Source organism: Mytilus galloprovincialis, chromosome 4 (assembly GCF_965363235.1).
Source record: "Mytilus galloprovincialis chromosome 4, xbMytGall1.hap1.1, whole genome shotgun sequence".
Lineage (NCBI taxonomy): Eukaryota > Metazoa > Mollusca > Bivalvia > Mytilida > Mytilidae > Mytilus > Mytilus galloprovincialis.
Window position 1 is genome coordinate 27,996,436 of NC_134841.1, and position 121,896 is coordinate 28,118,331.

General features: G+C 30.9%; 3 protein-coding genes and 1 long non-coding RNA gene across 8 annotated transcripts; 3 read left to right on the forward strand and 1 right to left on the reverse strand.

The window, feature by feature from the left end:
• The first annotated feature begins 39,994 nt into the window (after window positions 1–39,994).
• LOC143070550 (uncharacterized) lies at window positions 39,995–42,651 on the forward strand. The gene is made up of 3 exons (XR_012976576.1): window positions 39,995–40,141; window positions 40,595–40,737; window positions 41,378–42,651. It is a non-coding gene; the product is annotated as an uncharacterized LOC143070550 (long non-coding RNA).
• A 19,948-nt stretch (window positions 42,652–62,599) lies between these two features.
• LOC143071766 (uncharacterized) lies at window positions 62,600–63,875 on the forward strand. Its single transcript, XM_076246332.1, has 2 exons — window positions 62,600–63,318; window positions 63,489–63,875. The coding sequence occupies exons 1-2, from the start codon at window positions 62,834–62,836 to the stop codon at window positions 63,514–63,516; spliced, it is 513 nt and encodes a 170-aa protein (XP_076102447.1). The 5' UTR covers window positions 62,600–62,833; the 3' UTR covers window positions 63,517–63,875.
• A 1,273-nt stretch (window positions 63,876–65,148) lies between these two features.
• On the reverse strand, window positions 65,149–97,053 carry LOC143071765 (ectonucleoside triphosphate diphosphohydrolase 8-like). Of its 2 annotated transcripts, none has more exons than XM_076246331.1 (12): window positions 96,938–97,053; window positions 80,962–81,233; window positions 80,300–80,436; window positions 79,512–79,629; window positions 78,364–78,514; window positions 77,791–77,962; window positions 76,917–77,168; window positions 75,987–76,121; window positions 72,230–72,376; window positions 71,727–71,846; window positions 70,887–71,021; window positions 65,149–67,117 (listed from the first exon to the last, which is right to left on the reverse strand). In XM_076246331.1, exons 2-12 carry the CDS (start codon window positions 81,209–81,211, stop codon window positions 66,884–66,886), a joined length of 1,851 nt encoding a protein of 616 aa, XP_076102446.1. In that variant the 5' UTR covers window positions 81,212–81,233; window positions 96,938–97,053; the 3' UTR covers window positions 65,149–66,883. The 2 variants fall into 2 exon arrangements, with proteins under 2 accessions (XP_076102446.1, XP_076102445.1); XM_076246330.1 differs by having other exon boundaries at window positions 96,900–97,044.
• A 159-nt stretch (window positions 97,054–97,212) lies between these two features.
• LOC143071764 (uncharacterized) lies at window positions 97,213–121,610 on the forward strand. 4 transcript variants are annotated; one of them, XM_076246325.1, is made up of 12 exons: window positions 97,213–97,365; window positions 97,576–97,836; window positions 107,473–107,689; window positions 109,743–109,979; window positions 110,863–110,981; window positions 111,933–112,086; window positions 113,592–113,644; window positions 113,978–114,075; window positions 114,398–114,647; window positions 115,726–115,809; window positions 116,127–117,209; window positions 118,358–121,610. In XM_076246325.1, the coding sequence occupies exons 1-12, from the start codon at window positions 97,345–97,347 to the stop codon at window positions 118,652–118,654; spliced, it is 2,874 nt and encodes a 957-aa protein (XP_076102440.1). In that variant the 5' UTR covers window positions 97,213–97,344; the 3' UTR covers window positions 118,655–121,610. The 4 variants fall into 4 exon arrangements, with proteins under 4 accessions (XP_076102440.1, XP_076102441.1, XP_076102442.1 ...); XM_076246326.1 differs by having other exon boundaries at window positions 114,398–114,638; XM_076246327.1 differs by lacking the exon at window positions 115,726–115,809.
• The last annotated feature ends 286 nt before the right edge of the window (window positions 121,611–121,896 follow it).

A 121,896-nucleotide genomic window follows, 5' to 3' on the forward strand; every position in this document is an offset into this window, starting at 1 on the left:
GTTCTGAGGAACAGGATTTGATTGTTAAATATACATTGACTTATAATGGTTTACTTTTACAAATTATAACTTGCATGAAGAGTTGTCTCATTGGCACTCATACCACATCTTCTTATATCTATATCTAATTGTTGCACGGGGAACTCCATAACCAAAAGAATATAAACACAAGAAAGAGGGCGATAAAAAGGAAACAATGCATGTACTTAACATCAAGGCAAATATATATATATATAAAAATTGCTCAAACGAAATTCAAAATAGTCTCAATTGATGAATTGCCATTTTATTTTAATGTATAGACACTGACAACGAAGCCGAAATTATATACCTTCTAAGTCTCATTTCTCAAAAATCGAACAAAAAACTAACAACCTGATGTATGTTAAAAACAATGAACGAAAAACAGATATGACATACAGCAACCAACAAAAACAACTGAAATACCGGCTCCAGACTTGGGACCGCAACCTACAAAATGTGGCGTGTTTAAATCATGTTTCCGGGCGAATTTAAGAAAATTTGGCATAACATCATAACATAACAAATATTGAAGACTCGAAGTTCTGAAAAGTAATTGTATTGCTGTTCATATACGTCTGCGTATTTGTTTGATGAACACATGCGTGTCTTGCTGTTTTAGTTTTGTTATTGCTGCTTATATACATGTCTATTTTTAGGGATCTCAACAGCTCATATTAATCCCTGTTCGTAAACGTCTGGGTTTTTGTCCTATGCTCAGGTTTTATATTTCTGTTCATATACGTTTGGGTTTTTTCGTTTACACACGTGAATATACTAGCTGTTCGTATTCATGAAGGTTTTTTCTTGTACAAACTTTATAACTGCCAACAAATATATCAATCTGTTTTTTATTGTAAAGTAAACATGTTTGTAATAGCTATTCGTATACGTCGTATTATAGGGAATATAACAGCTGATTGTCAATACATTTTTGTGTGCTTCATATCTCTATATACTTCATTAGTTACCGGGTCTGACATATTTGCTGTATTATAACACACTTGCCCTTCCGAAACACTCACCACAGACAGTTTAATGTAAACGGTAAAACCATACATTACTTCATGTTTATGCTGTATTTGCTCTTTAGTCTTGATAATATTAAATAAATACAATGTATTAATCCTTTCTAATGAATTGCTATCAATTCATGCTTATTCGTCATTAAGAATTCTCATCTTTTTCCGTCTCTGATGAATTGTCATCATCTCATGTTTGATCGTCTCTGATGAGTTGCCATCATCTCATTCTTGTTTGTCCCTGATGAGTTGCCATCGTCTCATTCTTGTTTGTCCCTGATGAGTTGCCATTGTCTCATGCTTGTTTGTCTCGGATGAGTCACTATTTCTTTTTAAGATTGTTCGTTTATGATGAATCACCATTATCATGTGAGTCCGTCTCCGGTTTAAATGTCTGTCCATATTAGAGGTCTTGCCATCTTATGTGGTTTGTTAGTCTCTGATGAGTTGCTTTCATTTCATGTTTGTTTGTTTCTGACTAGTTGCCATCATCTCATGTTTATTCGATTCTGAACAGTTGCCATAATTTAATGCTGGTTTATTCTCTGATAAGTATCTATCATTAAAAGTCTGTCTACCTCAATTGAGTTGTCATCATCTCATGTTTATTCGATTCTGATGAGTTGCCATCATTTGATGCTGGTTTTTTCTCTGATAAGTATCTATCATTAAAAGTCTGTCTACCTCAATTGAGTTGTCATCATCTCATGTTTACTCGATTCTGATGAGTTGCCATCATTTAATGCTGGTTTATTCTCTGATAAGTATCTATCATTAAAAGTCTGTCTACCTCAATTGAGTTGTCATCATCTCATGTTTGTTTGTCTGAGATGAGTTGCCATCATATCATGTTTTCCGATTCTGATGAGTTGCCATTATTTCATGTTTTTTCTCTCTGATAAGTAGCAATAATATAATTCTGTTTTATCTCAGGTGAGTTGTCATCATCTAATGTTTGTTCGTTTTTGAAGAGTTATTATCATCTCATGTTTGTTTGTTTTTAATGATTTGCCATCATCTAACGTGTAATAGTTTCTGGTGATTCACAATCATCTGATGTTTTTCCCCTAATAAGTTGTCATCATTTCATGTTTGTTTGTCTCAAATGAGTTACCATCATTTTATGTTGCTCGTCTAGGTTAAGTTGCCATAATTTTATGCTTGTTTTTCTCTGATAAGTAGCCATCATTTCATGCTCGTTTTTCTCTGATAAGTAGTCATCATTTCATGCTTGTTTTTCTCTCATAAATTGTCATCATTTAATGTCTGCCCGTTTCTGATGGTTTGCAATCATCTTATGTTTGTTAGTTTTTGGTGGGTCACACATATCTCATGTTTTCCAGTCTCTGATGATTAACCAACATCTCATTTTGAGTGGTTTAGTTTTTAAGGTGATATTTATTTTCATTTGTGTTCGGCTATTCATTAGGGATAGCATGCAATATTACCGCTGGTTAAGCAAACTGTTATACTAAAACAGACTTGGTCCTTTTCATCAGATGTATGATAAATCCCAATCTTATACATTATCTGTAAGTTTCTACAGAAGATACAACAGATACAATTATAAGTCTGTTTCAAATTTAGAAACTGACATTTGGGTAGTTTCTTTTTTAGAACTTAATTCCATGACAAAAGACTTGATTTTGTTTTTATATGCAATTTCTATTTCTGCAATGCATACACAGTTGCAACATTCAAGCGGCGCTTGCATATGGAGTATAGATCTCCAAATTGATACAATATTGCAGGATTTAATATTCCCTTTGTAGAAGGTTGTAATTATAACGATGCCATAGACAACAGTTTCCTACTGACTAAGTTGAAGCTATCTCGAGGAGCAAGAATGCTTTCACTTTCAAGTCACCTGAAATTATCTGCGGTTTTACGTGGGTCGAGTTGGCGTTACATTATGTTTTCTGTGTAGTGTTTCGTAAATTGTTGTTTGTCTCTTCCAAGTTATCCTATTGTGCAAGTCTGTATTTCTTCAAATTATAACTTTTCATTTGTCCTTTCTTTAATCAACTTTTTATGGCTAAGTCAAATGCTAAGAAAACAGTTTCTGTTCCACAATACAGGTATAAAGACTACAGAGAGAACAATCTATCATCATGCATATACAAGAAAGTAAGTTTTAAGGCATAAACAATAAGCACAATTTATATTAACATTCATTTTACGTATAAATTTTGTAAAATATATTAAAAATTTGCTAGACTACAATCTTTAAACATTTTGTTTCGTTTAACATAGAACATTGAATCAAATAAACTCATCATAGATAGATACCAGGATTAAAATTTGATATTTACGCCAGACACTCATTTCGTCTACAAAAAACTCATCAGTGACGCTCGAATCAAAAAATGTTTCAAAGGCCAAATAAAGTACGAAGTTGAAGAGCAAAGTTGTTAAAACTAGAATAAAACACGATAAACAACGAACGTGTTGAACATCGGTAATCGCCTTAATTGACAAATAAGATACAAACTAGATGGCAAACCAATAACTAAGCCAATACAGCAGAAGGAGACAGGATTTGATAGTGTAAAAAGACGTGGTAATGCATCCACAACATCCACCATATGTATGCAGTGGCAGATCTAGGAGGTAGTTCATGGGGTTAAACGCCCCTTTTTCTGATGATCGATGCAATTGAATGAGGGCATGTCGTTGGACCCTCCTTTTGACACTATCCTGGGCTGTTGGGAATCCCCTGTTTAAAAATGGCTAGATCCGCCCCTGATATGACTATCTGACTAAATGACAAGGATGTAAAACACTTCAAAATTCTTTCCTCCCTCGGAAATTTAAAGTAACCAAAAATGAACGAACAGTGAAATGAACTTGAAACTATCATAATAAGCTAGGGTTTCGTGCTTTATTTCAGTGTAAGTTGCTCTTCTGTAGGCTTACCTTTTTGTTTAAACGCATTCCGTAGATGCGTCAACATTGTTTACAATATTTATGTCACCAGTTATAACGAAACCAGTCGGAATATCAAAGAACTGGGAATTTCAACTCGATTTCAATAGATTAGACTAGTAGTACAAGAAATTAAAAATCGATCGAAAGAAAATGGAAAAAAAAATGTAAATTTTTGAAAGTCTTCATCTGTAGTCAATGATTCTAATTGTGCCACATTTATTATAATAAGGGAATTTAAAATATTGAATTGTTGAACAGGTGTTTTAAATTACTAGTAATCAAACCAAGCCTAGGCTCCGTGTTGGAGGCCATACATTGACCTATAATGGTTTACTTTTATAAATTGTGACCTGGATGGAAAGTTGTCTCATTGGCACTCATACCACATCTTCCTATATCTATACAAAGATAATTTCTGTACTGGAAAACTGCCATAAAAGAGAGAAAAACATATTGCGCATTAAAACATTAATTACAAGACAGGGGGTAATTATTCAACTGTTGTTATGTTTTTGTTGTCAAAAAATTCAATTTAAGGGTAAGCAATGAATAAAAGAAACGTTTTCGTTTTAAAACCATCTTGTTAATCTTTAATCTCTGGAGCTATATAAACTAAAAAGATGTACACAGGATAGTTCTTCCAGCAGAATATTAAGTATATAGTTTAACAATTTGACATACAGAAATTTAAGGGTTCCCTTATGAACTGTTCGTTGTCACGATTTCAGTTCGTTATTAATTTGTTCTTGACTGGATGGCAAAAACAAATACCTTGACAATTCGATATTAACATCCAAGTCAAGTTACATAACATATCTTTTTAATAAGAAAAACATGTTTCTTAAATGCAAGAGTGTCAAAAAGCCAACTAATTTAGCCTTACATATTTATATATCTATCTTGTTCGTATATTGTAAATCTTAGGACTATATATACATATAAAAATAAACTTAAATGTTTTAAGATGTGTATTCAAGAATTGAATGCTTCTTTTTGTAACTTCATCGGGGGTAATAAAGCGTTGATCGAAGTACATTTTGTATGAAGCGCTACTTAACAAAAATATGCGCACGATCAATGCTTTTACAACCATACGAAGTGACAAAAAGAAGCATTCAATACTTATAATTACATTTTTTGGGTAGGATCATGAAAACACGCTTTTTATCAAGTTTTTATTTAATTCACCTTAGCACTTTATTGCGGGACCTCGTGTCATCGTGGATGATGAATTTTATTGTGTAATGCAATTGACTAAGGAATAACGCGAGATGTGCAGTTAGCCAATCAGAATAACTTATTGTAATGAAACATACAGTTAATGTAATTATTACACTATATTGTATATTGATGAAAAACCTACAAAAGTTATATCCACAGATAAATACATTTTTTGAAATTTTTTTTTTTTAGTTTATGGACGCTCAAACAAGATGACGTATTCGGACAGAAACCATTTGTTGTATGTAACTCATCTGTTTGCGATTTTTTTTACTTTGTATTAAAAACATATAGAAAGACTAATAGTGAGACATTTTTTGTGATTTTCTTTAATAAATAATGAAAAGTTTTATGAGGGATTCTTAGTTTGCTGTGAATCCAAAGTATTCAGTAAGACTTTTCAAAAAATAGTTACCCGGTATAGCATTTGAGAGAATTATTTTTAGCTTTGAAAGGGTTAGAAACCCATGTTCTCATTTAAACATGTAGATTTTGATGTGCTTCTGAATGCAACTTTGATTTTTCAAATTAAGTGTCCAGTTTTGGTTAAACTTGCTCACGTTTATCCATTTTCATGGATTAGTCCTGAACTACACCCATCAGTAACTTGAGTTATAGCACATAAAGCGAGTAATACAGAAAAAATTCAGTTTTGAAAGTAATAAATTAAAAAATTTGCAAATAATTTTACACAAACACATATAAATGCTGTTCTTTGATGTGCATATGCCTACCTACTACGAAATTTTGCAAGCTTTTCTCTTTCTGTCATTTTCAAGCATTTACCTCAAACTTCAAAATTATTAGAATCCTGTTTGTAATTTATCAAAATATTTACTAAATACCATTTTTCTCGTTGAATCTACTAGTATATAATTATTCCTATCTTTTTATCAGATAAATATATGTGAATAATTTGTTCCGTGTATTATCTGTTGTCTTCTTTCCCTTTTTCAATATTTTTGTTTTTTGTTTTTTGCTTTTAGTTTTTTTTTTTTTTTTTTTTTTTATTGCTTAAAACGCAAATGTATGGGTAAGCCATTGAAAACAAAGAATTTAAAAAAAAACCCATCCCCTTAATCTATAATCTCTAGAGTTAAATAAATGTAGAAGATATATAAGAGATGTCTTTATCCTGCGTGATGCAAAGTGCAGACTTTGACAATTTGACAAACAGAAATTTAAAGGTTCCCAAATGAACTGTTCGTTATGACTATTTCAATTCTTCAATTTTAGTATTTCCTATTCATTACCAAGGATACATTGCATTTATAATAGTTAATTCTGATGATATGCATTTGCTATATGTATGTGAAAGAAGTGTTGAAATTTTTAAAATATCAGCTATTTAATCCTTTTAATATACAAAAATTAAAATGTAACTCATACAAATTAGAAGATGTTGTATGAGTACCAATGAGACAATCTCCATCGAAATAACAATGCGTAAAAAGTAAACAATTATAGGTCAAAGTACGGATTTCAACTCAGAGTATATCGGTATATATGAATATAATGGAATCGCATAAATTTCTAGAAGATTAAAGTCATTAAAATGTTGTGCATATCAAAATGTTTAGCTGTATTCAGAAACGTGAATATCAGTATTGATAATTTTAATCACAACTCATACACAAAATAGTGAATGATTTCCAAAACATATATCACTATTTTTTAAGTATACATTTTTTAAAATGGGAACCTATTAGTTTAAACTTTTTCGCTTAAAATATATAAATCATGTAGGAAGGGGAATTGTTAATTTTATAACTGTTGTTAATTTTATATGAATTTCTGAACGATTTGTGAATTTCGAACAGCGGTATACTACTGTTGTCTTTATTTAGTTTTAAAAAGGGTAGTCATTTCAAAAATAACAATGCTTATATATTTTTTGTGGGCCTGTGCCGTCATTGCCACTATAATTATATTAACAAATTCGGAAATAAACATGCTAAAAAAAATAGTAGATATATGTAGGACTCAAATCTATGGCGGGTTCCAAATCTATGGCAGATTCCTAATCTATGGTAAATGTGACGTTACAAACGCCAAACAACTCAAATCTATGGTAGATTTTTGCTTTCCTCAAATCTATGGCAGATCTTTGAATTGCGTCACAATTAAATAACGCCATATTACATCGTCGCCCCCGCAAACTTTGGCGGAACCCTTAGATTTGAACACCATTCCAGATATAGGCATTTCCCTCGACAACAATTTGCAGATAGTCTCAAGGAAGATGTGACCTATTACTAGTATTCGGAAGGCGGACGAAATATGCTGTACCGGCCAAAGCCCGCGATGAACAACGGCACCGATTTTTTCATCGAGTTTTTAGAGAAAGGAGTTATAGAAAACATTTTACTGTCTACGACTGGCAAAGTTTATAAAGTGAAAGATAAAAAAAAACGGATATCAATTTGATTTAAATCGTCATTCAATAATAAAAAAAGATGCATTAACGAAGAAATAAATATTACTTGAAAATTGAAACTGATCATTTCTGTTTTATAAAAAAAAGTACCTTGTTAAGGGACTTACTAGACTAGTTGGTTTAATGAATGGGTTAAACAGGTACCGTGCAAAGATTAGAAAATGTTTATTTTTACGGGGCACATCATTTCAATCTTGAAGTCTGTATTAAGGTATATGAATTTATCATTTACGTTTTATTTTAACCATCACGATTTGGTGACCATTATTGAATGTTTATTTCACAAATGTTTAAAGACATGCTTCCGTTGTCGTACATGTCCACTTATTTAAGACAAATCATTGGTCGTATAGGTACTGCATTATTTTCCATTTGCTCATTATTCATGTTATTTGCAATAGATTTGGAAACCGTGAACATAAATCCGCCATAGATTAGGAAATTACAAAACTTGCCATAGATTAGGATTATAAAAAATCTGCCATAGATTTGGGATGGCATGACGTCACATTTGCCATAGATTAGGAATCTGCCATAGATTTGGAACCCACCATAGATTTGAGTCCTACATATATAACACAAAAAATAAGAATAAACTGTATGAAAACATAGGGGAAAAAAACATCATTCACCTCTAAAAAGAAATATTTTTTTTTACAACAATATCAAAAGTGAACTTCTTATCGGGTCCTTTTATAGCTGACTATGCGGTATGGGCTTTGCTCATTGTTGAAGACCGTACGGTTACCTATAGTTGTTAATGTCTGTGTCATTTTGGTCTCTTGTGGACAGTTGTATCATTGGCAATAATACCACATCTTCTTTTTTATACAGTCAAGTATAACAGCTCATATATAACCAAAAGTTAAATTACTTGTATTTTTTTTTTATTTTTAGGAGGGTTGAATGTTGATTTGTCATCAAATTTTGTACACATTAACTTTTTATTAGAATTTCAAACGTATAATGTATGAGTAATTTTTCATATTGAGCAGACGCCTTCGTACGAATGATCGTTGGCTAACTGCATTTAATTTCTGCATAAACGTTTATTGAGGAAATTTTAAATCAAATGTTCAAAAACACGCGTTATTATCATACGATGTAAAGTTCGGAAATATATATATATATAATTTGTATTGAAAAAAGTATAACAAAAATACCGATCTTCAAGGCAAACGTAGACAGGAAACTCCATAAAAACTGACAAAATCAAATGCTATAAAAAATGGAACAAACGAAAAACAATTACCTTATGTATAGACGTTATTTGTCATCTTAATAACGTGTTAAATTATTCTTTTAATTTTGTCTTTGTAAATAATGACTTTTACTGTAAGTCTATTTTTTTTTTGTTATCTCCGTTTCACGAGACTCGGTACATCCCGTCATTATGTTATTGTGCTATGGTAATTTTGTGTATTCTTTTTTTTTCGTTTTGCTAATGTGCTTTGTCTATATGCCTTTTTGTTTTTCTTTATTGGCATTTTTGTTTGTGTTTATAATGCTTAAGATTATAAATCAATGTTGACTGCTGAACCACCTATTTTTGACATTGTCACCTATGATGTCTGTTTGTTTTGTTATCATATAGTTGTCAATATAAAGGAATTGCATGTGACTGCCATACAAGAGAGAGGATTAGCTAGCTATGAAACCAGGTTTAATCCACAATTTTCAAGAACAGGAAATAGCTGTACCAAGTCAGGACTATATATATGACAGTTGTTATCCATTCGTGTGATGTGTTAGAGCTTTTGATTTTGCCATTTCCTTAGGGAATCTCTGTTTAGAATGTTCCATGGAGTTCGATATTGTTTTATATTTTAATTTTTCCTGACTTGGAAAGTAAATTTTTCTAAAGAAAATGATAGGTTAAACCTGGTTTTATAGCTAGGTTACTCATCCTCTTGTTTGATAGCTGTTTTTCATTCCGTTATATTGACAAAATCGGATGAGTAACTCAAACAAATATAATATTTTAATATAGACATTACCACCTGAAAGTATGCATTAAAACGATTTTTTTCTGTAAATAGTCCCTGTAAATGAATTAACTTAGGCACTCAGTTTTTATAACTGTTTACCATACATTTTTTTCTTTTTCTTTTCAATATTTGTCTTTTGATAGTTTGCTTTCCATGATCGACATAATGAAATACCTTATAGTAATAGTATAAGTTTAAAAATAGTCTAAATGAACATTTTTCATCCTTCGAAGAACTAAGTCACATGCAGAAAATAATATGAAACTATCCAATGTTAAATATGTTATGCATTAACAATAAATCAATTAATTGGAAGCTGGAAAGTGCAAAAAAAACAAGAACAGTCGCTAAAATGTTTAAAAACCTGATAGGGTCTGGATGTTAATGTTATTTTTAAATCTTCAATACAACTAATCAATAACACTTTTTCATCATCATTCCCTTTGAAAGGACTGGCACGATAAATTAAACAATTCAAACATTGCATTGCACATTGACCTACATCGACATCCAGATAATTACTAACTTCAAATCTAAATACGTTGATAGTTAATATCCACCCTAAAATACATTCCTTATACATTCCTTATGTATTTTAAGTAGCATAAGTCTGTGTTATCGATAAAAGTCTCTATTTCTCTCATCGTGAATTTTCCATACTTTATAGCAACATGTAAAGTAAGTAATCGATGTTCAAACCCGGCACTTTTTATCTGGACTTCCTTACTACAGGGTTGCTTCTTTGTTATCTTACATTGCAGCTATAACAGCATGATCAAGATCACTCCTATCTTTTTCATTATTATTCCTAGGCAATCAAAAATAGTCCTTATTTATGATACATAATAATTTAATGTAGCATATGTCTGGTGTATCCATAAACGGTATCCTCCTTTTGTAAACTTTTCATATTTAAAGTCATAAGAAACCTCAAATTAAAAAAAATCATGCATATGATTTTAATAACTAAATGGATAGTTTTCATTATTCAACTTATGTACATATACTTTTTTTCTGAGCAAATTCTTTAATTTGTCCACATTTAGAAGAAGTTTATTTGTTTTTAATTGCTTGCTTCCAGTAAGCAATTCGCCGACATATTTTCCGTATGCATAGTGACCTGAGCGTAACCCTCCTCGTAAAAATCCGGCGATCGCAATACGCATGGATCTGTCATTAGAATAAGCAATTATTTGATTGTACATGTTAAACACGTGCTCAATACCCATGCTTTTTGTTATCTATTTACTATAAGGTGACAATCGGTAAACTACGGCTTTAAAACACGGCATTTAATGAGCAGCCATATTTGTTAAATCATAACAGACAGAGAGAAAAAAAATTGACGATTATACGATATATTTGCGTTACAAATGACAAAATTGTGCACAGAGTTCTAAGTTTATGATATATACATGCATTGGTTAAGAATTGGATAAACATTATATTTCACCACTCACTGGTTTCATATGACTTTAACAGCAACCTGTAAAAAGCAGTATTCGCACATGAAATACAGATATCGTTATAGTTGATATATTTTATATTAGATTAGAGGCAACAGTAATTTACTGATGTTCAAATATCTGGTACTTCCTAATAAGAGAGATGCATCTTACAAAAAGTTACTACTAAACGCATGCTTTATTAATGGCAAGGATGAAATGTATCCTGCAATAGTTGAACAGAGTTCATTATGACCAATAGACTATTCAGAATAATCTATGTCAGAGTTGATGCAGATATATATTCAATTTGTCGCAATTTCAATGTATATTTCTCAATCGTACACGACATACCTCCGAATCTAACTAATCACACGAGTTTCACTTGTTATGAGAAACACATGAGTTGACACTATGAGAGCAGGAATTATTTTCCCTTTCAGAGCACATGAAATAGTCGACAGTATTAAGTGGGTTTATTTTGTTTTTATTTTTTCGTTAAGTTATTGTGATCTATTTTATATTGTATTGTTCGATTTCTTTTTTATTTTCTAATGTTACAAAAGCCTAGCTTATTATTTGCATAGAAAAATCATTTTGTTTATTTACAAATTTACACTGTCATACATCAGAGAGCTATATCTATCTATAAAACCATGTTCTATGCAACATTTTTTATATCAGAAAATGTCTGTACCAAGTCAGGAATATGACAGTTGTTATCCATTCGTTTGGTGTTTTTTAGCTTTTGATTATGCCATTTGATTCGGGCCTTTCTTTTCTGAATTTTCCTCGGAATATGTTGTATTTTTGTTGTTTTACTTTTTGAGCTACTTTGAATTTTAGCAAAGTTAATTTAACTGCAGTTTAGTTGATGATGGGCGCCCAATTGGTGATGGGATTTCAGGATTAAAGGTTGCAAAATAAAAATAATCAGACATACAAATACTTATATAATAAAACTGACTGACTCAGAAAAACACAATTTTAACATAAATTTCTCTTTCTAATTCATTACAAATGAATTATAATATTTTTAAAAATATGTCCTTCTTTCTATACAGGAAGATCCAAAACACTCCAGATCGATCAAGAGACTACCGGCAGTTTAGAAAACTGCACAGTATCATCGACATAGATTTTTAACAACTGATTTTTATGATCTGAAAGAAAGCTATATAATATATATGTAATTTCTGAAATAATGAAATGTATATCAGAATAAAAACTATACCAGTCTTACTCCCATACTTGCCATATATATATATTTATTTAGATCAAATAATTGCATATTCTAAGATTTATTACCATAAGAGATATAAACTAACAACAAATAATTAATATTTAAATAAATGATTTATAGTGGGTTATTTAAAAAAAAATGCAACAGCAAAATCATGAAACGAATATCGAAACTACTAAGTGCATTTTCAGGTAAATAAATAAAGATCCATAACAGTAATGTGTTTCCTTATTCGTTACAGGAATCGACAATATTAAACAGCAAATAAGTTTTTTGAACAGGATATAGTTCCAATACACTCATAGTTATAATTTCAGATAGTCTTATAATAATGATATTTGGATTTACCAACATCTGGCTAGATATTATCTAGCAATATTGACAGTCATCAATCGATATTGTTTGTGTAAAGAAGTATATTTTATTCACAATGATTTTAATTTTTAGTAAGCATGTTAAAACATTTAGAAATAGTTTCTTTGTTAAATACGCATCTAGGAATTATATAAAAAACAAACTATTTTATTTATATTACTAGGAACTTTACTTTTAGGAAGAGCAGTAATAATAAAAAATCTTTTACTGCAAATTCAAATGTATGTTGAAATTTCGGATTTTTTGCTGTGGACTAAAAATTCACAATATTTTTAAAATACTACAATTTTAAGACAAATGGAAAATCTACATTTTTTGTCTTTGTGTTACTTCAAACTATAACATTACTGTTAATCCCATCGCCTTAACGACAAAAACAAAAGCAAAGTCGATCTATTTTTTGTAATCGACTTTTTAATAACTTTGTCAAATTGAAAATGACACCTTTGTTTCTAGATGGTATATTTAATTTCCCATGGAAATTCAGAACTTGTAAATTTATGACTTTCCTTCAGTACAATAAATGTCGAAAGACACTGGAGAAAATTCTTATGCAAATCTGCCAAAATCAATTAGGAAAATGTGACAATTTATTGGCCAGCCTAAGGCAATACGAGGCCTTACTAATACAAGCGACTTTTGTCTATGAAAGCCAGTGTTATTTTCCGTATATATTTAATTGACAAACTCATAAATATGATTTATTTCATCTGGTCGCAATTTTTATTTAAATTATAAACCATCTTTATTTATCGCCCTGCCTAGAAATTCAGTTTGACTGGCAGAGACAAAGATCAGCTTCCGTTCTGTTGTGTATCGATCCATGTTTCTGTATCTTTATACCGCTTTGGGATCACCATTATCCCAAGTACGTCAAAAGAAAAGTTCAAAATGTTACAGAAACTGAAAATTAAATCGGTGCAAATTGCTTTGATTTTTTCTATTCCCATATTTAAAATTTCATGTTTAATTCAATTAAAAAGGGATTGGATAGTTAACAACGGTTACTTTAGCACGTGAAGTACTCCCCAACCGGGACGTAATCATGGCCGTAGTCCCTAAATGTCTTTGCTCGGGTTCGTTTGATATGGTATAGTACCTAAGGGATGAATCAGATAACCGTACAACAAGTTTTTGAAATAATTACTATTCATTTGGGTTTTTCTTTGCGCATAATGCACTAAAACTAGATGATAAACAAAATTGAGTAAGCAACAGAAGTCATTCATTTCAAAGATTACTTCTAGTTAAAAGCTGAACATGGTAATTTACAATTTTCCTTATAGTCAGGAACGGACTGTTTGGGTGAGTTGCATTTTCTATCAGTCCTCAAAAACTTTTAAATGGAGGGAAAGTTTTATACATGTTTAGTTGATCAGTGGATTTACAAATAGGGCACCTAAATGTGGCGTGTTTAGTGACGGCATTTTTTCAAAAAATATTCGAGGTACGCATGTGCATATAATTGTGTTCTAAAGAAGAGTTTGCTCGATTTGTAAATTGAATGAGTTGAAATATAGAAAAAGGCGATTGGACTCGAACATGGATGTTTACTGAACCATAAACATTGGATTAGTGGATTTAACATAATAGAACAAAACTGTGGAAAACTTTAAACAATTCTGTAAAAGATCGGGGATGATTATCGTTAGTGACTTGAACAGAGAGATGTTTGTGTTGAAATGCTTCAAATGCAGGAAGTAAACAAAACATTTTGGATTTTATTTGCTGATAGATTTTAACATCATAAAAGTCTTTTAAAACTACTTAGAGCAATTAATCGTGGAAAATAGTTTGGATCATCACGATTTGTGTATAATTGAAACTTCCCTCCATTTTTAATTGTTTTGAGTTAATTGTTAAAATGACATTAGTACTTAGAATTAGTCAGAGCACTTCATTTTATCTTCAACGGGTATCTATTCTTTAGTGACTGTCTTCCTGGTTTTTATTTTGTGAAATTCAAATCAGTAGACTTAAGACAATGGAACAATAATGTTTTATATTTAAGCAAACACAAATGAACTTTTCTCGATATACATTACAGTGTCAACATAAATAACACTTTACCACACCTACATAAAAATACGATGCTTAACAAAATAAATGTTATTGTGAAAATCATCTTTTTGTAATTAAGTAAAATCCTCTAACAAAATATCCGAATAAGAAAATTTTATTATAGGCGAAAAAAATCTGCTTTTATTGTATTTGTTTAGCAGCTTTATTTTTAATAAAAGATTTTTTTATATATTATATTTGATTAAAAAAAATCAAATTCTAGTTGAGTCAAAATAAGATTGATAGATACGGCGAAGAAGATTTTGTATTTGAAATTGTGAAGCAAAGATTAAAAATTCGTCGTTTATAAAGAGTGTTAATGGTGTTGTTTGTTACATTTTCCTCCCTCCGTGATATCTCCTTTACGTATATTGTGACATTTTATCACATGTCTATTTTACGGGAATAAATTTGATATATTCTATTTTTCTGAAAGAATATATATAGGTAAATCGACAAGAATACGAAACATGGATTAAATTAGCTGCCTCGGTTTACATTAAGATAATAATAATAATAATGCATTTTATAAATGAGTCACATATTTATCTTTAAATATATACGCATCATATGATTATTAGAATATCATTTTTGAATATATATTATATGAAACATAGTTTAAGTTATTTTTTTTTATTTTCATCTTATTTTCTTTATTTAAATTCAGAATTGTACTATAGTGTCCATAAATTGAAAAGACACGATAAAAAAACGTGTTTTGAATGATTTTTGTTTCTCTCCATCATTTATTTTTAAATTTTCTTTATTTTAATTCTGTTAATTATAATTCTCTGCTGCATTATAATACTACCGAAAATATATAAATAAACATCTAAGATTGCTTACGGCGTATAAATTTTTCCAAACACATATGACCAAAAATAATTTGAGGCTAAATGATAATACATGTGTGTTACAATATTAAAATTTCAAAACACATAAATTGACATTTGCCCACTGCTGCTGGAATCAGACGTATTTCAAAACAAAAATGACTACATACAAAATTATTAGGAGTGTTGATTATTTATTTTTAAGTTTAAACATAAATTGTGTTCATGCAAATGCACATTCCCTTTTTGTAATTCTTAGATAAGTTCAATTCGTATTTACTTCTTGTAAAGCTTGATCCTTTGGTTGCTCTTTTTGGATTTTTTTGTAATTGTTTTCACCGAAGCATTTTCAGGTAATTTTTTTATGTTTTTCTTGATAAATACATGACAGTTATTTTGAAATTCGATTCTTAAAGGTTGGCAAAAAGATATTTCTATCATAAAATAATTATTGATTGTGAAAATCGTATGCAGCTGAAAATCCCCCCCCCCCCCCCAAAAAAAAATATGAAAAAAAAACAAAAAAAACAAAAACTGCATAAACATTCTGTTTAGGGCTAATGAACAAATTATATTAATGTTTTCAACTGTATTATAACATAAGTTTATCGGTTATTGCCTTCTATAATTCTAGACAACATGTGTACATATCTTAAACATAGTCATGACATACAACACAGAAACATTACTCTACTACTTTTTATCAAAAAAAAAAAAAACAATACATGTATGTTCATAAAACCTAGACATAGAATTTCTGTAGTGTATACTACATAATAAATTAAAACCTACTTTTGTAATTTATTTACTAATTAAAGAAGGCCATTTACAGGAGAAAAAGATAGAAAAAACATTATGATTTTGCTATTTGAAAAAAAAGATTCTCATTATGCGAAAAATTTGATGCATGTAGTGCAAATTTAGCAAAATACGATAATATATTTTGATATATTAAAGCCTTAAATTACAATATATAAATTACAAGATCTAAATACGAAATCGCAAAGGCCCATCGTAAACCTGAAATACTTTTTTTTCGTTTTTCGCGTTTGTAAATCGCTTAGTGTATGATTTTGTTTAGAATCGGATGCTGCAAGTATGATGAGGGCACTGATATATGTAGCAAAGGTCAAAGTTATTGGTGCGTCCGTCTGTCTGTTAGTCCGTCCCGTATCGGGTCAAAGTTGTTGGTAAGGTAGTCTACATTGGAGTTGTGGTAACATCAACTTACAACTAAATACACATGTTCATTATGAGTTATACTTTTATACGGTTTTATGCCAAATTTCGATTCTACCAAGAGTTCACGATGAGAGTGAGCGGGACATTGTTTCCCTTGTTTGAATACATACGTACTGATGTCGTTCGCGTTAGTGATGAGAGTTTGGAAAGAATGAATAACCCGAAGCATGAATTATAGAAAGTGTTATAAATCTATAAAATCGTGTCATTTATCAAAACTCATAGTTTTGAGTCGATAATTTGTGTCGATTTGCAAAATATCTAAAAAAAAAATTAAAATAGATGATTTATATGATGAATTCTCAATCACTTAGTTTAAGGAACATATATTTCCAACATATACCAATTACATATATGTTTTCTTTCATAACCATATCTTAATGTTGTGTTCCTTTGCAAGAATTAATCGTTCTAATAGCAATTTTCATTAATTTCATTAACGATGGTCTTTGTTAAATTCTGTATCTTACACCAATGATCATGCCTCTCCTTACGAGTTTTACGTATATATACTGGCTTTCAAATATTTTGGTTTGGACTCCCTTGGTAAAATTTAATCAAGACTAGAACCTTCGTGAGTTAGAATATCTCTATAATTTTCAATGTTTTCATTTAAAAAAAATCATTTTGAGGCAGATTATTTTGAACATTTTAACCAAAGATATTCAATATTGAACTCTGCGTGTTTTTGTTTTAATCGATTCAAATTAGTTTTTTCCGATTACTATATTTTTATACATACATTTTTATTGCAATTTTGAGATATAAAATGCAATGATACGTATTTACTTATACTAAAAGCATACACATGGCAGATAAAAAAAATTAAACAGAAAAATTTACATATGCGAATATCTAGACATACTTCCTTCTTATTTTGCATTTATTCTCAGGAGTACATGTCTTCCTCTGCAGTATAACAAAACAAAAGAGAGAACAGAACTATTTCCTTCTTTGTTTTGTATTAACCAGCCGCACAGAAACATGATATGAGTGAAACATTAGAAGTAGATACTTTTTTTAAAATGATAGTACTATTGCTCTGTATGGCTATTAACCATTTTATCCTGAATAAAGAGGGACATTTTCAAAAATTTGAATAAAATAACGGAGTTATTATTCATTGGTCGTAAAATATGTTCACAATGATCCAGAAGTATTATTTTTGTAATGGAAGTTTGTTTATTGATCTGTTTGTGAAGAGACATGATAAAATGAAGGTCCTAAAGCAAACTCTTCATCGCATAGAGTACCTAATTAAGAGGCATCAAGTATAGTCATAAAATAGAATGAATTAAATATTCAAACTGTCTGTATGGGTTAGATTACACCCGGGAGACGTAACAAGAAATATTGTCCTATTATACACTCTCTATATCTCATTTGTCTAATTATACACACAAGTCACAAACGATTTTCTCCAACTGCTAAAATCATATGAAATATATATGAAAGAATCAAATCTTACGAACTGTTTGGGATATTTACTAAATTACTATTGTGATATAACAAAAGCCCCAAGTTTTTTTTTCACAAAGTTTACGAGGGTCCTTTTTTTGGTACAAGCATTTGTTTTAAGTTTGGATTGGATAAATTGTAAAGAGAACCCTGGAACTTACAACAAGATAAAAAAAAAAATGTTAGAAGACAGTTAAACAAGAAAAAAATGGGGTAATTTACTCTTTAGCGTCATTTTGACTTTGGTTAATATATGTCTTGTTTGGCAATCATTTTTATTTTTATATAATCGATGCTTTACACACATACTCTGACATAATTTGCATATGAATTATAGGATATATTGGGTGAATGCCATTGATATACTGCACCAACAACAAAAAGGAACTAAAATAAACATTGTATCCATACGATCTTCCGAAATAGTCTATTTTTGAATGATGTGAAATGTAGTTTTCTTTTAATTAACCAGGCAATTTCTTGACATTATTTAATGTATCCGACTACAGGACAATATGACAAAGTAGTTGACACTTTTAAACCTTCCGGAGTAACTTATTTAAATACTCTACCTTCTCTTGGTTTATGTCGCACATGCTTTAGTTTTCAGTATGCTGGGTATTCGAAATAAAAATATATATGGGATTTAGTCAATGAGATAGAAACTCCAATACTTAATGAATGTAATTGTTGGGGTTGACTTAGATATTTTGATTATTTTTTTGTTGCATAGTGACATCTACATGTAATCGTGTGGCCTAGACGTGATTATATACATGTAAATATCATTTCCCTATGATTTTTTGATGATCATGATGACGATTCGAATGATTTTATTGTCCTTTTATAACTAAAACATTCTAATGTATGAGGTTACTTTAACAAAATACGCTGCACAGAAAATGTTCTCACTAAAAAAAAATTAAACGACGTATAATCATTTACACTACATCAACATCTTTAGTTAAATTAGAAGTGTTTCAGTAACTTATTTGTGTAATGTAATTCATTTATAGAGGATGGTTTTATAGAAGTGTTTCAGTAACTTATTTGTGTAATGTAATTCATTTATAGAGGATGGTTTTAATATTATTTATATCTCCGATAAATTATACGAACGGCAAATGAATGCATACTTTAAACGTTTGTTAAAGTTATTAAGAAAGAGTTAAAGTAACAAAAAAGACCCCCTGCAGGTATAACTTTGTAAACAGCGCAATACTACCAGGTATTGTAATTTATATCAATGTTCCGACACATCTATAAAAAGATGAAATCTTGATACGAAAATTAAACAGCTGTAAAATGTGATTTTCACAGAGCAGATACTGTACTCCACAGTGTGGCTTCCACTGTCATTGCAACGAACCATAACATACCTTGCACAAATATTAGTCAACTGAAAGCAAAAAAGCTTTTTAATGACGTGCTTATCTTAAAGATGGACTTTACTTAGTGTAAAACACAAGAAGAGTGATGCACACGATAAGGGGTAGGCCTCGTCCAAATCATCATATATTGATATCAGTAATGATAAATTCCCATGATGTTGTCATATTTCACAAAACATTCAAAAATAACCAAATGTTTGATGAAACGGTACGATAAGTAATATACAGAGAATGTTATAATTATTTTACAATATGTTTTACAGATTTTGTCGATCTATTTGATCCATTTATTTCAAAGATTAAACTTTTCTTAAGAAAATTTACTTGGCGATGCTTTTCTATCTACAGTTTGTTCTCCACTGAAAGCTACATCAACAAAAAATCGTTGTCCCTCAATATTCTGTATTAAAATTCTATCAACAGTATTACTAAAATCATAAGAATAATGATAAACAAGTTGGGTTTTGTGTATTTAGTAATGTATAATAATTTCATAGAGGAAATACTATTGTTGAGTTTTTGTGTTTATATTTAAACGTTTTCTATAACCAATGTCTACTTTAAAAAGTTTAGTGCCTGTTTGGATAAATACTAATTATAAAAAAAGTAATAATAATAATTATACTAGTAGATCATTATAGTAAGATCAGTTTATTTCATTTGAGAGTTATTTTATTCAAAGAAATGGGATTGTTTTTGCCTTTGTAAACCTCGATACTTGGAACTATTATTTCGTGCTTAAAGTAATTTATTTCAAGAAATGGGAAGATCATGCAAAAAGAAAAACTGTTTACATTAGCCGTTGAATTACAAAGAAATCCTTCTCTAATAAGTTTTGTTCTCGCGAGGGTTGCCTAAACACATCCATTCTGATAGACAAATTGCAATTACAAAGGCGGTTAAAACCGGAGAAGCGAAAGCGACTTTATGATGTTTGGTATTTGAATAAGTAGACCATAAGGGAGTCATTTGTTTTTGCCCCGGCGGGAATGTTCGCGTGCAGTCAGGAACTATATTGTGTGATATTACCCCTTTGACAGATGTTTTCTTACATAAATGTTATCTTTACGAAATTATGAATTACTTATCTATAGTTAGGCTAGACATTGCAGTATTGTTAATTAACTATTCTATCAAATTTAATATTAACATACGTATTTTATATATTTTTGTAGCGTTTCTATTTTTGTTTTGCATGCTATCGCTTTTGTTGTTAGTGCGTAAAGAATACATGATATATCAAATGATTTTGATTAGAATATGAATATCATTGAATATTTGCGAATTAGATATTAACTGCCTATACGCGTATACATTCATAGTATTGAATTATTTCTAATAAAAAAGTACATTAAAAACACAATTATTCTTTGTTGCAATATATAGCCTTTGACAGACAACCAGAAATTGAATGTCTTTATAGGAAACGCTCCAGTTTTTCTTTTTTACTTTTTTAAATTTTGTATAGTCAGGCGATTGAGTTTTGTAAATATAATCATTAGAAGAGGTAGTGCCATTTTTTCCTGCTTTTGTTAAACACACAGTGAAAAGTTGAAGTTACTAAAACTTTGTGAACATTTCGAATTGTCAAAATATTCTTCGAGTGCCATCCAGATTCAAAATGAACTAGAAGCTCAAATGAGCCTATTTTTCTTACCTGGAATTTTTCACAAAACAAAATGCAATGCCAGTACAAGTATTTCATATTTGGGTTCAACGGAAATTTGCGGGGCATACATCTTGTCTTCTTGACAATTTCTGATGGACAGATATTTCAATATAAAATGCTACCATGATGTTAATAGGAACAACTATTTCAATCATTTGAATTAATTGTCGTTCTTGAGTTGCTAATCATTCTTATACAGATCTAATCAAGTGATCAAGATAAAAAGTAAAAAAACCATGGTAAACAAAAAAATACCAATTAAAGGCTACAACGCTTGTAAGAAGTGACTATATATCTTATTTATTTAGAATATGAATTAATTTGCTATTAATGTTTTACGATCTTTTACTGTTTTCAGTTTGGATTTTCAAATATTTTGGGCTCGAGCATCACTGAAGAGACATTGATACCCATAATGCATGGCTATCAATGTCAATCAATGTAAACGGTTGAATTGTGTTCTTGTGTTCACTTTAAAAGGCAGACTTCTATATCACCAACAATATATGCCAAAGTCTTATGGCTACATTCCAAGGGTAAAAAACTTCTAGTTTAGTTTAGGTGATAGTTTAAACATTATTGTATTTGCTGAATGAAAGCAAAATGGATTAGACACAAGTAAATCATACTTATGAAGTCTTCTCCATAAAAATTTTAATCAACCATATAAATGAGGGACAAAAGATACCAGAGAGATAGTCAATCTCATAGATTGAAATTAAACTGACAAAGCCAAAAAGACAAACCGACAAATAATAGTACAGAAGACAAAACATAGAAAACTTAAGACTAACCAACACGAACCCCATCGAAAACTGGGGGTGATCTCAGGTGCTCCAGAAGGGTAAGCAGATCCTGCCCCACACGTGGCACCCGTCGACAAGCACTTTTCATTGAATGATTTCAGCCATTTGCTTGACAAGCACATTCAAATCAGGATAAGAATTATTTCTGTGACCAGCACGTTCGATTCATTTAGGTGACAACTGCACATTCATTACAGTGTTTTGAACAATATTGTGATGCGAGCCTTTAATTTAGCGAATATTTTTCAATCTTTCTAGAGTAAACATCAAGACAGAATAATTCTAAATACTGAGAATTACAAGGACACCTACTATGCATAACCGTCATATATTCTAAAAGGGTAAACAAAAGTTCATTAAACTATTAATTATAATATACCCTGTCTGAGACTACTGTGTTAAAGTAGTCCCAAACTGTTCAACAACAGTGTATTGTTGCGTGTAGTTCCAAACTTATGGCTGTTTGGAGAATGATGTTATTTCTTGCTTGATTTAAATTAGTCTCAAGATAATCAGTCTAAGCCAAAATATTCTACTTTAATGAAATGGAAGAATATTAATATGTCAGCATCATATTGGAGCAACGTAGATTAATCCACCCGAAACACGTGTCGAACTTAATCGTTTTATTGGGATGGCGTCTGTGAAGGCATGTTAATCAAATAAAGTTCTGATCGGTGTCACTTACACGCTTCCATGTCCAAAATGGCGACGATTTACATCTTGTCGTATGACATCATATGAGGTGCATACCCAATTAGCTGGAAACAGACATAATTTATTGTTAATGTTAGAGCTAGTTCAGCTGCGTCCATATATGATACTGTCTCTATTATCTGAATTGATAAATAATATTTCTAGAATTTTGATATTTAATTAATCATCATTGTTGAATTGATGTCTGTATCATTAACTTAATCAGTTATTCTATAACAGAATTAAAATGAAGCTTTGTATTTCCACACTAATAATGTCCATTGCACTCATACCAATAACACTCTTTGTATAATATGTTCTATGTGAAAATTCATGCATTAATGTTTTATATGGTAGTTCGTCATCATATAAAATACATATCGAAATACTATCCAAACTTGAAGAAAAAAATGTGTGTATTGTGGGACTATTTCTTTTCAACGATTAAAAGTTACCAAAAAAAAAATGAATATACAGATGATAAACCGAAAAAAACTTCTTATCTTATAAACACGTAAATGCTTGTATGAAAACATTTAGAATTGCATGTGGTCCCAAAGGAAAATGACCAGGCGCATAACTGTCGTATGAGACGAAAGATATATCACACTTTTAACATAGGGAAAGATATAATTGATAAAGAATATATGAGTAATGGAAATATTTCAAAAACTAGTCAACGAAACAGCAACCAAACACAAGACAATACTTAACATGAAAAATTCTCACATATGATTCGAATAAGTTATAAACAAAACAGTATTAGATCAGAGACAACAGTTTTTAACCAATGTCCAAATCTCATAAATCAATCAAGAAGATATGCATCAATATAATAAACATAAATGAGGGAATTGCAGGAACTCAACACGATGCTTTATCTGGTGGTTCGACAGAGTAAGCATCTCCTGTTATGCATGCATCACAAACCCAAAGGACAAAATCGGTAGATTAAAAGATCAGACGACTATTCTGGTATATATGACCGCGAAAACATTTGTCAACCAATTCGAGATGGTGACCGTAAATTTATTTAGCGTTTTACTGTTTTCAGTTATGATTTTCAAATATTTTGGGCTCGGGCATCACTGAAAAGAAATTGAAAGTCAAATTGCGTATTTGGTGCAGGAAAAAAGGACCGTTTATGTAAAGGAGGAGCGAAAAATACAAAATGTACAGACAAACAGACAAATAATAGTACACAAGGCACAACATAAAAAACCAAACACTAAGCAACACGTACCCCACCAAAAACTGGGGGTGACCTCAGGTTCTCCGGAAGGGTAAACAGATCCTGCTCCACAATTCGGTATGTGACATTCGCGAAAAAGGAAGGGGATTGTAGTTACGACATAAGGAACATATCCGATATCATCTGTGAAACGGTTATTCCATAACGGTCAACCAACTCGTGATGGCGTCCGTAAAATTTACGAGGAAATACGGGAAATACATGCCCGGGAATATCGTATCAATTGGGAGATATATACTCCGTATGTAGGCGCTGCTGGTATGTTGCTACATAAAAGTGGAAAGTTCACAACTGGGGAGCTGAAATCATCTCGTCTGTCGTTAAGTTTTGTTTCAACCGACCCTCATTGTCAATTTCCAAATTTAAGTCAACATAGGAGGCAGACATAACTGTATCTGTTGTATCCTTTATCTCTAGTTCGATATGATAGATGCGTTAAACATAGTCACCAGATTTTTAATGAATTAGTGAGAGAACATCATCTATATTGCGTAAAGTAAAGTAAAATGATATTGCTAACTTCTTATCTTTCTTCATAAGAAGTTCCTGTATGAAGTCAGCCTCACAATTATAAAGTAGCAAGTCGACAAGAAGAGGGGCACCATTAGTTTCTATAGGAATGCCGATAGTTTGTTGAAAAACACGTCCCCAATCGTAACAAATATTTATAAGGTACCAGTCTTATACTGTGATACGCCAGACGCGCGTTTCTTCTGCATAAAACTCATCAATGACGTTAAGAAGAAAAAAATAGAAAGCCAAACAAGTATGAAGTTGAAGAGCATTGAGGACCCAAAATTCAAAATTAGCTGTGATAAGAAACTTCTAAGTATTTCAAATAATACTTTTGCAAACAGTAAATTAAAAAAAAAATGATCATATAATTGATATTCATGCTAACACCGAAGTGTTGGAGTCTTTTTCACAAAAAAACTTACGATTACGATTGATCGTAAGACATTAACAATTCAGTATACTTATAGGGTAAATCTCATAGTCGTAACTTTTTTGTTGTGAAACTGACTCCTGACTACTGGGCTGGTGATACCATGGGGGACGAAACGTCCACCAGCAGTGAAATCGACACATCAGTGTAAATAATTATCAGGTACCAGGCTTATAATTTGATACGTCAGACGCGCGTTTCGTCTACATGCGACTTATCAGTGACTCTCAGAACCGAATAGTTAATATGCCAAACAAGTATGAAGTTGAAAAGTTTTGAGAACGCATTGACTACTCAGAAATTCAATAACAGTCGACCAAATTATGATGGTGTAAAAAACAATGTTTTTTTCAAATAAATTTCAAATAGCTCCCTTAACAAAAGGGATGCCAATTTGATAAAATGTTTAGAGTATCGAAGGATTCTAGTCATGAGCAGAATATTTGACCTCCATAAACCAAACGATTATTTATCTGAGCTTTTGATATTGCCATTTGGCTAGGGACTTCCCTTTTTGAATTTTCCTCGGAGTATTTTTGTGATTTTGCTTTTAATAATCAAATTTTATCAATTAAATAATCATTTTCACACAAGAGATAAAATATTTGACTTCATTACCCATAAACAATTTTTTATCAGTTTTAGCTTCAAGATAAATTGGCAAAATATGTTCCAATTTATTTCGTTAAAAAAGTGCTCAGCTTAGTTCACATGTCTTGATCACACTGTGTATAAAACCACCCTGATTGAGTTATTTTCCAGATGGTTGATTTAATTCCAATTGACAAAAGAATATTTCGTTTGAAGGAAGCGTTTTTTAACAGGTAATCCCCATTCCAACGACATTCCTATTACAATTTGTCGTAGCAACACTTCTTCATTCATTTCTTCGATTGTACCATCATCAAAAGCAATATAAAAACTATTTTTCACCAGACATGAGCAACTGCACGGTAACTGCTTTCCCTTCCGTAAGTTTGAGTGAACGCGTTTTTTTCTTGGATCCATCATGTTGCTTAATCGAATATTTTCTGTTGTGCGTTTGGTACTGATCGTTTTTTTTCTGTCTTTAGGAAATGATGTGCAAGTAATAACATGATAAGCTCAACTTATATTAACAGTTTGTTTTAATACAGGATTTGTGTACCACGGTTAGAGATGAGTCTTCTAATGGCAGAAATGGATAGGAATTTTTAGTTCTCAATACTCTTCAACTTCGTACTTTATTTGTTCTTTTTTTAACATTTTTTTTTATTCGAGCATCACCGATGAGTCTTTTGTAGACGAAACACGCGTCTGGCGCAAATATAAAATTTCAATCCTGGTATCTATGATAGGTTTATTTAAACGACATTAATTAAGTTAAATTTGTTTATGTTCTTCCGTTTTGTTACCTCTTATAGTTGATGTGTTTCCCTCAGTTCTAGTATGTGATCCGAATTTTTTACAATTGAATCTATTTATAACAATTTAACAGCGGTATACTACTATTGCCAAAATATATGTGGACGCTTTTTGTACTAATATCCAAATATTCCTGATGACAGGTTAAACAATGTGAAATATTTTTACATATAAGTAATTATGGTATAAAATAACAAGTGTGTTCTTTTTGAGTGAACAATTTGGTTTGAAAGCTCTAGACAATATCCATCGATTGTTTAAAAAAAAGTGCAACCTAAAAATACCCAATAGGTTAAACTGACAATAATTGTTATCCAGCAATCAATAATGTGAACATACAACACAACTGACTAAAAACTTCAAGACAAAAAGATAAAATTGAGAAGGAATACCCAAATACGAAAAGTTTAAAAACCCGATAGGAATACATAAATACCGAGTTGCGCCAAAATTCATACGACCAAAAAGAAACACAATTGCATGAATACAAATAACGGGAAAACTGATGTAAAATAAAAAAAAATTACACAACTTCAGTACCTAACTCCTATGCCTCAGTACCATTGGGTATCATTATTTGTAAAGTAGACACTGAATCTTCAGCTAAAAGTTTAGTAATGTTGAAACTTGTTTTCCTAACTAAGACACAAATCTGGTTACAGTAGTTTTAAAGTCTGCACTAAACATTCATAAAATTTAAATCTAAATCTCTATGAAAAATAATATAGTAAGAATGAACTCAACTTTGCCAGATGGGAAAAAATTGCCGCGTTTGTTCTTTATTAAATTGTTTTTCATTTATAAATAAAAAAGTAGACGAAACCTATCCATTTTATACTACCAAAAAAAGAGTTCTAAAGGATAATTTATGGTCTTTAACTATAGAAAAGACACTATTCAAATGTTTGAATGCTAGTGTCTGTTTATCCCGGACCATAATATTTCCTAATTCTCCAAACATTTGGATATATTAAAAGTGTTATGGATCCTCAATGCTCTTCAACATTGTATTTGTTTGGCTTTATGAATATATTGATATGAGCGTCACTGATGAGACTTATGTAGACGAAACGCGCGTCGGGCGTACTGAATTATAATCTTGATATTGATTCATTTAAAAAAAAAAAAGAAACACATTATATTTAAATGAGTATAACTTTCAGTAACGCTATTGTTATTATTTTTAAAAAATTTTAAATTAAGGTATAATATATTATGTGGATTCTGATTTATTGCTTATTAACTCGCATTTATTTTTTGGAAGTTTTTGATGTATCTTCAATCAAGTGTTGCATTTTGCGTTTTGCTTCCACTGGACCTCAACAATCAATGAAATAAATCATTTATAATATTTTGTTTGATTTTTTTGTAATTAAACATTAATTTCTGAATGTCAAAGTAAAGTTTTTTCCTATTTGTTAATGAAATACATCATCAATGAAATATTTTATGTGTTTGTTAGATAAAATTGATCCACCGTACTAAAAGTATTCCCATTGCACTCTGGAATCATTCGCCTTAACTTATATCTTATGATATACACTTTATACATAATTAAATTTCCTTTAAAGCTGGTTTAAGTTAATACAGACATTTCCAACATAACATTTCATAAACAGAGAATGGAAGATATGAAATAAAATGTTCATTGCCCATCATTTACAAACCAAAAGAATGCCATCTGTATCAATCAATAGCTAATATCACTCTAATGGAAGAGAATATACATTTACTAAATAGAAAACTACTATTGTCACTCGGTTGACATTTCATAAAAACCACCCAATTCAATATCAATTATGAAATTAATTCCTTGTTGCAATGTTATACTACAGTGCAATTACTGCGGTGTTTTATTGTGTACGGCAAACTAGTTATCGCCGTATCATCCATGCCGCAGGAAATATAAAAGCTTTCTGATTGTTTTGCTCCGTTTTTGATGTAATGTTGCGAAATAGGTGCATACGCCGGATGCATTTCCCCGGTAAAATAACCTTATTTCCTGATATTAAGTGTTGGTGTTTTATTAAATTGATGGAAATGAAAGAATTAATTTTCCTAAAATGTTTGATTGATGATGATTGAAAACAATAGAGAAGGATGTATTTCAGCACACTTTTGCCTTTTGGCTCACGTGTCGGTACGATCAGATAATATTGTCAGAATCATTAGACCGCGACGTAGCGGACTGTCATACAAATATCTGTATAAGTACACTTGACCATATCAGATACAGTTCCGATCTACAAACTTTTATTGTCTCATTGGATCCTTTGTTCAAGCATGTACCTCATCTGTCATAATAAAGATATGACAATTTATATGCATATACTTGTTAATGAAGTTTGATTTTCGTTAATTGATAAAATCTAATCTTCATTTTTTGCTTATTAAAATGCTGTCACATGGTCAGATTCGTGAGTAGAGTCGATTGAAACGTACGTTGTTTTAATATATATCCTCCAACATTTAAACAATACATTAGCTTAACATTTAAACTTTCTATGGGTTATGGTTTTGTTAATTGCTTTATTTTTATATCCATAGTTTTAACTCCTTTAGAAGTAAAATCACAAAAATACCGACCTCAGAGGAAAATTCAAAACGAAAAGTCCCTAATCAAATGACAAAATCAAAAGCTCAAAAAATAAAACGAATGGAAAACATCATTGCCAAAAAAAAAGACAAAGAGACAAACGTTAGTCCACAAAACACTACTAAAAATCATCAGTAAATAGTGTAACGCAAACATATCAAAAGCCAAGGTACTAGTTCATTTGACCTTGAAAAAATGTTATTTTATTTTAAAGTTATTTCAATAATTTCAATCTGAAATTTTTTTTTACAAATTGTGTATAAAAAAAAATATACAATAAGTTATGCTTCCAACAATTGGTCAATTTGCTGTACAAAGCTAAAGGGAATTATTTTGAAATAAATATCAAACGTCATATTTATCTACCAGCCAGTGGAGAAAGTATCTATTATTACCTATATAATATTGAAAAATAGAACGTCATCTACTTATGAATAAATAACAAGAAAATTAAGGGACGATTAAGGCTAAATGGAAAGATTTTGAAAAAATATATACAAACGTAGATCGCAAACAAAGTTTTAGTAGCAGAGGAATATTGATGCTTTCAATTAATTTCGCTAATTTGATTTGTTGATGCAGGTGTGTACCTGAAAGTAATGTCACCATCTTTAAAATACCATTAATTACTAAAGGAACATGCTAATACAAAGTTAACGGAAACAGTGAATTTAACATTTCATGCTATCTTATTTCTTTGATCAAAAAGCACGAAAAAAGTTCTAATTCCCACAAAAGGTCATTAACTATTATATTTGTGCTATTTGAGAGAAAAACTAATTAAGCAAAAAAATAATATGATTACTTTATAGAATTATGTCTGAAGTGCACTAATAACATTTCTGTATCTCTTTCAAGTACTCCACCTGGATAAAGTCTGGCATCATCTAAAACAAGCTCTGCCGGAGTAAAGTGAAAGACTTAACTGAGCCATCACAAGGTAACTCATCATGTTAATGGGTTAAACCGGACAACTCTATTTTCAAAACCATTCGTTCCACACAATTACTCTGTGGTGAAGGAACAGGTAATTCTCATACATTATTTATACTCGTTTATCATTTGATAAAGACATGAAACACGGATTGATGAACAAGTTTGATTTTTCTTCTACTCCCATATGAAATCAAAAATTTTCTCCCCGACCAGAATGCTACAATTATGAATTTAATTTTGACAAATCTCACATAAAAAGTAAAAACTAATCAGTATTATAGACCAAAGATGAAATATCGTTTTAAATAATAAATGAATGGATATCCCTTGGTAATACAAAGGAAAACAATGATATTTTAACTTTATTGCCAGCCTTATCTCATACATCTAATTAAACATCAAATCAAAATCCCTCCACAAATACTACAAATGATTAAGTGATCTTTTACAAAACGGAACAACCACTACTCAATATGCTATCATTGAGTATGCTAACAAACCGAGTACCCACAAGCCCTTCGGTACACATCATATAACGTTATGGTTGTCGCCAGGGATCCACTAAGGGCAGTAAGGTGCCATGTTACACTTTGAACATGTCGTGATCAAAGCACTTTTAGATGTACATTTCATAATTAAACTTTTTTACTTGTTGCGAAGGTGTAATTAATGTCTCGTTTAACAAGGGTATGTTTCAATAACAATTATTAAATGAGGATGACAATTTGAACATGATTATTCCATAATGTGATAGTATTAACAAACTAAACAAATGTAACAGTCTATGTAGATGTTATCATTTCTTCACTGGTATTAACAGTGCAAACCTATTATGTCAAAGAATTTCCATAAAATTACAGTAAATTTTAATGTGTTGATTCTGAATGCTATTGTGTAATTTTCAAAACGTTTTACAAAACAAATAATCATTTATTAATTTCTTTCTAGTTTTGTACAATGATTTTTTTCTTGCAACCACAAAGTCATATCTAAACATCTGCAATTTAAAAGAGATGGAGTGCGATTGCCCTTGAACAACTGTCATCTAAGAACCGACTTACAAGTATTTGAACTATTACAGGTATACATAGCTTTAAGTATGTACACATCTGAGGAGCCAAACATTTCTAGAATTAAACTTTTTCTTTAACCTGATTTTTTTTTGTATGACTAAATAAAAAAAATTAGGGAAGAAAAAATCATATCGTGGTGCACTTCTTTTTTTTGCTACGGCCCATTGAAAATACCCAATTTGGATGATTTAAGAAATAATTCATGGGGCTTGAATATATCGTGATTTTATCACGGGTTGGCCCTTTATGAAAAATATTTTACCCTGAGCGATATTGTCATAAAGGGCCAACCCGTGGTAAAATCACGATATATTCAAGCCCCATGAATAATTTCGATTCTAATAGGACAAATACGGCATTTTTTTTGGATTGAAGCGCTCTAGGTGAAGGCATTATTTGCCGTGCCAATAAATAAACGCACTATATTAAATTGACGTAAAATAACGGAGCAAACTGAATAAGTGACATGCTTAAACTATTTAAAATAGCATATTTAGATAGGATTGGGTGAATTTAAATGATAATTTTACTTAAATGTGCTATATGTTTACAAAAATGGCTTATATAACACATTTTAACATTTTCTTGTTGTGATGATTTTCGGTTTCACAAGCGTGTATTTTCCCGTAAAATGCTTATATTCTGACGTCAACGTTCTATGACGTCGGGTAGCTCATTCATAAAAAAGCATATGACGTGGGAGTACGATCGGAACAGCCCAAACAACATATTCATATTTTACCACGGTAGTGTAATCAAAACGTTTAAAGGACGTCATGTTAGAACTTTACATTTTTCTTCAATTTTTACCTATTTTGGGCTATTATCGTGAAAAAAAATCACAGTTCCACAATTAAACTTTTTTTCATGCTTTCAATAAAGATGACGTGGACTAATCTGAATGAATTTTACTTAAAAAAAAACTACAGACATGTACGTGTTAATATAAGAAAGTTTTATCATATTTTGATGCTTTTTTGTGTCAAATTTACCATGCTGTCAATTTTGAAAATTTGAGATTTTTAAGAACAAAATGCATATTATTTCAACTTGTTTGTTATAAATGATTGAAAAAGTACACATCTAAAAAATTTGAAAAGACAAAAACGATACGGGATGTACATGAATCTTGTAAAATCATTTTTTGTACCTCTGGTCAATTTTCTCAAAAATAAATGCTATAAAGACTGACTTGAATGGTCATAAAATGAAAACTTGATTACTCACAAAACTGGTCATTGTAAATAAACTTTTTTTCACAGAGTTACGTTTGATTATGATATTTTAAAATTCATATATATTTTCCACTTGTATAACATGTTTTGGAAATAATTCCAGAACGAGATTTCAACGAGACTGAAACGTCAGAAGAATACATCCTTAAGGAGGCTCGAGGGTATAAAAATTTCAGAAAAAAATCAAACATTTGTTTTTCATTACAAATTTTATTTATTTCCTTTTGTAGTTGTTACTTTATCATATGGTACATAAATCATTCAAAACAATCAATTCGTGTTGGCCCCAGATGACTTTCAAAATGTATACATCATTGAAAAAGTTCCAAATTATCTCCCTTTGGTGGAAAAATGCCATTTTTTGGCTCTAAAATTGAAATATCTTTTTCAACTCATCGGTGACCTATCTTTTTTAATATAATTTCCATATAAGCTGTACTAAAACTAAATTATTGTAAAATTTTAGCGATTTCTGTAATAAATTTCTTTTTTTTATTTCGATATTACCTTTATTTCTCCTATTACTTCAACAGAAAAAAAACACCTTTACAAAAATGTATGCTTCTTTCGAAGGCAGATTGTGAGCGCAAATGAACGGTGACCCCACTTTTTTATTTTATTTTTCTATTAACTACAAGATAAAGTTCATTTATAGAAAAATATAGAGAAATTCTATATAAATGATTTAGACCCGCGAACCCCCTTAATATGCCCAGGATGACTAGATGTAAAGGGAAACAAAAGCATGGTTTATACAAAAAGCAAGGTGTTAAAAACAATTATGCACAAACAGCAATGAACGAACACCACTACAGTTAATTATAGACTCTTGGTGTGGGACTGACACATAAAGAATGTAGTAGAGTAAAATATGTTTTGAGCACTCTACCCTCCATTCAACTTGGCTTAGATTGCTCTGGCGCATTCGTGAACAGTAAGCGTGCACACCAATATAGTTCATCTAAATAAAAGTATTTAGGGATGGGTATTTTGTAGAAATCGTGGTGCCTTTGAATCTGTATTCACAAATTTCAATACATTTTTTTCATACATATTGGGTAAGACATTAAACAGAGTGCAACTGACCGTGTATGTATATTTGATGATTTACATGTAAAGATCTATACACACTCTAAAGTAAAGTCGTCTGATCTGTAATGTAACCGATTGAGTTATATTCCAGATTGTGAGATTTGTTTATGAGTGTAAATTTGAATAGCGTTAAATGAATGCATAGTAGGGGACGTTTTAAACCAGGTTAAATCCGCAATTTTCTAAACCTTTGATAACTATTTTTTACATAAAAAAAATGCCTGTAGCAAGTCAGGAATATGACAGCTGTTATCCATTCGTTTGAAGCGTTTAAGCTTTTGATTTGGTCATTTGATTAGGGAAAAGGTAAAATCACAAAAATACTGAACTCATCGGAAAATTCAAAACGGAAAGTCCCTAACCAATTGGCAAAATCGAAGATCAAACACATAAAACGAATGGATAACAAGTGTCATATTCCTGAATTGGTACAGACATGTTCTATTGAACCAGGTTTTATAGCTAGCTAAACCTCTTACTTGTATGACAGTCGACTTTTCTTAATTTTTCTCGGAGTTCAGTTTTTTTAGAGATTTTACTATTTAGACAGTCTCGTTACTATTTGAGTTCATGTGATTCCCTTAGTTAAAGTTTGATACCTTGATTTGTTGTTTCAAAAAAAGTGAACTACGAAAATTAAAACTGTTTTTTGTTTTTTTTTTTCATACACATAAAAATTAGCTGAATTAATTGTTAACATAATTGAATATTACAGTCATAGGAGAATAAAATGTAAGCATCTTCAATAAAGTTCATGGTATAGAATTAAACACATTCCATGTTACCTTTTTTCAAGCAGTTCCTGCCTTGCTTGGTCAAACACAAACGTAATATATTTGTAACAAAACGCAATACAAAGTGTAAATAAAAGAGTCTTATCTTATACAAAATTAAGTTAATCTATAAGAGTGATGCAGGGAAAACAAAACAACGCAGATTTCTTATATCTTCATTTTATTTAGTTATTTCGGTATTAGATTTGACACATAAGATCGGTTTTGGAAAATTTCTTTGGTTTGATGCGCTATTATTTTTTTGTAAGGCATTCTATATAATTTTTATCTGAATCGATCTTACAAAAAAAAAATGTTTGATTGTGGTTATAATATTCCAAAACTGTAATAACACTAGTCAAGTTACTGTTTTCTCAAATCTGCCTGGCCTTTATCAGCGTCTCACCAAAACTGGTGTTTTTATGTTGCATTTAATTGTAAGATTCAATGATGAAGCATTCCTGTACATAGTTTTAGTTATCGTTATGCATTATACTTCCACATATATGTAATATTTGTAATAAAACTGAAATCGTGAAATAAACCAAAATTATTCGAAGTAGTCGTTGAATCCACATGACGAATATTATTTATTGTATTTTAATATACTTGGACTAATCAAATTGAATTGATTTGTTATGTTTACAGTATATATTTCCCAAGATTGACTTTGATCTTTTTTCGACCGGCTGTGTCCGTTTGGTAGTACGGGCTGTAAACATTCGAAGCAACATCCGATCTCTCTAACGTTAATAACCTTTTTTTTTTTTTTTGCAATAGTTCATTGTTTCTGTTATTCCGTTGTTTTTCTCTCAAAGATGATGTGTTTCCCTAGGTTTTGGTAAGTGACCTGGAAATGTTTTCGTTTATTCGGTTTATGACCATTAAACAGCGGTATACCACTGTTATCTGTATTCTATGTATCGATTATAAATAAAACATTCACCAAGGGATAATTATTATAAAAAATGAAAAACCGGAAAATAAATAGAAATGTAAAGCTGGATGTTACTACCAAGTTTTACTTTGTCAAAGTCACCTGTTGTCACTATGATATCAAACTTGGTCCAACAAAACTGTGAATACTGATTAAATGATTGCCGTCCAAGTCCATCCAAATTTAAATAAAATTAGGATGAGATTCTAATCTAATTAATAATTGAGAGGTTTAGCTACCTGTAAAACAAGTTATAATCCACAGTTTTCTGCGTAAGCTCTTAGGAAATGCCTGTTCCAAGTCAGGAATATGAAAGTTGTTTTCTTTTTGATTAGATGTGTTTGAGCTTTTGATTCTGCCATTTAATAAAGAACTTTTTCCGTTGTTTGGATTAACCATGGAGTTCGGTATTTTTATTATTTTACTTTTTTCCATCCAAGTACATGAATGATTTAATCAGAGTTTTTTTTCGACAGTTTTCACTATCAAACTATTTAACAAAAACTTTGACAAGAAAACAAGAAACTAGTGACAACGAGCCTAAATACTGTAAATGCATAACAATTTGATACAAAAATTTAAGAAACCATTCCAAAATGCATGTCGACACTGAGTAATCGAATCACCACCATGTTAGAAGTTAAGGTTGCTACAATAACAGTTCTGTATGCAACATTAGGCTGATAAGCTATCTGATCACGAAAAATGGTCATCCTTACTTTATCTAAATTTTTAATTGACGAGATATTCGTGCTCTTTCTTTCTTATCAGAAATTAAATCTGACTTTTGATCAGTTGGGACCCATGGCGTATTAATGCCAAACAATTAATGGAAATATAGCAATAGAATAACTGGATGGAATTGTTTTATACAATTGTTACAGAATGACATGTATCGTGTAAGGTTTCTTAAATTAAATTTGACAGTACTGCACATTGAAAAATAATATTACCAAATTTTACTTGGTCTTCAATTCACCTTTTTAGAACAATGAAAAAGTGCTTGTAAATTCATTAAACAAAAATTGTTTTTAATATTTTTTTTTATTTTTTTCTTATTCTTTCTCTTCCTTCATAAGTACTTTACTTATCTTTTTCGACTAATGTTCGCGACAATTAAAATGTAAATAACATTTAGAGTGAGAAAAATCTTTCACTATTATTTTTAAATATTTTACATTTTAAATGTTTATTGCATAATAGAAAATTATATTTCAATTTTTTTTTTAATATTTTGTTCATTTATTTTAGTTAAATGTTGTTTTAAATTTCATATTCAGTCTTAAACAAACAACAAAAAATCATTAACTGAATTAGTTTCTTCTTAAGAGTCTAAGATCGTCTAAGAATCGCAATGCATTAAGATGATTTTTATATCACTAATCTTGACACGGATATTTATTTTAAACATGTTCATCATTAACAGACAATTTTTCATTCAATCCAGAATGACACGCGTATTAATGTTTCTATAAATTTGGAGACATATCTCCGAATAACAAATCCTGGGATTACAGCGAATAAAGTCCACATAAATCACTGTAATAAACTGTCTTCTTTGTCAAGACTAAAAGTTGTATTTACAAGAAGCTGATGTCCACAAGGTTAATCTAAGTCTAAGATACGTAGACAATAGACTAAGTGTCATAGTCAATGATGGGAATGAATATCTAGGATTCAAAATGTTTCGCCACCACTGGACTGGTTTGACGATATTTCATTGTAATTTATGAAACAGTAAAATGACAATTCCTATCTAATATTTCGTTTCTCTGTGTGTTGTATTGTCGTCTGTATGTTGCATTGTCGTTTGTTTTTGTTGCACTTCAGTGTTTCTGTCGTTTTGATGTTTTCCTGATATAGATGATGTGTTCCCTCGGTTTAAGTTTGTAACGCGGATTTGGTTTCTCTCAATCGATTTATGACTTTCAAACAGCGGAATCTATTGTTGCCTTTATTCCTACATTTGTGAAATATGAACATGGCTTTACAATTTTCCTAAAACGTTAAGAATTAAGAATATATATTTAAATCTTTATACATAGTAGAAAAGGTATTTTCTTTTCTTTAAAAAAAAATTCTAATGTATATCACACCTCTTTCTCGTCTTTGGGATTGATGAAGTATTTGACGGAGCATTTGTGTTGAATATTATAATGTATAAAGCAAGAATAAACAGAATGAATAGAACACAGTTGAGTAAAGAATTATGATTCCCTATTTAAACCTGACATGCCATTACTAAAGATTAATAACCAGGCTTTAAGGAAAAGAAGGTGTATATACTGGCTTCTTATTTGGGGGTGGATATGGGGGTATGATCAAAACTCTTTTCATGGAAATAATTTGTGATCAATTGTTATTTTACGTGCTTTTTTAATTTCCAGTACGCTTAACCTTTCACTCATTTAATTTCTTCCTCTTCCAATTTATCTTTGAATAATTGCGTTAACACCTCGATATTACTTTATTGTATATGCTGTGGACTTTTAGAGAGCCTGGCAAATTTACATACCATGCATATATATTTTTTATCCAGCATACTCAGTCTGATGTGACTACCTATGCGTTTCATATTAACGGTTCTTTTATTATTTGAAGGTATGGCATAGTTGAACACATGAATAATTAACGTTCCTAATGTAGCAGTATAAGTGAAGGATGTAGAAAATCGAGAAAAAGGATTACCTTTTTTATAAGTCCAAGTTCTGAATATTCTATGAAAAAATAACAAAGATACCGCATGCGCCTATCAGTGGTAATAGATGGATTTAAACAATTGTTTGGCATTTAATTCAACATCGTTAATAAAGTCGGTCGTCTTTTAAAAATATCAAATATTCCGAAATTATCAGCATACGAAACAGAAATGCTTGTAGTTTAAACATATTTATTTATAGTGGATTGGGAAACAAGTTTTTGCAACTTATATAATGTGGTAAATATCTGTTTCTCAATTCTACTATCTCTGCATTTTTACAAATAAATAATACATGATATTCATCACCAATATCCTCTTTACATAAATTACATTTTATTTCTAATTTTGGTATATTGTACCATCTACCAGTTTCTATAGGCAAAGTATATAAGTAGCAGCCAGGATCAGATAGCTGCAAGCTCTTAAATGTGTCCCATATACATGCATGGTCATTTTCCTGTCCACGCAGCCATATTCGACCCGTTTAAAGTTCATGGTAATATCTCAGTTTATCTAAATATTGGTTATGGATATTCAAATAGATTTAGTAAATTTGAACATCAGTATAATATTGTTGCCTTTAATGATCTTTTATTCTATTATTTCCATTTTACTCTTTTTACGTTCAAAGTTAATACATAATGTTCGTTATTGTTGTGTCGTCACTCTCCTTAATAGAACCATTCGGTTTCAAAATTTGTTATTTACGGGAATAAATAATTCGCATTACTTTCATGTCTATTGCATGTGTGCATCAGAAAAGTATTTCATTTCAAATAAATAACGCAATTGGTACGATATGGGAAAGTAACTTCAAGAAAGTTGTTTTGTAATGTGATAATTGTAGTCTGCACATTATTCAGTTTCTGTTACTGTTATGAATAGTTTCCAGTAAATTTTGATTCAGTTGGAACATACAATAACCATGACAATCCATCATATCACAGAACAATAGACACAGCAACGACTAATAATATAAAATGACCAAATATGCCAATAATTGTTAACGTGATTGAATCCAAACCACCATACTTTACTCGGATCATGTCAAAAAGTACTTTGTCGATTTAACAAATGGAGTTCCGAATAACCTGCATTCTTTATCTAGGATCAGAACTTCGGCTGAAAAAGAAAAACCAGAAGTAGGAATTATGGCTCGGGTTACAAATTAAGCATGCAAATAATGACAACTTTGATCCAAGTTTCTCGGTGATAAGTCGAAAATTGTCGGAAATGATAATGGTTATGGTTAACTGATAACTGTAATGTAATTTTCTGGGTTAATATTGATATTGTACATTAGTTTTATATTCTTAAAGATGAAACAATAATGTAACCCTGCCACTTCGAATTGGAGAAGACGAATAATTGGTACAAGGCTGAACGTCTTAAGCAGCAAAATTACAATATTTTTTATTTATAGAAAAAAAAGGATAAAGAATTACAAAATATTCATGAAAAATTATTTGAAATATAAGTTTTCACATGATAAAAAATTTGAATATTCATGTTTTGAGTTTTATCAGTTTCAATGGAAGTACTATCAGATTGAAAGGAAATTGAACATTTACTAAATTCGCTGTCGAATTTTGTGGAATTAGTATCGCGTATTTAAGAAAAAACCCCAACCACATGCAAACAATTTTAGATGTAATAATAGATACTAGTAGTTGGGATAAAAAAATGTTCATTATGTTCTGCAACCAGAAGATGCCAATGTTTATATTGAATTCCTAGAAACAAAACTAGCCCTTCGTTAACCTGTCCCTTTTACGTTTTCTATGTGTTTATGTTGTCATGTCATGCTGATTTAGTCCTGTATGAATGAGATCTCCGTTTATGTTCAATATTCTACTGCTGAAATTATATTATGATTTGTTAAAAAGAATACAAAATTGGATGACACCAAGAGTCGTTGATAAGTTGATTTGTTTTATTATTAGCATATGACATCTTTCAGTCAAGTTTTCGTTTAAAAAATGTAACCACTCCAAAATATGAATGGTTATTTTAGAATAATGCAAACATCGCTTCGGGTGTAAAGAATATCATCCACGGAAAATTAAAAAAAAAGTATATTACACTTATTAAAGAAACAGAAATCAGAAAGCCTATTACTTTTACAAATATCACTAATTGAAAATCAAGACATTTTTATTGTTCGTTCTGTTTTAGACAATATAACAAAGTCAAATTATTTTCTTTCTAGTATAAATCAAATGTGAAGTCTTCTGAGGATATGTACATGCACTAGAACAAGCTGTAAAGATAACAGATGATTATAGTCCTGTCCCCGTAGACCCTGTGTAACGCGGCAATGATGACTCCGTTTTGTCGTCATGTCGAAAACAATGTCCCCCGTGAGTATGGCCATGGCAATTTTTCTAAGTGATTATGTTTTTATGTCACCAACAAATTGCAGTCTATCTTGCATGCAGTCAATTTCTCCATACATTTTCTTTTCTGAAATTAATTGTTTTGTTGATGCTTGCTGAAAGATTAAAGAAAGGATTAAATCGAATTGGAAAGCACTAAAACTAGCTTAATCCGTCGAACTGTTGGATTCTGGGGAAAAAATATATTGATAACGTTCTCTTTCTCAACAGTTAAATATTTTATCTCCTATGTTCATTACCGATTATGAAAAGAAATGTTGTTGTAAATTTTAGCTTTACTTAATATTTCACTTAATAATGGTTTTGTTTATCTATAGACCAGTGTTATTTTTCCCAAGAGTCAAATTCAGTTTTCAACGTATATCACTTGTCTTAAAAGATGATTTATCATTGTCAATATTTTTAAATACATTTCAGACATGGACTTTGTAAGGAATAAGCTGGCGACTCCTTCATGAACATATTCTTAAATATTGCTGACACATGTAAAACAACAGAAGAAAGAAAAAAATCAGTAAAACTATTTAGAAGTAATATTTCATATAACAAAGAAGAAAATAGTGAGTGAGAGTGAGAAATCTTTTATTGTAAGGTATGAAAAGTGACAAAAGGATACAAATTATATAAGGAAAAGTTGAAAACATGAGTAGTTAATTTCAAAAGGAGAAAGATTGTCCTATCAATAATAGAAGTTAAGAGTAACAAAGAGTAACAAAATAAGCTCTTGCAAACTTGTTTCCGAGTGTTTTCTGTCAGTCGTATTTATTAAGTTTCTTTTTTTTATCAACAAGTAGGTAAAATTGTATAAATGGGATGTAATTTAAAACACTGATGTAAGATAAAGCGATATACGAGAGTTCATATGTCGTAGCTATTTTCTGGCAATGTAAGAAGTGGTGAATCTTATGAAATTCGTTCACAAATATTTTCTTTTAATATAATGCTGTGGAAGATTCGATGAATGCTGATATCAGGCATGTAACGTAACTTCAAGCAGACATAATCAATCTGACAAACAGACATAGCAGACATAGCAGACATACATATACAAAAGATATAAAAAAAAAAACAAGATAAAAAACAGACAGACAGAAATCAAGCAGATTCAGACGGACGTATATCAGGCAGATTCAGCAAGACTTTTTTTATTGTTCGTTCTGTTTTAGACAAAATAACAAAGTCAAATTATTTTCTTTCCAGTAAATAGACCGATAATAGATAGTCAGACAGAAATATATTAGGCGGATTCAGACAGACAGATATCAGGCAGATTCAGACACACAGACAAATATCAGATAGACAGATTTCAGGCAGTTTTAGACAGACATATATCAGATAGACAGATAAAAGACAGAGTCAAACAGAAATATATCCTGCAGATTCAGACAGCCTGATATCAGATAGTTTAGAAAGACAGATATCAGGCAGATTCAACCAGACATATATCTGACAGAGTCATACAAAAAAATATCAGACAGACAGACAACAGACAGATATCAGCTAAACAGATAACATACAGATATCGGGCAGGCAGATTACAGACAGATTCAGATATAAATATATCAGGCAGATTCCTACAGACAGATATCAGGCAGACGGATGACAGACAGATATCAGCTAAACAGATAACAGACAGATATCGGACAGGCAGATTACAGACAGATTCAGATATAAATATATCAGGCAGATTCCTACAGACAAGATGTCAGGCAGACAGATGACAGACAGATTCGAGACGGATATCCGGCAATTCAGACAGACAGATATCAGCGACAGTTTAAAGTCTTTTACTACATCTATTATTGAAAATGTCAACTGTATAAGGAAGCAAAATCAGCGGACAAAAAGCAAAAGACAAAAAGCAAAAGTGTCCGACAAAAAGGAAAATTATCGGACAAAAAGGAAAATTTTCGGACAAAAAGCAAAATTATCGGACAAAAAGCAAAACGGACAAAAAGCAACGGACAAAAAACAAAAGTGTCGGACAAAAAGCAAAATAATCGGACAAAAAACAAAACGGACAAAAGGCAACGGACAAAAAGCAAAAGTGTCGGACAAAAAGCAAAATTATCGGACAAAGAGCAAATGCGGACAAAAAGCAAATTGCGGACAAAAAGCACCGTATCAGACGCTATTCTACGAGTATCGGAAGGTTATAACTTTCAGGCAAATTATGATAACAAAAATAGGTTTGAGATCCACAGTAACTGGAAGTATTACACTATGTTAGATAATACTTATGTACAGTACACATTATTATTCTCACAATCACTTATACCTTGAACATCTCGCCTTCTTATTACTTTTTCGTGGCTTTTATTACACTTGCTTTGAATGATAAAATTCTCTAATAACAAACGTTTTCATAAGAGTTATTCTTATCTACATAACATTCATTAAGCATGGTTATCAAATGGTAGAAATTGTTATTTATAATAGCAATGGCAGTTTGCTTGTTCTCCAAAGTATGAAAGATAAAATATGAAATTTCTCCAGAGAGTCAAGAAAATACAAAACATAAAAAACCCTAACACATATAACTTAAGAACAAAATTAACAGTTTTAAAAGATAAAAAAATATTCCAGTTTGGCCTTCTTTACTTGAACAAACTAAAAAAAAAGAGAAATTATAACGTGTGTTATAAAAGCAAAGATGTTTGAAGAAACTATGAATTTATATAGTATATAAAAATACAATTATAAAGTAGTTGTTTATACCGAATCCTTATTATAGGAAGAAAATGTGTTCACATTTTTTCTATGCAACTTTGTATATATTATAAATATAAAAAATATGGTATTTTAATCATATAAAAAAGTTTAAATGTTTTTGTTATCACAAATAGTTGAAACTATTGGACTATTTTTCGCATAGTGATACGCGCTTTCATAAAATATAACACCTTAAGATATTACTTTAAAGTCAGATAAGATGATTTTAAATTAGTTTATGAATTTAAAACTTTATTAAAAAATTTCGTGCGTCCGAATCAAGGGTGTGAAGATACGTAGATACAGTAAGCTATATAAAACTAAACAGCCAAATTCACCTATATATTAGTTGTGGATATTTCTGGACGGGACTAAGATCATGTCACTAAAAGAAATTTTAAAGCACACAGTGAATTATATTGTGTGTTCCAAATGTATATTTTGAACAGACATAGTCATATTATTTATTTCGGTTAGATACCGGGTGTCTTTTTTTATATGTATATATTTATTTACTTTCACCACAATTGATATAATATTTTGCCATTATCCAGTAATTAGTTTTCATACATTTCAATCTTTATCTTAGAATATATTTTTCTTAAATATCTGTGACTGAAAGGAGATTTTGGTAAACGTCAAACGACTAACAGAAAAAATAACCTGTATTATTATAATATTATATTATTGTCCTGAGACTCTTTTTAAAGCAGAATTGAGGTTAAAAAAACCGTTTCTTTTTTTTACCACATCTAGACATTCATAGAACTTATTTATTATTTTTTCTTGTGACATTCTCGTTTACTGTAAAAGTCCATCTAACCATAGTTAACGTTGTCAGGTCATCGCAATACAAATTACAACAGGAAAAGTGGTAATGTTTCCACTAAAGATGAGCTCTGAGAAAATAACATAGAACTAATTACGGCAGGGATTTGTAAAATTTGATTAATGGATAATGTTTACTTTTCCCCATTGAATACATTTTTCAATCTATACCTGTTAGTTTGGACATAATCTAATGAAGAAATCGTTCGGATCTGGAAGGTCGGTCGTTCTCTGATTATATATCCCAAAGGAAACTCGTACAAAGCATATTGTTAGAACATTTCTACAGTAATGTAAGAAACGCTGCTTTAATTATAACTTAAGACTAGAAAATTTAATAAACAACTACAAATGTTTGGTTTGTGGTGTGAAGAAAACGCGCCTTTCACACGATACTTTTGAACTTCCCTCTCATGGTGCCTATAATAAAAGGAGAAATTAATATTTGAAGAGATGTCTGTAGAATCTAACACGTATATCATTTTTATCTTTTTTCAGTAAACTTATTGTCAGATGTTTCATGTGTATGTGAATACGTATGTATATTTATATTTGATAAGAAGTAAAATATTCCCCGTTCTGTCTAGAATATTAAATCAGTAATACCAAAATAAAAGTATACATATTTTTAATATAATGTGTATTGAAAAATCCGTTCAATAAATACATCCTGAAAAAATTATAAATTGAACAAAAATTAATTTCTTTCTGACAAATTTCTTATTAAAAATTCATAATACACTTATAAAAGTGAGAATATATTTTGATTGTTTGGTATATGTTGTGAAATCTTATTCCTTTTATAAATAAAAGAAATAGAATTTTACAGCATATAATAACAGAAATAAGATTTCACAGCATATGTAAACTTATGAACTATAAATTTATATAAAAAGTATTCGTTAAGATAACTAATTATCATTAAAAATCAAACTAGAATTTGTTTCCATAGTTATGATACTGAACCATTAAAGAACATTGAACCATTAAAGATTAAAGAACATTTGTCTTTCTATAGTTTGAATGCAATAAATAAAATATTATGATTATTTAAAAAGTTAGATATTCATCGCTAACAAATCTTTACATTCAAAGAATTGTAATTATATAGTATCATGCAATTTGTTTGATTGCATGATCTTTCCGCACGGAAATTCTTAATGGGATACGGAGTGAAAGACACTTTTCCGAACGCAAAAATAAATTGAAAGGTTATACGTTTTTACATCATATAATTTGTTATTATTGTAATTCAGTGGTAATCTTAATGGTTCTGATGGATGTTGAAATTTGAGAAAAATGTGATGACACACTTGAACGGAATAAAATAGGATGCCATCTGTTTAGAACAGTTTATAAAATATAAGCAGAATTTGTGTTTTGTATTCTAAAGTGATGTTAATCTTTTTAATTTGTATCAGTGATATTTCATCGTCTAATGGTAATTCTTATAATAAAAAAATACAAGTAACAATTCGAATAGAAATGAATAACATAATTGGAAAAAATGCTATTGCATTTCTTTTAACATTTGATTTATATATTGAGTAACATCTGTAGGCTACGGTATATATAAAAATGATGTGTATATTAAATCTGAAAAAAATATGTTCCGTCGTTCCCATCATCACCACACTATGGTCACTAGTATTTATCAATAGAAAAAATGTTTAAAAAAAAAATGAACTTTTATTCTATTTGTTTTAGATCACTAGAATTGAGAATGGAAATGGGGAATGTGTCAAAGAGACAACAACCCAGCCATAAAACAGACAACCGCAGAAGGTCACCAACAGTCTTCAATGCAGCGAGAAACTCCTGCACCCGGAGGCGTCCTTCAGCTGGCCCCTAAACAAATATATATATATATACTAGTTCAGTGATAATGAACGCCATACTAAACTCCAAATGGTACACAAGAAACTAAAATTAAAAATAATACAAGACTAACAAAGGCCAGAGGCTCCTGACTTGGGACAGGCGCAAAAATGCGGCGTGGTTATATCTTTATTACCAAAGTCTATATGAACTATAGGTATACAATTATATCAACATCAATAATACATATAATACATACATAAACACAGACTATGTGACAGCAGAAGGTATTGTAATAATAAACAAACAATAATGTAACATTTCGAATCTAAGTTTAAAAGATCTAAATATAAATTTACCTAACTTACACAATTCTTTTACATTATTAGTACTCATCAGTTTAATAAATTTGTACATCGACGGTTTTTTCCAATAAAATGGCTTAATATAAATTGTTCTAAAACCTTGAAAACGTGGACATTTGAAATGAAACTCATCCTCTATATCATTTTTACAAAAAGTACATATTCTATTAATAGTTCTTGTTTTATGCACACGACACCTTGCGTGTCGTCCCTCCTCTGTTGTTATACCATAAAATCTTCCATTTTCTATAGCTAAGTTCTGGTTACTTAATCTTATTTTTTTTATACATTTTTTGTAAACATTTGGAATTGGTTTGCATAAATAAAATTGCAGACAAAAATTATCTAACATATATTTATAATAAGAACATTTTTGGAGACATATGCAACTGAGCATCAAGTTCTTGTTTTAGACAATCGTACAAACGTTGCTTTATGACATGGTTAAACATGTTATTAGTATTATAGCTATAGTTTTATTATTAGAGAAAATATTAAAAAAAAAATATGAATTTTAATTTACTTTGCTTTTTTTTTTTTATATCATGGATGATATTCATAGGAATGTTTTCAAAGTTCCACGCATAACATGTCCTAAGGATAAAAATATTCTCACGGGTAAATTCACACAGCCACGTGCCCCAAGAAGAATAACGAAATTATGGCGTACGTTAGGAAAATTAGGAGCACATAATTACAAAAGGAGTTCTTTTGATTGCCCAAAGGAACTGTATCAAAATATTATTAGACAAAATACGGTCAGAATCACTTAACTCTTTTACTTAATCATTTATTGGTCAGAAATAATGTTTATTTTCCAAATAAGGTTGATATAATTGAAAGTTAATCGGTCGACAAATTAGTTTAAATGGTTACAGTTGTACAAATGATAGCAGATGTTCGAAAGGAATTGGAAACCGTTTGAGAAATTTAGTATGGTCTCCGAGAATCTGTTTAGGTGTTATTTTTCTAAATTCACTAATGCGCTCCATATGATTCCATTGCAGAATAAATAAAAAAAAATGTTCTTATTTATTACTCTTTTTAATTTTGTGTTTCGCAAATTTATAGTCACTTTCCACCGGACCTACTATGATAACATTATTTTAATCACAGCTTCCCCCTTGTAAATTCGTGGGTAGAATGGAAAAGTTAAAAAAAAAAAAAAAAACCTACAGGGATTTGAATATAAAAAAACACACTCTTTTTTTTTTTTTATACTTTTGCACAATTTTAAACATATTTACAAATGTTCATAAAATAAGAATTTTATTGAGCATAACGAATTACTGTTGATAACAGCTTTGCAAACTTAAATTATGGCAAACATTTTGCATCAAACGAAATATATCAAAAGGAATTAATTTATTTAACAATATATATAGCTATTTCCATAGATTTTTTGTCTTTTTATTGGGAATATTATTCCTATCTTATAAAATTGTGATACCCATCCGATGAATATCTTTCTGAAAGAAAATATGCCGATACAGAATGTTGTTCAATATTTGGGGATACAATATTAGTGATGAAGTCGAAACAGAAGCTACTGTTCCTCAAATGTAAGACTAGTATAATCGTTTATAAATATACATACATTTCTATATTATATAAACTTTTGTCTTTGTTTGTGACTTAAAACCTTTTTTAAATTTCGATAAAATTTCGATAAAATAACACCAGATATTGTATTGAATGTCTGCGATGGTTTGTTGTTTCATAGCTTGTAGTTTAACCCCTCAATATTCTGTATGTGTCTCTGTCTTAAGCTAAGAGCCTGCATGTAATTCAGTTGTTGTCGTGTTTTGCTATATACATTATCATATTTGTTTTTAGTTTATTGTTATATACATATATATATATTGTATCAGGCCGTTAGTTTTCTCGTTTGAATTGTTAACATTTGTAAATTTTGAGCCTTTTATACCTTACGATGCAGTATTGGTTTTGTTCATTAATGACCTATAATAGTTCAAAACTTCTACTAGTATATGTCATTTGGTGACGGTTGGTCGAGAGTTGTACTGATCTATGATTGCGCCCTAGTTTGCACAACAATAATATACAATTACTGTCTTTTGATGAGGTAAATGTGTAGTTTTATTGACTTTTGAAAAACTGATATTCACTGAGGCCAACGGCCGAAGTGAATATCAGTTTTTCAAAAGTCAATTAAACCACATATTTACCGAAACAAAAGACAGTAATTGTTTTATTCCATATTCCGAGAGAAATGTATGTAATGGCAATTATTAACCAAAACCAATTGTACATCAATCGTTTTTTTACTAAAATAGTGCAGGTAAAAGCACGCGACGTTATGCGCGGTGAATATCCTTTTTCCGCAGGTGAATATGCTTATTTATTCAAAATCCCATTCATATAGAAAAACCTACCAAAGTTTTATCAATATGGAATAAACTGTTATGTTCAATGTTAATTTTACTGTTGAAATATGGAATGACACAATTTGGTTTTTACATTAAATTCACATAAAGCAAACTTAGACATTCTAATACTAGTACACATTTTTATTTAGGGGTCAGCGTGCGGGATTTTCTCTCTGCGTTGTCCCATTGTTGGCCTTCGGCTGCTAACTGCTCTTTGGTCGGGTTGTTGTCTCTGACATATTCCCCATTTCCATTCTCAATTTTTAATGCAAGTTTTCCTTTGTCACAGAAAGAGGCAAATCTTGTCAATATTTAAGGATTAGAATGTTAAGGTCAATTATCAAGCTATAATCATTAACCGAGCTTCTTACTCGTTAGAAGAATAATAACCTTTGTTGAAAAGCAAATATTATTCCTCATAAAAAGCATATTAAAAGATAAACTTTCTTTTCATGAAAATCCCTAGATAAAACATGTCATTATAAGTTCATTATCTGACCATTTATCATCAAAGATGTTCTAAGTGCTAGGTTTCAACATGAGACTTGTGTAATTAAACGATTATCTATCCTTGTTTTTTTTATTTGGGGCATAGAAAATAATTCTGTTTTGTCATTGAAAACAACGTAGATTGTGACAGTATTACATTATGTTATAAAGCCTTGAGAAAAAACATGGTATCATTTCTGCGCCTGTCCCAAGTCAGGAGCCTCTGACCAATGTTAGTCTTGTATGGTTTTTTTTTATTAAATTTTAGTTCATATATGTGTTTTGGATTTTAGTGTAACGTCCATTTTCACAGAACTAGTACACAATTTTATTTAGGAGACAGCCGAGGACCCCTCGGGGTACGGGATTTTCTCGCTGCATTGAAGATATAAAAAAAAAAGAAGATGTGGTATGATTGCCAATGAGACAACTGTCCACAAGAGACCAAAATTACACAGAAATTAACAACTATAAGACCCATTGGTGGACTTCGGCTGTTGTCTGCTCTTTGGTCGGGTTGTTGTCTCCTTGACACATTCCCGCTTTCCATTCTCAATTATATATATAAAAAAATAGATTAACAAAAAATACCTGTCTGATCAGACGTGGCCGGTTGCGTATTTTTGCATCCCGCACACCAACTATAGAAAGACCCCTTCGGCATGAGTTTGATTACCTGATGGTAGAAGTAAAGGAGAATGGACATAAATACTTTCTTATTGGACCATCTAAGCTAGAATGTCCTAACTGTCCTTCGTGTTGACGTATTAAAAACATCAAAACAAAAATTGTCTAAGATATTTTTTTTTATCAAAATCAATTAATAGGTATAATATCATGATCATAAAAAAACAAACAAAACAAAAAAATATAAATACGTTTTATCAAAGAATTCAAAAGATTTTACAAAAGCATATATACTCATTACAAATAAGTATTTATTTTTGAGCGAGTTGGATTTTTTTCACAGTACAGACTTTAGTGCATGTTTGATACATACATACGAAGTGCAACTATTTTATTCTGTAACAGCAGCATAAAGTTAAGAGCTACTTATAAAACACAATCATACTTGACATCTAATGTAAACAATATTTTATTTTGAAAATATAAACGCAAACATTACAATACAACAGTTTTATTAGGATAGGAAAACAAGTGAATTTTCACTTTTACAAATTCCTCTCCCGAACATCAGAATAGTTATCATAATGGGGAAAAAACGTTGTTTCGTTCTAAATGATTTTAACTAACACAAATTATGCATTTGTTTATGCTATCTTAAAAGATTTTGGTTTCTCGGAATCAAATTATAATAAAAATCTTTTTAGATCAGTTCATCTGTTTGAAACAAAATATAATTAAAGGCATACTTAAACGTGAAAATAACGCTCTTATTAGCAATAATTAAATATGATAGAATGTAGTGACCTACTGAGATGATGACTGACAGACATACAATTATTCTGACTCTAGTACAAAGATGGTCGATCGTTAAAATGTGACGCTCACATATAATTTGACACGAAAATGTCCTATAACGGTCTCAGAGTAAATCGCCATCTGTGTCCACTAAATTTGGATAAATATCTGCAAGAAAGTGTTGTAATGATACCGTTATGGTTTTCATTCCATCTATCATTTTCACAGCAGGATGCAGCGCAAACATTTGTCTTGGAAATTTGACTGTTCGTGCAGTTGAAATAAAATACTACTTTATCGTCGAATCATCGATCAGTCTTTTGAAGTTCATACTTTTACGTTATATATGTTGGCATTTTATATTTTATTGTTGTAACAACGAATGAGATGCACACATAAATAAACCGACGATTTGGTATCTTTTGGTGCATGCGTAATTGAATTCATACATTTATTCTATAGTAGATAGGGTCAATTTTCCTTATATTTGTTTCAGACAAACTTGAAAGGGTCAAATTTATAATTTAATGTGTCAAACCTCACCGGAATTTGAATATTAGGGTCTCTATTAACTTACTGACATTATATAATTTTATAACACTTTCATGTATTTCCATAAATGCTATTCAGCCCTACTGACATAAGTTACGGTTAAAGGGGTATTGATACAAAATAACATTTTTGAAAAACTCAGAAATGAAGATGATTTAATTTTTTTCTGAACAATATATCAAACATATATACAGTTGGAATTTTGGTTAAGGATGTCTTTTTGGGTATAAACATACAAAATTTGTCAAACTTGGTGGGTTTTTTTCATATCTTTTACAAATTGTTGATCTATTATTTCTAAATTAATCCAAATATGATTAAAGATGTACACAAGTTGAGATGCTTCATGTGATATTATGAATTTATATAAAGATTGAAAGCTTTTTTGAAATGGTGCTGGTGTAAAATAAATAAAGGATAACCCGGCCCTTCTGGCCTCTGGATACGTTTCTTTCTTTCTTTCTTTTTTTCTTTCTTTCTTTCTTTCTTTCTTTCTTTCTTTCTTTCTTTCTTTCTTTCTTTCTTTCTTTCTTTCTTTCAGTATTAACCTTAATCAAATGATAATAATAATAATAATAATAAACCTCACTCATTTGCATGTTTATCATCAGATAAACCAGTGGATTGAAATCCTCATGACATCAAACCTGGGTATGCAAAGAGTAAGCGTAAATATACAAAAATTGATTATGAGGTATTGGCATCAATTAGAAATATAATAAAGCTTCAAAAAAGGTAACCATTCTATAAACTTTTATTGTTGAGAGTGTGCATGGACGGCCTTTTTCACTCCTCACAAAACAATTTAATAAATTAGAATAGTGTTTTACAAAAATCAAGCCTTTCAGTGAAAAAGCCAAGTCCCAAAAATTGACATTTTAAAAGACATGGTTCAATGTTTCACGTATAGTACTTTGAATGAATCATTATGAGTATGTATTGTCCATTCAAGGTGTCCGAGTGGTCTAGAACAATGGACACAGTAGAGGGGGTTTTGGCACGATATCCCAATAGCATGCGTTCAAATCTCGGCGACTGGGAAGAAGAAAAATTTTCTTCCACAAATATGAAGATTTAACATTATTGTTGTGCTGTTAGATATTTTGAGAAATTATGAATTAGAATGTGTTTTCAGTTGTGTATCACCTTCACTGGTAATCCAAAGGATGGTTTAATGAATGGATCTGTTGTAGAATAGAAAAGTACTTAAAAAAATAAATTCTGTGACTGTATCTAACGATATTAACGCAGAAAATGTGTCAACAATACCAAATTAAAAAAAAATCTGTGATTGTCGTCTACTACTTTGCATTCACTACCTGAATGGTCACCCCTAAGGCAAATTTTGCCAAATTCTTTCAAAATTGCTCTTTGAAGCAGCTTTAGCGTTCATGATTTGGTCGCATGTCCGAAATAAGCTCAAAATTTTGATGAAACTTTAAATCTACATTACATTAATTTTCAGTAAAGATTGGAGGACTTTTAGGTTGTTTAAAAAAAATAGATGGACAAGCTTTTCTATTCATATACGCGCATAACTTATGAACCAACAAAAACAATAACAAAAAGAACAAGAATGTGTCCATAGAACACCCGCACTGACATTTTCTAAGTTCAGTTGACCGTGAAATTGAGGGTCAGAACTCTAATCAGGGCCGTAACTAGGGTTTGAATTCAGGGGAGGCAGGGGGTTTTGAGGCCGCCGATTGAGTCCCTCAAGATTAGGGGGTTGGGTGCGCAGCCCACCCCTCCCGCCGATTTTTTTCTCTCAGTAAAATGGCTAAAAATGACCCTTTTATCCTTACTTTAGGAAACATCAGTATTGCTTGAAACTTGAAGAAATTTTTATGCAAAAACAAGCTGAGGTTGCTGTTCGGGGTGAACGAAGATTCCGTCCTGAAGCCCGTACTTTGGCCTATAATTATTAACATTAAATACATCGTGACCGCGGATTTTTTTAGTTTTCTCTCAATAAAATCAGTGGCTTAAAATGACCCGTTTTCCTTCGATTTCCATCAGTATTGCTGTATCCTGGAAGCAATTTTTATGCAAACAATTATTATCTGTATTTAAAGATAATTTTTCAGAAATCAAACTAGTAAGTTAAAAAAAAAACAACATATAAAGCAAGATCATAGAACGCAAGCTATTTTTTATCGAGGACAATTTCAATATTGTTGAAAGCTGAACAGACATGTATATAACTACAACCAGATAATATTTCTATACTAGTATATACTTGAAGTATAGAAAGTCCCTGCTACAACGAATGGGAGTGTTAAACTACTAAGGCATTTTTGTTCTCGTACGATCGGGAGACGTTAAAAAAAATATTCCAACAGCTGATTCAGCCGGTAACGAATTTCCGATATCATAAAAGATTCACAATAGAAAGGGAACTTACTTCCTCTGCTTAATTGAGCTCCTAAATAAATGTGAACAGTGAAGTTTTATTCAAAATTGTCGAAAACAAAGTTTCATATGTGTTCTCATACGAATAACATGACGGACGGCCACACGAAACGAAATAATAATACTGAGACGTTTCACTATCGATCAAAAGTCCGGAAAATGACACATATCACATAGCATGATAACACTGTTAAAACTATGGTAAAACTGTAAACTTGTGTTGTTTATAATATAAATTCAAGTTCTTCGTGTACATATTGTCAATTTAACAGCTTATTACTTCAAAAAAATTTTTTTTGGTGTAGAAAATTCAGGGGAGGCAGTTGCCTCCTCTGCCTCATAGTAGTTACGGCCCTGCTAATTTGGCATTAAAATTAGAAAAATCATCTTACAGAGAACATAATCATGTACAAAGTTCCAAGTTGATTAGACTCCCTTCACCAAAATCTACATTGACCAAAAACTTTAACATGAAGCGGGACAGACAGACGAACAAACGGACGCACAGACCGAAAAAACACAATGCCCTTATTGGGGGGGGGGGCATAATAATGGGGGCATAAAAAAAGCCATCCCTCCGTTTCGATTGTTTAAACTAAAGCCATGATCATTCGAAGAAAGACAACTCTGCAACCATATTATTTTTGAAATATGCAATTAACCGGAATTTTCATTCATGAATACCCTTGGGTCTAGAAAGTGAACAAGGTCTCTTGACTGAGAGTTATAACCCTCCGCAAGTGGATTCCTTGATTGTGAGTGACGTATTAAAAATATGCAACCTATCTTGAGAGTGCGCAATGATGAGGCTTGATTGGAGTTAAATAGTATGCTAATCGTTTCAATCATAGTGGTAGTTTTTGTAATCTTTGCTAATTACTTTTATCGTATTTACAGTTTCAGTAATAATGTTATAGTTTTTTCAAGATGAGATGGTATCCAACATGCTCGAATTGGTCACTTAAACAATAACTCATATAAGGAGTAAACAACTTGACAGCACGTCATACTGGTATTTGTTTGATCAAGTTTCCTCCAATCCATTTCTCTTTCAAGTAAAAAGGTAAAAATGCTGTATGGGTCAGCGTCTTTCAATTTTGAACTTTCCTTAAGAGTTCGGTATTTTTGTTTTCCCCCACCTTTTTAAAGTTGTCTTTAAATTTTTGTTTTTCAGTCGTATTGGCGATCGGGTATAGATGTGTGTTGCTGATCATTTTTAGTTATAATTTCTCTCTATTTAAATCAGTTTAAATATAATGTGCAAACATGTTTGAAGTGGTCAAAAATCCTCATTTCAGACTCCTATTATAAGGTTGGAAATGAAGTGATAAGATCTTGACAAACTGACCATTGTCACTATACCAATTACGATTTCCAAGATAACAGACAATAGCCTGTATTTTACGCGCACGTTCGATTTATAATAATGGTGACCATGATTCAATCATTATATCATAGAAGCATCAAGAACAAATAAAACTAAACACCTTAAAGTATGATTATGAATAAAAATTGTTAAGGTGGTTTATACAGAGGAGATTTTTTTACAAGTCTATAGATGGATAATTATGAATGAAACATGAGTTGGCTAGTAAGGAGAATAGTTCACACTTGGTAATGTGAGAATACATGGTTGTTTTGACTTGCATGTTTAGCTGCAAATGTCAGCTTATTGTTGGATTTGTTAATATCTACCATCTTGGTAACAGAACTATTTGCAATACTTTTATAGTTTTATAATGATTGCTCAACTATTTTTGTCTTGCATGATATTTTACTGGTATTTTCACTGAACTTGGAATGGATATAAAGTTTGGCATCATGAATAGACACTTGTCTTTTTTTTAAGACAATTTAATAGTATAAAACACATGTTGATACTGACTGTGTACTATGGGTAACACATAGCAAAAACAATAAGTCTTCCAAACGTTTGTATAAATAATCACTATGAAAGAAAGACAACTCTGATGTTTACAATAATAGTTGCTTGCTAATAATTTCTAATTTGTTAAGGTTCATGTTGACCCTTTGGCTAAAATGGTTGTATTTTCACCTCAAAATTTACTCTGAGTACAGACAAACCTGTGCATCTGTAAAAAATTTTAAGGCATAGCATGCCCTAGATAAATATATTTCAAATATGTTTTGTGTTTTAGAAAAATAAAAACTTACCAGGATTTTGCAGTTCACTTTTTTTCATTCCTCAAGAAGGTGCCAAAATAAACTAAGTTGTGAAACAGGTTTGAGAACTTCCCCACAGTTAATAATTGAAGTGAGCTGTATTGATTGACATGGACAATAGATGGACAATAGATACCTGACAATAATTGGTGATTTAAACTGTGTACCTGAGTGGACCATATCAAGGAAAACTCAACTGTTTGTTAATTTTATCATCTTCTGCAGGTATGAAAAAAAGTGCATTGCAAAATCCAGTTAAGTTATGAATTTTCTAAATAATACAATGCATTTGAATACTATTTATCTAGGGCATGTTATGCCCTAAAACTTTTCCAGATGCACAGATTTGTCTGTACTTAGAGTAAATTTTGAGGTGAAAATATGGCCATTTTAGCCAAAGGGTCCACATGAACCTTAATGTGAATTTTAAAGCATATATTTATTTTAAAGCATTTATTTATTTTAAAGCATTTATTTATTTCAATGCATTTATTTTTTCAACTTAACTGAGAGCATTGGTAAATGCATTTTTTGACTCATTGTTGTAAGTAAGCAATGGTTACACATTTGAAATAATTCACACACACATTGTAGTTATGTTCTTAACCAAAAGATTTGAATGTAATACACTTAATAATATACTAAATAGATAAGTAATTTAGTCTTTCAAATAATCTTACAAGATTTTCTGGATTCTATCCTACCCAATCATAGGTATTATTACCAAACAAGCCAGTTTTACTAGTTTTGTTGCACAGCAGGTTTATTACATGGGATTTTCAAGTAGTTTGTGTTTCATTTTCATATTTTCAATCCTTATTTGATGCATGTGAACATATTTGACATAGCCTGTTTGAGGCATGCTTATAAAAATAAGAAGATGTGGTATGATGAAGGACAACTCTTCACCACAAATCAACTGACAGAGCAGTTAGCATCTATAGGTCGCTTCAACATTGATATAAATGGTCTTCAACAATGATCCAACCTTATACTACACAGCAAGCTATAAAAAGTCCTGAAATGACAAATGTAAAACAATACAAACAAGAAAACTGAAGACCTGATTTATATACAAAACAATAAACAAAAACCAACAAGCATTATAGGATCAAACTCTTGATCTCACACCTGAAGATGCTTCTGCACAACAAATCACATGGCTGTTAGCCATCACCGTTCCAAAATATGGCCATGGACACAAATCAAGAAAAATGGCCATTAATGCTGAGGGTACTTACAACTGCATTCATCTGTAGTTATATCGGCCAAAAATAAGAAATTTCAAAAGTAAATTTAAGATGTATAAGGTTCCTTATCAGTTCTTAGTCAGTAATAAAAAATAAACTGATAATATATATCATAGCACATGTACCATTCAATAACATAACCTTTTTGTTACCAGTAAAAATGTTATAGAAATATATCATGCATAAACCATATCAGATATTACATAACAATTTCTTACAAATGAGTGTATGCAATGTTTGAAAATATAAACATTTAATACATATAAAACATATCATATGTTGAAATATACAATGAATTTATAACAAGACTTCAATTACTTATTTAAAGCATACATGTAGTAGTCTGAAGCACATAGTTTTTTTTTTTATATCTTTTATAAAACGTTACAAAACTATATCAATTTAGCACTTTTTAAAGGAGCATGGCACAACGAGTGATTATGACAATGGTATTGATATAATAGCTCCTGTTGATCAACGAGTGATTATGACAATGGTATTGATATAATAGCCCCTGTTGATCAACGAGTGATTATGACAATGGTATTGATATAATAGCCCCTGTTGATCAACGAGTGATTATGACAATGGTATTGATATAATAGCCCCTGTTGATCAACGAGTGATTATGACAATGGTATTGATATAATAGTCCCTGTTGATCAACGAGTGATTATGACAATGGTATTGATATAATAGCCCCTGTTGATCAACGAGTGATTATGACAATGGTATTGATATAATAGCCCCTGTTGATCAACGAGTGATTATGACAATGGTATTGATATAATAGCCCCTGTTGATCAGCGAGTGATTATGACAATGGTATTGATGTAATAGCCCCTGTTGATCAGCCCACTGACTCAGCAAAGGTAAACAGACACATATCATTGGATGCTCTACCTCTTTTTTTGTGGATTTATTTCATTGTTTGGTTACAAATATACCCAGAATCTTGGTTAATAAGAGATATGGCATGACTGCCTATAAGACAACCATCCAGCAGAGACTAAAGGACAAGAATGTAAACTCTGCCTATAAGACAACCGTCCAGCAGAGACTAAAGGACAAGAATGTAAACTCTGCCTATAAGACAACCATCCAGCAGAGACTAAAGGACAAGAATGTAAACTCTGCCTATAAGACAACCGTCCAGCAGAGACTAAAGGACAAGAATGTAAACTCTGCCTATAAGACAACCATCCAGCAGAGACTAAAGGACAAGAATGTAAACTCTGCCTATAAGACAACCGTCCAGCAGAGACTAAAGGACAAGAATGTAAACTCTGCCTATAAGACAACCGTCCAGCAGAGATTAAAGGACAAGAATGTAAACTATCATAAAGGATTTAAAGCTTTCCAGACAGGGGCGGATGCAGGAATTTTCGAAAGGGGGGGTGCTTACCCAGGGCACCCAGGGCAAAGGGGGGGTGCAAAAAATATGTCCCGATACAAATGCATTGATCGGCAAAAATAAAGGGGGGGTGCGCACCCCCGGAACCCCCCCCCCCTGGATCCGCCACTGCCAGAATATTTGTTTGTTCATACTCTAATCGGAGAAGATTCTGACAATTACATGAATTACCGTGACTGAAGTACAAAAGTCTCTGCAGACTAATGTTCAAATACTGTGGATTGGTTTTATTTCATGGGTACAATTTTTTGTGGATTGAACAAATATTTTTGTGGATTTGATTTTGAAGTTAATATACAAGTAAGTCTTCATACAAGCCTATTGAGAATTTGTATGTTGTGTATCATTTATCTTCATGGTAACCTTAACCTATTAAAAGTTGCTATTCAACGAATAATAATGATTCCTATTTATCAGTTAGGCCAGGATTTTTTAATTTGTTGGTTTACGGATCCGCCGACCCGATTTTGCCGATTTCCAGAATAAAAATAAAATTGACTTTTCATGCTTTTTTATTCCCGCCGACCCTAAGAAATGCATTATCCCTGAAAAATAATTAAAATAATTGTTTTTTATGAAATGAAATGCATTAATCACTAACAAAATTGATAACACTTGCTGTTGTGAAAAAATAAAACTTCCAGTTTACGTTTTTAAATATAGACAAATCAATTATCATAATAACTGACCTTGAAATGTCGTTTGCACAAATAATTTTGCGGAACGAAACTTGTGTTTAAAACCAATTATACAATAAGTTCGTTTCCCTTATTTGTCATCAGTCCGTAAGATGCATCATCTCATAAAAACGGGAATGCGAGACAACAGATTGACCCGATAATCTCGTTTTTCCAATGGACGAGTCTATTAGGTTTTTGACACGTGTGTTGAAACTTATTTTCGTACGACGTTTTTACATTTTTTTTCTTTATCAGTTTTCGTGCTTGAAGATCATTATTCGCCAAGTTTTCTGGAATTGATTAAGAGCTACGCGAATCTATTTTTCTTGTTTCTGAAATGACGATTTAATTTCATCTTTGTCCGTGCACCCCCCTTTTTTTTTACTGTAACTTATTAGACAATGTCATGCGATGTTTATAACAGCTGAGCAATAATATTTCATTGAACTAAAATTTAAGAAATGATGATAAAATGGCATAACAAACATATTGTTAGAAAGGTGAAATATATATTGATTTTGCATATCTTCAAAGATGATTTTTTTTCTTTTTTTTTCCCGACCGACCGACCTGACTTTTTCATGGGGAAAATCCGTAAACAGGTAAACCAACAAATTAAAAAAACCGTGGCCTTATACAGTATGTGACTTCACTATCTAAATAATGTCCATTTTCACATTTGCACCAATAGAAAAACATATTAGTGAATAACATTAAATTCTCACATTTAAATATTATGCTTTAACATCAAATTAAAAAAAAAAGATAGTAGAGTATTCATTCTAATGCCATTGCCTGTATTTTGATGTACACAGGACCAGACAACCTAATTTTACATTGGTGAGGCCCGTCATAGGGTTGTCCAAGTAATCACATAATCACATTTTATTTGCCAACATAATCACATAATCATTATTTATTTTTTAAATCAAGATTATAAAATAATCAAAAACGCAGTCATGAATTATCCAATAATCAACAAATCATGAAATATGCGGTCTTGTGATCAAATAATCACCATAAAAATGGCAAAGTAATCACATAATTAAAAAAAAAAAGCCTCATTGGTTATAATAGAAAATCTTAATGCCTTTACTTTAATATGGATGGGTGAAATGCCATTCATAATTTATTTACAAAAATCATTAAACACACAATAAGCAATGTCAATCATCAATTGTAATGCTAAAAATAAAAATATTGGTTAATGCTACATAAGCTTTGATTAAAAAAAATACTTTAAACATATATATGTCACTCTTTTATGGACACATCCAAACCAGCTAGCACATTCACCCAAGTTATGAAATGGACACATCCAAACCAGCTAGTACATTCACCCAAGTTATGAAATGGACTTATGATGTGGACTTATATTATAGAACTCTTTGGGCTACTATCCTAAAATAGGTAGGAATTTTCATAAATGTTATATGTATCTATAAGGCTTGTTACTCCTTCTGTTACTTGATTTTACATGTTCACTGCCCTGGTTCATCAGACTCATTGTAATTCATAAAGACTGGAACTCTAAATGTTTTAATTTAGTCTCTTTGCTTTTTAGCTGCTGTCTAAGAGAGTTCGACCCTGTTTACACTGGCAAAGAAATTGAATCGATCTTTATTTGAATCGATCTTAAAAAGAACAGTTCGCGTTTACATTGCACAAGCAAGATCGTTCCGGTCTAATCCAGTGCGTTTACACTACAGCATAAAAAGAACCGATCTGACCTTTATTTTCATATCTTAATATAACATTCACCTGAAAAAGATTGATTGCGATCCATTAAGCGTTTACACCAAAAAAAGCCTTAAGGATCGATTCAATAAGATCGATCTTTTTAAAACTACCTCTAGAGGTAGACTTTTTAAGTCTGATTGAAGATCGATCTTACCTGTTTACACTGGACCAAAGATCGATCTTAAAAAGATTGATCTTAGTAAAGATTAATCTTTTTTGTCAGTGTTACGGGGTCTTATTCTCCACTAAGATTTTAGATTCCAGACAGCAGATTCCCTAATTGACATGGACAATAGATGGACAATAGATACCTGACAATAATTGGTGATTTAAACTGTGTACCTGAGTGGACCATATCAAGGAAAACTCAACTGTTTGTTAATTTTATCATCTTCTGCAGGTATGAAAAAAAGTGCATTGCAAAATCCAGTTAAGTTATGAATTTTCTAAATAATACAATGCATTTGAATACTATTTATCTAGGGCATGTTATGCCCTAAAACTTTTCCAGATGCACAGATTTGTCTGTACTTAGAGTAAATTTTGAGGTGAAAATATGGCCATTTTAGCCAAAGGGTCCACATGAACCTTAATGTGAATTTTAAAGCATATATTTATTTTAAAGCATTTATTTATTTTAAAGCATTTATTTATTTCAATGCATTTATTTTTTCAACTTAACTGAGAGCATTGGTAAATGCATTTTTTGACTCATTGTTGTAAGTAAGCAATGGTTACACATTTGAAATAATTCACACACACATTGTAGTTATGTTCTTAACCAAAAGATTTGAATGTAATACACTTAATAATATACTAAATAGATAAGTAATTTAGTCTTTCAAATAATCTTACAAGATTTTCTGGATTCTATCCTACCCAATCATAGGTATTATTACCAAACAAGCCAGTTTTACTAGTTTTGTTGCACAGCAGGTTTATTACATGGGATTTTCAAGTAGTTTGTGTTTCATTTTCATATTTTCAATCCTTATTTGATGCATGTGAACATATTTGACATAGCCTGTTTGAGGCATGCTTATAAAAATAAGAAGATGTGGTATGATGAAGGACAACTCTTCACCACAAATCAACTGACAGAGCAGTTAGCATCTATAGGTCGCTTCAACATTGATATAAATGGTCTTCAACAATGATCCAACCTTATACTACACAGCAAGCTATAAAAAGTCCTGAAATGACAAATGTAAAACAATACAAACAAGAAAACTGAAGACCTGATTTATATACAAAACAATAAACAAAAACCAACAAGCATTATAGGATCAAACTCTTGATCTCACACCTGAAGATGCTTCTGCACAACAAATCACATGGCTGTTAGCCATCACCGTTCCAAAATATGGCCATGGACACAAATCAAGAAAAATGGCCATTAATGCTGAGGGTACTTACAACTGCATTCATCTGTAGTTATATCGGCCAAAAATAAGAAATTTCAAAAGTAAATTTAAGATGTATAAGGTTCCTTATCAGTTCTTAGTCAGTAATAAAAAATAAACTGATAATATATATCATAGCACATGTACCATTCAATAACATAACCTTTTTGTTACCAGTAAAAATGTTATAGAAATATATCATGCATAAACCATATCATATATTACATAACAATTTCTTACAAATGAGTGTATGCAATGTTTGAAAATATAAACATTTAATACATATAAAACATATCATATGTTGAAATATACAATGAATTTATAACAAGACTTCAATTACTTATTTAAAGCATACATGTAGTAGTCTGAAGCACATAGTTTTTTTTTTATATCTTTTATAAAACGTTACAAAACTATATCAATTTAGCACTTTTTAAAGGAGCATGGCACAACGAGTGATTATGACAATGGTATTGATATAATAGCTCCTGTTGATCAACGAGTGATTATGACAATGGTATTGATATAATAGCCCCTGTTGATCAACGAGTGATTATGACAATGGTATTGATATAATAGCCCCTGTTGATCAACGAGTGATTATGACAATGGTATTGATATAATAGCCCCTGTTGATCAACGAGTGATTATGACAATGGTATTGATATAATAGTCCCTGTTGATCAACGAGTGATTATGACAATGGTATTGATATAATAGCCCCTGTTGATCAACGAGTGATTATGACAATGGTATTGATATAATAGCCCCTGTTGATCAACGAGTGATTATGACAATGGTATTGATATAATAGCCCCTGTTGATCAGCGAGTGATTATGACAATGGTATTGATATAATAGCCCCTGTTGATCAGCCCACTGACTCAGCAAAGGTAAACAGACACATATCATTGGATGCTCTACCTCTTTTTTTGTGGATTTATTTCATTGTTTGGTTACAAATATACCCAGAATCTTGGTTAATAAGAGATATGGCATGACTGCCTATAAGACAACCATCCAGCAGAGACTAAAGGACAAGAATGTAAACTCTGCCTATAAGACAACCGTCCAGCAGAGACTAAAGGACAAGAATGTAAACTCTGCCTATAAGACAACCATCCAGCAGAGACTAAAGGACAAGAATGTAAACTCTGCCTATAAGACAACCGTCCAGCAGAGATTAAAGGACAAGAATGTAAACTCTGCCTATAAGACAACCATCCAGCAGAGACTAAAGGACAAGAATGTAAACTCTGCCTATAAGACAACCGTCCAGCAGAGACTAAAGGACAAGAATGTAAACTCTGCCTATAAGACAACCGTCCAGCAGAGACTAAAGGACAAGAATGTAAACTCTGCCTATAAGACAACCGTCCAGCAGAGACTAAAGGACAAGAATGTAAACTCTGCCTATAAGACAACCGTCCAGCAGAGATTAAAGGACAAGAATGTAAACTATCATAAAGGATTTAAAGCTTTCCAGACAGGGGCGGATGCAGGAATTTTCGAAAGGGGGGGTGCTTACCCAGGGCACCCAGGGCAAAGGGGGGGTGCAAAAAATATGTCCCGATACAAATGCATTGATCGGCAAAAATAAAGGGGGGGTGCGCACCCCCGGAACCCCCCCCCCCCCCCTGGATCCGCCACTGCCAGAATATTTGTTTGTTCATACTCTAATCGGAGAAGATTCTGACAATTACATGAATTACCGTGACTGAAGTACAAAAGTCTCTGCAGACTAATGTTCAAATACTGTGGATTGGTTTTATTTCATGGGTACAATTTTTTGTGGATTGAACAAATATTTTTGTGGATTTGATTTTGAAGTTAATATACAAGTAAGTCTTCATACAAGCCTATTGAGAATTTGTATGTTGTGTATCATTTATCTTCATGGTAACCTTAACCTATTAAAAGTTGCTATTCAACGAATAATAATGATTCCTATTTATCAGTTAGGCCAGGATTTTTTAATTTGTTGGTTTACGGATCCGCCGACCCGATTTTGCCGATTTCCAGAATAAAAATAAAATTGACTTTTCATGCTTTTTTATTCCCGTCGACCCTAAGAAATGCATTATCCCTGAAAAATAATTAAAATAATTGTTTTTTATGAAATGAAATGCATTAATCACTAACAAAATTGATAACACTTGCTGTTGTGAAAAAATAAAACTTCCAGTTTACGTTTTTAAATATAGACAAATCAATTATCATAATAACTGACCTTGAAATGTCGTTTGCACAAATAATTTTGCGGAACGAAACTTGTGTTTAAAACCAATTATACAATAAGTTCGTTTCCCTTATTTGTCATCAGTCCGTAAGATGCATCATCTCATAAAAACGGGAATGCGAGACAACAGATTGACCCGATAATCTCGTTTTTCCAATGGACGAGTCTATTAGGTTTTTGACACGTGTGTTGAAACTTATTTTCGTACGACGTTTTTACATTTTTTTTCTTTATCAGTTTTCGTGCTTGAAGATCATTATTCGCCAAGTTTTCTGGAATTGATTAAGAGCTACGCGAATCTATTTTTCTTGTTTCTGAAATGACGATTTAATTTCATCTTTGTCCGTGCACCCCCCTTTTTTTTTACTGTAACTTATTAGACAATGTCATGCGATGTTTATAACAGCTGAGCAATAATATTTCATTGAACTAAAATTTAAGAAATGATGATAAAATGGCATAACAAACATATTGTTAGAAAGGTGAAATATATATTGATTTTGCATATCTTCAAAGATGATTTTTTTTCTTTTTTTTTCCCGACCGACCGACCTGACTTTTTCATGGGGAAAATCCGTAAACAGGTAAACCAACAAATTAAAAAAACCGTGGCCTTATACAGTATGTGACTTCACTATCTAAATAATGTCCATTTTCACATTTGCACCAATAGAAAAACATATTAGTGAATAACATTAAATTCTCACATTTAAATATTATGCTTTAACATCAAATTAAAAAAAAAAGATAGTAGAGTATTCATTCTAATGCCATTGCCTGTATTTTGATGTACACAGGACCAGACAACCTAATTTTACATTGGTGAGGCCCGTCATAGGGTTGTCCAAGTAATCACATAATCACATTTTATTTGCCAACATAATCACATAATCATTATTTATTTTTTAAATCAAGATTATAAAATAATCAAAAACGCAGTCATGAATTATCCAATAATCAACAAATCATGAAATATGCGGTCTTGTGATCAAATAATCACTATAAAAATGGCAAAGTAATCACATAATTAAAAAAAAAAAGCCTCATTGGTTATAATAGAAAATCTTAATGCCTTTACTTTAATATGGATGGGTGAAATGCCATTCATAATTTATTTACAAAAATCATTAAACACACAATAAGCAATGTCAATCATCAATTGTAATGCTAAAAATAAAAATATTGGTTAATGCTACATAAGCTTTGATTAAAAAAAATACTTTAAACATATATATGTCACTCTTTTATGGACACATCCAAACCAGCTAGCACATTCACCCAAGTTATGAAATGGACACATCCAAACCAGCTAGTACATTCACCCAAGTTATGAAATGGACTTATGATGTGGACTTATATTATAGAACTCTTTGGGCTACTATCCTAAAATAGGTAGGAATTTTCATAAATGTTATATGTATCTATAAGGCTTGTTACTCCTTCTGTTACTTGATTTTACATGTTCACTGCCCTGGTTCATCAGACTCATTGTAATTCATAAAGACTGGAACTCTAAATGTTTTAATTTAGTCTCTTTGCTTTTTAGCTGCTGTCTAAGAGAGTTCGACCCTGTTTACACTGGCAAAGAAATTGAATCGATCTTTATTTGAATCGATCTTAAAAAGAACAGTTCGCGTTTACATTGCACAAGCAAGATCGTTCCGGTCTAATCCAGTGCGTTTACACTACAGCATAAAAAGAACCGATCTGACCTTTATTTTCATATCTTAATATAACATTCACCTGAAAAAGATTGATTGCGATCCATTAAGCGTTTACACCAAAAAAAGCCTTAAGGATCGATTCAATAAGATCGATCTTTTTAAAACTACCTCTAGAGGTAGACTTTTTAAGTCTGATTGAAGATCGATCTTACCTGTTTACACTGGACCAAAGATCGATCTTAAAAAGATTGATCTTAGTAAAGATTAATCTTTTTTGTCAGTGTTACGGGGTCTTATTCTCCACTAAGATTTTAGATTCCAGACAGCAGATTCCCTAATAATTGTAGACAATTTACTGAAAAATAATAAACACTTATTTATGTCAAAGCAATGATGATTTCTTTAATTTTATACCAAGGAAAGACATCTGTTTTATAGAAGACACATACACATCAATAAAATTTATAAATGAAAGCATTATGTTGTGATCTATATAACTACTATAAAAATGAGTTTATCGCAATTTTATTTCTCTCAAGAAATGCTCTATTTTTGTAAAAGTAAATGAGAACAAAAAATGCATTTTAACCCTATGTTCTATTTTAAGCCATGGTGGCCATCATGGTTGGCAGACAGGGTCATCAAACAGAGGTTTCAGAGGAGAAGATTTTTGTAAAACTTAACAACAGACGGCAGTTGCCAAGTGATGAGAAAGTTCATTTTGCCCTGTAGGCCAGGTGGGCTTAGAAGAAGCTGCCAAAGAGCTAGGTATTGGATGTAAATACCATCAGAAATTTTCTGCTTTAGGAGGAGCATTTAGTGCAAAAAGTTGAAAACTTTTACTTGAATCCAAAAGTAGCCATAGTCCTGCCTATCATGAAATATGTTAGAAAGGGAGAAAATCATGACAATGGCTAACAAAAAAAACCAAATCACAATCTCATATGGAATCATTGCTTTTTTTACTTTATAAACTCAACATGGAACCACCTGAAGAAATAGTTTCTGTATCTCAATTATCCTCATCATTTTTGAAAATACTGACACATAACTAACAACAGTCCCTCAATATTTAACAATGACATAACACATATAAATACTGGCATGAGTATATCACAGACATTTTAAACATCAACAATAACTATTATACAGCTCCGTAACTTTTTAATCGTTCATACATGCCTCTTTGTTTCATTTTATTATATCTACCACCCAGCATTATGAACCCTATACCTAATATCATGAAAATAATAAACAAAACACATAACATAATAAAAGCTAAATTAGATATCATAATTTCAGGAATGGTAGCTGGAATGGAAGTACTGGAACTTATCATAAATCCTAAACTCCACCCTATCTCTGTCTTCTTGTTTACCTGTAAATGGAAAAACAAAAATTCATTTACCACAATACTTGAATAATAGGTTGCACTTTATAAAAAAAAAACATGCCTATTTTAGAGAGATATATAATAATCATTAATATATTGTTTTGTTTACTTACTGGTTCCCATAGAGTTACAACTTTAGAATTTTATCAGTATAAATACAAGTGAATAGCGACCAAATTGAATTCTGAAGAAGACCCAAAGTGAAGGCAGCCCTAGTCTATATTAGACCAACTTTTTTTTCATAAGGATTCTCTATTTCAGTTTTTTTAAATAGGTGGATGGCTTACAACTACTTCAGGTACCATCTCTTGACCCAAATAAATGGCTGCCTCAAAAGATGAACCCAACAGGTACAAATTGACCAAATCTGGGTTTCAACTTGACCAAGAAAAGATATCTCCTCATACCAGTAATCATTTTTTTTTTTAAAACTTTGGCTTTCTCTTTTCAGATGAAGAAGATTGGTAAACACATTTTTGTCTAAAAGAAAAGCCAATTGGGGTTATTCTTAGAATGTAGGACAGAAAGTCACAGGACAAAAGTCAAAGGACAAAAAGTCACAATTCATTCTTTCAGATTATTTTCATGGAATAAGAGAACAATTATTTCAAACAAAACGTTTTTGTATTTTTCTTGAAATATTGTACCGGTATGTAAACAACTTTGTAAACAAAATTTATCAAAAAAGTATCACAGATGATCAAATAATGGTTAAGAAAACAAAATGTCAAAGTGATACAGCACTTAAATGGGTTTCATGGTGCCAAGAAGTACATCCTTTGTGAGATTAAAATTAAATAAATCTTCATTTATCAAGTCTAATGAACAATTTCCTAAACTTTAAAATGAATATATGTAACAAATAGTAAATATTTCAAGATCTTTATCTTATATATTCAACTAATGGTATTGTCAACGAATTATTTGTGACTTTATGTCCTGCGACTTTATGTCCTGTGACTTTTTGTCCTGTGACTTTCTGTCAGTTTACCTATTCTTATTATTCCATCAGTCACAATTAACAATTAAACAATGTCTTGTATTTTATTCCAATTTGTAGTTTGATTGATTGATTAATTATTAGTGTTTAATGCCTCAGTACTATTGGCTATTTCAAGGCGGTCAGTATTTGATGGCGGAGGCAGCTATTTCAAGGCGGTCAGTATTTGATGGTGGAGGCAGCTATTTCAAGGCGGTCAGTATTTGATGGTGGAGGCAGCTCCAAGAACCATGAGAGACACATTGAGAAGTAGACCAGCACTGGCTATGTGCATATTTGACCTCACAGTCTCACAACCTCAGTGTTGACAGGCTTAAGTTACAGGAGTAAAACTAACATGGCCACTAGCCACTTTGAAATATATACCTGTTATTACATTAATTAAGATAAAACAATTTGTACAAATGATTTTAATCTTATTAAAATTCATAGATTATTAATTGATTGATTATTGGTTTTCAAAGCAACTTTCAGCACTAATGGCTATTTCATAGAGAAAAAATAATGGACCCAGGAGATAATCAGGACAGAATAAATTATTGATTCGGAGATATGTTTTGCTTTTTGTAATTTTGATAGTAAAAAGGAAATGTTGAAATTAAAATGGCAATATCTAAACACCTACTATGAATCTATGATTGATATTTAATTCTGAGATAGATGATTTTTTTTAAAAGTTGTTATTGGCTTTGAGTGAGCTATCAGTAACTGTGATTAAATAATCCCAGATCTGTTTTTTTTTTGTTGTGGGAATGAATAAATACTTTGCCAGGTCTGGTGTGTGTTTTTATAGATATTTTCCTGTTTTGTATCGATCTGAAGAGTTAAGCCCTTTACATCATTGTTCCAGGTTATGGGAGGGTTTGGAGCCAACAAACTAGGCCCCAACCCCACATTATGTATGTGCTTGCCCCAAGTCAGGAGCCTGTAATTAAGTGGTAGTCATTTGTTGCTGTATATTATTTTTTACATTGTTTTGTACATAAATCAGGCCTTACATTATTCCCTCTGAATTGAAAGCTGACTATAGCTATGTGGTAAAGGTTTTGCTTGTTGTTGAAGGCTGTGCAGGGACCTACAGTTTAAAACTTCTATATCATTTTGTCTCTGGTGAAGAGTTGTCTCACTGGCAATCATGCCACATCTTTTAACTTTTAAAAAACATTCAAAGTCAGTAAACCATGACTGAGGTGCAGGTGCTTGGAAAATATGCAAAGTTTTACAATCAATGGACCAAGATAATAGGGTGGAACCATATCATATCCATGGAAATGAAACTTGTGAATGCATACCAACTATCATTTATTCAATATAAGTAGTTTATCTTAAACTGATCTATTTACAAACTTTAAATTGTAAACTCTGCAAAATGTTCAAAATCCCCATGACACATACCTAAAGGGGGAAGAGCAAAATGATCTCCATGGAAATGAGATGACAATGCTTATAAAACTGTATACCAAATATCATTGACCTACCACTAATGATTCCCCTTAAACTTACCTAATCACAAACTTATACATGTAATATGGCAATGTGTGAGCAAAATGTAGATATTAAAAGATAATGAGACAACTCTCCATCCAAGTCACAATTTGTAAAAAGCTATACCCTGTAAACAAGGCTTATTCCCTGAGTTTAAAATCCAGTGTAAATCTTTTTAAAGAGAGGACTAACAACCTTTTTCTAGTGATACATATAGATTCTCTGCTGGATTGAGTGTATTACAAAAATAATCCACTCAAGACAGTTAAATTTTCAATTTAAAACGTGAGGCTCGCAGAATGTTTTAAATATCTAAAATTTAACTGTTGAGAGTGGATAAATATCATTTTAAACCAGATTTGGAGGTGGAATCTGTTTCTCTTATGACTTTTAAGGGGGTTCGCGGGTCTAAATCATTTATATAGGATTTCTCTATATTTTTCTATAAATGAACTTTATCTTAAAGTTAAAAGAAAAATAAAATAAAAAAGTGGGGTCACCATTCATTTGCGCTCACAATCTGCCTTCGAAAGAAGCATATATTTTTGTATAGGTGGTTTTTTTCTGTTGAAGTAATAGGAGAAATAAAGGTAAATATCGAAATAAAAAAAGAAATTTATTACAGAAATCGCTAAAATTTTACAATAATTTATAAGTACAGCATATATGGAAATTATATTAAAAAATATAGGTCACCGATGAGTTAAAATAGATATTTCAATTTTAAAGCCAAAAAATGGCATTTTTCCGGCAAAGGGAGATAATTTGGAACTTTTTCAATGATGTATATATTTTAAAAGTCATCTGGGACCAACAGGAATTGATTGTTTTGAATGATTTTTGTACCATATGATAAAGTAACAACTACAAAAGGTAATAAATAAAATTTGTAATGAAAAACAAATGTTTATTTTTTTCTGAAATTTTTATACCCTCGAGCCTCCTTAAACAATATGCAGGCAAACTTATTCCTTCTTTTCAAATGATTTGAAAAAAAGATTTGTTCTCTCTATGTGACATCATCACTCAGGCACGATCATCTTTTTTCGTGCAACACAATAGGAAATTTCAGAGGAAAGCAAGAAAATTTGACGCCATAATGGAATTTTGACCAATGAACAACTGAGATCAAACAAACCACACATTGATTATATTAAAATAATCAACAGGTCAGGAAAAGGTTAAATAGTGTAGGAATTAGAGAAATTTGTGTTCATAATATAATTTGATTAGTAGAAGGATGTAATATAACAAGACTGACCAACTTACCTTGTTTAAAAATTTAATATTTCTCCATGTTGTATCATTAAACTTATATCCTGATGTTAACAAACTGAGTATATAATGTCCACGGAAACAGTACCATGGTAAAAACTCAGCATTAGCAGCTTTCATATCTTTTACCTATATTCAGTAGAAATAATGAAGATAACAAATAAGTTTTAGGAAAAATTTTGCTAAAAAATAGTTCATGTTTCAACTGAGCAACTCACTTTCAGTTTTTTTCTTCAGAATTTAAATTGGTTAAGTGAATTCAAGAATGGTCCATTGTGATACACCTTTAATATTTCTTTTTACATTTTAACTGTATTTATAATAATTCCAGAATAAACTGTTTAAAGTATTTGTAGCAGGGCAACTTAATCTGAATAATTCAACCAACAGTAATTTCCGAAACAAACTAAAGAATAACAAGTTGACCTGTGGGCCACACTAATGATACTCCATTGACGGTATAAGGTATAAGGGAGATTATCCAGTTGATATAATATTTTGATATAATGATAAAACAAATCTTGTCAGGCAATTTCCTCAACCAAAGTAAAAGTTAATTTATCTTCACATTAAAAGTGTTATATAAATACCATAGTAAAACCCTGCTTAAGCTTTGTTATCATAAAATATAAACTTCTTGACTAAATACAGTTTATAATAGATATAGGAAGATGTGGTATGAGTGCCAATGAGACAACTCTTCATCCAAATAACAATTTATAAAAGTAAACCATCATAGGTCAAGGTACGGCCTTCAACGCGTAAGTAACATTATAAGTATGTTTATGTATAACAGACTATATTGCTCATATAGGTCACTATATTTTGTTTTACCTTGGACCAAGGAGAGCTACATAAGCTGGTAAGCTCTGAAGTGTAATCTGATAGACTGACTTCTGAAGAATTCTTTGTCAAATTTAAGAAATCCATCTCATAGAAGAAATTGGAAAATGCCTGAAAAAAAGTTTTAGAATTAAATAATTTTTACATTTTTATCATCTTAATGTACTTATGCATTGCAAAATCATGTTTAAATTATACAATTACAAATCAAGATTTCTTACACATAAAAACAACAAGAAAATCACATAAAACTTTGAAAAAAGTATAGAAAAAGATTTAACATCATTATCTTTGTTGTTGTATTTTAATTAAGCATTTACACACATTTTTTTAACAAGACAATTACATGAAAACAATCATTATGTTTAGTTGAAGGAAAATGTCATGTGCTATTAACATTAATATTATTTTTTGTTTAAATTTTTTAAAAACAAGCAGGACAAAAATCCCCCAATTGTAACCAGTCTTTGTTTTGACCAAAGCAACATACTTACATAAAACTCTCCATGAACAGGTGCTTGATATGATCCATTAAAGGAACACTCAGAAAAACCACAGCCAGCTCCAAAGTTAAACAGACCAGCAACCATAGCAGAACACTGTGTATTGTTACTGGAACCAATTAACTCATATGTTCTGTTCTAATGGGAAAAAAAAATATATAAGAATTCGCCAAGTTTAAGGTTTTTGACCCCTTCTTTGGTCTGTGATTTATGAACTTTTCAAACTGCTATAGTATCAGAACAGCAAAGATAATGAATAATAGAGATGGACCAGTGTGTACATATACCAAGGGGAAACTTCATGCAACACATAATTATTTACAGTTTCATTGCATTTAATAGAAAAAGGGAATTTGGTGAAAATAAAATCAAGAGTTTTGAAGAAAATCAAGAGTTTTGAAGAAAATCAACAGACTTAAATACAGAGCTTTTTGTTATAAAATTTGAAACATAGTTTACTCACTTGATTTTCTATGATAAGCTAGCGTTCATTGTTTGAGTCCTAAATAACCTTTAAATTTCAAAACACCTCGTGCTGAGATACTAGATAGTCGAGTGCACCCTAGAAGGTGTACTTGAATTGGTCCATATTTATATTTATTTTAACCAATATCTAAATTTATAAACTTGTTAGTTGAAAAACATCAAGTACTGGTACCTTATCCTGGCCTTGTTAACGTTAGTAAATAACATATTTATACAGCAGTTAGTTTTTGTTAGTATTATACATACAATTTTCCATACTTGAAAAAAAATTATATACCATATCAGTGATATCAAAAAATGAAGTTTACCAATAAGATTATTTAACATAATTATCTAATATAACAAAAGCACAGGTTATGAAAAATATATAATGTGAGTAGTTAAAGTAGTACAGATTTCAATAAAATATGATAAATTAAAAAAAAAATTAAAAAAAATTTATAAACTTGTTTTAAGGAAATCATTACTAGCACTGCATGCAATAATCCTCTATCTATCAATTTCTGAATTGCCAAATATGAGAGCACAAGGGGAAAGGCTGTGGATTTTCTATAAAATTTCCATATGTTTAGCATTGAAGCAACACAAGGGTACATCATCCTTAAACTTTATTTATTTCTAACAGTAATATGAAATGATACATTTTGTACTTGTAATAAATCTTGCCTTTTCTTTTCTAATCATACATTCTAAAAACTTAAAACCAGATGCTCCGCAGGGTGCAGCTTTATACGACCGCAGAGGTTGAACCCTGAACGGTTGGGGCAAGTATGGACACAACATTCAAGCTGGATTCAGCTCTAAATTTGGATTGTGATTAAATAGTTGACACAGCATAGGTTTCTGACACAGAATGAATGTGTTCTAATGAACTTAAAATTTTTGTTTTCTTTTAGAGCAATTCACTATGCTGTTGAATATTAATCCTCTCAAAAAAATGTTTGAAGAAATTTTCTTTTTTATTTATGAAATTTCAAATGAGAAAAATTGAACCCAATTTTTTTAATCACATCCCCCTTTCCCTTATTCCAAAACTAATCTCAATTAAAATTTCTAATGGAGTTTGCAACAATAACTACTCATTTAAATACATCATAAAATATTAAGATGTAAAAAAACTGCTTGTTATCACTGAATGGTAAAGATTATTTTAATTTATCAGTTGGTAGTAAAAAGTGAATATACATTGTATATTGTATATAACAAAGATTTAAGTTGATTCTGGACAAAGAAAGATAACTCCAATTAAAAAAAAATCTTGCTATTGCACAATATTTTGCAATTAGATATTTCTTGCTTACTATTCTGGACAAAGAAAGATAACTCTAATTAAAAAAAAATTTGCTATTTCACAATATTGTGCAATTAGATATTTCTTGCCATTGAGCAATACTGTGCAATTGAAAAGACTTGCTATTGCACAATACTTAATATAATAATTTTAGATCCTGATTTGGACCAACTTGAAAACTGGGCCCATAATAAAAAATCTAAGTACATTTTTGGATTCAGCATATCAAAGAACCCCAAGATTTCAATTTTTGTTAAAATCAGACTAAGTTTAATTTTGGACCCTTTGGACTTTAGTGTAGACCAATTTGAAAACAGGACCAAAAATGAAGAATCTACATACACAGTTAGATTTGGTATATCAAAGAACCCCATTTATTCAATTTTTGATGAAATCAAACAAAGTTTAATTTTGGACCCCGATTTGGACCAACTTGAAAACTGGGCCAATAATCAAGAATCTAAGTACATTTTTAGATTCAGCATATCAAAGAACCTAACTCATTCATTTTTTGTCAAAATCAAACTAAGTTTAATTTTGGACCCTTTGGACCTTAATGTAGACCAATTTGAAAACGGGACCAAAAGTTAAGAATCTACATACACAGTCATGACAGTTAGATTCGGCATATCAAAGAACCCCAATTATTCAATTTTGATGAAATCAAACAAAGTTTAATTTTGGACCCTTTGGGCCCCTTATTCTGTTGGGACCAAAACTCCCAAAATCAATACCAACCTTCCTTTTATGGTCATTAACCTTGTGTTTAAATTTCATAGATTTCTATTTACTTATACTAACGTTATGGTGCGAAAACCAAGAAAAATGCTTATTTGGGTCCCTTTTTGGCCCCTAATTCCTAAACTGTTGGGACCTAAACTCCCAAAATCAATACCAACCTTCCTTTTGTAGTCATTAACATTGTGTTTAAATTTCATTGATTTCTATTTACTTAAACTAAAGTTATTGTGCGAAAACCAAGAATAATGCTTATTTGGGCCCTTTTTTGGCCCCTAATTCCTAAACTGTTGAAACCAAAACTCCCAAAATCAATCCCAACTGTGCTTTTGTGGTCATAAACCTTGTGTCAAAATTTCATAGATTTCTATTAACTTAAACTAAAGTTATAGTGCGAAAACCAAGAAAATGCTTATTTGGGCCCTTTTTGGCCCCTTATTCCTAAAATGTTGGGACCAAAACTCCCAAAATCAATACCAACCTTCCTTTTGTGGTCATAAACCTTGTGTTAAAATTTCATAGATTTCCATTCACTTTTACTTAAGTTAGAGTGCGAAAACTAAAAGTATTTGGACAACGATGACGACGCAGACGACGACGCCAACGTGATAGCAATATACGACGAAAAATTTTTCAAATTTTGCGGTCGTATAAAAAAACAATTTGATTCGTCCATTGTTATGAGTTTTGAAACTTGATATAAATGGCTGTCATTATAAGGTTGAATATGTTTTATTTTATAGTATTATCAATTAATTGGAGTAATTGCCCTTTGCACACTGTGAATCATTAATAAACTTGTAAACTCTTCTTATTTATTTTTTCCATGTACATGTATTGACATTACAACACAAAAAAGAACCATTTTGTGAACTCTATAACATGCTATCAATCATTCATTACATATAAGCTATGTGATAAAAAAATTACAAGTTAATTTCTCAAGTTCTCTGTAGAGGATTTCAAGCACAAAGTGGACACAATGCATCTCTTTAAAAAGTCATACCATTATATGGATATGATCTGAGTGTATCCCACGAATAAAAGTATTTTAACAGTAGTTTCTTAACTCCACATCTTATTTTTTTGTATCAATCAATCCATCATAGATTTTTTTTTCGCTGTATTGAAGACCATTTGGTGGCCTTGAGCTGTTTCCTACTCTTTTGTCAGGGTTGTTGTCTCTTTGACACATTTCCCCATTTCCATTTTAACTTTATTTTGTTAGGTTACCTTTTCCCCATCATCTGCCATAAATATTTTGTCTGCCTTGGTACAAGGAGCTTCAAACACATCAGTGTATGTTTCTATTGTTGTATGACCTGATGGACCACAGGGATCAGGAATGGTACTAGAATAATTGTTACTCTGAAATGTCAATGAGGAATGGATTATGGAAAGGTGTTATTTACAGCCAAGTTATCTAATATATATCTCAATGTACCACATGCTTGTTTAAATGGTTCTAAATTCTCCCTCATAAATTTGTCCGAATTTAAAACATTTCTAAATTCTCCCTCATAAATTCGTCCAAATTTAAAACATTTCTAATCTATCTACATGGCGAAATAAGAGGCAAGACAAAATGTAGGTTGCTCGCAGTAACTTTGATATACCACCCATATTCCCGCCTATGAAATGCTCGTGCAGTACTCACTAAAGACTTATATATAGATACTATCCAACCAGTTCTTCAAACTTGTTTTACAAACATGTTCTACAAACCACAGTTACTAAAGATAGAAATAGATAAGGGAAAAACCCAAATATATCGGAATAGAAATAAATGTACAATGTATTGTTTTTGCATACTGATTGTCAGTCTAAATAATGACACTAAATGTTTGATTTTTTTGCCTGATTTACTTTATTGATATAACTTCATGTTTTGTTCTTCCATACACAGTTGTGGTGTTATCAACAGTTTGCATAAAAATCCACTAAAAACAGTTGCTAGGGGATGTCTTAAACTTGCAAACAAAACCAAATGACCATACTTCTTCTAGTGGTCAGCTGCAATTGGTACTAATTTGAGTAATATCTCACTAGAAATGACCCAGTCAGAATTTTTTTTTCAAATATGGTTTCATTTGAAATATATATAGCGACAATTATTTATGTATTTATTTGAAAAATGGCTGAGATACTCAAATATATTTTTACCTTGACAAGCAATGCTTTGTATTTTCTTTCAATTTCGTTGATTCCAAAACACAAATAGCTGTGAGTATAGACTGTATAGTTGATACCGTATAATATAACATCACCACTGTAATCCATGGGAACTGTGACCTTAGACCCAGGGTAAAAGGTCATTTGTGTTGAGGCTCCTCCCATATCCATTGCTCCTAAAGTATTATCTTCTGGACCCTCCAAATTCCATTTATTTTCTAATTTCAGTTTAAGAGGATGGACCTGAAAGAAAAGACTATGTGATTTCTGCTGTTTGTAATAAATATCTGCTGGTGTATGATTTGTAATACATTTTTTTTTGGATCAAGGATTTTAATACATTTTTTTTGGATCAAGGATTCTGTAATTGATTATTATACATTTGGACCTGTGCTGCCAGCTGTTTTGATTATGTATTCTTTTTTTCAATGTGTTCTGTTATGGGTTGTAATAAATGTCTATGTACTCTGCTCTGTCTCACTTCTATCTTCTCTGTCAGATGTTTTGATTGTAATAAATGTTTATAGCTTCATGGATAAGAATACTACCCTTATAACCAAATTTTTTTTTCACATTTTAACACAGTAATTGGAAATTGTAATCGTGTAAGCCATTTCTAAAATGTCTATTATTTGATCTAGTATGCAAAAGAACTTAGGAAATGCTGAATGTCAAAATACAATAAATTGTCACCCTTAGAACAACAAGTTGCTTGATTAATGAAAGAAACAAATTCATGCTAGATCAACATATGAAAAATTTTCACATCACAAGATAGAAATAACTACAAGGGTTACTTGTACTTGTATATGCAAAAAATATTGAGTCTTTGGAACTTTTTAGCTGGAGGACTACCTAGACCTACCATTCCAAATTTTCCAGTGAGATAATTAACAGTAACCCAGGAATAAAGTCCTTCTTCTGCCCCTGTTATTATCCTGGCCTGTTTGTTAGAGTCTGTGAATTTAAATGGAAACTCAGCAATTGTGTCTCGTACCACCTTAAAGATTGCATCTGTAATTGTACTGTTAACCTCACTGAAAAAATAGTTCATCTATCATTCATAATACAATACAAAATAAACATCTGAATATTGTGTTAGTACATGGACTTCAAATTTGAAAAAAAATGTTTTGTAATTTGTGGAGGAAAAAACTCTTAGTTGTTACTTAAGGTCCAGATTCAATTAATCAAAGGAAACATCCATCTAGAATTCATTCACAAGGAAACCTCATCACAAAAATTAGTTGAGTTGACAGATAAAAGGAGAAATAAGGTGAGTTGACAGATAAAAGGAGAAATAAGGTGAGTTGACAGATAAAAGGAGAAATAAGGTGAGTTGACAGATAAAAGGAGAAATAAGGTCAGCGAAGGTATATCATAGAATGAAACAAAAAATCAGATCAGTTGACAGACATTAGAGTGTTATTTTTCTTACTGAATTAATCTCATGCCTGCCGTTGCCCCTAGGTAAACAGGTGAAGAAGACTGTTTGTCTTTAGGTATAGTAGCCTTAGCTTCACTCAAACAGTATCTTAATCCTGGTGCTAGTCCTTCAGGATTGGCCTCATAACTTGAAATTCCATGACCTATTATAGAAACAAATAATATATCATTACATGTCATGACTTCAATATATAAGCTACGTCGTATAGAAATCAACGCTATGCAAGTGCACGTATACATGTTAATGTATAAGACTTTGTCTAGCTTTGGAACAATCAAATAGGATATAAAAAAGTACGGTTTTTATATCAACACAATTTTAAACAGTTACAGACTTTGCATAAAGATTTTTTTCAACCCAAAATAAGTTTACAGATGCATTGATAATGGTGAATATTAATTTGTGTAAGGTATATTTTTATTCAAGGCAGCTTATACAACAAAATAGGTAGAAGAAACCAACGAAGCATTAAAAACTGATGGCACCATGGAAATATAAAGATAAAGATGAAAAGTAAAAAAGTCAACAAAACACTTCAAAGACTGAGCAACAAAAAGCCCACCAAAAACAAAAAGTGAACTGAGTTACTCCGTAAGGGTTAGCAGTTCTTGCTTCTCAAGTGGTGCCAGTCGTGTTCATGCAAGTACAAATCAGGTAATAAGTTTCATTCTGTCAGTCAAATAAATGAAAGGAACACTTATTTTTGTACATGTATAATAAAATGTTGACACAGATATATCTCCCTGTCTATCAGTAGAAAATAATTCAGCAAAAAGAAAATCTGATGAACAGCAACATTACTTATTAATTGAAAGTCACTGAATCATAACCTACAGGGGCTGATCCTTGAAATAGTCATCAAACTTGCTTTTTAATTGAAAGTAGCTGTCCTGTGACCTAGGAGCTGTCCCTCTTTTACCAGTTATAAGCATCATGCAATGAATGTTTTTGTATAATTCTTACCATGAGTAGCTGGGATAGTATAATAAAGTGCCTGTCTTTATGATTTAAATGAATTAATAATAATATAATCTAATAGAATTAATGTGAGCACTGCATCTTTGTATTTTTCTAATGTTGTGACTGAAAAATCCACATTATCATACCATAACAATATTAAATTTTAGAACATCTTTTACCTGGAACAGAACAGGTGTGTATTTGTTCTGCTAGAGCTGTGTTTTTCTCTTTCACTCCATCCCATTTGTATATAAACAGCTTTGTGTGGGAGGATCCAGCATCCATTACTATACCATACTGAAATAATAGTTTTACAAATCAATACAAAATTCACGCATGAATTTTGATTAAAATAAAAGAGTAAAAGGTTTGTTACCTTCTTCATTTGTCATATCATATAGTAGGAGCTTAAGCAAGTTCAGTATCAATCAGGCTAAATGAGTTTTGATAAAGAATTTTGTACAGAATATAATCGGTTTTTGACACCTTTTTCTATTACTAATATAAACCACCAAACCTGATTTAATGGTTTCAAATATTTCTTATTTGAGTTTGTTATTTCATTCCAGGAAATACAATTTGCAGTAATACCATCAATCTGTTCTACAAGCAGATATGCAAAAATCCTATAAATAAACATAATATAGACTTTATTCATTTTATGGCCTTTTATAGCTGACTATGCAGTATGGGATTTGCTCATTGTTGAAGGCCATACAGTGACCTAATTTCTGTGTCATTTTGTAAATTAATGACAGTTGTCTCATTAGCAATCATGCCACATCTTCTTTTTTATATTTATACTCTTTATCAAAATAAGAAGATGTGGTATGATTTCTCCACAAGAGACCATTTGTCACAACCATAGATCACTATAGGCCCTTCAACAATGAGTAAAACCATACCACATAGTCAAATACAAAAGTTTCTGTTTAAATATTACTGTCATTACCGTAATATAACCTACCTCATATTCTGGCTGCTCCTGCATGTGTTTAACAACCACTATGGCTGTAACTCCTATTATACCAATCATAAAACATATAAAGGCAAATGGCCACCATAGATTACAATGTACTGTTCTTATTTCATTCATGTCTTCATCTATAAAGGAAAAATAATATACTTCTTCAAAACTCAAAACATACCAAACAAGTAAAAAAGTAAGTATGTGATTATAAATGTTAAATTAACGTTAGAGGAAATGTAGGAAGTACATATTAGGAAATACAAACACATCATTTCAGTAAATAGGTTAATGTTTATATATTCATTTTAGTAAAAGCTTGTATGAAAAAACTGTGATGCACAAATATTCTGTTGTGAACAATTATTTGGAATCTCAATACAACTCTTATCCTTTTAACAGTGATTGTGTCGGTGTATCATCAGATTCTTTTCTAAACCATATAAGTAACACTGGCTATATGTCAAACAATTTTTTTTTCTCTTACGACTTCTGGTGTTCTTTTGATCGTTTTACCAATTGCAAAGAACATATTAAACTTTTTTTCTAATTTAAACATAAAATTTGGAATTGATTAATTTTCTGACATCGATTTGGCACATAATTTATTCAAAATATAAGAAATTCCATCTTTGTATTTATAATTCATATGTACGACTTACCATCTTCATTTTCACCTAACACCACGGTCATTCCAGAGTTAACATGACAACTATTGAGTCTGGAAGACCATCTTAAGGGTTCACTGGACTCATATAATGTCAAAACATAACTGCTTTTCATAGGAATATCATTTTCTTTACACACTTTTCTGATGAAACTGCCAACTGTTGTCTGTTCTGGTACTACTAGAGTTACATCCCTTGGGTCATCTTTAGAAAGATTCATTCTGACATTGATTTCTATATCCATTGTAAATTAATAGATTGACCACCTGGTGTGATAAAAAAAATATTTTTATGTTGTATTTAAATTTTAGCAATCAAAATTTATTTAAAATAGGATTTTGCTCTGCCATTGGTGAAATGACAGTTTATTTTCAATTGATTGGGCTCACAAATGACAGTATAATATCAGACATTATAGATTAAAAATGCACAAAACTAGCATGTCATTCTGATGCCTGATGAAAAGGGGTCAATATAGCTTGTAAGGTGACAGATATCACATATAAACTTAACATTATCAAGATCCATGAAAATAAGGTCAAGGTACATGTAATACGAACCAACCACTAACCACCAGATGGACGTTTCACTTCTAACAATCTTTTCATGAATTTTAAAAATATATTGAAGACTTATTACCTTTAGTATGTGAAAAACAGGCAGTAACCACAAAAACTTAATTTTGACACAATGATCCATGAAAAGAAGTCAAGGTCAGATGAACCAAGAAATGAGGTCAAGGTTAGATGAACCAAGAAATGAGGTCTAGGTCAGATGAACCCTGCCTGATTTATTGACTGTCAGATATACAGAATTATGAAAATAAGGTAAAGAGAACCCTTCAAGACAGAAAAGTTAATCTTCAATCTTCCAAATAAAGTTGACTTTCTGCTTTAAGTATCTATGAAAATGTCATTAAAACATTGGCCTTTGAGCTATGAAAATGTGATTGGAGGTCAGATGACCCCTACCAGATAATCATTCCATTCCTCAGATATTAAAGACCTTAATAAGTTATAGTGTATACAAAATAAAATGTATAGTCATTCTATCACTCAAAATATTCAAAAAATTTACATCACAAGAAAATGCTATTGCTTTTTTACAGCAGTTGCTGAACTATGAAAATGAGTCTAAATGCAATGGACATAAAACAGAGGAAAACTAAGTAACATAAGGCATATTCATACAAGGTATCAAGTTCCTAGTTTGCCTTCAAGTAATATTCCTATATCTTGCATTTTGAAATTTGATGCAGCAAGACATCGAAAACACTATTCATTCTCACACTTGAACTATTTTTAGAAATGCATGCACCATAAGTAATTTTATTTTGTTTGACAAGAGAAAAATGTGTATAATTGTGTAAGCATTTATGGACTAGAACCATAGTTATCCTGAAAAAAAAACTTTGTGTTAGAAGACAGACAACCATTTCACCTATACTTTTTACAAGGACCATGAATTCCTGCAACAAAGTAAAAATGTGACTTCTGACCATGATTCCTTCAAAACTAATCACTGTCATAAGCTACCTGTATACTGGTCTACTGAGCTATTCATTTTTCTCATCCATAATCATGACCATTTATTACAAAACCGTTTAAAAGCATCTTGTTCAACTGAGAATTGGCAATCTTTCATTAAAGAAAGTGCATACTTTCTAAAGACAATTCTAGATATTGGTGAATAAAACTGTAGCAATTATATGTATTTATTTATATGTTTTAGAAATGAAATGAATAATTTACACAATACAACATTAGTATTTCTCATTTCCTCTATCATAATTTCATAACATATTGCTGTGTGATACTTATAACACAATCAACTTCCTCCTTTATGTATTTTTATTTATTCACTAACTATTTACCTGTTATTCATAAAGATATTTATCAAAGATAGATCAGATATGGATTTGTTGGCTCACCAGAATGTGGACAAATAGCTTTATAGGTGATATAGTCAGAGTGGATATCATTATTCCTTACTACATTGTAATACCAAAGTTGAAAATGCAGCAATTTTTTTTTGGTACATGCAGATTGATTTTTAACTTTACCTTGCAAATTTCATCAGTTTCAATCTCTTAACTGTAAACAGTGTGAATGCTGAAAAATTTCAATCTACATAGTCTGTGGGACTATTGTTTCATTTATTGTCTACTCTCTAGTACACATGGGGCCCTTTATAGCTTGCTGGTTGGTGTGAGCCAAGACTCCATGTTGAAGATTGTACCTTGACAGCTTGACCTATAATGGTTTACTTTTATAAATTGTGACTTGGATGGAGAGTTGTCTCATTGGTACTCATATCACATCTTCCTATATCTATATATATGAAACTAATGTCTTCATCTAATGTCACATATATTCTCTTGTATTCTCTAAAAGATCATGGAAATATTGCATCATATATACTCTATAATATCTATTGGCTTATGATATCTCTAGTACCCATGGTACTTTGTCTCGTGTAGTCTGTCAAGTACCCATGGTACTTTGTCTCGTGTAATCTGTCAAGTACCCATGAGACTTTTGTCTAAAATATTCTCTAAAACTTCAATATTTGAATCAGATTATTTTGATACTATTGACCATTACATCTTTTTACTCTTACTACTTGTAACCCTAGTGTTGTAGTGATTATGACATTTTTCTATCTTTTTTATTTTTTAAATATATGGCACATAGTTATCATCTGTGTGAATTATGCAGACTATAAAAATAATCAGTTAGATGGAGGCTCAATATGGGTCTTTAAATAAATGAATTAAAGAAAATTAATTGATATAATATCCTTAATTAAATAAAAATACCCATTTTAATAATTTTGAAATTTTATAATTGAATCTACACATCCAATTCTTAAATATATTTTCCCACATAATAAGATAGAGTATTGTTTATCCCGACCAATGTCAACAATGACTGTATCTTTACCCTTAAGTTGTATTTTATACAACATGTTATTACTTTCAATACATTTTGTCAATACCCAGTATCTGATTATTGAATAAGTTATTTATCAAGAGCTGAAATGTAATTATACAGTGGTAATCAATTTCTCATCCAGAGCTGAAATCAAGACGCATATAGTTAAAACGAACATTAATGACCCTGAATTGCATTCGGACTTTAAACCTTTTCTTTTGTTCAAACCCAATCCCAAAATATGATATGTAAACATGTTAATTCTTCCGTCTTGACTTAGACCACTTTATCTTTTCTCAAATTTAATGAATTCATTTCCCGTCATTTGTGATACAAATGACATCCATTTTCCTTCTTAAAAAAATAAGAAATAAAATTTGAAATAAAATCACAAGTTATTTATTGATCAAGGTTAATTAATAAATAAATATTTTATTTGTTTATTTTAGTTTCTGTCAATAGAGCTGATCATGCTAGTGATACTTCATTGCTATAGTCTATTTCTGGAACTAGACTATTTACTGGAATCAAACATTAACTGGTTCCCATTTTATAGACAATAACCATTATAATAGGAACCTCACACCAATTATTTTACTCATTTAAAATTTAACTGTCAAATATCCAGTTAACCCGAATAATTCAGTCGTTATATTCCGCTGATCTACGAAGGCTACATTAACGCCTGAACGTCTTCCTCGATCAAGACCGTCAACCGGAAAATTCACACCGCTTTGCAATATGGGAATTTTGATTTAAATTGACAGCTAAAAAAGGAGGAGTTCCGGATGTTAATTGATGATAAATGATGTAAACTGATGTTAATTGATGTTAATTAATTATCATCGGATTTGTGTTAATTGAACACACGTGTTTGGTAAGACAATTTCAAGAGAGTTGCGCAGACTCATATCCTGATCGCCGCTGATTGGCTCTCTCTCACAGAGAGCAGGCGACGCAGTCAATGATCACAAGGAGTTCAAGCCCTCGTGTGGGAGAAAATCGGACATGGAAAGGGCTTGAATTATTCGAGTTAATATCAAGTAGTAAAAAAAAAAAAAAAAAGCAACATATTTCATAGTTTCTTCACAATAATACATTATATATAGTATAATTGAGCATTTTCCATAATTATTCATAACACTAGACTTGGAAGTCTCTATAGGCAATTGAAAACTGAATACTTAATGTTTGTCAATGTGACAGCAAATAAACAAGGAAATAAAATCAAGATATCAACATGCCTTACAGCTTATTGATTAAGCAGAAAAAAACTAGGGATGAATGGGTTGTCCTGCTATGCAAACCCCTCCTAATTCATAGAATAGGTAAACAGGAGGTCAGTATCTCACAGTTTAAATGCAAATAACATACAACTTCAAAAGTTTTAAGTTCATCCAACAACTTGAAAAATTCAAATTATTGTCACCATGAAAAAGGTATATGAAAGACCCCCTCCTTTTTTCCTTTAAACTCACAAAGTCATGTTGATGCAGAGAACTGGTGTTATAGTCATAAATGTGATTTAATACCAAATGTGTCGAAAATTTGTCAGGTCAAGGTCAAATTCACATATCAAATTTAAACAGTAATTAGAATGCTGACATTTACAGAATTCTGATAGCTTTAAACATTGCACTTTGCATTGCCAAATCTAATCTGCACACACTATGTTATTGGATTTGGTCATTGTATTCAACAAAATAACAAATAAATGTTGAAAAGAAAATATAAAAAAAGTAAATAACTTTTATAAGAGACAACAGATGATATCGGCCATGCAGATTTATTATTGATCTCATCTTACTGATTATTTCTCTATCTAATCCTATATGCTTTGAAATTTCAGGCTGAAAAAGAGTGCTCATGCTGAAATGTCTCCCCTTCTTTACCAATCATTGATATTATGATGATATTCCTAAATATAAAGCTTTACTACAACTATCACATAAACTTAACATGATCCAAGAAAATGAGCTCATGATCATATAAACCAAACAAGAAATACATGTACACCTTACAATTATTCAATAAACAGAATATAGTTGATCTATTGTTTACAGTTTTAAGAAACAGACTTTACTAAGACAAAAGTGCACAAGCTGAAATGTCTCGCCTTCTTTACTAATATCATTGATATTATGTTGATAGTCCTGAATATAAAGCTTTATTACAACTGTCACATTAACTTAACATTAACCAAGAAATCTAAACATTGACCAATGAACCATGAAAATGAGGTCAAGGTCAGATGAACCATGCCAGGCAGACATGTACAGCTAACAATTTTCCTTACAACAAATATAATTTACCTGTTTGCTAATACTTATCATTTAAGAAAAACAGACCAAAACACAAAAACTTAACACTGAGCAATGAACTGTGAAAATGACGTCAAGGTCAAATAAAACCTGCGCGACATATAGACATACAGATAAAAACACAAAAACTTAGCTATAACCACTGAACCATGAAAATGAAGTCAAGGTCAGATGACACCTGCCAGTTAGACATGTACACCTTACAGGCCTTCCATACACCAAATATACTAGACCTATTGCTTATAGCATCTGAGATATGGTCTTGACCACCAAAACTTAACCTTGTTCACTGATATATGAAATGAAGTCGAGGTCAAGTGAAAACTGTATGATGGGCATAAGGACCTTGCAAGGTACGCACATACCAAATATAGTTATCCTATTACTAATAATAAGAGAGAAATAAACATTACAAAAATTATAATTTTTTTTCCCCAGTAGACAATGAACCATGAAAATGAGGTCAAAAAAAGTTCAATGAACATGTGACAGACACAAACTTCATAACATGATGCATCTGTATACAAAGTATGAAGCCTCCAGGTCTTCCATCTTCTAAAATATAAAGCTTTTAAGAAGATAGCTAACATTGCCGCCAGATCACTATCACTATGTTGAGCTTTCTGCCACTAAAGTCGCAGGCTTGACAAATTAAAAAAAACAACATCAAGTTCTTTATGGTATACTAGAACCACTAATTCAGTACCCGTCAGAAAGACCATTCAAGAAAGTAGTACATATTTAACAAAGTAGTTTCTATGCATAGCTGTATCTTTGTCAATTGGTGAAATATTTGGATAGTCTTGAGTATAAAATGAAAGCTTGGGGAATAGGGATCACTATATAACCGGTTCAACCCTTGTTGAAAGTTTATTTTATGAAATAAAGAAGTACATTACATGTAAATAGCATTTTAACAGGAGGGCACATTTGCACTGTTGTTTAGAACAGAAGTTTCTTTATTGTACTATCAAACTTTAAGGAACCAGTATGCTCTAGTATGCAATTATAGGTAGGTTGGATTTTTCAGCACAAGTCAGAATAAGGTATAGTTTGGACATGAAATAAGTGCCACTTTATTTGAAAATGTAACCATTAATGATCGAAATTGAAGCATTTAACATAGAAAGCAATGGGGCTATGAATTAGTGGTTTTATACCTTAAATTGTCGTGAGATGGTTAAAAATTAAGTTTAAAATTTTTTTTTGTGTCAGATCATGTTTTGCTGACAATTTTTTTTATTTACAGTTTTTATTCTATTTACTACAGTTTCTACCAGAATCACAATAAAAAGGAATTTACTTTTTTGGGCAACAATTCTTACTATGGGTCATCTGAGGATTTTGTCCAATTAGCCTATTAGAAGATCTACTTTTCTCAATCAATAAATGTTATTTTCCAGTTTTCTCTATTATGGTTTCTACCAAATTTCAAAAATGTGTGACAAGAGTGCACATGCTGATATGTCCCGCCTTCTACACTAATCATTGATATTATGTTGATAGTCCTAAATATAAAGCTTTTATACAATCATTCCATACACCAAATATATTAGACCTATTGCATATATACAGTTTATGAATAACAGACCAAAACACAACAAGAGTGCACACGCTGAAATGTCTCGCCGTCTATACTAATCATTGATATTATGTTGATAGTCCTAAGTATAAAGCTTTATTACAACTGTCTCATAAACTTAACATTAACCAAGATAACTAAACAAAGACCAATGAACCTTGAAAATGAGGTCAAGGTCAGATGAACCATGCCAGGCAGACATGTACAGCTAACAATGCTTCTATTCAACATATATAGTTGACCTATTACTTACAGTTTAAGAAAAAATAGATCAAAACACAAAAACTTAACAACACTGTGCAATGAACCGTGAAAATGAGGTCATGGTCAAAAGAAACCTGCGCTACTGACATAACGATCATAAAATATTTCCATACACCAATTATAGTTGATCTATGGCATATAGTATTAGATAAAAAGACCAAAACTCAAAAACTTAACTTTGACCACTGAACCATGAAAATGAGGTCAAGGTCACATGACATCTGCCTGCTAGACATGTACACCTTACAATCTTTTCCATACAAAAAATATAGTAGACCTATTGCATATAGTATGAATTAAAGAGACCAAAACACAAAAATTTAACTATAACCACTGAACCATGAAAATGAGGTCAAAGTCACATGACATCTGCCCGCTAGACATGTACACCTTACAATCATTCCATACAACAAATATAGTAGACCTATTGCATATAGTATGAAAAAAACAGACCAAAACATAAAAATTTAACTATAACCACTGAACCATGAAAATGAGGTCAAGGTCAGATGACACCTGCCAGTTGGACATGTACACCTTACAGTCCTTCCATACACCAAATATACTAGCCCTATTGCTTATAGTATCTGAGATATGGACTTGACCACCAAAACTTAACCTTGTTCACTGATCCATGAAATGAGGTCGAGGTCAATTGAAAACTGTCTGACAGACATGAGGACCTTGCAAGGTACGCACATATCAAATATAGTTATCCTATTACTTATAATAAGAGAGAATTCAACATTACAAAAAATCTGAACTTTTTTTTCAAGTGGTCACTGAACCATGAAAATGAAGTCAAGGACATTGGACATGTGACTGATGGAAACTTCGTAACATGAGGCATCTATATACAAAGTATGAAGCATCCAGGTCTTCCACCTTCTAAAATATAAAGCTTTTTAAAAGTTAGCTAACACCGCCGCCGCCGCCAGATCACTATCCCTATGTCGAGCTTTCTGCAACAAAAGTTGCAGGCTCAACAAAAACTTAACTATAACCATTGAACCATGAAAATGAGGCCAAGGTCAGATGACACCTGCCAGCTAGACATGTACACCTTGCAATCATTCCATACACTAAATATAGCAGACATATGGCATACAGTATAAGAAAAGCAGACCAAAACACAACATGAGTGCACACGCTGAAATGTCTCGCCTTCTATACTAATCATTGATATTATGTTGATAGTCCGAAGTATAAAGCTTAGTTTTATTACAACTGTCTCATAAACTTAACATTAACCAAGATAACTAAACAAAGACCAATGAACCTTGAAAATGAGGTCAAGGTCAGATGAACCATGCCAGGCAGACATGTACAGCTAACAATGCTTCTATACAACATATATAGTTGACCCATTACTTATAATTTAAGAAAAATAGACCAAAACACAAAAACTTAACACTGAGCAATGAACCGTGAAAATGAGGTCACCGTCAAATAAAACCTGCGCGACTGACATAAAGATCACAAAATATTTCCATACACCAAATATAGTTGACCTATGGCATACAGTATTAGATAAAAAGACCAAAACTCATAAACTTAACTTTGACCACTGAACCATGAAAATGAGGTCAAGGTCAGATGACATCTGCCCGCTAGACATGAACACCTTACCATCATTCCATACAACAAATATAGTAGACCTATTGCATATAGTATGAGAAAAACAGACCAAAACACAAAAATTTAACTATAACCACTGAACCATGAAAATGAGGTCAAGGTCAGATGACACCTGCCAGTTGGACATGTACACCTTACAGTCCTTCCATACACAGAATATACTAGCCCTATTGCTTATATTATCTGAGATATGGACTTGACCACCAAAACTTAACCTTGATCACTGATCCATGAAATGAGGTCCAGGTCAAGTGAAAACTGTCTGACAGACATGAGGACCTTGCAAGGTATGCACATACCAAATATAGTTATCCTATTACTTAAAATAAGAGAGAATTCAACATTACAAAAAATTTGAACTTTTTTTTCAAGTGGTCACTGAACCATGAAAATGAGGTCAAGGACATTGGACATGTGACTGACGGAAACTTCATAACATGAAGCATCCAGGTCTTCCACCTTCTGAAATATAAAGCTTTTAAGAAGTGAGCTAACACCACCGCCGCTGCAGGATCACTATCTCTATGTCTAGCTTTCTGCAACAAAAGTTGCAGGCTCGACAAAAACTTAACTATAACCACTGAACCATGAAAATGAAGTCAAGGTCAGATGACACCTATCAGTTGGACATGTACACCTTACAGTCTTTCCATACACCAAATATACAAGACCTATTGCTTATAGTATCTGAGATATGGAATTGACAACCAAAACTTAACCTTGTTCACTGATCCATGAAATGAGGTCGAGGTCAAGTGAAAACTGTCTGACGGGCATGAGGACCTTGCAAGGTACGCATATACCAAATATAGTTATTACTTATAATAAGAAAGAATTTAACATTACAAAAAATCTTAACTTTTTTTTCAAGTAGGCACTGAACCATGAAAATGAGGTCAAAGACATTGGACATGTGAATGGCGGAAACTTCGTAACATGAGGCATCCATATACAAAGTATGAAGCATCCAGGTGTTCTACCTTTAAAAATATAAAGCTTTTAAGGAGTAAGCTAATGCTGCCGCCTTATCACTATCACTATGTCGAGCTTTCTGCAACAAAAGTCGCAGGCTCGACAAAAATCATCATCCAAGGGCAATAACTCATGAAAAAGAGAGACGAAAGATACAAAAGGAACATTCATGTAAGGATAAGACAGATGTTTTCAGACATGTCAACATATTTAAAGAACTTACTTTGCTGATCAATTTTTTATATTAACCTACTGTTTCTTTTTCTATATTATATTTTCCACAAAAGACTCAAAATAGGTAAAAATCATTATTCAAGGGCATTTCACTTACTTGATTTTGCTGACAATTTAGACATTTATAGTTTCTATATTAATTATCGATGTCAATGGTAGTAAATCTTATATTTGTGCATATTATAAGTTATCTACGTTCATATCCGTAGATATGGATATTTTAACACCCTGAAGTACCCAAGTACACCACCACGGATATGAACGTAGATAACGAATTTATCCCCGGTCTAAGTCCGAATCAGGTGTTATGGAAATTCGGGTACAAAGTGTAACGTGAAAACAACGTTTTTTCATTATCTAAAGAAGTTTTATTGAAATTTGGAAATTTTACATAGTTGCTACGGGGTGTACCCTACAGATAGTCAAATATAAGACGTTTTTAATATGGAGACAGAGAAACTGGATTGAGTCAAATTTGGCGCTCAATGTTGTGAGAGTTACGTCATAGATGGTGTGACGTCAACATGGGTCATTTGCATAGCTAGGTAAGTAGTCCCATTCCTTGAAAATGTGGCAGTCAAGTGATGCATTTAATAGAATGAGTGTAAATGATCGGCATAATAGGACAAAATCGTTAATGAATTAAATATTTAATTACAAACATCATGGATAATCTACAGAATTCAATATTTCACAAGGAGCAATCATGGAACTAAGACCCCGTTCACACTAGCATTTTTGTTAATCGATCTAATTTGAATCGATCTAAATAAAACCAGTTAGCCTTCACATTATCCTTAATCATAGCGATCTCTATCGGTCTAATCTGAACAACTGCGTTCACATTACAATTAAAAACGCAATCGATCTGACCTTTTTACCCGCAAAACTGTAAACATTGTGTATAAATAGAACTGATTTATCAAATTCATGTATAATACATCGATACACATACTTGAAAGAAAGTAAAAGTTATTGTTTATCTTGAATCACAAGTTAAAATTTTGATACCGGTGTTATTGCAGTATTCTTTAAATTTGAAAAAAATAACTGTAGCAACAAAGTTACAACACGACGAAATACTGCGGTTCCTGAAAAGAGAAAAAAATCAATATCTAAGAAAAAAGACACAGATTTCGCAAATCTATGCTACGGCTAAGACAACATGTTTTCAGTTATTTTAAAGGCCTGTTAACAGAGAAATATAGGTTAAACAACGAACCTCTGTGATAATTTTGCCGCTATACATGCGCATAAGTTATTTTCGATTCAATTGTACTAGTTTAAACCGATCTCTGCGTTCACATTTAAAGTAAGATCGGTTTACTTTAGATCGATTCAAACTAAACTACCTCTTTTGGTGTTTTAGTTTAGCCCGATTGAAGATCGATTCACAGCGTTCACATTGGCCCTTAAATCGATCTAAAGTGAACCGGTCTAGTTTAAATCAATAAAAATGTCCTAGTGTGAACGGGGTCTAAGGAAAACTTGCGTGAAATTCCCCGGGATAATGGTTAGCAACGTCCGGGGATATGGGTTAGCAACACCAAGGGGCTATGGGTTTTGTAACAACGTGCATTAACCACTCAAAATCCTAGATATATACTAAGCCGGGGATAAAGATTGTTAAATTCATATGAAAAGAGTGACTGGTTAAAAATACAGTTAATCCATTTTTGAACCAATGCATGCATATATCATAAACTTGTGCACAACTTTATCATTTTATACGTATCCATATCGTTTAATCATCAAAAAAATATTTCACTCAGTCAGTGGTGTTGTGAAAATATGGCAGCTAATTAAAGGTCGTATTTTGAAATCGGAGTTAACCAATTGTCACCTTTGTAAACAATCAACAAAGATGCATGGATATTCCGGTAAGCATGTGTATAACATGTACAATAAAATACAGTATATTTCGATGAAGGAGTGGATGTTTACGTTTATTGACTCTCTCTGCCAATAGACAGCTTTCGAGTTCGATGCATTTCTGCCAAAAACTCTGGTTTTAGTGAACGTCATTTGTGTGTTAAGGGGCGTCGTCACTTCCATTCCAATGTTGAGCGAGTGGTTGGAAAACTATAATTCTGCATTGTACGAATTATTCGGCAAATTGAAATCTCAAAATTGACAGTCAGCATTGCTGTCATTAGGGAATTGTCATTAAGTACCTACAGAACAACCATTATTTCTAGTTTATCCTGCTCAATGATGATCACTAAGACGCTTGATGAACGTAAATAGTGCAGGGATACAGGCAACCCCCTCTATCTGGTAAATGACCTCATAAAGGCGCGTATAATTGACGAGTCTTTTGCGGTGACGGATGAACTTGAAAGTGGTCTATTTGGTTTTCCCCTTTGCACTTGCCTATTGTGATCACTAGATTTTTTAGAGAAAGGACACACTGAGGAGACATTGTTGGCTGGAAGCCATTAACAACAAAAAAAAGTTGATTTCTTCTAAATTTGGACAAATTAAAAAAAAATCTTCACAAAAATATATATATGTACATAAGTTTTATAATAACAAGAATGTGTCCAAAGTACACGGATGCCCCACTCGCACTATCATTTTCCATGTTCAATGGACCGTGAAATTGGGTAAAAAATATAATTAGGCATTAAAATTAGAAAGATAATATCACAGGGAACATGTGTACTAAGTTTAAAGTTGATTGGACTTCAACTTCATCAAAAACTACCTTGACCAAAAACTTTAACCTGAAACTTGCACTTTCATTTTCTATGTTCAGTGGACCGTGAAATTGGGGTCAAAAGTTTAATTTGGCTTTAAAATTAGAAAGATCATATCATAAGGAACATGTGTACTAAGTTTCAAGTTGATTGGACTTCAACTTCATCAAAAACTACCTTGACCAAAAACTTTAACCTGAAGCGGGACAGACGGACGGACGGATGGACGGACAGACGGACGAACGAACGGACGCACAGACCAGAAAACATAATGCCCCTCTACTATCGTAGGTGGGGCATAAAAATTAGCAATTTACTACTATTATTTATAGAGCATATGCATCAATCTTTATCAATTTGAAGTTTCATATGACTTTAAATCATGTCTTGGTACAGAAATTCTTAATATGTAAAATTTGTTAATATTAGATGCTACAGACTGTGTTTGATTTCTTTTCAGAACTGGTTCATTACAACTTTGCTGAAACAGGTTGATTTTCTAAACCACAATAGCCTCTACAAGATGCATTTTCCAGTGGCGGATCAAGAAATTTATATAAGGGGTGAGTGGTGGGGGATACTGACTGCCAAAGAGGAGGCCAGCTCCAGTCATGCTTTAGTGATTCCCTATATACTAAATCAACCAAAATTGCTCTTTCAAAAAGGGGGCGGGCAAAGCACAAGGCAATGACTGTATCAAGTCAAGAACATGACAGTTGTTTTCTATTTGTTTGATGTGTTTGGGCTTTTGATTTTGTCATTTGATAAAAGAATTTCTATTTCAAATTTTCCTTGGGTATTTTTGTTATTTTGTTTTTTCTTTGTTTATCTTTAGTTAATGTTAGGTATTTACAACATTTTGTAAATAATAATATACGCTATGTCTAATGAGTTTTTGCTCATTGCTGATTGCCATACTGTCACTTCTGTGACTGATATTTGCCTTTACAGCTTTTGGCTCCTAGTGGAAATTGGTCTCATTTGCAATCATACCACACCTTTTTTAGTTTATATTTTATTTGTAAATTTTGTTCAGCAGATCAAATTTCCTAGATACAGTTTCCTTTTAATTATCATAGTTTTCTTGATATAAATAGCAAATATCACAACAAAAAAAAATGGAAACAATTATCAGTTCACAGGAAAAACTTAGTAGTCTGTCAACTTTGGTCAAAATCAGGTATCAAAGGGATAGACAATAGACAATGTTTGAATTTACAAATGGCAATATGTTCCATTATCTACATATACCTTTAAAATATGCTATTTTAGTTGGCATGTGAGTTTATTGGACACATTTTTTTACTGGAGATGATTAATGGCAATTGTAGTTCCAATTGGCCCAGTAGGATCTTATTTAACTTTTTTTTTTCAATATACATGTACCATCAATATCAGAGGATAACACATGCATGTATGGACCATCTATCGTGATACACAAAAATGCTAATAACAATATTTGTGATTAAAAAATTTTCAACATTGATTGAAGTTTTACACAATTTTTCTGGAAATATCAAGGGTTAATGCCTGAATAAGGAATGTTGGAGGCTGATTTCAATGTTGTATTGTGTTCATGTATGACGAGTATAAGTCCTTGTATGTATATATATGCCTGTATGAAGGGTTTTCCTGGTTCTTTAGTCTCTGGCGAAACCAGAGGGGGATTCGAGGGTCAGAACCCCCCTTTTTCCCTTTTTTTTGACGATCAATGCATTTGAATGGGGACATATGGGATACCTATTAGTATTGTGGATCTCTTGAAGATATAGATGAAAGTAGCAGCTAGTCATTATTTTATAACCATTTTACTAAATTGGTATCACAAGGATGACAGGGTCCCATACAGAACAACAACAAAAAATAAGCATGTGTTGGACACATGCTTGGTGCACCTTCATACCAAGTCTTAACCAGAGTGATTTTAACTAAAAAAACTATTGAAATAAATCTTACTTCTACTTCCTCAGAAACAGAACCATCAATGGAAATGTGCTTGAGCTACAAGATATTGTAGGCATACAAGTTTTTATTATTGAATATTCATCTTAATCATTTCAAATAAACTATTTTGAAATTTTTATATATGCAGATTTTTATAATATTCTGATAGAAGCTTTGGATCAAGAAGAAATTTTATTTGGAGTTATTTCCCTTGGTCAACATTTTTGAAGGGGTAAACATAAACTATGCATTTCCCCCATCAAATTAACCAAATTGAAACATTGAAACATGCGGTACAAACAAGTCTGATAAAAGATCTTAAATAGATTGTGGTGATAGATTAAGCTAGGCTAATGAAAATTAAAATTGTTTAGAAAACATTTTTTTCTAGAGACTAAAAATGTATTCAGGTTGATTTTGCCTCATTTATAAAGAATATTGTATACAGGTACTTAGAGCTCTAGAATGGCAACAAAGGGGAGGTAACTTTTGCTCAATAAGTGTGAATCCTAACTTATCAATATCTCTATTTTATGTCCACAGTCAATAATCGAAGAAATTGCTTTGAAAAATTGGCAAGGGAGGTAATTCTAAAGCCAGAATGAGCTTATGATATATACAGCCCAAATGACTTTTAAAAGATATACAATTGAATATGTTTTATATATGTTATCCAATATTTCATGATATAAACAATGTTTTCTATGTATATTAAAATGTATAATGGTATACAAGTGGTGAGACTTTAATAAACTATTGAATCTGAATCTGAATTTATATAAATAGTACATTTTACAAATCTGATTAATGTCTTTACAGAAGATTCTAGCCATAATTTGTGTTTTATGCAAGTAAATGATTGAGACCGTGTAGATTTTTCCCCAAAGAAGATGGTCCAAAAAATTTCAATATCTGATGCTGTGATGGTGTTTCAACTGTTTGGGATAAAAGTAATGTTTGATATTAAATTTATGCAAGTGTATATCCTGACACACAAAATGTTGGTTATGAGTTTAATATGACAAATAAAATTATTTTTTCAATAATAAATTATTGTCAATATTGGCATTATATTATGATATTGACAATAATCAGAGATATCACATTGTTGATAAAAACTGATCAAATGTTATTGAAAGTTGGCGAACGTGTTAAGGTTGCGTGATTGAATGTTTGGTCAGTCTCCTTTGCACTTTGCTGGAAATGAAAATAGCATGACAGAGATTGAACCATTTCAATATGGGAACTGCAGCTCAACGCCAAAGGTTCAAGTTTTGAAAGCACCCTCCCCCTTTTTAAATATTCTCCCTTTTTAGCCCGTAATTACAGTAAAAAACTTAGTTACTCTATCTATAAACTGTCAACTAATACTTCAGTAAGTACTTTTCATAATTTAACCACTGCAACACACTACTTCTTCTTCTGTCCAAGTCAGATAAAGATAAAAAGATCTAACCCATGTGACTAAACCAACTTCCGTCAACACAAAAATAGATTGTGCTCGATCTCAAAATATCAAATCACGAGAAAGTAGTTCAAATTTGTTTTAAATTTTCAAAAAGATATCTTGTTATATTCTTAAATACATTAGTAATAATTTACAACGCCTTTTTTTCAGAAAAATTGATTTAAAATTATGTTTTCATCGAATTTTTATTTCATGAATAAATTATGCTAATGAGGAAACTCTTCAACAATGTGACGTCACTAATTAGGTCCTAAATATAAAGTATTGTTGCTGTTGTGCATGCCAAGAAATATCGATAATGAAAAGATAAAAAATTAGCGAAATGGACACACATAATATACAGGTAAATAGGAAATTTTATTATTTATATATTATTCAGTATTATTGTTAATATTTCGTAAAATTTAAAGGTGAGTTGATTTTATGAGAATTGATATTTATTGAAGTGACCTAGATTAGAAGGTGGCAGTATTTTATCACCGATTTAGTGGAGTTATTTTACATAGAGTAAATAAGTTGCAATTTTTTTAATGCCAAAATGTCTTTATTTCAGTTTGTAGGTGCGCCATGTGGAAGACATGCACAAAATACTTTTTACAAAGCATTGAAATATTTAGAAGATGGAAAATATAAAATTTTGACACTTGGAGAATTTTTTTATATGAAGATAAGTAAATTGAGCCCAGTATGTGTTGGTGAACTTCAGATGATTTATTCTATAAAACAACAAGAAGATGTCCATGTGATGACCAGTGTCCGAACTTATTTTCTACCGGAACACACACCAGAAGGGAGACAGGAGACACATGGAGAGGTAAAGAATTATTTTATTTTATTTTTTAGATGATGATTTTAAACAGGAAATTAAAGCTATTTTACACTTGAGTGACTATCCACAAATATTCATTGCTCAAATACTCAGGCTCCTTTGGGTTATTTTATTTAAATATTTAATTACCTTTCAAGTAATTTAATTTATTACCAGAGTTGACACATCAACTTTAGTATGTTCAAATAATAGTTCAAAAATAGTTTTATAATCTTTTCCCTAAGTTCAACTTTTTAAAGCTTAGATATTTAAACAAAAAATGTTTCATAAGATTATGCTAATCAAGGTAAAAGTTTTATCACTATAAGAAGAGTACATATTATCTGGTGATCTCTGGCGTTAAGCTCACAGTTTTCCCCATATCAATAAATCAGGCAGTTATAAAATATGTAAAGGTTTATTTGTTAAAGAATTTAACAACTTAATAGAATACACAATTTTATTTTCTTAGTTTACACATTGATTTAGGATATAATTCATCATCATTGTGCAAGAGTTTAATTTTATTGATTTTCTATATTTTCTTGCAAAAATATCACATTATATCAGTTGTCTCATTGAGAAATTTATGTTTTTTATTATTTTACTTAAATGTCAATTATTCTGGGTCAAGAGAGATGGTTTTACATTAACTGGGAATTTGTTGACTTAAGAACAGACCCTGGTAAATTATAAGGGCAACCTTAGGGGTAATAACAGGATGTGTAATATATCACAGAGTGTTATGTTTCTTAGTCAAAAATATTTATTACTCATTTGTTTACCTGCAGGCTTTATTTTAAAACTTATGAATTTGTTCATTTGTACATCGTTCACTGTTGTGTAATATATCATAAAAATGAATCAAAAATGTTTTCGTTAATATTAAAGATTAACTGCTTTGTTTTTAATTGAACATCTGTTTTCCCACTGGATACCTCATCTATCTAAACAACAGATAAATCTATTTACTGTAGATTATAACACAGCCCAATATAACATCAAATTACTGTGGTACAAAATTTCTAATCAACCAGAAATACTTTTTTGCTTTTTGTTGCTTTTAAAAAAATAAAGTCTTTATTTTATTTATAATTTTTGGAGAATAGAGCAATTTATTTGAGCAGCTGAAGCGTAACAGGAAAATGAAATGCTATATGAGATAATTATGAAATTTCTGTAGTAAATATATACACCACTAGTGTAAAGATAATTTATGTAGCCATATTGAATTTTTACATCTTGTTCATTGATTATTTCCTCTGTGGGGATTAACTTGGTCACATGTGTGTATTTTATAACAGTTTAAACATAATTGCTAAAATTATTGGGAAATTTTTTAATTAAGAATTGTTTATCGAAAATTAAAGTTCCTTCTCATAATTTACCCCAGGTTTAAATACTCTAACAATAGTATGCTTTATCATAAAATGAAGTTAGGATTTAAATTAAAAAAAAAAAAGAATTTAAGTAAAAACAATATTGTAATTCGTGTTATGAATATCAGATGGAGGTTTAATCAGCATAAAGGGTTGACACAAGCAACATACTCATTCAAATCAAGAATCGGGTTTTCAAAAGGAATGTTCAGGAGAATAATAAAATACACTTAAAAATAGATTGAAAGCAACAACAGGTAAACTTTATCTGAATTCTCATTTGGACAATAAACCCGATAAAATAAATACAAATGAAAAATATCTCATTGATCTTAGCTTTAAACCTTATTATATCATTACTGTTCATAATGTCCAATTTATATTTTATTTCACTAATATAATGGATTTTTATTTCTTAACTGTTTTGATTTAGAATTGAATAATTAACATGAGGATAACATATGAATGTTGATGTGTCTTTGGAGGATTTATTGACTTTACAGTTAATTTATAATATACCTAACTTTGAGAAACAAGATTTAAGTTATATGTTTGTATAGTTCATCATGTAATTTGATATTATATTGACTAAAACATTTGCCTATAAGGACAAGGCATTTGGATAAATGCAGCCTGAAGAAAAAGACTTACATTCAAAAGTCCTTATTCAGAGTCATATGAAAAAAAACCTGAAACATGTAAATTAATACAAATTTGATTTATAAGAAAAGTAACATAGAAACATTTTTCATATTGATTAATAAAATAAAAACTTTATACATTTTGCAATTGGACTTTGAATCTGTAATTTCCTTTGAAGTAGAGTTGCTGCCAGGGCACATTATAATTTTTTCTCCCAAAATTAAAGATTCTATTGTTTATTGTAATAAGTAAATATTACCTAAAATCGTCAGCACATCTGTGTGATGAAAATTTTTCTGTTCAGTTTATTCATTTACTATAGAACTTAAGCACAGAGTTGCAGATTAAAAGTAGAAACAATTGGATTTCCCCTAAAGTATTTATAAACAAAACATTCCTGATCTTGACAAGATATAAGAAGAAGAAAAGATGTATAAGGTGCAACTTCTTTTCTTTTTAAATGGATCCCTCGCAAAAGAGATTTTCATTAAGCTTGGTTAATGTTGTTCGGTCATAAGATTTCACACCTAGTCTGACAAATAAGTCAGTTTTAGCTGTACCTATATATAAGCAATTGAGATTTGTTGTTGTAAAATCAATACAAGTAATTAACAACAAAAGAATACCATCATTAAAATAAAATGAGTGTCAAATTGAAAGAGTTTTAATCCTTCACGCTGTACACCAGTTATCCCCCTCTTTAAGGGAAATTAGGGTTTCCTTATTTGATGATCTTATTCACTGTCAGTGCTTTTTATCAAAATGTGAACAATAAAAACACTTTATTCAAATTTAAAAGATAAAAGTCACATTAAAGTTGAATATTAGCTGTGCAGATTTCTGTCAGTCTATGATTAATCCTCTGTGCTTATATTTGATTAATAGTATTTATTTATTTGTTTCTCTTTATGACTGTTTCCACGTCTTTTATGGAAAAAAATTCAGAAAAAAATGCCTAGTTGACAAGCCATATCAATCATATTGTAATTTACCATTATATATGCAGAATTAGATAGATGCACCATGAGTGTTAATATATCTACTTAATATACTATATAGGTTTTAAAAATAGACATGTTGAAGGCTGTACAGTTACCTATAATTTCTTACCGGTACATCCACTTAATTTGAACTTTGGTAGATAGTTGTCTTATTTGCAAACATAGCATATCTCCTTAATTTTATTATCTTTATAAAGTTTTCACAAAAAAAAAAAAATGCTTTTTTGAATATGACATTTGAATGTCCCTGAAGAAAAAAAATGTCAAGATAAAATGTATCACAGAAATATATTTGTTTTTCACACAAGTTTAACCGTCATCTAAATCTTAATAATTTTACTTCATTGTTGATTGCAACAAGATGATCCAACGTGAACTATACACATTTATATCTTTTTGGTTTTAATTTCAAGAGATAATTAAGTACAATATTTATATTTTCTTATAGCAATCATTTAATTTCTTTCAATATTTATTAAATCGCCAATATCTTTGTGAAAAAAGGCTGATTTGTATCAAAGTAGAATCCTTTTATCAAGTGTGTCTTAGTGTAAGGTTAAAGCTTGTTATTGTTGTTTTCTACGCTTCAGTGCTGATACATAGTGAATATTGTAAATTTCCTAAAGGTATTTCCTAATGTAATCATGTGTTGAAACATAATTTATAGCATAATTGACATCCAGTCAATTTTAATTGTTTCTTTAGACCTACATTTAAAATTTAAACTTTAAAATTGAATTATTTTTTACACATAAAATAATACAAAGATGTAATTTAAATATCTGTATGTTTTTAGATTCTAATAATAAAATAAGTACTGAATTCAATTGAATTGTATGCTGCTGATCCCAGATCTCGATTTTTGTCGTATTAAGTGAGTTACTCCCCTTTAAAAAAGACGCATCAACATGAACACTTACATTTATAGATGTTTCCTTTTAATAACTCTTAAGATACAACTTCTTTTTATATCAATCCTGGAGCAAAAAATCTAGAATTGCATTTGAATTGTAAATAGATACTATTGTCCTATTTTAAATGAATGAAAACTTGAAGAAATCAATTTGAAAACAACCTGTTAGGCAGCAACCATTTGATTTTCTGGGGCTATGGTTTTTTTTTCTGGACAAATTTTTTTTTTCGCCTGTGGCGAAAAACAATCTATTTTTTTCGCGACAAGTTGAAAACAATTTTTTCTTTCAATTTCAGCATTACATATAGTGGCAGCTGAGGGTGAAACAAACAATTTTTTTTTTCTCAGAATCAAAAACAAATTTTTTTTTTCTCCAAAAACTGGAAACAAACTTTTTTTTCCAAAAAAAACCATAGCCCCCCCCCCCCCCCCCCCCCCAGAAAATCAAATGGTTGCTGCCTTAGGTAAATGGAAAGTGTTAATCCAGACAATTTTCTTCTTATACAGTTTATAGTATATAGGGTCAAACATTATAGAGCTCTAGTTATAGGCTCTTGTAATATGATATTTTGCCATAAAAGTCCTTTTGAGTTCATCTATGTTACATGTAAAAATGTGTGATAGATAATTATTAATTAATATGAAAGGAGAAGTAGCGAAAACTTGATTTAAACAGTTGCCACAAAGCACAAGTGTGAAAACAAATAAAAAATATGACCTTGACCAAAATACACATCTAGATAGCATCCTGTTAAATGTTTCCAACATTTATTAGACAATTGTGACAAAATACCAGAAAGTTTATTGTACTTGATTCCAGAAAACTTTCATTACAATAATATTACAAGTATGAGATAAAAATGAGATGTGTGGTATATGATCAGCAACTTGAAAAGCACTTAAAAAATCTAGAGGTGAACAAACAGTCTTGGACACAGAATAAGGAATAGTGAGCCATGAAAATTAAGTGGAAAATTGAAAGAAACTGTTAAATTTCTGAAGCCCTGCTAACAACAACTTCTGTCATGCTGCAATCTCTTTTTAAAACTGGTACAGTAGTTATTCCCCCTTTTATGACAGTCGCTTACCAGTCAATAAAAAAATATTAAGTATATGTATCATCCGGTGACTAAAAGGTGATCTTGAAGAATAACTTTAATTAACTAATTAAATTACATATGATTCTCCTGTTTTTACCAATAACTTAACACCTTGTTGGCCATTCACATTTCTACCAATTATTGATTCCATTATATCCTTGTGTCTGGCAGTTGATGAGAAAAGTTGACTAATTCTTCTTGTGCAAAGGCATAACTATTTCAATAAATTCAATCTGATTTTGTCTTGTAGCAGTCCGCTAAAAATCATATTCAATAGCAATGATTTCATAGCTGTAAGAATAAAATTTTGTTTTGCATTAAATTTTTTATTTTAATATAATTAACACAGTAATTCCAGTTTTACTTGACTTAGTTAATAAGCGTTCTATTGATTAAAATGTCGGATCATCGTATAAAATCATTCTGAGATTAGTCACATATGGATGTGTTTTATTACTAGGTGAAATCTTAATAGATATAAAATTCTTATGTGCATCGGCACAACTGAAATTATAACAAATTAGAAGCTGTTATAAACTTGTTTTCTCAAGGAAATGTCTGTCATTTAAACTGCACATTATAATATTAAGTGTTTTAGTAAAAACAATGTTACAATTTTAGATAAGTAGTTGTAGCCTGTATTGAATTAAAAAAAATGTTTTAGATTAATTTCCTGTGATCTTGATAGCAGATTTGTTTCCTTCATTTGAAAAAATACACTTAAAATCTAAAATTTTAATGGACCAGAAAGAAATCTGAATAAAAGAGCATAAAAATTAATAGAAACTAGATAAACAAAGAGTTATTTCCCTTTTGTACCTCTTTTGTATAACTGTGGAATAATGTATTTTCTTTGGTAGCAATTTTCATTGAATCAGGAAAATTTGATTGTTTGTTGTTACTTGGTTTCATGGTTTGAACCTGAATTCGTCATACAAGTAAAACGAAATTTCTACTTAGTAAATCGCTGAAATTCAAGGGTCATTTAAATCTGCGAAAAACACAAGAAAATAAGCCACCAAGAAATAATAATAAAACCATTTTAACAATAAGATGAATACTCATGTCTTTCCCTAGGAGAATATTCTATAGTTAACAAATGTAAGTTGACAAAAATTTTATTTTGGCATGTAAATTTATTAAGATAGTTTATATTGAATCAAACTTTATGCTTGTGCCATGTGGTTTATTTTTTTTTTTGCTTCAACTAGATGTATATTGTTAGAGTAACTCTTTTATATAAAAAAGAAAATATGGTATAATTGCCAATGAGTCCCCTCTCCACAAGGGTGTTTAAAATGCAAAAAATGCAAAGTATAGTAGAAAAGGACTTTTTTTCGTTAATATTTTCAAAATTTAATGAGTAAAGTCTTCCAGTCTGCAAAATCCTTAATAATCTAGAACAAATAATTGAATTTACTAATATTTATTCATTTTTTTATGCATCATATTGAATTAAGTCAAAATGCACTCCCAACAGCTTTTATTTTATTTTTCAGTCTAGTAATGATTTTAATAGGATTTTAACATGTAAAATAAAAGGTATAATAAAACTTGTAACTATTAACCTATCAAACAATTGATAAATGTAAATGTTTAAGATAACAAGGTGAGATTTTACCTGTCCTTTTACCTGAGACAGATTTTATCTAATTCTACAATATTTCTATTGAAATTTACAATTTAAATAATCTACACTCCAAGATAAATATTCTGGAAAATGAATATATTTGCGAAATAATTTTCGTATATATAAAGTGATAGAGTTAATTAAATAAAACTTTTTAGATTTAGAATATTGTCAGTGTGGTACATACTTGATAATGTTAAACACTTTATGTAAGTGCACGTTATGATAAGCATCAGTCTATGTATCAACTTTTGTGTGTCACAATTCCTTACTGTTAGGTCTCATTATTTTTATGTTTTTGAAAGTAATATGATACCAACACATGTATATCTATATAGACAAAGTAAATGTATAAATAATTACATCATGAATAAGAAAAATACACTTTGAAAGTTTAACTGATGTTTGTCCATTATACACAGGTTCTAAAAGGAATGGATATACTAGTATTGTAAATGATGTTTATCTTACTGATTTATTAGCTGTAATTATTTCAGTAATAACTACCATACTTTTCCTCTGATAATTATTCTTCAAATTGAAGTCAAATTCATTGACCTTGGTAACTTGGTTTCAAGGTTTTAGTATACAGTACATATATGAAAGTATTATACTATATATATGAAAGTTTTACTTTATTTATGAAAGTTTTACCTAAGTAGAGAGATAATAGATTCAGTTTTTAAAGGTCACACAGAGTTGCCCCATACCTTAATTGAATTTTAAACAATTTGTTAAATTGATGATATTTAAACATCTTTATATAAGTAAATAATCTCATTCAATATGGTCGGTATTGGCCATGCCCAGTAAAGCCATATTAATATTACACATACTGTTGTAAATATAACAAAAATCTACTGTTCTCTGGTTTTTTTCTATGATCAATTGTTTATTTATAAGCAAAATGTTGTCAATATCTTCTTCATTGGCTGAAATTCACAAATGTCAAATTTATTAGCTGTGTGACAGTGTGAAAAACTGGAACTATACATAGATATTTTGGCACCTCAAGATAAGATGCTGATGTGAGACCCTTCATTATGTAAAAATCAAAAAAAGAGAAACACAATTCTTCCATTGTGTATATTTACATACATGTAATAATTCTCCACTTTAACAAACTACTTATTTAATTTGAAAATACTTAGAGCACTCAGAAACTAACAATCTTTGAACATTAAACATTCTGCTTACTTTTATATTTTTGAGCAGTAAAGGTTTTATTTTTAAAAGTACAGATTTACTTATGTCCTGTCGGATATGCCATTGGCATGCAGTGCAGCAACAAGTATTTTCACGTTTAGATCTATAATTTTTAATAGACTGATAGATTAAGATTAGACTCAGGATATTCTAGAACTCATTCATTTAGATAACATTAATTAAACCATAGATGTAATATTACATCTATGATTAAACCCTGAATGTTGTACTGTTGGGTTGCTGTCTTATTGATGTTCACACAACATCTTTGTTTATTTAAATATAGACAGCAATACAACAAAGAAAGTGTCATATAAACAGGGATTTGTTTATCTGAAATCTTAATTTTCATGGTCATTCAAACTTATTCACTTGAATATTTTCATTCAGAAATTTAGTGTATATATTATGATAACCAAAATGACTGATTCCCTGTATGTGGGATTTATAGCCTGACTGGTACTCTGATCTATTTAATTAATTATATCTATACACTGGCACACATACACATATGACATGTATTTATTATTCTTTCTGTTGATATTCATTCAGCTGTTGATAAAGAATTATTTTTCCTCTAGAACAGATTATCCTATCAAATATTGAATTATCTCAATATCCGATATTATAGTTTCTATGGACACAAAATAGATTTTATTGAAATTTAATTAGTTGATTATGGTTTTTACAAGATATCTAAATTTTGATAGTGAAAAAAAAACAGAGTGGTGGATAGGTGAATACAAAAAAAGATTGAATGAATAATTGGCCCTTGTATACAAATTTATATTTATAAAATGTGCCCTTTAAACTTTTCCTTTGTATAAGGTACAATTTTGATTATATATTAATGCTGACATAAGATATGTACAATTTCTTTTGTATGTAAAATAAGGATCCAATAATTGTAAAATGGTAATTTATTATTTTATTTTCATCAACTTAGAAGTTTTACATCTGGCTAAAATTTCCTCAAGCAAAATCAATTAGATTACTATCTTCAGTGTTATAGTCTGTTTCTTTCATTATATTTCACAATTTATTCATTAAATTGAACTGGTTGCAATTTGGAGGAGAAAAACTTGTTTTCTTTTAATTTGCTTACCATACTCCAAATTAAACCACATGAAATTCATCAGTGGAATTTTTCATTTTTTTAGGGGTCAATATATTGTTTGACTAAGGATTAGGCATAGTTGTTGACCATGAAAAACAAACGGACACAAAGTTACATAATTTGACAAGTATTATAATTGATAAGAAATCTCAGGTTACGTAAAATGTGTATGCCATATCTTTAATGTTTGGAGTTATTTCCCCATTGTTAAAGAAATGTCATTAATCAGAATGATATTTCTCAGGACATCACCATTGTCTTATCCCCCAAAAAAGAAAGCTGGATGTCTCTATTTTTGTTTGTAGACCCTAGTTTTCTCTGTTAAACAAATATCACTAATCAGAATGATATTTCTCAGGCCATCCCCATTGTCTTGTTCCAAAACAAGAAAGCTGGAGGTCTCTATTTTTGGTAGATCCTAGTTTTCCCCATTTAGAATAGAAAGATATACATAATAAATAAAATTGAGAATGGAAATAGGGAATGTGTTAAAGAGACAACGTACCAACCCAAGATCCGAAAACAGCTAAGTCTTAAATACAGCAAGAGAATCCTGCACTCAAAGGCGGGATTCAGCTGGCCCCTAAACCATAAAAGTGTTCTAGTAATAATGTTAATAATGTTAATGGTCTTTATATTATTTCATTTTTACAGGATGAATTATTTGCATTTTCTGAGAAGCTTATACTGAAGGCTGAGGATTTAGTTTGTTTGTTAGAGGATGGAGTTCGGTGGTCCTGGGGACGGCGGCTATTTCAGGAAGATGAACTGGAGGGTGATATTACTAACAGTGATGAGCTGGATCAGAGAATGACCATTCGTAACTGTGGAATGAACTTTAGTGATGTGGACAAAGAAAAAGAAGCCATAGGTAAAAGAATTGCAAAATATATAGGAGATAGTATATATTTTGCACATCAATTATATAGGAGATAGTTATAATTGATCATACTTTTAAATGTCAATTATGATAGAGAATGTATAAGTAACTGATACTTCTTCATGTTTCATTAGATGAAGATAATGATAAGATACTATTGTAACGTTAACCACATCAAATGGTATCCTTAAGTAAATCCTAAATTTAAATTGAGTAATTAAGAGACTGAAAGTCAATGCATAAGTCATTTACAAAAATGTGAAGTCCCACATCTGAGAGTATTGTCATGATTGAGGAAGTTAATGCAGAATTTAAAAAAAATTTAATAATGTGAACTCCCACACCTGAGAGTTAAAGGTCATTACTGAGAAAAATTGCTGTATTCTATATAAAGTGTCATGCTAAGATAGTTTTGTAACTGGTTACCAGTGCAAAAGCCCTCTGCAGGAGGCTCTTTTTAATTAATATAAAAAAGAAGATGTGATATGATTGCCAATGAAACAACTCTCCACAAGAGACCAAATGACTTAGAAATTAACAACTATAGGTCACTGTACAGCATTTAACAATAAGCAAAGCCCATACTGCATAGTCAGCTATAAAAGTCCCTGAAATGACAAATGTAAAACAATGCAAACAAGAAAACGGCCAAATTTATGCCAAAAAAATGTAGGAAAAACAAATACATAACACATCAACAAACGACAACCAGTGAATTACAGGCTCCTGACTTGGGACAGGCACATACATAACGTGGCTATTATTCATAGATCGTATAGCATAAATTATGATCAATTCTATGTTCAGAGGACAAAAAAATACAATACATTAAAATCATAAGTTCAAATGAAGCAGACAGTCATCTGATGTTGGCTGCATGGTTTATACAAATTCAGAGTCCATTTAAATTAAATTACTGATATGGTCTCCCTCTTTCTACACCATTTTTGTTTTTATCATGTATCAACATTTGTAGATTACAACAAGTAATAGAGATATGAACAGAAATAAGGATAAAAGATAGATTTAAAAAAAATCAAAAAATCAATGGACATAATATAGTAATTTTAATATCCACATGAATTAAAAATACATATTTGTGATTTGTCATTCAGGGGATAACTATTTGTGAATTATTTGCATATTTTAATTACAATACAAATGCAGTGACTGTGTACAGCTTGTCATTTTATAACTGAAGGGCATTAATACTAATGATTTTTGTCAAATTTGTTGTGAAAAATAATCAATTTAGTAAGTGTGGGGCACCTAATTAGGGATTAATAAGAAATATAAAATAATGTTTTAAAACATTTAAAAAAAAATAATGATTCCAAAGTTCATTATGAGGCTGATTTAAAGAGCTGCATCAATATTTCAAACAGATCAATAATTAGAGGTCACAGGATAACATTAAAAGAATTGCTTATGTCCTTGGATTATATAAAATATATATGTATGAAGTCATGTAAAACTGTAAAAGTTTATTTATCGTGATATGACTAAAACACTACAACATTATCACCACTAAAAGTACATTAAATGGCACTTCAGTTAGGTTTTAAGATAAAGAAAAAACTTGTTGCAGACCAATTATATGTTTCTCTGTGTTTTCTTTTAAATGAACATCAGTCTTTAGGATGGAACTTTTAATTTATTACTAATTTATCTATGCTGAAAGAAAAAACATTTTTAATGTAAGCAGAAATAAAGCAGAATAAGATAAAATAATCTTAGACCATGAAGCAATCAATTTTCGTTTTGATTTATGAAAAAAAGTATTTTACAAAAATACCGAACTCCAAGGTATATTAAAAAAAGAGGAGCCCATGAAACCTGACAACATGAAAAGCTCAACTGTATCAACAGATGGAATGAATAGAAAGAACAATAGAGATACATTTTCCATCTCTGCAACCTTTATGAAACAAGAACATGTAAACTTTGCATCTGAATTTTGAAAATATCCATTTCTAAAAACTGTGAGAGTATATGTCTCTTAAAAAATCAACTATAAAAATTAAATATTCTGTTATTTCTGTAGGTCACAAGATAAGTGAGACGTCCACAAATCTGACGATTTTGAGTTATCCACAATACTGCAGATACAGAGCTGTGTTGAGACGACTGGAGCATGTTAAAGACAAATGGTTGAAGAGTGTTGTAATTTGTGCCATAGGTGGAATAATATCAAAGTCAAAGGACAATAGAATCATGTTCTGTAGAGAAACATTCTATGATGCTGATCTTGAAACTTTAGAAATAAATTGTGAACATCTAGGTATATATTTTAACATGTATTGATGTTCTCTAAGTAATATGAGGGTAATAATGCCTTTTACCATCAGAAGTCAAACGGTCATTTTTGGCTACCATACTAAGGGTCAAATTGGTTGAAATTTTTCTGTGATTTGTCAAAATATCCTTATCATGATTGGTCAGATGTCTCATATAATTATTGTTAGCGTCATTTTTATGGAAAAATTTAACTTGATGTGTCAAATCAGTTGATTTCTTTAACGTCTAAAAGAAAGTGTACATTTTATTATTGTGCACCAAAATTACTGTTACGGTAACATCATTTGGCAATAATTTTTACTGTCATTTGTCTTGATGATACCCCTATTGCTACCCTGTAATAAGCTTGCCATGAGTACTGGAGTTCAAGGATTCAAAATACTTTGAGTTACATTTTGCTTCTCCTATGCTTGGAATGCAACATTTATGAATAAGAGCAATGAGTGTTTGACTCAAGAGTCACAACCAACAGTCAATCAATAATTTTACTTTGAGTTATTATGCAAAACCAATTTAATGCCCAGCCTAAGAATTAGGAGGACGTTATATGTTCGGGTGTGTACATCTGTCAGTTTGTTTGCTCAGTATCAGGTTAATGTTTTGATTTAAGGTAATTTATGAAATGCAGATATTATCACTACTCTTACTTTTGAATTTTATTTTGTGAATCTAAAATAGGGAAAATGAATATGCAATAGACAACAGTTTTAAATGTGTAAACAAACCTTCAATACTGTTCAATGTCAGATTTACAGTCACTTTAAGATATGGCAAACGATAAAATTAAAAATGAGCCATGAACTCCTTCAATATTTGTATATATTCATAAAATTTATTGGTACTTATGCTTTTGATTTCAATTTCAGCACCAAACTTGAAAGGAAGAAAAAGAAGAAAAAGATCATCTATAATTGGAGAGAACGGAGAATCTGACAGTAATGATGTCTCCTCAGAATATTCCATTCCAACTGCCCCAAAGGAAAAGGTAAGACCATACTAGAACACACCTTTTAAAACTTGTACTGTTGATATATTTATTTTTGTGGATTGAGGAAAACTTGCATTTTTATTGATATTTGATTTCGTGGTTTTACATAACTCTGCATACAAAGCTTATGAAAAATGTGCAATTGGTTTAACATATGAACTTGTGGTTAACTAGTACCCACAAAACCCACAAAAAGTGGTATCCAACTAATAATAATGAATCTACAGTATATGGTAAATACATGTTGTATAAATAGTGAAAGAAGTACATAGTTAAAAGGAAGAATCTTAAAAAGTATTCCATTCTGATTTGTCAAAAAAAAATCATTGGAGCTAAATTATTTTCAAAGCTTTAACTTAATATTTAACTATCAATTCACCATGCAAATGGTGTCTTCAATATCTACCAGAGTTATATGATGCCATAATAATTCATTATGCAATGAAGGTTCATTTCAAATATGTGATAAATGCCATCTCTGGTATAGTAATTAAGGGAGATAACCCTGACAGAAATATAATATATTATTCTTCCGCACAGTACAGATAAAAGATTAATTTATGTAAGAGCATCATTTCCAACAACATTTATTCTTAATCATGAATGAAATAAATATTGAGATAAACCTGTGTATGTACATATAGTAACAATTGAAATAAAATAATGACAATTTAATTTTTAATTATAAGCCTGATGCACAATATTTTAACAAACTGGAGAAAAAATATACTTATAGCTATTTACCAATTATAATAGCCCATTATATAATGCTAAAAGCATTGGAAGACTTGTTTTCATCTTTTTTCCATCCACAAAGGCTCATTTGCCTGGTGTTTTGTGTCAGCAAATAGAAACAATAGAACATTGCTTTTGAGTAAGACCACATTTCAAAATCAAATAATCTTTATGTAATGATTGACTTCTAATATATATTCTGTAATATTTCAGACTGGGAAAAGAGAATCAGCTTTGAGAAATGGTTTTAGAATTGATAAAATGAGAGTTAGTAAAGATGAACAGGAATTCCTTTTTAGTCTTCACAAGTTTATGAAGAAGAGAAATAGTCCAATTGGTAGAATTCCTTCTCTTGGTTTTAAACAGAGTAAGTATTGACAAGTTCATAAAATAGAGAAATACTCTGATCAATAAAATTCCTTCTCTTGGTTTCAAACAGAGTAAATGTTCTTAAGTTGATGAAGAAGAGAAATAGTCCAAATTGGTAGATTTCCTTCTCTTGGTTTTAAACAGAGTAAGTTGAATGGTTGAATTAAAGAATGCTTGCATTTACTGAAAGCAAGCTCAATGTACCGAACCTGATGATAAAAAATCTTGCCGTTCTACACATGATATCAGTTTCTATACTTCACAGTAGATTTCATACAAAGCAACATCATACAGGAAGACAAAATCTTGTGAAATATTAAAAAAAAATCTACACATAAAAAATCACTTTTCTAAGTATTGCTTCAAATTGTAAATTAGTGAATCAATATTTATAAAATAAAATTAAAAAAAATAGTCAATGATTGAACATGGACAGTATAATTATAACCTTTATCAATACATCTATGAAGTAATTGTTTTCTGACTTTTCTTGCTCTAATACAGTTGGTTTTGTTACCAGTACTTGAATTATAATATGACTTCATTGCAAAAGAAATGGTCCCTATATAAGATTATATAAAGTAATTTTTTATTTCAGTTGATCGGTACATGTTTTGGTCTCATGCCATATAATGTAATTGTCATGGTTTATTTCAGTTGATCTGTACATGTTTTGGTCTGTTTTGGTCTCGTGCTATATAATGTAAATGTCATGGTTTATTTCAGTTGATCTGTACATGTTTTGTTCTTATGCTATATAATGTAATTGTCATGGTTTATTTCAGTTGATCTGTACATGTTTTGGTCTCATGCTTTATAATGTAATTGTCATGGTTTATTTCAGTTGATCTGCACATGTTTTGGTCTCATGCTATTTAATGTAATAGTAATGGTTTATTTCAGTTGATCTGTACATGTTTTAGTCTCGTGCTATATAATGTAAATGTCGTGGTTTATTTCAGTTGATCTGTACATGTTTTGGTCTCGTGCTATATAATGTAATTATCATGGTTTATTTCAGTTGATCTGTACATGTTTTGGTCTCATGCTATATAAAGTAATTGTCATGGTTTATTTCAGTTGATCTGTACATGTTTTGGTCTCATGTTATATAATGTTATTGTGATGGTTTATTTCAGTTGATCTGTACATGTTTTGGTCTCATGCTATATAATGTAATTGTCATGGTTTATTTAAGTTGATCTGTAGTATTCTGTACATGTTTTGGTCTCATGCTATATAAAGTAATTGTCAAGGTTTATTTCAGTTGATCTGTACATGTTTTGGTCTCATGCTTTATAAAGTAATTGTCATGGTTTATTTCAGTTGATCTGTACATGTTTTGGTCTCATGCTTTATAAAGTAATTGTCATGGTTTATTTCAATTGATCTGTACATGTTTTGGTCTCAGGTTATATAATGTAATGGTCATGGTTTATTTCAGTTGATCTGTACATGTTTTGGTCTCATGTTATATAATGTAATTGTCATGGTTTATTTCAGTCGATCTGTACATGTTTTGGTCTCATGCTATGAAGATTGGTGGATATGCAGCTGTAAGTCAACCTTCATTTATTTCTATTACAGCTAAATTACCAATTTTGTACTCCTCTAAAAGGATCAACAAGCCTCACGTTTTAAATTTGAAAATCTATATCTCAAATGGAGAAATATCTCATCATATGCAGTCGTAGAATCTTTATAAATGCAATATTTTTTAGAAAGATAACATAAGATTATATTTATATTTATAAAATATAGATAATAATAATATGAATTTTGACAGTGGATAGAAAAAAAATCGTTTTTTTTTTCATTTGGAACTCAATAGCTCTGTGTATTAGCTCATGTTTGATTATTCTTAAATTATTTCTTTTTTTCTTCCACAGATTACACAGAAAAGAATGTGGAAACATTTATATGACATACTTGGAGGAAACCCAGGAAGCACTAGTGCTGCCACCTGTACTAGAAGACATTATGAAAAGTAAGTATTTTAGTAATATGAATGATTTTTTGTTTTTTTTAAATAACAAAAAAATTCTTGAAGGTTCTCATAAATTACAACCTCTGGTTTACATAGTTTATAATCTGATGTAAATTTATTATTAATAAATGATTTTATTCTTTGAAGTATCCCCAACTTCCTCAACCAATAAAAATTGGCTGCCAACAAATAGCCTAACAGTTGTGCTTAAAAGTGGTGTTAAAACACCAAAAATCAATCAATCAATCTTTGAAGTACAATGTATTGATCACACCTTAATTTTGAATTAATGCTGTAACATATATATTTTTCCTTTTTTAAGACTTCTGTTGCCTTATGAGAGACATACTAGAGGAGACTTGGCTAACAGACCTCTTCCACTGAAATCCAAAAAATCTAAGATTCTTGGTAGACCTCCAGGAAAACCCCTTGGAAGGCCTCCAAAAGACAAGGAAAAGAAAACAACCCCAGAAAAGACAGAGACAACGGAATCACTAATAGAGGTTAAGAAAGAATCTCCAACAGTCGTGTCAGAAGATAAATTGATGAACCGTATCAAACGGGTAAATTTGGTAATATATTGAGAGATATTTATGAGTATCATACTCATCAATGAGACAGCAACACAACTGAAAAAAACAAAAACTAGAAAGACAACTAGAGGTTAACCTAGTCTTGAAATTTAAAAAGCAACCATACAAAATAAAAAAAGGACATCCAGAGGTCAACATGCAGTATTCAACATTAGACAACAACCCAACACAAAAATCGGAATGACATCCAAAGATCAACATAGTTTTCAACATAAAACAGATGTCTTTACAATATGTTGACTTATCATGTGACTAATTATGTGATACCCCAATGGGAAGTTGAGGCATATGAAACACTACTGTAGTAACATAAAATGTTAACCTCTCAATCACTAGATTCATTCGAATGCAACTATGTTTGTAACGTTATGTTTTGATTGGATAACGTCACTTATTTTCAATAATGGAATGTACGTGCAAGGGCAGACAATATATAACAGATTTTAAATACATGGTTTAACATTGTGTTCTGTCAGTTTCATTAGAATGGAGATAACAATATTATATTTTAAGCTCCGACGACATAAATTGGTGATTTGATGGTCGCAAATACCAATTTACTGTCTCCTCTAAGCCTGCCAGTAAACTTAATTTTTGACCACCAAATCACCAATTGATACCGTCGGAGCTTGAAATACAATAGTTATTTCCTACATAGAATTTTAACATTATTAAGAATGTTCATTTCTAAAATTTGATAATACAAAACTTTTACTGCTATTTGTTATAGAAATTTTATTTCAAAACAGAATGTACTGAAATCGGTATTTCATGATTAAGTTTTTTTTTTCCAATTAGAAAAAAGTTTTTCATTTTTTCCCGTTGATTTGAAAAAAAAGTCTTATTTTACGGACTAAATCATTGAAATTCATATGAAATTATGATTTTCTACAAAAGTGAGAAGTAATACATTTAACAAAAGTTTTTTTCAAGACAGGAATAAATATATATTTAGTAATGTAAATGTTTTGAATGATGAAGTTCATTAAAAAATTATATTATTACCATAACTTAACGATGTATCTGTTGTTAATTTATGTTTATTGTTCTCTTTTAGAGAGAAAGATTTAAGTTAAAATTACAAGAAAAAGCATTAAAATGGGAAGAATTAAGAAATCAGAAGGCCAAAGATAGAGATAAGGTACTTTCAATGTTGTTTGTTTTTTACATAATTGAAATTTTATAATTTTATAATTCGATTGAATAAACTTGAAAATAGCAAACATTTTAATACTTTTAAATGTTCCTTTTTCTTTTTTATCAAGGATAAAAGTTAAAATTAAATAGCATTTGAAAATCACAAACAATGATGATGTCTACAGTTTCTATCTTATCCTTTTTGTCAATCCCTTGTCATTTTGATGGTACACATAGCAATGAAAACAAAGCTTTTTATAGTTTAGATAATTGTATTACCATGATGTTCAAACTTCTAAAATAATTCCCTCATAATTTTAGGTCAAAAGAGGAAGTTCTAACCCAAGAACAGTTAAAAATATTCTCAACAATGCAATGGCTAACAAGTTCAAATCAGAAGTGGAATCATCGAAGGAGAATAAAAAGACAGAGGAAACAAGTGAAAATGTCTGTGAAGCAAAGATAGATATAACTCATATTAAGAAAGAACCTTCAGAATTATTGGCATCGCCAACAAAGCATGTGGCAAACCAATCAAAACTGTTCCGACCTCCAGATGTGCAATCAACTAGTGCTAACAAGATATTATCTCAACCTAACCCAGCAATATCCCTTTGTGGGCCTCATCATCCCTCTCAACAAATGTTTTATCCTCATCCATTTGTGCAATTAGGAGCTATGCATCCTCTTGGATTACCGATAATTAATCAACTACCAATGGCAATGCAGCAATACCTTCAACCCAACATACCGGCAGCTAAACCAGTTCATCGACCTAACATTTTAAGAAGTCCTACTGGGTTGCCTAAATCATTTCATCCTTCATCTCTCACAACTGAGCAAGACAAAATGGCAGCCCTAGCATTATTTCAGCAACCAGCTCACACTAATAATCATCACAGCAATATGCCATCACATATGCCATCACAACTGCCTGGCAAGTCACCAATTACCCCGCCAGCTCATGCACATCAAAAAAGGTCACATGAATCTATGTATTCACCGAAGTATGACATTCCAAGTCATTCTAAGTCTTCATCAAATAAATCATTATTGTTTGACTTTGAATCTTCAAAGAGAATGAGAAAAGATAGTGAAACATCTGTGAACTCAAAAACAAAAACAGACGATGACCAGCCTCAGGATCTCAGTATGAAAACTTTATGCAAAAAAAGTGAAAGCAATTCAGATAATAACGTGTTACGGCAGCAGTCCTCTTCTTCAAGTTCTAAAGACAGTTCAGTGAAATCCCAGAGGTCAGAAATGACCTTGAACTTACCTAAACATTCTATGGCTAATATACTGAAGACACCGGTTTTCTCCAAGAGAAGTTCATCTCCAAGTAATGTGTTCAGTAATAAATCTCCGGTGTTCAGCTCCTCCTCGAGTCATTCTTCATCAAAGGTATTTCTATTTATAAATATGATATAATTTGAATTGATCTATCTGTAAACTGTGGAGTATATCTAAATGAGACAGAAGCCATACAACTAAACTAAAAAAAATGACATCAAATAGAAACACAAAAGGATATGGTTTGAAAACATGTATGACATTTATATTTGTAAACATCATGACATCATCATGTATGCAATTATTTGTAAACATTTTAAGACAAGTACAAAATAATTTTAACTTTAGACAAGTAACATTAATCAGTATGTTAATTTTATTTTATAATATTGTACTTTTAAAAGATAAAAGTCTTGAAAATTGAATGCAATTTGAAAGTTTCATTGACATGAAATTGATGTTGCTAGGGGAATAATAAAAAAAAAAACAGTTCCCCAATCATTTGTCAATATTTAAACATAAATGTATGTTTATTTGCTAGTTATAAACTTCAAAATAAATTTATTACATGTTTCTTGCTATTCACCAAAAGAAAAATGTTAGTCATCAGTGGCGGATCTAGAAATTTTCATAAGAGGGGGCCCACTGACTGCCTAAGGGGGGGTCCGATTCCATCACGCTTCAGTGATTCCCTATAAAACCAACCAAAATTTTTCTAAAAAAGGGGGGCCCGGGCCCCCTGCCCCCCCCCCTTAAATCCGCCTCTGGTCATTTGTGTAATGTTAAAATACCTGTAAGTTTGATTTGATTATTAAAGGTAAATTAAATATCTTGCTTGAACTAAAATTTTTAACCTGGAGTTCTGACATACCTGCCAACTCTTACTATTTGCAGGTGAATTTGAAATTTTGAAAGTGCAATTTTGTCCACAATTTCAAATAAACCAATCAATTTTACCATGGGTTACCATGATTGTAAATGTATGAAGAAGCAAATAAATGTCATTAATATTAATTTGAAGACCCCTATAAACATGCTAAAGGTTTTTGTAGCACTTTGACAGCCATCTTGCACTGAAAATCCCCATTGGCATTTTGAAAATTGGCAGGTATGAGTTCACTATAATCATGATGAAAGTTTTGTGAATACAGTGTATGATTATTTTACATTACAGATTTAGTATCAAAAGAACTGAAAATTTTAGTTCAAGTTTAAACAATGTTTTTGTAATATTTAAAATCAGTGTTATTTTATTTTAGGGAGACATTTTGCAGACGACATCCCCTTGCAGTCAGCCTTCTGTGATATCACCCGTTCACCCAGCATTCCCACAACATTTTCTACGGTCACCGGTCCCACAGCCTGGCATGTTCCCTTCACAACTACAACAGTTATATGAAGCACAAATCCGAGCCACACAAGTAGCCGCCTTGGAAGAAATGATGCAAAGAGACCATAATATGTATCCCAGAATGCCATTTCCTATGTTTATGCCACAGATGCCCCTTCACATGAACAATTCGAAAGACAAAAATAACTATGCACATGCAAAGTAGTGGGACAAGATGTTATGATTATAACTTGTTAAATTTTGTTTAAACTGTTATTCTTGTTTAACATGCATTTTTATAAATTCTATAAGATATAGTTTTAGGTTTATTTGTTAACAGAACATTTTAAGAATGGTATTACACGATCTCTTCAACAGTGTAACTTTTTAAACTAGGATTTTGAATTGTTGTTTAAACACTTGGCTTTTTGTGTAGGATCTCAAATCTTTTCAAAACGGGTGAATAGCCTTTCTTAAGATTCTCCAATGTATAACTACTTAAATATCACATTTAAATTCTTCTACAAAAGCCTTCTCTTTACAATCGATCACTTCCACTTTTGTGTATTATGCAACATGGTTTTTTATACAACAAACATACAATGAGATGGGAACTACTTTTGTTGTTAACTTGTAATAATATTGGTCACAGCATTTGGTCACACTTAACAGTGACTTACATGTTAGAGGACAAAGATTTCTCAGCCTTGCTGCAAAAGCTGAAATTTAATCTATGTTTTCATCAGTGGAAAAAAGAGGAAATGAATAATCCAATCATTAAAGCTCATGCATGCATCTAATTTTGAATATGTTGTCTGCATTTATTATTAAATGTGATTGACTACCTTAAAGAATGCCACTTAAATTTGCTGCATTCAGATAATGCTAGCATAATTTTGAATACAAGATTTTACTTATGCAATACACATCCAGTCACAATATATATACATATATATATAAAAACAACACAAAAATTTCTCAGTTAGAGTTATTGATGTCAATATTATATTTTTTCTATGCAGTGTTAAAGAATGTTAGACCTTTCAAACAATAAGAGAGTAGATGTTCACTTTTGAAATGTTGATGTAAAATAAAAAGGTTGTAAAGGGGAGATTGTAATATAATTGGGTAATATTTATTTGTATACCGGTATGAAATTTAGTATGTGATACTGTAAGACAAATGAAGTAAGAACTTTTATTTATGTCCAACTACAACAAATATTTTGTGTTTAGATATTTTTTGTTTATGTTTGTGTTTGAGATGGAGCAAACACTATGATATGACATTATTGTTCAGTCATGATTATTTATAAAAATATTCTAACAGTACTGCAAATCTACCATACCAGCACAGGCATTTGTCTCAGAAAAAAAATCACATATACCTCTACCTTAATATTAAGGTACAATGTATACACTATTTTTTTTCTGAGAAAAGTGCCTGTGCATACTAGTTAAATTAGTATCCTTGAAAGAAAAACTAAGTATTGATTTTTTCACAATAGTCGATTTTCTATTTTTAGGTCCCTTGTAGAATAAGTACCTAAGATAAACTCAATCCACAGAAATATTCAAATAAATTAGCACTAAGTTGTAGTTTACAAGGAAATAAAAAGTTCTTGTATTTGAGTTGTCTCTACATTATATATGAAATCCATTACTTTTATGTGCAAGCTAGGGTATGCATTATGATTTTTTCCCCAGATATATATACATGTGTTGAATTGTTACAAGTAAAATGGAAAATTAAGTTACATTTCTGACACAAAAGCAGATACTTTTTGTATATTTTATGTTAATTGTATTTGTTAAGTGCCTTTAATTTATTTGTAGAATTTATGCAAAATGCAGTTTTGTATCTTTTATTTATTTTTTTGGTTCAGTACAAAGAATGTATTGTGAAACCACAATGTTTATGCTTTCCGTATGAATGAAATGTTTTAATTTGATAGTTAATATCCAAAATAGACACAAGGGAATGTCGAAATATCTTCAGAGATACTGAGACCAAATTCTAACGATTGTTCCTATTTTCAGTTGTAGAGAAGAAAACACATTACTCTATAATGTCTTTAAATTTTATATTTGAAATTGAACTTTAAGCACATAGAGTGTATAATGTTTAAATGTGTATATACAAACATCGCTTTCAAAGAAAAAAATGGCATAAAATAATAAAACGTTCCTGGTTAGAAATTTTGGTTTAAAATGAAGATTGTGGATATTACATGTAGATACCCGAATTTGTCAAGGTTCCATTTTCATAACATACATGCTGAACATTAATATTTCTACATGGGTGATCTTTATAATTTTATATTGCATTTAACTATAAAATTGTGTTCATTTTATTTCAATGCAGTTTTTCAATTTTATTTAAAGACTTTTGTAAGGCATAATATATATAGCAATACATCAGTTAACATTGTAGTCAGAAACAATTCCGATTACTGGTAATGTTTCAAAATTCTCAGGTTTAAATGGGTCTTCAAAGTTATACTGATCTCTGGTCATATGGGTTTTATTTTTATTTCTTAGCTTGGAAAGGTTTTGTCAGAAGAAGAAAATATTCTGATAGTTTTGTGCCCTTATGGACATTTCTGTTCGTAAATAGGTTTACATTATATAGAATCAGAGTTGTAATTAATGAAATTTCGCGGATTGAATAGATCACAGTGAAGGGTTACGACTTACAAAAAGAGTTTTGGAAACATGGTAATCGAAGTGTAAGCCAAGAAAAAAAAATTCTAATTAACCAATCTAATTCAAGTATCTATAGATATGCAAATCATATATGAATTATTTGAGAAAATAGAAGATAATTCAAGTAAGCAGAAAACTTATAAATTTGAACCAAATTCTGTTTTAATTGTTCCAAACAGAAATTTGTGATCCTATTACAAATTTGTTAAATTTAAAAACAGTAATCTTAGACTCGACCCTAAATTTGATTAATATACATTAACATTTGGTGCAGATTTAAAATATTTGCATCACTTAAAAGTTTGGTATACTTTTAGATCTCAAGGATAGACATTTTTCTCTACAAAGAATTTTGACACATTACCATTATAATCATCTCAATGTTAAATCATCAGTTAATTATATTATGTATATTTTATATGTTACTATAGTTTATTGAGATACCTGTGATTTTAAATACAGCTATCAACAACAAAACTTGTCAGTTTCTTATTACAATGCCACTTAGTAAACACTCAAAATTCTTCTTTTTATTGAACATCAGTTGATGTTTGTTATTTGTACAAACCTTTTATAACATCAGTTTTATGGCAATTTCTTTTTTGTCTTGCCTACTGCAATATGGCAGTTCCGGGATACGCTTTTTGGTTGAATCTGTCATTGGACTTCCATCACCACATGACCAAAATGTATTCATCTTCATTTCCAATACATGTTGAGCAAAGGGTTGAAAATTTTTTATTTTATACTGCACATAATATTT

Coding starts and splice junctions, on each gene's coding strand:
- LOC143071765 (XM_076246331.1), bottom strand. CDS start 81,211: ATGGATATAGAAATCAATGTCAGAATGAATCTTTCTAAAGATGACCCA. Junction 77,169..77,790: donor TCACTGGAAAATTTGGAATG/GTAGGTCTAGGT, acceptor CTTTTCTTTCAG/GTCCATCCTCTTAAACTGAA. Junction 76,122..76,916: donor ACAAAGCATTGCTTGTCAAG/GTAAAAATATAT, acceptor TTGACATTTCAG/AGTAACAATTATTCTAGTAC.
- LOC143071764 (XM_076246325.1), top strand. CDS start 97,345: ATGGACACACATAATATACAG. Junction 97,837..107,472: donor GACAGGAGACACATGGAGAG/GTAAAGAATTAT, acceptor TCATTTTTACAG/GATGAATTATTTGCATTTTC. Junction 110,982..111,932: donor CAACTGCCCCAAAGGAAAAG/GTAAGACCATAC, acceptor GTAATATTTCAG/ACTGGGAAAAGAGAATCAGC.
- LOC143071766 (XM_076246332.1), top strand. CDS start 62,834: ATGACTGCCTATAAGACAACCATCCAGCAGAGACTAAAGGACAAGAAT. Junction 63,319..63,488: donor CATAAAGGATTTAAAGCTTT/CCAGACAGGGGC, acceptor GATCCGCCACTG/CCAGAATATTTGTTTGTTCA.